Below are 114,040 nucleotides of genomic sequence, written 5' to 3'. Positions count from 1 at the left end.
GATTTATCATTATAACTTACTTATAATTTACTTTACTTTGATAAAATTTAAATTTAAATTTTTTTTGAAAGAGTATAAATTCTTTTTTTTTTTAATACATGAAATTAATTTTTCTAAAATTTGTGATGATTATATTTTAAGACAATTATCAAGAAAATATTCTTTATTAAAGATGTAATCGTTACTTGCTAAAAAAAAAGTAAATTACGTATTCGCTTTTCTTAACAGTAGAATTGACATTTTCTGTGTGTAGATAGGCTCTTTGCACTCGAAGGCCGCATAAAACATTCAAACGTGCTGTGCAAAATCGTACTATTGTCTACAGTCTGCAACTAATTTCGTAACTACATAGTAGAGTCTTGATAAATTTTGCTTGTCCAATTTAGGTATTCAAAAAGTCAATTCTTTTATTTTAAATTCCAAGGAAAATTTTCACCATTTACTTTTATTTCAAGATGAAGAATATGTTTCTGGTCACACATATTTTTTTTGCAAAAATTAAGAAGACTCTGTTGTAGGCCTTTACACGTAATCACATTCATCTTTAAATTAAAGTAAAGAGTGAAATTGTGAGTGTTCTTAAAATTAAAAATAAAATTGTTAATTATTGTAATTTATATATTGACCCCAAAGGCAATAAAAACAATTGACGAGTAAGATAAAATTTATTCTGACAATAGAAAGTGTACAGTAGAATCTCTTTCTTAGAACGTGATAAGAACGCTTTCAAAGTCCTATTATTCAGAGTTTAAAATTTTTGCATTATATGTTTGCCTCACATAAGCGAATCTTTCATCTCCTTCGATTTACGAAAATAATACACACATATGATCTTTTTTTTGCTGTTTTGTAACAGATAAATATATGCAAGTGCACCATCATTATCTGTTCGCATATTAAAATGTCATTGTGAGGAGAATAAACAAAAGAAAAAATTATTTTAAGGAAAAGAAAGTGAAAGAGAGAAAAATGAGAGAAACGCAGTATTACAATATTACAAAGTTCTCGACAGATATATTACGATTTATGTCATTTGAATGTTAACTTTCAGAGTTATAGATGCCTAAAGAAAAACCCACTACCTGGACTGGTCTTTGATCTAATTCGATAGGGGTTTAGATGTTTTAAGCTTATGATCCTTTGACACTCAGGCTGCTGTTCAGCACGTAAATGTCTTGCATTCAAATTGTCTATGGCTTGTTGCCTAAGGTTTTGAAATTTTTACATTATATGCATAGCATTGCATAGCTCACATAAACAAATTTCTTTACTTTTGATGAAAATAAAATATTTGCATAATAAAAATAAGAATAGAATCAAAATTTATTTGTTCCTAAATCAAAGAATCAAAGTAATTTGTTTCCAAATCTAAATAAGATTTAGCACAAATTTGTAAAGCGTAAATATTTGTATAATAACAAAAAGAGAATCATGTAAAATGTAAATCGGACACTAAAAAAGTTCCGATTTTATCATATTTAAATAATTATATTTTTTACGTATGTATTAAATAGCATATATTATAAGATCTTTTTAGCAATAATTTAATTTTATTAATCATCAATTCTCTCTCCTTTACCAGTAAGAATACTGTATATTTATATTTTATTAATATTTTATTAAATTTTTTCATTATTTTCATTTTTATTTTTATAAGATATAGTAATATTTCTAAAATATTGAGAGTATTTTAAAAATTGATTTGCAACAATTCATCCAGCATCTGATTGTGGACTATTTACGTCATTTTATTTAATTAAAAAATATAAATAATAATGAAATATAATAAAATTATCTATAGGTTTTCTGTATGGTAACCATTTTACAATATTTTATTTTATTGCATTTATTTGATATTTGTCTGAATAAAAATATAAGTTTTTTTTAATTTCTTTATTTTTAAAAGTGTCATAATTAATATGCAAGTCCTTACCCTAATAATATAATATAGTAATACGGAAATAACAGAAAGTATTTTTGTCTAAATTCTAAATCAAATTTTGCGAACATCCTTTAGTTAAAGTACAAGTGTTGACTAATGTACAAACGCAAAGTAGAAATATCTCTTGTTATTTTAAGTATAAGAAATTAATATTGACCTAATTACAATAATATTTTCTTTTTAGATAATTTTTATATTACAAAAAAGATAAATAGAAATTTTTAATAAATAGCAGACATATGAAAGCTTCAAACGAAATGATTTTCAACAGATCTGACCCTTGGGTATTCCTTAGTAGGGTTTCTTAGGTATCCACGCGACACATGGAGAGTATCGCGGTCACCATTTATGCCGATTTTTGTGACCTAAACTTCGACAATGCCAAAGTCCCTGGTCTATTCGAGTTTATTCAAACATCCGCTCCATTCTATTGACAAATAAAAGCGCGAAAAATTCACAAATCGTTAAATCGATTTAAATAGACCAGGGAGAATTCTTTTAGAAGACGTGTTGTTGACGAGATTTCTGTCTGAAAATTCATGCTGAAAATGATTCTTTTATGATTAATCTAAACGTCTCCACCTTTTAACAACAGTTATGACTTATGAGAAGCATTTTGCTTTTTTGTAATCGAAGAAATGTAAGAAATATTATTTTTAATTCAAATTCTTTCAATTTCATAATTGATAGAATTTAATAAAAGAATAATCTAACAATCTTTTAGAATGATTAGAACTTTTAGATGATGGTTTTCTTATTATTGTGCCGTTCAGTTATAAATTTTACTAAAATTTGATTAGAGATTATTATTAGAATATTCTTTAACCAAATTGTTCCTTTCCAATATTAAATACTTATTTAATATTGGAATAGAACTCAAATTAAAACTGATAGAATAAAATTTGGAATTAATTAATCAAATAAAAATTCAATTATTCCGTTATACATTAAATATAAAAGGTGAATCATTCTTCTAAAAAATGTTATAATTGCAAAATTTTGCGCTGCATCAAAAAATACACGAGTAAGGTTTTGTCAAAAATTCCCCAAAGTTGATTCTCTAACGGGTTTCTTTCGCAGACTTTACGACGCCACTTGCAATGGTTGCATTCAGCAAAAAAAAAAAATAGTTTTACAATTGTTGTAAAATTCTTTGATATGATTGATTTATGCATTCAGATCCAGCAAGAACTAAGGGCAAAAACTAATTGTATAAAACAATTTTACAACAGTTGCAAAGCTTTTGTTGAACGCAGCCACTGTAACTAATCAATCTAGGTGTTGAGCACAAACACTTTGAGATTACCTATGTTCTGAAAGGACTATTTTGATAATTTCAGCCTAAACTTTAGGTATTGCATAAGAAAAGAAGAAAATTGAGGATTCTCTTTTGTAAAAACTCTTTTGAATACTGCTTGAAAGGCTTAAGTCAAATTAACTTTATATGTATTATAAAAAAAAATAGAGAAAATAGAGAAAAAAATCTATTCAGTAAACATTTCAGGTATATCAGAAAAAAACTATTTAAAAAATCTGTTAACTAACGTGTTTCAAGAAACTTAGATCAATTTTAGATATTATATTGGACTTATATATTTAATACAATTGATTAAACTTTGCTCTATTGCATTGCATTTGAAACAATTGTGGAGGTAATTTTAGGAATGATTGAATAAAATCTAGCTCCTTGTATAGAGTGTGATTATATTTTAAGAATTTAATTATTACAACAATATATTTAAATAATAATATGTAATATTTTTAAATATATCGTATTTAACGTTATATACAACATCAAGTTAAATAAACTTTAACCATGACTTGGAGATAACGTTTTTAAAGATTTCAATAATGTTTTGAAAATTATTTATATAAAATAATTTTTTAAAACATTTATCTTTGTCAAAACAGTCTCTATGAGTATGCATCAAATGGAGATCATGATCTTTATGATCTGACTTGAGAGTCTTATTATTTGCATACCATGAATTTCTTTCAATGGATTAGAACAAGTAAGCTAATCTTTTTCTAAATTTTCTAGTTAATCTTTTCCTCAAATACAATGCTAATTAGTTCTAATCAATTTTATAATATTTTTCTCGTTCTAGAAATGTATACGTAATTTTAGTGGTTGTCGAAAAATAAAATTAAACGGTTAAAAAAAATTTAAGTTATAATTAAGAATAAATTAAATACAATATAATTATAGTTTTATTTTTCAATTTTTGGTAAATTATACCAAAATAAATAAAAATATATTCAAATATATACTCATATATCTTAATACATATTATTTCTTAATTCAACAACGCTACAGTCAACTTGTCCCATCTTGGCGTATTTGACATATAACAAACATTTGAAAAATATTAATTTCTTATATCAATTATTAATTTTCACTGATTATTAAAATATTATTAGATAGCCTAATATATTAAGCAATTGATATGCATTTCCAATAAATTTGTCAGTTTTATCTAAAAAAAATTGAAAAGTAGGTCAATTAGCCCTAGTCTCCTTTATTAGGTAAATTTAGCTAGGTAGAAAAAATAAAATAGTAAATTTTTTTGCTCCTTCTACATCGCGTGACAATTGGGTTCGACAGCAACAGGTAAAGAAATTATAGATTTCACTTTTAGAAGAAAGATTTCCGAATGGATCTTTGCTTAATACGCGACTTATGACAGCTTTCAAAAGAAAAGTTGAAAAAAAGTGTCAAAAGGATATTCCGAATCTTGTCTTATAACCATTTTTCACAAAGTAAACTATGCGTTAACGACCGGATGTGTGTGGTCTTAGAATTTTCAAAGCAATGCGTATTTCAGTAGACGTCGCACGTGTCGTGCACAGTAGCAGAAAAGTTTAAGCCGCAATCCTTTCATAGAATTCGAAAAAAGCGACACTAAAAGATTCACACTAGACCCGTGGCACGAAAGTGTCACTGAGCAGTTCTCTGAAAAAAAAAAACCGAACACGTCATGATGACAAGCTGTAATCAATAATAATGGTTGTACGTTATACTATAAGTAAACGCATTTTACTTGGTACACTCCGTGTAATGCACTTTTAAAATAAAATTTTTATTTTTAATGAATTCGATATTTTTTAGAGAACTGCTGGCGATGCTCTCGTATCTGACCGTAATTAATGAATAGTTTTGTTCGGATCAAAGCTAATAACTGTCTTATGTAAATTTCACACGTTTCAAACAATTTTATGCAAACTGCACGCCAATTGTTTATCTTGAAACACAGTGTTAAACTGAAGCTGGTGTAATATTAATTAAATTAGTCAAATCAAATTAAATTGATAAGTAACTTAATAATATTAATGCTAAATTTGACCAATAAGGCATACGATAATATTTACTGTAGTAACTATTAAATGTTTGTACTAAAAGGTTGTAACGTTATACTATATGTCCACGTGTGCCCGTCAGTAAGTTATGCATTTTAGATTTCGTTCATATTATACTTTATCTTAATTTAACATCTTCAGCATACGTATATTATCCGTCAATGTTAGCGAAAAATTGAGAAACTTGCCGCGCAACTGTAACTTTAATAGAAGAGAATAAAACGAAACGAAGGGAAAAAGAAAATAAGAGAGAGAAAGAGAGCAGAAGAGAGAAAAGTTTATTTTGCTTGGAAATAACGGGCGCGTTGCGAGATACCGCTGAGAATTCGAGATTACCCTGTCGTCCTTCGAAAGCCGTCCAATTTCGCGCAAGCAAGGATTTGAGAAAAGGCGCGGCGGCGGGTGGAGGACCTCCTCGCGTTCAAGGAATCGTCATAGGGGCGGATCGCAGAAACTCGCCCTCTTATACCGACGTTACACCGCGGAAAATACCGCGAGGCAATTGCGAACGTGCGTTCGTTGCACTTTTACGTCGAATAGTCGCGCCGATATTTTTTAGACACGCATCGCGTACAGATATGTATCTCGGTTCCGTTTATTTAAATATGTAAAGCTCCATTTTTCACACGACACAACGCGGTGGAAGTGCGCGCGAATAATAGACGGCTTTCTAACTCCCGTCGTGAATTCAGGACCTGGCTTATCCGCCGTCTCGTCTCGGCGAAGCTAGCCAATTTCGCGAAACGGGACTTCGCGAAAGGATACGATCCTCGGCACGGAGATAAGCGCGCGTCCGTGGGATCTGCGAATTTGACGGTGTGAAAACTTTGATCGTCATTTTGAGAAATCGATTTGGGGAAGACCACGGCATTTCGCTGGAATATCACTTTCCAACAGCGATGTGTAAGCAGCGATCGTTCCTTTATCTTTTGTTGAAAGATACTTTTTATCGATGGAGAGAAGGTTGATAAACGTGAGAATCAATGTAACATTTAACTTGTTAAACTTTGCTTTGAAACTGATATTTGGTACACATTTACAATATTTCGTTTATAAATTTTCACGGGGATTAATTAATATCTTTTGGCGCTGGTGGATGACACAAATGTTCTGCAGAGTTCCCGCCAGTATATTTCCAGAGCAAGCGTTTAAGTTTTCGTCGACAGAGTAGAGATCACTCGCTAATCGTCTATCGGCAACGCGTCGCTTTATACGCAATCACCTATCCTACATCTATCTATTAATAAATTCCACCACATGAGATTCCATATAAAGTTTCGTGGTAAGTATCCTGAGCTAGTCCCGCAAACCTTCGGTTTATGTCTCCTCACGGGGGCGTTTTGAGGGAAAGTCCGCGCGCGAAATTATTTGCAAACTCCCGCGAGCGGCAAGCAGCCAGCAGATAAAGAACCCCCCCTGCGGGAACCGCGTGATACGTCTGCAAATTATTCGAGAAGACGGTAGTAAAACGGGGGTTGGCGTTTACCGAGACGCGCGGCGAGAAGCCGCGCCGAAGAAGCGGCAGAAACGAGGAAGGCGGAGGGAAGGAGGAGAGGAGTGTGTTGCTGGCGTCGTTGCCTCGCGGTGGCGAGAACGCGCGCAAGAAGTGTAGTAATGTCCGCCGGCGGGCAGGCGGCAGACTATTACCACTGCATGAATATGAATGAGACGAGGAGGAGGACGAGAAGGCGGAGGTGGAGGAGGAGGATCGGGAACGGTGGCGGAGGAAGGACGTCGACGGAGAAGGACGTTCGCATGAGAGCGCGATCGGGCCCAACGGAGAACGTTGCTAGTGGCGGAGAGGGCGAGAACCCAGGAGGGAGACCATGCGACAGAGGGAAGGGACAGGGGCGAGAAAGAGAGAGAAAGAGAGAGAGAGAGAGAGAGAAAGAGGCCATCGGTGCGGCGGAGGACGAGAGAGCGGAAGGGAGCGCGAGAAGAGGCAGCGAGCGGAGAGAGCGCGAAAGGAGCGGCATTCAATTAGTCTCCTAGTAATTAGCCGGGAAATCTTCGGCTTTGTCGGCAAGATCCTCTTCTGACCGATACCTAAGACCCGCCCGGCCGACCGGCCGGCAAGAACTGCCGCGCATATACAGACATACACACACACACATACGTATACGTATGTACACGTTTGTGTGTGTATGCGTGCGTGCGTGAGTAATATACGTTCCTCTGTGTACGCGATACATGTACTCGCGCGTGTGCGCGTTTCGCGTGCGTACGCGCATACGTGCCGTAGGGCCCATTCGCACACGAGGATTCGCGAGAGACGCGCGAGCGCGCTTTTTATGTGGAACTCTCGAACGGCCCCGCCATGGAATTAGTCGTGTACCCGTGTATTACGCTCGTAAATTGATTTCCGCGCAGCGAAAGGTGAGGAGGCGTCCCTTTAAGGCCCGCGCGCATCCGGACCTCTTAAGACACCGGCGGCCATCTTGTCACTGCGGTGTGGAGACTCGATCGCGTTCATCGGAGGGATCCGATGCTCCTTCGAACGACCGCCAACATTCCCGGATGCATCACGGAAGCTCGTTTAGAATTGGGAAACGGTCATTCTTCAACGTTTCGTAGCACGTAAGTGAAGACTCGAGTCCTAAAACGTTATAACTCACGCACCGTGGCTCACTTAACAGATGACTATATAAACCGGACATGTGTTTATATGCGAATACGAAACGTACGTTACGAAAGCCATTAATATCCGCGTATACAGCTTCCACATCTTTCTTGGAGTCTTCACGGAGACAAAGCCGGGACGTTTCAGCCCTCCTGACCGATTTTTCAAAGCACCCCGCGGTTATTTCTTGAAACTCAAACCATGGTAACCACAAAAGCCTGGACCAGTTTGGGCACACGGTGTGCGCATCTTCTACGGGGGTCGGTCGCGTACTTTGTCAATGCGGGGAATAAAATAATCATTAAAGCCGGGGCTGCAGATAGCCGCGCGCTAGGTCGGCCAGGGGTGGTCTACCCTCGGCCGTCCACGGGTGGCCTCTTCCGTGCCATGTATCACGACACGACGAGCCTAAATAGGTACACGCGGCCAGCCGTACACGCACCCACATGCATCCGTCTCTCTCTCTCTCTCTCTCTCTCTCTCTCTCTCTCTCTCTCTCTCTCTCTCTCTCTCTCTCTCTCTCTCCCGGTCTCTCTTTCCTACCCTTCCAAGTGTGGGTTTACTACATAGGGCTCTCCCCGGACGAGCCCCGCGCTAACATAACTTCACCCTGCGGCGCGCCAGTAAATCACCGTTAAGGGCTGCTAAATAGCAGCACGCTCTCGAAACCTAGGCGTATATGCGCGCGCGAGCGCGTGTGTGGCCCCGCTTTGCCTCCTGGTCAACTTGACGTCCGGGTCCGGAATTGTGACCGCGCGTCTCGGGCTAGCCATTCGACTAGCGCCAGGTCAAAAGCACGCCCCATGCGCTCTCGGGGGGATGAAGCGTCGTCGAGAGGAACGGCTGTTAGTCTCATCGAAACGTCGGTCGGTTCCGCCGTCCGGCCGACTAGTTTCCTGCTTCGACCGTGAAACGAGAATTAAATCGCGGAGGAACCGCACGGAATGAGACTTTCTGGCTTGACAGCTCCGATCGACGGCACGTTCGAGGAGTCCACCTCCCCTTCCTTGGCTCTTTGCTACACGCGATGGGAAAACGACGGGCGAGAAAAAGCGTTTTCGAAATATATATCATCGTCTGACACTTTAATTCGGCGAGAAATGTTCATCGGGAAATTTTAATTAAGAATTCAGCCAAGAATTGTACTTATATGAATTTTGTATTTATATGCAAACAATACGCTTATGCTAAATTTATATTTAGAACTTTCTTGTAATAAAAGTACATTCCCGAGGAGAATAAGAAAATCATTGTAGTATTTAGACTTGTACAATTAACTACGAAAATAACTAGTAGTAGCACAACCTGTTAAAATATTATATCAGTTTGCTTTTCTTATTAACTCGGGTCTATGTCAGTTTTTCTCAATTATGAATTGAAGAGAAAAGGAAGAAGCTATTTGTAAAGGTAAAACGAGAAGTTGAAGCTGTTTGTAAAGGTAAAACGAGAAGCTGTTCTCACAACCTCTGGCACATAATAAATGAACTTAACAAAATAACTAACGAACTCGTCGTCTCAGTCGTTACTAGTAGACCACTCGCAGCACTTTCTATACATCAGGAGCGCATCTGGAAACGCGTCGCCGATCGACAAACAGGCTTCCCATGGAAGCGGAACGGAACAGTCGAAATAGTTGGTCGAGAGAACGAGAGCCGGCCCGCGTTAACGACCGAAACGCGCTACAGATGCGTGGTAATTTACAATGATTATCGGCGAGGCCCGATCCAAGGGAGAGGGAGGGGGTGGTTTCTCTCCCTGGCGGAGGGAAACGAGGGTGGGACGACGACAAGAGACGCGACGCAACCGGCGCGGCGTTGCGTTCCCATGGCTTTGGATTACGTCGCTCGAGCCGCGTCGAACCGAGTTTCCCGATTTGTGTGGAACCTGATACCCCTGCGAGAAGGGTCGTGAAATCAAGATATATGGCGCGGCAGAAACCGAGCGGGCGGGCGTGCCACCCCCTCGACGCGTCGTAGTCGTCGACGTCGATGTCGATTCTCGTTCGCCGTCGCTATCAATCGAACGTACGTCGCTTTTTCCACCTTTCAGCTATATTGGATCGGCCGCGCCGCGCCGTTAGCGCGATCGATAGCGTGACACGCGCGACGCGATTATCGGGGGTGGGTTCTCGGTACGTTGTAGTTTGGTTCTAACTCGATAAGAATTTCCATACACTTATTTCAATAGCTTACAAATATCATATAATTATGCGAAAGAGAAAGATTTATTTACTTTCGTACAAAGCTAGGTCGTAAAATGATAAAATTTCGGCTCTTAGATTATGACGCGGAATTTTCTTAAATGTATTTATAAGTGAATCATGCGATTTTTAATTTAATATTGAAATATTTTTTGTTAAGTAATTTGTAGAAAAATGCTTTCCATTAAAGCTCGCTCCAAAACAAAACAAAATAAAATGTTAATTAAGCTATCATAACAGACAACCTTAACTGTAATGCGTACTTTCAACATACATTTACCAGTCTTTTAAGGGAGCAGAATAGGATGTTCCCGCGAATCAAGTTTCATCGACAGACGCGGTGAATTGGGGTGCCATGAAATTTGTTAGTGCCCCTCGTTAAATCCGCATTCACCCTCGGCCTGCCACCCCCGCCATCGCGCCACCCTCAAAGTTCGGCTGGAAGGCTAATAAATATCAGGCCGGGATACACTTGCTCCCGGGTTTCTCACTCCGCGGACGACGTCGGCACGTGCATCGCGTTCCATCCCAGATGACACCGTTTTTATTGAGCGATGCTTACCCCGGTGTTTGAGGCAATCATGACCCATGGATAGCGACGCCGTGCTATCGAGCGGCTACCCGTCTTCGATGATATTGGCCGAATGTGGGGTGTCACGGCGAATTCGTCGAATCAAACCCTAACTTGTGTTGCTCCATTTCGGATAGCGACATCCGAGCAAACTCTCTGACAAATTGATACGTGAAAAGTAAGAAAGTAACGTCAATACTAATTCATATCTCACTAATCTGTTTCAAGAAATAAAAATAAAAAGTTTTACTTTCTCATCTAATCTTTAAATGACTAGAATCGATTGATTAAAAATTGTAAAAGTCAATTATTTTCCGGAGAAATTACATTATATATAAATAATAGTAGAAATGTTGTAGAATTTAAAAAGTAGAATAAAAGTGAGAGAAATTGAGAAGTAAATAAACAAATAATGTAGTTTTCAAATATAAATTCTAAGATAAATGAATAAAATGTACGTGTCGACATAAAATGTTAATTTTATTGAAGAAATATACTTTTATAAATTGTTCTCAAATTGTATCAATGTAATATATTTATTTCTCTTGTGTTATAATTTTCTACATTTATGTTAAGTTCTTCGACATATTTATCTTGTGTTAAATTAAGAGAAAAATTGGATGGACACGTTTAAGACACGTAAATGTGTTAAATTTAAGACAAAATATTTATGTACAAAATTTTAAATCTCTTATCATAAAATACTTATCATTTATACGTTTAAGATTAATGCAGTAAAAAATGTGTAATTGCATTATTATTTTTTATAAATGTGTTTACCTTCACCTGTCAAAATTTATTGCAACTAAATGAAGATTTTCTACGACCGAAAAATAATTGAAAAATGGATAGAAAATCGACGCGCCGATTCAGATACCTGTGCACATTTAAAAGCAATCTTTCTCGCCTGATGTTTTGAGCTCAAGTGACAGCGGCCGGTTTATCAAAAATTAAACTTAACGCGCTACACGTGACGGTGCAGTATGTGCAATCCCACAAAGTGAATTACTGACCGGATACATTAGTGTGACGTTCACAATGGAACGTGATGCGTTCTCCTTCGTTTTCCTGGGCGGAGGACAACTGCAGAAATTATTTATCAGCCGTATGCGAGGGCAAATGCCTATAAGTGACTATAAGCCACCCATAAATGATAACTGCAGCGCAAATTATAAATTGCGTTACCGTCTGCTAATCAGCCGCCGTGGCTTATTTTTGATGCTAATTTAACACACGTATGTGTATGTGTGTGTATGTGTGTTTGTATGAAATCATCATCGTCATCGTGAAATAATCACTCAACTAGCAGTGTATGCTTTCAGTCAACGGATGTGCTTATTTCGATGTCTCTACGTTTACATAATAAATTTACTCTGTCGATCGATTTCAACTTTCTTTGAAATACCGGATTAATATTTAATTGTCAACTATGTGCACGGCTTTTCTATAAATAACATACATATAAGTTATACGCAGTAAAAATCTATAATATGGTAGTTTTATTAAAATTATTCTTAAGACATAAAAAAATTACTGTTAACAATGCATCATGGTTAATAATAATAAGAAATCAATACATTTCTGCTCGTTCTAAATTGTTTTAAAAGATAAACGTTGCCTGACTCTGTTATAAATATATTTTTTTTAAATACTCCACATTTTTTAAGTGTTCCTTGTCAAAAGTTATTTCAATTAAAGCTGGACATTTTTTAAATATAATAATCGCCCATGTCTCGCCGATTATCGATATTTATTTCAATGAATTTAATTATCTCGCAAATTTAAGGATATCGATCTACTAAAGGATAATACGGGGTGACACATTTTAATTTCGCGCTGAGCACAAAACAGCTCCGTCCATTCGCCTCGTTTTTGGAACTGGCGGCACGGAAATAACGATAACTTGACGTGCAACGACAGGTACATGTTCCAATCGAATAATCCTTGATATCGAAAATCAGATTGATTGCGTTTCTTTGTACGCGCGCAACTAATTCCAATTTAGCGTGGCACACGTTTTATACGGCGGTCGCCGAGAAAAGAGGTTGCAACAACAGAAAGGAGGCGAAGGTGACAATAATCGGTAAGGAAGTTGATTTCTGCCTTCAAATGATAGTTGTCAGACTATAAGAAAAACTAAAATTGAGCCGCGATCATTTACTTGTCACAACTTTAACGTGCGCGAGACAACTCAAACACTGTTTGCAAACTTTCTTGCGTACTTTGTATGAAAATAGATATATCTTTTATCGTTCCACTTGTAATCGCTGGTTTAGAAACGCCCGAACGATATGCTGTGTCGGACGATATATTATATTTCGTTTAATTTTTTGCATTGCTGCATCAGAAACACGACGTACGAAATTAATGATAATGTTACGTTTCATAATTTTTTTAAATGTTCTATTGCATTTTGACTAATATACATATATTAATTTTTTGTACCAATTTATGTAATATTTAATCCTGGATAAATAAATTGAAAGAGAATACGAGAAGCTAAAAGAAGAATATAGAAAAATAAAGTCCGTTTAAATATTTTAACAAACCATTCTTTTGGTTTTATACATATCAATTTTATTAATAAGTTAATTTCTAATTCATGTGATTTATCTATTTTTATTCATTTCTCTATTTTAAGTACTATTCATTCAACCTTTTGTTCGAACAAAAAATCAAATGTATAAATAACTTATATTAAATATATAATAATTATTATTCATATCAAAGATATCATATCGTAAGATTTAAATAAAAGCTCTACTTCTTTAAAAATACGTATCACAATTTTATTTCTTAAAATTTAATATTATACTTAGACTTTCCTTATTTCTCAAAATAATACTTTAAATAATAAATTTAAAAATATAATTAATTATTAAATGTAATATAGGTTTCAAATATTAATATCGAATACAAATATTAACCAATTATAAATTCCAACGTTATTAATACATCATAGTCTCGTAATATTTTTAATATATTATATACGACTATATAAACGATGACAATATAACGAGATTTTGCAAGCTCTACGTATGCATGCAAGTGCAATTTAGTACACACAATAAATCAACAAATAGTGCTATATCCAGGATTAAATATCTAAGCTAATTTAATCTAGTACATCCGTTTTCAGGCAACGGATCTATGATGAATTTTTCACATTGTCATTAATCATGAGTGCATATGTACATGCATATATATATATAAGATTATTTTTTTTCATAAATCCGTTACCTCAATATAAAATAAACCTTTGCCACTCACCGATCTGATGCACAATGAGCGAAGTTCTCTTCCACTTTATCTGGTGATACTGTAACACACAAACATAAGATTTTAATTAAAGCAGCGTTCAAAAATTGATCTAATTTTAAAAGATCTTATGTTTATCTATCTTTTCATTTATCTGTATATAACTTTATCTGTATAAGCTAAAATTAAATCATCTTTGTCTTATCTAAGAAATAATTACATGGAATTTATTTTATCTTTATCTAGATAATTTTAAGTTATCTAAGAGCAACACTGCTAACTGTATTTAATTTAATTCAAATAGTTTGCACATGTCTACTTTTTGCTAAAGTATTCATTGCATCTACGTATAATAAAGCAAAGGGAAAATCATAAATGCAATATATATACCTAAATCACTTGCACAATAAAATTAATATCATTTGAAAAAATAGATTGATCACCAAGTTTTATTAGTCTTATCCATTAGTCAACTTTAAACGTTTATAACATAAAAAATATATTGCGATCATAGGAAGCGTGCGTTGCGGTCGTAGTATTTCGTAACTTAATTTCAATTCGAATACTTTTCAATTTTAGATTAACCTTTAGAATATACTATTAAAGTGCTGTACAGAAATCACGAAGTACTCTGTATGATTACAGAATATATATAAAATTTTTTTTACCTGTTCTTCGTTAAAAATTGAAAAATTTTCATGAGCCGATTATCGATCGAGGTGATAACGGAAGGCGATTATACTTGACCTTTCTAAATTATTATCGATAGCCACGTGTAATGTACGGTTATTTTTCTGCCTAATGAACGCTTCCATCAGATCGTGCTTCGCTGATCAATGACTGGTTTCAACCTTGTACACTTGTAATCTAGGATCGAGACACGCACGTGGCGGCGGATTAATGTTCGCGAAGCGAACGGCACGAGCCAGGCCAATAGAAGGAGGGTGGCATCAAAGATCCGTTGACACTTGACTCCACTTGGCCAAAATCGTACCCCGGAAAATGTTTCAAACTAAGTGATTAACCGCATTCGAGACGCGTGAACCTATCCTCGAATTACACAGGGTACCTCGTGCAGCCGCGATGAGAGTTAAATTGCCATCTGGCATTTTCTACATTTCATAGAGAAGCTGTTCGACAAAATTTATGTGATAATAGCTACATGAAATAGCAGCTCGGTCTTAGCTTTATACGAAACTGTAGAATTTGCAACGCGCGTAACCGCAAAGTGCTTTAAATCTATAAAGCGGCTAAATATAAGTAAGGAGGTAAATTTTTAGCATCGTAACTCCGACATGTGACAGTAATACCTACGTCCGTGTCGTCGTAAAATATTTAATCCCATTACGGAAACTGGAATTCAATTTAAGAAAAAAAACATTCCATCAGAGTTTTTCCCCGGACAAATTTGTTCGGGACAGTTTTTGCCGGACGAGGGGGGGGAGGAGGGGGAGACAAATGGACGAATGAATTTCTAAAGGAGCCGTCAGTTTTTTCCTTGCGGTGGAGTCAACGAGTATAGAGAGGCACGCCATATTTTTAATACTTCACCGACGATGACGGCAACGACGACGACGGCGGTCGCGTGAAGGCAGGCGTGGAAAAGTGTGCATCGTGCAAAGTGAGCCCGAACGTTACGAAGCGCGCAGCTGCCGATGTGCCCGGTCGATGCCTGTACAACACACTCGCAAGCGATGATTTCCTGTCAGAGGACGTGAATATCCCACGTAAATCCACTTGCGCGCGCGGCCGCGGCCTCGCCGCCTCGGCGCCGAGCTGCGCCGCGGCCCGCTGCAACTGTCGTGACAGGAAGAAAGGGTTGCGCGTCTCGCACACTGACATTTATCGTGACACGAAAATGAGGTCGTGTACGGCCAGAAGTCAAGAGCTCTCGCGAAACTCTCCGCCGCCGCCGCCGCTGCCGGAATATTTGACGCGGGGGCTTCCATCACGGCCGCATCAGCCGGGATGCATGTAACTTGAGCGTCCGATCATGTAATTGCATCGCGCATCGCGTTCCCCCGCTGTTCGTTAACGTAATCGTGAGGATTGCGCGCAGTTGTTGCACATCGACAATACGTCCTACATGCAAATATCTCTTACGTAAAGTCGCCTTGCGTTTTTTTTGCCTCGCACATTACCGCAAGCATGAAATTCGTAATCTGACCTTTTAAATATAAAATTCTTATTTTACAACTTACATATTATTTCTGCATTATTATTATTGAATAAAAACGCATATTTGTCCCTTATTAGTAACATAACAATTTTTTATATTATTTTATGATATTATAAAATTCTATCTTATTTTACGCAATTTTATCTTTGTATAATTATTAAGTGATGTATTTGAAAAAGTATTATATTTTTTTTCTCTAAATAATAATGCGTAAGATAAAAATTAACTTTCTTGTGAAAAATCTCTATTGAAAAAAAATTCCTAGAGCTGAGATCAATCAATCGATCTCATGATTTTCCTAACTGTATTCGATTCTGAAAAATTCTAATACATAGAAAGAGCTATCTTATAATATACTGAAAGACTCGATTATGTTAAATAAGTATATAGAAAAAAAAAAACCAAAAAAAGCTATCATATAAATAACCAACAGATATATCCACATAGCCTTCCTAAGTCGTTCAAAGGACGATCGGTACGTCCTAAGGACTTCCTTTGGATAAAGTGTGCTAGATGTGTGAGTAAAGTGTGGGTAGAATAAATTAATTAGATGTATTACTTTTTCACCTATCAATCATCAATCTATAATAGATGAGTATTAGGTATTCCGGTAGGCAAATGGGAGGAAGGAAGGCCTCGGGTTCCGCCCGTATAAATAATACGGAAAATATGAGAAAAAATACGTGAGCGTACGTGCGTGTTAAAAGGGCGGTGGAGAGCCGCGACGAACGGACAGATGGCTCCTACGCCGAAGCGAGAGAGAGCGGCACCTTGATTTGTGGTCGAGCATTTTTCAAACCATTTGGCCGGGGCCGCCTATAATTTCCGCCGTTGGCCGCTCGCCGGCCGTTCTCGCGTGTTTTCCTGCCTTCTGTTTATTTTCTTAACGGCCGAAATAATAAGCCCTCGCAACCGCCGCCGTCGCGCGCCACGCCGGCTGGACGCGTAGGTATTCGCACTTGCGAGAAGCGCGGCGGTAAACCGCGCGACCGCCCGCGTACACGCGTGCCGCGCGCGACAATGCGGCACGCGATCGCGGCCGCATCGCGCCGCGGATTCGAGCCGCCTCGCATCGTTCTCGTAACGGTCCATTTCCGGCCAGAGATGATCGGAAACCGCAATCTCGCGGCCGCCGCAGACTCCTCGACGAAGGCGAGGAACGCGATACGCACTGAAAAAAAAAGAGTTTGGTAATAATGATCAAGCACTGGTGAAATAGTTTCAATTAAATGTTTGGAGTAATACAACTAAATATTTAGTAATTATGTTAACCATATAAACGTAATAATAGTAACCAATTTGTTATTAAACGGATTCCCAAACGATTAATAAACATTATTAAATATTTAGCTACCGTAATTGAACATTTAATTGAAATTATTTTACCGAGGTAAAATTTGTAATATTTCATTGAAACTATTCAAACAAATACTTATTAAAATTTAGTCATTTTTTTCTCTCAGTACAGTAACTGTTAATAATATTAGCTATCACTGAGAAAAAAGTCAAAATGTTAGCAAATAAAATAACTTGTGACATTTTTTTCTACGTTTTTTCTAATATTTATTGATTATAAAAGATTTGAGTGTAATGACAAAATATACGTTTCTGTGAAATACAACTCAGCTTTCTTATTAATTGATTTATTTGATAGAAATGATATTTTACTTCCTCGTATTTAAATAAAAGTTTACTTCAGTGAACAGAGTTTATACCTTACAAATAAATTTTTAAGTATCTCTTTCAGTTAGGCTTGACTTCTCAATATAAACAATATCCTAATTTAAATGTGTAATTACTTATTTATTATTACCTAATTATTAATTATTATTACCAAACCTTTTTCAGTGCGATTGATGAAAGATTTCTTTTTTTTACTTAGATCCTGAAATTTATGAGCTTCACAATACAATTTGTGTAAAATCTCATTCTGTTAGAAATGTCCTCTCTCAAATGTTCGTATATATAATAAACGTGCACCGTTTTATCAATAATAGAATAAAAAAAATAAAAAAATACATTCCAATGTGAAACACAAATTTCAAAGTTTTATGTTACAAAAAAAAATAAATAAAACAAAAATAATAACGCAAAGAAAATAATGTAAATAAGAGAAGGACATGATAACCCAAGGATTATTGACAATGGAATAACAGCCACACCTCGCAACCTCCCGAAAACCTGCAATTATAGACACGATACGAAGGAATTCATAAAAAGCGAAGAGCCAAGTGTTCAATGACCGAAAAATGGTGAAGGCAACGACCGCGGAACGCCCCCGTCCGCATTTCCAAAACATAGTTGCGCACTCTGGGTGGCGCGTCTGTTCTCCGTGAGCTGTCTGGAAGCGCATTCAAGAGAGCCGGCCCATTGATACCGCGTAGAATCATTCACGACGCATAAACATCTCGTATTACACGCACCGAGCGAAGATCGGAGCCGGATGCACGAAGGGCAGAGTCACGGTCGCGCGGCAGCGGGATCGCCGCAGCACCGTCATCCGCACCCCGCGGCCACTTCGCCAACCCCATCCCCGTATATAATCATGCCGCGCGGCACGTCGAGGAACGCCTCGCGTCACTGTCCACACGCAAAATCGTTACGTGCTAATTAACGTTTGGACATGGTGCCGTGCCGAAGCTTCATTGCCTCCAATCAGGCTAATTGTATTGCAATCGTTTCGCCGCGCCCGCCGTCGTTCCCCGCATCCTCTTTACGTGCATGCATGCCTCGGCTCGCGGTCGCGCGAGCGTCGATTATGCTATATCCGCCGATAATCAAGCGTTGCTGTTTCACGGCGCGCCGGCTCCGCGATGTTTGCCACCTCACGGTTTAGAGCGCGATTATTCATAAACGGCTCTTATTAAGGCGGTAGGAATATATAGGTGCGCGGTACCCTTCTCGGAACTCAACGCGTTACAAGAAGCGAAGAGTTTCCAAGCGCTCCCTCGAGGTCTGCCGACGGTAAATCCGCGAAAAATTCCCGACGCGCGGAAAGTTACTCCTCCATGGATTTACAGCTGAAAGAAAGTAGAGGAGAAAAGAGAAATCTATAGCCGTAACAATTTTGGTTGAATTTAGAACATGTTGACTCGTCGCGCCAAAGCAGATCGCAAGCTTCTAACGAGCAAAGAGGTGCGGGAATTCTGGAGAATCGGACCGAACACGGGCGATTTAAATTCGCGCGACGCGCGACATATTTTTTCGCGAAATGCGTACCCTCACCGCCGCGTACACTTATAAAAGTTTTACATGGAATCGCGGTAAAACGTTATCGGGAACGAAAGATACGGCGAGCATCCGGCGCCGGGGAGGGCGGAGGGATGTAAAACGAAACAAAGGACAGGGACGCTTCCGAGTGTTATTGGACCGAGCCCGATGTCCGATTGCCAATAGTTCGCATCTGTTCGGTCCGCCTGCCCTCCGGCGGCGGGTGCTCGGCGTCCATCTTGACCCGAAAGTTACCAAACTGATATACCCGAATCCTCCTATGCTGATACCAATAACTTGAAATTCCTTTCGTGAGCGGAATTTTAAAACGAGCGGGCAATCCCGTCGGCGATTTGGCGATTTTATTGCGACGGCATCTATCATCGTGTGTGTCTCCGCAAGAACGGGGGGCGCCCGTTATGGTCGCGACCGAACGCGTGGAGGAAAAAAAAATACGCGATTTAATTGATTTCGAAGGAGAAAGGGGCAGGGTATAACGCGGACCGAGGACGATACGCGCATTCTCCAGACTGCGCGATTCTCCTTTGTCCCCTGAGAACGGAGCATGACGATTTAGATCGGGACAACTGCGTTCGGCACGATCCGGCGCGTGGCACCGCGACGCTCCCGTGTAATAGTATTACTCTCAGGACGCAGAAGGACGCTCGGTATCCCCGCCGAGGTCATTCTCCGATTTCTCCCTTGCTCTTTTTCATTTCTTCTTATTGGCCTTAACCCTAGATTTGACAGACGTAAGGAAAGCGAGGAAGGCAAGTTGAGATTCTAAGCCGCGAGCTTGCATCGAGCTGGACGTTTTATACAAATGTGAAGCTCTATTTTCTTGATATCATGCCGTCGCCCCTTAACATTTTAAATTAAATGAGAGAAATTTGCTGTTTCACTGTATTACAGTAAATTTGAAGCCCCTTCGATTATATCGTTCCTGAGGAAATTAACATCGAATAATCTCAAGTAGGATTTTTAATTGCAAGCGCATTAATTCTTGAGGGAGACCGACGAGTCTCCCTCGATCCACGGATCCCTATACGTGTCTCTTTAACCCCCTTACAAATTGCAGATAACGCGCGCGCGCACGTGACCGCCTCTCTTTTTCTCTCACGACGACACGCACGCATCCCGCCCACCGGATTCGCAAACAGCCCCGTAAAAGAGATCGGGCTCGCTACGCGCAGCGACGATCGGGGATGTCGGGAGGGTGCGAGTCTCTGCTTGCACGCGCCGACAAATTGTTTGGGCCGAGTCAGTTAGTCGTGCCACAATGGAGTGGCACTTGGCAGGATCCCCGGCAGTCGCACTGCCCGCGTGCCTCCTCCCTCGTTACAACGCATTACATTTATCTCTCATCCGCGCGGCTCCCTCGTCTTCCCTCCGCGTGCACGTCTGCCCGCCACCCCCGGCGTCAGGAACCTGACGCAACCTCGAGCAACTGCGTCACTATGGCAACACGCGGCCTCGCGGAAGACCTTTCGGAGCTTGGATCGCTTTGATTCGTTTGTTACTCTTTAAGTGAATCATTTTTCAAAAGATAATTTCGTGCGCGGAAGATTTAACTTCCAGCTGACGCCAAAGTGAAGACCAGGTAAGCGTGTCAAGGGCTCGAGACCCAATTAAGTAGACGGTCAAGCGATCCTCATTAACATCGATCAGAATAATAGATATAAATTAAATTAGCTCTCTTAAAGCAGAAGTGAATTAATTAACACATTGTTCTATGAAATTCATTATTCTATGAATGCATTCTATAAATTTATTAGTAAAACCAACTTTTGTCGTTTTCTCAAACGTGGCACACAAATATAAATTCTCTCGCTCTCTCTCTCTCTCTCTCTCTCTCTCTCTCTCTCTCTCTCTTTTTCTCTCATTCAACGTATGTGCATGTCGTTTAAGTAAAATTTTAAAGCTAGCTCATACTTTGACCGTACTGTCCAGTTCCGCTCCACACGGATTTGCCAAAGTTATAGCACACAGAAAAACGCAAGCAATAAAATTTAAGCAGCGAACCAATCACAGCCAAGAATTCAGAGCCGTTTGCAACATAAAGGTACTATTTAAAAATTCCCGGCTTTAATTGACTCCGATTCGCTTATTGTTCTATGTTTTATGGATTAAGTTTTTTAATGACTCGCTTCTTTTTTCGTAAACTTGTTAATTTGAAAAATATCACCTTTCCCTTTCAACACTTTTATTAATATGACCTCTTACAGTTTCGCACTTCAAGTTTAATACAGGTAGAAGGTTCGCTCAGGAAGTCTACAATTCACTGGAGCTACGAGCTTAAAAAAGTTGACGTTACTTTTCGTTGTTTTGGCTCAGCTTACTACCTGGATTTTGATTAAGAAAACGGGATTTTTTACTAGCCTGGAAAGATTGCCGCAGTAATTATAGCGCAAGTCAACATATAAATACGCATTTATGTCGATCTTTGTGCATTCATTTACGACTACACCTATTACGTTCCGCATTTTTCCGTTCAGGCCCATACTCTTCGAAGGTGATTCGAGTAGCGTCGCCGTAGCAACTCGGCATGGCGCATGCGGCATGCACGAGAAATGTAGCTTCGTTTGATAATTCGCGATCAAAGTGTACAAAAATGTTGTAATCTTTACAACACGTTCAAGCTTCTCTTTTAATAGAAAAATCCAGACTTTTCATAACTTATTTCGACGGAGATATCGAAAGCTTTTTTTCCGGATAAAAATTTTAAGAACGGGCTTGTTTATGAACGAGACGTCTTTTAAGAGAAATTGCATACTATTATTTTTTTACAATTATTATATTTGTTGTACAAAAAAGAGTTCTATAAAAGAAAAGTAACGGAGGATAAGATAAAATAGGATAAAAGTTCGTCCCATTATAATAGTTAAATAATGATAAAGCGCGTCGCTCGAGACAAATCGAATGAAGCAAGGAGCATCCGGGCTATCTCTGCAGTACTTCACATTAAAAATCGATCTATTAAGATTGAGTGCGATAACTTCGCTCCGTTTCCGAAAATAACGGCGGCGACGTGGCCCCGTTTTCTCGATTAAAAGGAAAAGGGAACGAAAAGGGGATCGCGAAATTATCTTTCGGACCGCGTCGTTTTATCGTCGCGGACGGCTTTCGAAGCACCTTTCAAAGGTCGCAGGTCGAAAGTTTCGGGGTCACGTACTCCTCCGCGAGGAGCGTACGTGACGCAGATAGCTTTCTTCCATTGGCGCTCTCTATATGACCATCTATGTCGCGATCAGATAGCGAAATCCGCAATTATTTCATAAGAGGTTCTCCTCTGCTCGTCTCCTCTTTCCTCTGCACTTCGCGGTTTCTTTCTCTTTCTCTCTCTTTCTCTCTCGTTCCTTCTTTCTTCTCTGCCGGGGCCGCTTCCTTTCTTCGCGAGTAATGATGGCGGACCCTGTAATTCGCGCGGCTTTTAAATTGCTCGCGGCCGCCGCCGTCGTTGCTGCTACAGTGGACCGTTTAGGCAGGTGCCGTGATTCGATCACTCTCGCCGTTACATTTTTCTCAAACGCATCTTACCGTGACGCGTGTGAGTTCGGGGGACTGTACGCAAGATGTCCCAGAAATCGATCAATCTTTCCCCTTCGGAGGCAAAAAAAAGTCAATGTCTCTTCAGCGCGAAATCTTCATTGAGCATCTTAATATTTCAACACTTTAATACTTGGAATCCAGATCGTAAGTTTATTTCATTTTAGATTAACAAGTAAGACTTCTTTAATTGTTTCATTCGCGAAGATTCTTTCAATTTTTGCTTACAAATCAGAAACTAATGTCGCGTGCAACCATCGTAATTATTATCTCACTTTCTAATGTCTGTTACAATTTTCGTAAAATGTCGAATTTGAAGAAATCATATTATTTTATATTACTTGATACAATAATTTGCATATTTTAAATATTATTTTATACAGGCATATATGGTACAAAATAATAAGCATTTATCAAGCTGTTGCAGGAATTTATAATTACTGTGACGGGTACATTGCTTAAATTGCACCAGAAATCTGTCTTCGACGAGATGATATATCGCCGATACTTAACATCGGCTTAATGTCGCTATAATAACTGAAGATAAAATCGCATGTTTTTTAATTCACTTATAATTCACGAGCGTACTTCAAATTTATCTTACAGGTATTAAAATATCTCGGCTACATATGCAATTAAATTCGTTTAACTATTTTTCTCAAATTAAAATTGAAAAAAATCTTTGGTACTACTAGGTTCATCTATATATGGATGATAAATATAAATTGAAGAAATAAGTCAGGAATTTAAGAAATTGGAGAGACACCGCTTCAAAAATCGCCAATGAAATAATTCGCTTTATTAAACCTAACTTCTCGCGATTCTCAAAATTCAACTAGCAACACGTTGGCGAAATCGCGCGATCGAATCCTAGTCCTGATCCGAACGGAAATTTAAAGCGCACCGTCGCGTCGTCAAGGGAATTTAATTCGAGAATTTATGACGCGAGCGAGATCTCGCACGAGACACCACGGCGAGATCATGAAAGCTCATTGTCGGATTAAGAAGTCGGCCGAATTGACTGCACGAGCAGGTGCAACCTGCCTGTTTGCTCGACTGTCTGCCTGCCTATCCGCCTGCCCGCCTGGCGTCGCACGAATTCCGCCATTATACCGGATGCCTCCTGGTCTTAACGAGCCCAATTATACTTCGCTTAGGGTGATCCGCGGAGTCGATGATCGCGACACGGACGAAGTACGAATTAGGACCACTGGAGTCAGTCGAAAGTTCGAGTCGCTTTCCTCTCTCTCTCTTTTTCTCCGTCCTACGTCTGTCTCTCTCTTTTCGGCACGAAGGGCACACCCGGACTGATCATCGTCGTTAGCATGTTGTTGTAGTCGGGACGCAATTTAACGATCATTTTCACGTCGCAATTTCGTGCACCTTTCCGTCCCCCCTAATGTCTTCATAACGCACGGACCGCGTGAAATCCATCAACGTCGCTCCTACGTTTTATAACGTGACGGTCGCGTGTCCCGGCCGCGAGCGAATTGCCCGCCGTGTCGTGTCCCCGATGTGCCATAGTTTTTTAAGCGTGTTGCAAAGTCTCTTCGGCGAACGCGACTTCGGGGTCTCGCGGCGTCGAGTCGAATCGTTTTGGATGAAGTCGGGTCGCGGGATGATTTCGTCACGCTTTCACGGCTCAATTACGACGCTTATAAAATGCGCCTTGATCTCGAATCTTCGCGATTATTCAGATAGAATCTGCGGCAGCGTTTTATAAATTGAATTCTCGTCGTAGCGTGATGTCAGGAGGTATCGTGTAGCTCGAAAGGCCCGATCGATCCCGTTAAATGAAGAAAAATGTGATTAACATTTATCCGCATCTCCTGAACACGCTCGTAACGCGATCTGATTTCAGTCTAAACATTTCAAATAGATCCGGAATTAAGATCCCTTTCCTTATTTGCTTGTGTGTGGGTTATATTGAAAAAAATGTTTACGTAATAACTTAATTCTTTTTAAATGTAAAATCGATCGAACAAAAAAATCAATGAAATGTGGACTAAATAAAGATCACGAGAAGGAAAACGTGTAAAGCTCAAATTTCCAAAATCAACGTTAATACATTGCATCATATATGCAAGTGAGCAACAAAACGTAGAAGCTGGCACTCGTGTGACATGCAAATGACTCTCTACTCGACACAAACAATTATCCTCAGGACACTAATTTCAACAAGATATCGAGGGCTCGAGTATCTTTGCCCTCTGACCTCAAAATTCCGGAGATACTTGTTACTTCAACCCCCCATTCCTCTCGTTGGACACATTGATTCCTTGGTTCTGTTGTGGGCGGGTCCGCGTGTGTCGGGAGATCAGTCCGGATCTTCTCTTCTCTTCTTTGTCGATCTTGTCTTCGCCGGCTCGGTACGGGCACAGCGCAATGGAAGACCCGCCGTTACCATTATCCGTAATTATCATCAAGTCCACGTCTTTCGCTTTTATCGAGAGACTCGACGGAGCGGCTCGATCAAGGCAAAATTCTTGCCGATGTAGGTTTGCTCGCGCAACTGATGGACAATCCAAAAAGCTAGCCGATGAAAATTTATGTTTCGATAAAAGTTGCGAATACCTAATCACGTGTTAACATTTTTGACCGACGCTAACGATCGCGGGTTTGTAAATTCGCACCGTCCGGCGCCGATAACTTCGGCTGTCCGCGTGCGGGAGATCATTATCCAGGAGGAGAGGTGAAAGGGGAGAGAATTATAAAGCCCGAGGACACGTTTCATTAGCTTCATTAGTCACCGCGCGTGAGGGTCGAATTTTTACGATGGAAAAGAACCGGTACGAACCGTACGGATTCCGAACACTTGTAGATCGGCCCGGGATAGTGTCAGGCCGGACGATAACTCGCCTAATTATCGGAACCATGGAAGTCGCCCGGTACTTCGGTGTCGAGAGACGCGCGCTGGAATTTCGGTAGATACTTTTACACGAGGGCGCCCAATTTATTAGCCGCGAGAATGGGCCCCGTTTGCCAGCCTCCTCTTTCCGTTCCATCCCCGGACCCCGAGAGATTAACTACAGACCTCTCGAAACGTGTTTGTAAATCCATTCGCGATAGGGATCGACGCGCTCGCTGATCTAGGCCCTTTAAATTCCCTTCAACGCCGGCGCCTATCGCATCCCCTTTTTTTCTTGTCTTTTGATCGTGTATCGATTGCATCGAACATCTCTTTTCTCCAAATAACTTGTAACGTTTTAAAGCCTGTGTAACTTGCTTAATAATCTGTCTCCAAAAATCCAAATAACAAATATCTTTTCAATTTTTCGAAAAAAAAAAAAAAAATTAAAGTTATTTCTTTTTAAAAAAATTGAAGAAATTTGCTTTATTGTAAAATTAATTTTCTCGTTCAGATAACTTCTCGGGAAGAAAATGATGCGCGTGTATTTTGCCGAAAGGGTAGTCCTGATTTCGAAATTGAGTCTACCGGAAGTCGAGAAAACAGCTGACAGGGCCCGGCCGATCCACCGATTCCCTTAAGCACCGAAACGACTAACTGAGACGTCGGATCCCTCGAACTTTTATCGAGACAGGATCTACGGCCAGGTTCTGACCAGTTGCCAGTTTAGTTTCCTTAGGCGAACGAAGACGATCCACTTTGAATATCCGATATATACGTTACGTGAATCGGGCAACGACTCAACGTTTCCTGATTGAAGATTTGGATGCATTATTCCCTTTATAATTATGCGTATCCGATAATCTATCATGGCGTGTTTCGTATATAATAGCCGATATTCAGAACGCGCTTACAAATATAAGCTGGGCTGGTATTAATAGCTGTAAATAATTTTCTATCTTTGATTAAAAGTAATTAATGGCAGATTCATTCATACATACATTCATTATTTTTCTTTCAAAAATTAAAAATTATTTGCGACTATGAATACTATGGCCTTGTGATAATTTTTTGTCATTCTGTTCTTGTTTTACATCTAACGAATGATCAAGAATAAAACGCGCTAACATCTTTACAAGCGCGCTCTGAATACAGGCAAATCTCCGTAACTTCTCTTACTTTAACCGTTTCTCTCACAATTTTAATACGTATTTATCTCATATTTATTTCTATACTTTGCCCCATTCTCTCCTGCTCTCTTTCTATCCTAAAATTTCGATAATGATAACCATTAATACGAGGCGAAGTAAGAAGAGGGGCGAGATTATCCATTAAATTGGCTCATAAGTAAATCTAATAGTTCGAGCTTACCGCGAAAATGAACCTCGTATACCGGGTGAGGTATATGAACGTCGGCGGCTCGTCCGTGTTGGTACAAAGTCACGGGCCGCGGGTGGATGTCGAGGGAGGAGGGGGGGGGAGGGGGAAGAGCAGGGTTAGTCAAAGGGGGTGAGGATGAGGCGGAGGGAGAGAACGAGCGGGCGGATGTGTCTGAGGTAATTGAGGCTACGGGTCATCCGGGTCGCAAGAGTCACGAGTCACGAGCGAGCGGCCGCGAACAATGCCGAGCGGCCCTTCTTGTTCGTCTTCTTCTTCCTCCTCCTCCTCTTCCTCGCCGACTCTCTGTGCTGTTCCTTCTTCCTTCATCTCCTTCTGCTCCTCCTCTTCTTCTTCTTCCTTTGAGGACCTCTCGTCCCTTCCGCCGTTCTCCAACGTTCGCCTCTGCGTTCCGTATACGAGCGGGCGATTCCGCCGAGCCAATCGCCATCGGCATTGCTCCGCGTCGCCTCTGTACTTATTAGATTTGATCCGAGCCGCAGATTAACATTGAAACAAAGTTATTTATGACGCGCGGTATCATTGCGAAACGGGCCCCGGTGTGATGACCCGCGATATTCCGCGCCGACATCGTGCTCGCATCGGGGCCTCGCCGGCCTCGCGCTTTCTCTTTACGGGCGGCGGCAGAGACGAGAAGGGATGAGAGGGCCCCGAAGGGGCAACGGGAGAATATCGAGGGAAAAGGAAACGCCGCGCCGGTCCTCTTACGGAAGAACGCGGGAGCGAGTGAGAGAAAGAGAGAGAGAGAGAGACTCTTGGATGGATCCGGTATCCCTAATGCAAACCGCGTCAGGATTTAGCGGTGAGATATTGAGTTGGTAATCTCTCGTACGCCACGATCTTGTTGATGCCGTAAGATCGAAAGGAAGTAACGAAACTACTTGCAAAAAATTCTTTTGACTTTCTCTCAGTCTTTCTCCAACTGCAATTTGTTCGCCCGCACGATTATCCAATGACGCACGTGGTGGAAGAAACTTCAACTGAAAAACCGGTTACGAGATAATCCGTAAAAATGTTCGCTCTTTCCGGAGATGACAACGGAGGTGACGTGGGGTGGGAGCGAGGGACAAACAGAATCTCCCACGCCACGAGGTCCGGCGTTGGCCGGGCAATCGAAGACAAATTAGTGTTGCGTGATGCGCGTTGATTCTCTTCGATAGCGGAACAACGGTTACGTATACACTCAATCGACGATACACAGCCGCGGGACTCGTTCGTGAATGCGTGTGCGCGCGCAATGAGAATGCATCCTCGACGTATTCGCGATGTACCTGAGCGTGCACGTATTTTATTTCTTAACTTTAACGTAACTTTTATTCTAATCGCAAAGTACTTAATGCTGAAAATCGACGAAGATTAAAAAAGACGATCGATCAATTCTAAAGAAAATTCAATTCTAAGTTGAGAGAGTTTTTAGCTCGAAAAAATAGCCACAATTTTATAACACTACACTCGGACACTAAAATAATTTTTATGTTCAAGTATATATATTTATATTTTAACATTATTTCTTTGAATAAAAAAAAATTTTTTCTTAAATTCAAAAATAAAATATTTTATACTCTCTAGCTAACATTTATTTTAATCAAGGAAATTATATTAAAATAAATATATTTACTTGAACGTAATAATTTTTTTCTCAGTGTATATATATATATATTAAACATTTCCATTATTGTCTATTATTGAGAGAAAATTTTTTTTCAACTTAAGGATTCTCCTAACTTCAAAAGGAATTCTTTTAAAGAATAAATTAGTAGCAGATATTCTTGATTTTTATAAAGATTTATATATAAACAAGATGAGACTTTATAGAATTTACTTTAGGACTGATTTTCCAAATATAAAGAAAATGTAATTTTAAAATGATTAACCCTATTAGAACATTGTTTTTTACCGATCACAAAGTTTAAATTTAAAAACAAAATTATAAAAATTCTAAATATTGATCTTTGAAATAAGCACTATTATAATATTAAGTTAGTTCTTCGAATCATTTTTTTATTACTCATTCGGTAGTTAAGACTTTAAGCACCAAACACTACTGCACTGACTCTGTTAAATTATGATATATTGTTGCAAACACCAATTGAAACATGGTCTGAATAGAATATCATTATCTAAAAGTTTGTTAGAAAGAATATATTCTAAGTTTCAAAAGTTGATTTAGAGAAAAAGAATAAAAAAATTCTCATCTATTGAGAATATGTGCAAGAGGTTTTGCAAAGTATGCAGTTCTCTTATATCGAGAATACAATTTTTTGTGTAGTTTACCTTTACACACCAAAAATAAAAGTCTTGTTGAATTATTTAGAATTCTAATAGATTCAATCAGTACGTCTGTTCAAAAACGGACAAATAAAAAATCTTGTAGAAATCATCAGATTATAATAAAGTTAATCAAATCTTGATTATAAAATCTGGATTCCTGTTGTAGTAATCAGAAATCCTTGGTTTTATCAAAACTCAATCATATAAGTCTTGTTGATATAATAAAATCATTTTTCACAGTGTAGAATATCCCTTTCGATATTTCTTGAAAACAACATGCGCTGTTAATGTATACTTGATACCGAGAAATAAAAGTACCTGTACCCTTACTAATTGGAATCCTCGCAAAAGGATGGACGCGAAATTAGGGTTTGACACAACCCGAAAGGAACTGGATACATCTGTGTTTAAGTTGGTTTCGCGTGTCGACCGAATGATGTTGGGACTCCGGAATGGGCTCCGGTTCCGCGGAACCGCACTTGCACGCTTCATTTTTTGGGCTTTCGCGCACCTGTTCGACGGTAATTTCTCCTTCGGCGATACCGGATTGTCACTCTGCTGCCAACGCGCTCAACAGAAGCGCGTATATGTGTCGCAGAGAGACAGCTGACAGTCAGTTGGCATAATTCTTTAATAAAAGCAGTTTTGCTCTCGTACAGGAAAGGTCCTATCTGAAGCGTGCTCCATATACTTTACATAATTACTCGTATTCTTTATTATTTAAATGCTGCCCCATTTCTTAAATGCTGGTTCAGTGTCTGATATATCGTAATAAAAATTACAAGCGTGTCATTTATAATTATTTTAATTTCAAATATTTTACAGTTCTCTTTTTGAACTTATCAATCTGTCCGAAGATTTCCAATTCCTTTCGAAGATTTCAAAGTTCTAAAAATTTGCGAGATAAAAGAACGTAATGGTAACGCAAAGGTGCGATCGATATGGTGAAACATGGGCGGGTGGTGTCAGTTAAACAATTCTGTAGTAAAAGGACGAGCAAATGGACGCGTTTGGCGGAAGGAACTGTAGCGTCCCTCCGAGTTAATTACTGGCAGCGAGCGTGAACTAGAATCTTCTCTCTCTCTCTCTCTCTCTCTCTCTCTCTCTCTCTCTCTCTCTCTCTCTCTCTCTCTCTCTCTCTCTCTCTCTCTCTCTCTCTCTCTCTCTCTCTCGAACGTCTTGTGCCTTTACCTGTAATTTACGTGCTGGGCTTTAGATAACCGCCGTTGTTGTTTCTCCGTGCATTTCACTTCAGGTACAACGCTTAATTAAACTCCGTGTGTAGCTGCTGAGACGCGAGAGCAGGGCGAGGATGCTCCTCTCGCCCCGGTTGAAAATCAGCCGGCCGGATAACAGGATTCCGTATCGCGTGTGTCGCCCGCGACAAACAATCAGTGAGCATCCACGCTCCAGTTGTTAGGAATTAAGGCGGTTTCTTCATAAGTATTTTCAAGCACGGCAGATGGAAGTTATTCAACTTCGCGGAAAGGTTGGATGTGTCCGAGAATACTTCGGATGTAAAAAGAAGGAAAAATCTTCTCGGATCCCTCTCTACTCAAAAAGGCAGAGGACTATGAACCGTTTGTTCCCAAATAAAGAACACAGCTTATTCATTTGAGAATTACGAAATAAACACTTCAATAAATTGCCGAATGTAAATAATCGCTCGATGATATTCAAAATTGACGCTCGTATGAAAAATTTTCCAAGATTCTTCGAAACGTTGTTGTATATATTTTATGTCTTTTTTATATGTATAATGCGATGGGATTGACGGTTAACAACGGTTTCGTTTGACGGACTGACTTCGCAAGAGAGAGGCTCGCGCGAAAGTGATTCCAGGTGATTTCACGAGCCGATCGTGGCGGATCGCACGAATTATCGGGTTCCTGTTAGTTGCGTGTCGAGTGTTGCGCGCCTTGGCCGAACAGCTCTTCTCCTCACGACAGGACAATTGCCGCGTTTCCTGATATAGTTTGCGCCCTTCCAAGTGTAACGAACGGAAAGTCCGCCGCGGCTGGACATCGCTCTTCCGCGAAGGGTCCCGTCGCGGAAGATTTTCTTTTCGATTCTTGCACAATCCCGATAGTTTCGCAATTCTATAATCCGGCTAAATAACGAATACCATATAAAAAAATACTTTATACAATTATTGATAGCTCGCGTTCAATCACTTTTCATTTATTTAAAGTGATTAAAAAATCTCTAAAAATGAACATAATTTTTAAATTTCTCAAACAACGTTATTTTGGAAAAAAATGAAATGTAAGTAATATAATTTAATTATCGATCACAAATTAGGTAAAGAGTTATTTACGACCTTGATCGCTTCATAGAAGCTTTTTAAAAAGGGGTAAGATAAGATTTTTGAGAGAAGTGAGAGAGTCTTCAAAATTTCAAAAAACTTTTACAATAGAAATCGATCGGACACGGAATACTCATAATAATAATTTGGGGGTTAATAGAATATCAATGTTGTATCAGCCACGATAAAGACCCTATATCTTTCTTAATTTTTTAAATTTAATTTTTAATTTAATTTATTTTTATTTATTACTTAATTTAATTTAATTATTATTATTATTATTACGATGTATTAAGTAGAATAATACGCGAAATTTCTAAGTACGAACGAAACTGTGTATAGTCTAACGGAATCGATATATACATATATATACTTTTTGATTCTAACTTATTTAAGCTTAGGGGTATCGCTATATGATCAAGAGAGGGAGAGAATGCCATATTGTATACAAGTATTCAAACAGTGTACAAACAAATATCGCTGTTATAGTCAAATGTGACTACATAAGATAGGAAAGCGGTGACTAAAAAAAGTCAATAGTCCCAAAAATTGAGGTGAAGGATAACGTATGAGCACACACAGGACGAGACAATGAAAAATGAGCGACGCTTTAAATATACATATACGTGTGCTGCCGCTTTCCCCTAAGTGCACACGACGGCCGCGGATAATACGGAGGATATCATGGGGAAGTAATGTTTCGATATGGGGAATAACTAAAGCCTAATACACTATTCCCCTTTATTTCTATCCTATCCGCTCCCCCTCTCGCGTTTAGTGACGATATGTGACAGCTTATTTTCCAAAAGGCGCACCGGCAACCCCTAGCAGGACACTGTACGCTCCACAAATATAATCAAACGCTCATGGTTTATCTCTACTACTCTCGCGTTACTCTTCGAAATCAATCTGCATATCGGAATGACCTTACGTAAATGTTGTTTGCGGATATAAATTCGTCTGTTTTGCGTCCGGCCAAATAAAACTCGGAAACTATATTTCGCGTTTGCGAAAGTCGAAATATATGTTAGATATCTATGCAAACCAAACGCGATATACGTTAAATAAGCAAAAAGAAATTAATTTAACAAGTTTCGTTACTAAATAAAAATCAAACCTAAAAAATGGAAAATTAAGATCAGTAATATAATAATTATTGCCGATCTACATTCAAGTTTATAATATTGAGATGTATTTTCTAATGAACTTTTTTCTCTTCGCAGTTTATCCGTGTAGCGTGCAGAAATTCAGAGAATCGGTCGCCTTCGGATTCGCATCGACGAGTGCAGTTGCGATTCTTACCTGCGAGAGGAGCCTGCGCGCTCAGGCCAATCATCGTTGCTCGAAGGAGCGTGAAGTAGGAGGAGCCGAAGGACATCCCCGTTATCCGTGTCCTGACGTGGCGTGCGCGGTGCAAATTGGCAGCTTCCTTCCTGCCGACGCTTGATTCGCCACCATCGAAATCGCTCGAGCGTCGAGATCGAAATCGCGGAGCGGTTACCTCGATCACGGATCTCCTCGGCTTCGATTTACGAGCGAATCAAGCTCACGCGATCGCGCCGCTCTCGGGGATTTCTCGGATAGCTCCTATTGTATTGTTAAACAACGAGCGCGCGGCATTGCAAATAGCAATCGTGCAATCTGCTACGCGGATTGCTACGTAAATAAATTAGTCAATATCCTTGAAGATTGTCGATTGTTACAAAATAATCGCATTAACGGATGTCCCTTTCGAGATTCTTAGTCCGAGTCCGTTGCAAAAAAATTACTGATGGCTAACGACAGAGGCAACGGCGGATCCAAATGTTCGAATGAAATCTAACATTACTCGCTTTCATGCGAATGAAAGATGTGACCGTGATGCGATTAGATGCGTAGTAATAAAGTATCGTGTTTTTCTACAATAAAGTATTGCGCATCCTGCGTAACGGCTACGTGGATTTAGCGCTCGTTACATAACTTCCCCCGCGGACTCGCGTTGTTGCATTCGTTGCATTACTTTCAGAATTTTTTTATATAAATGTATACTTCGTATGCTTGAATTGCGCGCGCTTGTCATTACTGCGAGCGAACTAAAATGCAAAGATAAACGGATCAAGATAAATGGCAATGTATGTGACGTGATCTAAAATAAATCGTATTATCTATAATGGCTATAAATACGAACGACCAATCTATAAAAAAATAAGTGTAAGGACACTATTCTCCATAAATTACGAGATCCGACATGGAGATGAGAGTGAACACGCTTCTCCCGTCTTCGGGTTCATCTCGGAGGAAGCCGAGAGCAACGAGAGACTCGACGAGAGTCGCTCGCTTCATAGCCGCGGTACAATGGGATCAATATCCCGCTGGGGAATAAACCCCATAATCCCCCCCCCCCCCAGCATCTGTGGGCCACCTGCAGTCGTACATTTCGTCACGGGTTAGTCGTGCGTTTTTCCTCCGGTGTCACCCGGCCGCGAGGTGATTCCAAATATTTGGACAAGGTGTCGGCGATCCCCTAGACCCGGTCGAACCGAAGATTTTTTCCTTAATCCGCCCGATCGACGCTTAGAAACTGATACTATAATTCTCACCTTTGCGACTTTGTAATCGCGTGAACTGTCGAGTCTTTCCTTTTCTCGTTGCTCCAATTAATTTTAATAATTAATATGAAATAATATAATAACGATGTAACTAAAATTAACACAACTGCAATAAAAATCCACTCATTAGATGTTAAAAAAAATAGAAGTCTAGATTACTCTCTTGTTTTTACATTGCATTAAAATTGTGTTACAAACAAGACGTATTTTCTATATTTTTAGGTAATTTTCAAACTTTACTATTTATTTTTATTCATTTCGAGAGATATTTTCCCGTACGTTTGTTCGATCATTGTGTGAATACGCGGAGTTTGGTTAATTCTGACACTCAAGTTCAACTCGAACGATCGTTCATGATCGACGAGGTGATATTCCCAGAAAATCAAGAAAAATCCCTGAGCTCGATCGATCATGATTCCCACCGGTGACAACCTCGAACACAGGATTACGCGGTGAATCAAGGACCATAAGGGCTTATTTTATTCTCCGTCGTTTCTCTTTTCCCGTCGTCTCGTAATCTTTTTGAAAAGGGCGGGGAACGTCGCACCGGTCGAATCACAATTCAGGAATCTGTCGCAGGACTCCAAATATTTTCACAGGCACGCCAATCCATTGTCAAGCTCGGGGATTATCCAGAAGAGCGCTACATGCCATCTTTGATTCCGCTACAAAGACTCGGTCGGAATCGCTCGACTTACTTTTGCACTCAAATTTTTGCAGATTGTAAGTTTTGTACAAAAAAAAAAAAAAGTTATGAAAGATGTGTGCCACGTAATTCGAATTCACAGTTACAAAAATTAGTATTATAGCTGTAATTACGATAGAATTTTATACTTTGTAATTTACATACTCTCCAAGATTTTCATTTCTATATAATTATAAGAAATATTTTATGACAGAAATTATTATTTTGTGCCATACTATTATCTTCTTCGAATTCTACTAATGTTAATTAAAAAAAAAAAAGAATACACATCTTAATTTTAACACACGATTTTGAAACCATCCCCCTCTCCTTTTCTTGATCCAAGTTCCTACGCTCGCAATATTGTAACTTCTGTGCTATATTGTAACTTTGATTTCGTCAAATTTGATTGCGTAACGCATTACTTGAAGATATTAAAATTTCTTGAAAAATAAAATAATCGCGCGATAGCCACGGAAAATTGTGGAGCCACTTGGGTGGCAGCATCGAAACGGACAATGATAGACTCTAGCAGCTAACTTCCTTTTCAAGTCAAGAGTATGATCGATCATTCACGACATTCGGATTACGTTCTATTCAAAAGGGCGTACTACAAGATACTCTCAGCAGGTAGCGGGGGCCTGTGGCACGACACGAATCGAATCGCCCGTGAAAAGGTAGATTTAACGCGGGTAACCGCTCGCGTTTTCCGCACCGTAGTCGCCCCGGCTAAAAGCGGGTCCGCTTAATCGCGCGCGCCCGAGATTTATTATTTATCCGCAGATCCATTGTCCTTAATTTATCGTATGTTCCGCTTATCGACGTTTACGACCCTAATGGCGCTCGAAATCCACCGGCGGGGCCGTTTGAATTTTTCAGGAGCCGAAGCGTCGAATCCGTCGCGCGATTTCCGAGCGCTTATTTGGTCTCCACCGCCGTCGCAAACTTTCCGCGTGTCAAACAGTAGTAAATCATTCACCGTGCCGACCGAATTTTAACGACTGCGCCGCTCGCACGTTAAACGGCGCACCGAAAAAAAAAAGGAAAAAAAATGCCGCGTACGCTTTTAGATCGGGGAATAAGCCCGTACAATTTCCCCGGGGAAAGAAGCGTAAAAAACTGATCTCTTCTCACATAATTTTGAAATGTTGAAAGTGATTTTTTGCGACGTACTAAACGAGATTTCATTACATTCGAATTTACGTGAAATTTAATTTAAAATTAAAAATTAAAAAATTATTACGATTATAAAATTATTTGGAAAGACAGTACTTTTAATTTAAGAACTTGCTTGTTCATGTACGTTTTTATTGAAATTATCGAAGATTAAAGCAAAAACATGAAATAATAGTTAAAAATATATATCAGAATATATAATAACACGAACTAATATTTCTCACGCATCTGATCCTCCCCCGTTTCCCGATTGGTTAACGCAATTATTTAGGAGGAGGATCGTTTCCGAATCGAGTTTTGTCGAAAAAACGAGGGAAAAGGCCACTCTGTGAGAAAAGAAAAAAAGAAAAGAAAAAAAAACCCGCGAGACTGACCGGGTTCGCGGCAGCCAGTATCGGAATCCGATTCCGATATACCCGATTGGATGTCGAGTACGATCGATTTTCCTTCCAGCTGTAAATCGAGATTAGCGGCGACGCGCGGTAGGTCCGTGCACGCGAGCGCACGCTCGAGAACGAGCGGACGAACTAACGAACGAACGAACGAACGAACGAACGAACGAACGAATGAATGAACGAACGAATAGAGGTGCCTCTATCCGGCGGAGATGGAAAAGGGAGAGAGAAAGGAGTGCGAGAGCTCCCCCGGGGTCGGCTCGGATTTCGCCTCTCTTTCGAGGACTTCTTTCTCTCCATTCCTCTCTACGTCCACTCTTCTCTCTTTCCGGCCGTTCGGTAGTCGAGTGGCACTCATACTATCCACAGGCTCTCTCGCTTATTCTTAACTTACCTAGCTCGGGTGTCGCGTAAGTCCGCTCTAACGAGGACTAGGCCCTCTCTTTCTCTCTTTCTTTCTCGGTTGCTGACGAGAGCGTCGTTAAAAAGAACCGATCGCGATTCGTCTGTATCCACAGAGAGGAAGTCTTACTAATAATGAGCCCCCTTATAGCGCGAAATTGCCGATGCGTATCTCAAAGACGGCTTTTTCGAATCATTTGACGTCGCAAGCGGCTTAGGATTTAATTAACTATCGACGATTTATGAGTTTCTTAGTAGTATTGTTTAAGGCCGTGTAACGCGCGCGGCCATTACCTGCCGCATGTGTACAAAAATGTAGAAAGTAATGAGATACTAAAAGTCAAAATCAATTGCGGCAATAACGCGACAAATGAATTACAGCGCGACGGACGGCCAGCTGCTGTCGCTTTTTAACAACTTGCTCCATTTACGATTAGTAACTTGTTAAATTTGCGCATTCTTACATTTAGTCCAAATTACGTTTGTAAATTAAAATGCACAGGCAATTAGTCAATCGTCTATGCGCCCGTATCTCTATTCGCCAGTTTAGAATAATCTATCGTGGAGCAGTAAAATCGTGTAGTTTTCGCATAAGTGGCTTTCGGGTCGAAGCGATAACGTTATCACTTTCATTTTACCCTCGCTATCGCGTGCCGCAGCTGACGTGCACGAAAGGATTTTGCTGAAATGCATAAAAATTTAGCTGAATACAGGTGTGAAAATAATAATGGACTATCGAAATAACTACGAAGAAAAATTTTGGCATTTCTCTCAATCGGTTCAAGTGTCCTAACAAAATTATTTTCAAATTCGTATCTAATTGAACTTTTCGATACTTTGGCAAAATTATTTTCTTTTTCCGTGCAGAAAATTGCAGATTAAAACGCGCGATTTTTAGAAACGCTATTAATCGTCCGTCGATTTTTTTGATACGTTCGATCTTCCGCGTGGTCGTCAGCAAATGCGCCAACGTAACGCGACGGGGTTGTCGACGACAGGTGTCTCGCTCCCGAATCCCGGGGACTCCCCGCGGAGCTTCACGGCGCCCAGCGCGCGTCGGCAAATTAATTCGATCAATTAATACGTGCTTAAGCGAATGCGCGCGGACGACGCGCAATGGTTAATAACCAGCCGACTGGGTGCCATTTCGTCGAGTGCCATCATCCCCCGTACGCAGGACGTTTCCAGGAAACGGCGGCGCCCTGCCCGCACCTACGCGGATCGCGACCAAGCGGCAGTGGCGGCGGCTGTGCACACGCGTGCACGTACGTATGTACGTATGTACGGCATCCAATCGATACCAGTGGCATCGCCGGACCGCCATTTTATTTTAGGGCGATCTCTTTCGCCATTACATTCCGCGGAGCACATCCCCGATCGCAAATACGATCCTCAACTCTCCGTGACCCAATCGGGGATTTCAAGATCCAGGTGAATTTTCAATTTTGAAGTATTCCGCTTCAAATTCGGACACGTACAAAAAAGTGAAAAACGTTTCGGGTTTGGAACAACTGTAAAATCGTATCCTGTAATGTTGAATGAGTGCACCAGAATTTATTCAGATTTCTAAAGAGTTGAAAAACCCTTTGAAAAGCCCTTTTGAAAATACTATCAGTCAATGGTTTAGTTGAACTACTGAGAAAGTAGGGAAAGAAACGGACTACGACGGATTAAAGGAAAATTTCTTTTCTTTTCGTGTCCGAAAGCCGGATAAAAACTGCCCTTTCTTTCTGTTTCTTGTTTGTAAAGGCGCTTTCTACCAATAAATCTTTTCCCCTTATTTTCAAAGGTTCTAATAAATTTAAAACTGAAATTGCCGAAAACATAAATTGATGCCGAAAAGCAATTTTGTAGTAGTATATTTACATAGAACGCCACATAGTTCAGAGATGCAATAACTACTAATCTTCGATGGATTCTGAAGTTAGTTTTCCTTAATCAGAAAATTTTCGATACAAAAATATATAATAATAATTTTAGCAATACCAATTTTCAATAAAACGGATACTTCTTCCGTTCCTTGATAATTTCACGTAATAAGATTAATATACTTTCCATTGACACGTGATTCAGGGAGAAGTCGATGAAAGTTACGAACCTCGGCGAGCTCGAGATACCGACGGAAGGGGGCTGGTACCCCGCCCGCGTTTGAGACACCGACGTAATCGAACAGACGATCGGGATTCGATCGAGATCTGATAATCAGGTTGTTGGCACCTGTGGCAACCGACGTAATTAATGTCGGTGCTAGACGCTAGCACCCCTGCTTCTCCTTTCACCCCCACATTCCCCATTCTGTTGTTTCTCTTGCAGCTCGTTAATTTTCGGCAAAACATTACTGAGTAAATTGGGCAAATCGACTCTTACTTCTCTCGCCCCCTTCGTTTATTCTTCTTTGCACTTTCTCTCGGCAGCCCTTTTTGTACTCCTCTGACTCTCAAACGCACAATAAAGTGGTCCTGAATCGGTCAGGAAATTCCAAAGATTACAAAAGAATATAGAGCGAAACGGAGAACAGAGCGTGAGTGCGACAAGAGTTCATCCCTTTTCTAACCGTTGCTTTTGACGACGCTCCCTGCGTTTGTTCTCTCTAAATTTCTTTTTCATTCAATCTCTTTTCTCTTGCCAGCCATTCTTTCTCCGGCTTTACCTTCTCGCGGGGGTAATTAACGATTTAACAGACACGCTGGATGAGCAGTACCACGAGTCGGTTAAGCAAGTTGTTATTAAGACTGACGCAGTATCGCTCTGAAGAGAAGGGTGGGAGGAGACGAGAGAGAGATAGAGAGAGAAATGAGAAGGAAGGGAGACAAATGGAGTCTGCCTAGAAGAGCGACAAAAAGGAAGAGCAAAGTTTATTATATATATTCTGGAATATACGAATCTCCCCTCCGGCTATTCTACACACAGGGAATTAGATTGTAGAGTAGAAATTAACATAATAAGGTACGAAGTAAGGATGAGTGCGTCTTGAGGCGAGGAGGAATGCAACAAATACGAAAAATTACAAGCAGAAACGAAGCTCTGCACGTTGTACATCGTAGCTGAAGGGGTGTATTACTTTAACGAGTAACCGTAAGATGTAGAAGTTCGGAAAATAAACGTAAAGAGCCTGATCATCAAACTGGTAGAACTGGGAAAAAGGGAAAGGGTGTTTTAGGGAATAAAATCATTTTAAAAAATTATAGGACTCTAATGAATCAAAAACCGCAAAAAACCACAATCGTTGCGGTTTCGGTAGTGGTTGCGGTTATAGTACGAAATTAAACATATTGGGAATTTTCCTTTTTCTTCGTGTTACTTAAAAAAAATTAAATATTAGAAAAAACCGCTATGATGCATTGCTAAATGTCATTAAAAGTATTGTTTTAAAGTTTCGACTCTTAACTTTTTAAAGGAATGTATTCTCAAAATAGAAACATATTATATATCTACCTTTTTATATAAAAATTTATTTAAAATATATTGAAAAACAGTCCAGCTTTTGACTGACTAGGAATCTATAATCCCTTATAGTAATACTGCAAAAAATACTTCTTGTCTGAAGTAAATACATTTTCTTGAATAATAATTTATTAATTTAAAAAAAAATACGTATTTGTAACAATAACTTTTTGTTTCAACAAAATATTATCTCGATCAAGAAAAAAAATTATAGTTACACGTAATTATTTTTTTGAATTAATAAATTATTATATAATTCAAGATGTATTTACTTGAGATAAGAAATTCTCGACCGTGTATCCAATACGTCTGTCATTAATATTTTCATCGAGTGTAAAGTCACGCAAATTTCAAGTGAAATTAAGAAATTTACTGAGAAAAATAAACTGAACAGACGGTTTGAGAAAAAATGAGTCACGAAAAGATGCCAACGGGGGATCGGCGCCAAGGATTGTACCGGCGCAGAGCGAATGAAGGGCGGCGAGACGAGCAAGGCCGTTAATGTTTTGTGTATTCAAATAAAGAGCGGCGGCGATGGGCGCACATTCGCACGCAAGTTGGACCCTGGACTCGCCCACCGGCTCTCTAATGGGTTTATAATGCCTTCATTCCGCATTAAAACGCTACCGCCGCGCCGGCTCTCCGGACACTACGGCGACGGTTCTCCCGTGTATCCTGCAAAAGATCGTCCAAACTCGGTCGAACAATTCACCTGCGATAATGCGTCGTTCTTGCGCGAAATTACATGGCTGTAATCAAAATCACGGAACCGGCGCTAGAAGAAAATGAAACGTCTGAACATTTCTCTCGAGCGCGAAATCAGAGAGATAATCTTCCAAGTGAACTAATAATACGTCGCGAAATTATTGAAACTTCTCCGTAATACTTTATACGACAAATTTATACGTGATAATCTAAAATTTAAGTCACAGTCTACTCCATAGTTTAATATAACCGACGCCAAGTGACGATCACAAGTCCTCAAGTCAAAGAGAATCCAAAATACGCGTGAAGAATATTCGAACGATTAAGACGTCTTGTACTTCCCCGTGATAAATTTTTTTGTAAACGATGTTCCCATCAAAAATCGTTCTCTCTCGCGCGGCAAAATGTGCTCCACTTTAATGAGCAGAGGCGACTCACGCGCCTGGTCGTTCCTGGTCTCTTTTTACCGAGGGCGCGATCGCAATCGCGTGCTTTACGGCGACACGATGGGAGGGGACGCCCCTAATCAAGAGGCCGGACATACTCGATGTTTACGACGACGAGACGTTGCGCCGCTTTTTCCCTTTTTCGTCGTAACGCTCTCACCGTGTCACTCCTCTCGACGCCGCCGCTAATACCGGATCCCGTCGCCCTTTCGTGCCGAACGCGACGCGTGATTTACGACCGAAGGATGGATCGACCGGCCGGCCGGCCGCACGTCTATTCATGCCTAATGCCCGCCCGATACGGCCATAACGACGGAAATGTATTCATCCTGCCCACTTTACAACACGATGATCGCCCGATGTATTAATAAAGCGAATATCTCGCCGAACGATAAATTTAATCCTACTTTAGTATACTAATTAATTATTTCAATTGCCGACGCAGTGAAAGTTATAGCTTTCATGTGTGTTCGCGAATTAACGGATGAGAGATAAATTAAATATATATAAATTGTAATGGTGATAAAAAGCAGCTTGTTAGAAATTTGCTAAAGAAATTGCTCAACAAGCCGTGTAATTTATGAGAATTTTAAATGCAATATATAGAATGAAATATATATGATATGTGATATTGATATTATAATGGTGGATTGGAACGAAAGTTTGTAGCATTGTTTAAGTTGAAATTCGAAAACAGTGTGTTTAGATATTTGTGCATAGATTTATTTTATCAGAATCACGTGTGTACCACTACAAGAACTTTTGTTCCAACTCAACAATAATATTATTATATTGTATATTTAATATTTATATTATATATACAATACTATAAAAATAGAAATTCTAATGTGTTTGCTTTCAAAATTGTAAAATATTTCAATAAAAGCAAAAAATACATTGTTAAAAAAAATTTATATATATACATGTAATTAAAATAGAATTAATTCTTTATTGCGATAAACGCGTGTCACTCGCGCTAACAAAAATGCCCGGCGAGAACGATGACGCGAAAGCGATCTCGTGACCACGTCGACGATCAGTCGGTCTCGCCGGCTTGCATTTCCAGCAAATGGTGACTCCTTCATCCCCTAATCGCATGGTTGGCTCGAGGATCGCGTGATGATGCCTTTAAACGGGGCATCCTGTAGCCGGTTAACCATACAGAACCGACATTTGCCTAAGCGTGTACACGCCAGCTCAAGCAGAATCACTGCGAATAATAGTTCCTTACCTCGATCACATCAGATTTACCCACGCCAAGGATGAGAGAGTAGATACTCGAGCGATTTGTCCGTAGGATAATATCTGCGGCGCGACGATAAATAATCTACAAGAGAGAGAAGGAAATGTGTTTGTTATTTATGAGTTAATTATATGATAACGATGATGTATGCTTCAGTACCACCCACCAATCATCCTGGATTAAATTCTTACGAATAGGTGGTAAAAAATGCGATTAACTCTCTGTAATTTTTTTTTCCAAGTACTTTTGTAATTTGAACGGGACAATTTTTTGGGAACGAGTGGAACGTGAAAGAGATGCACGATGAGCAACGGGGGAATATTCGGAACGGCGGAACGCGGAGATATTCGGTACAAGAAGTTTATTAGGGTTTATTTACAAGGGAGCAGCTTGCACAGCAATAGGTGTATGCGTTCTTCACAACACAAGCATTAACAATATAACGCTCTACACTAACACTAATCGCCGCGGCGATAATAATCCTTTAGGTGCTCGCGGAGAACGCGCGAAGTGTCGCTCGGAGATCCTCAATGCTTTTAATTCTTCGACCTCTCGCTATACACGCTCGACTTGAAACGTCAGCCGAACGTCGAGGTCCTCTGCTCCTAAAAATGATTTGTCGAAAAGGCTCGTAGATCCTTTCTCAGTCGAAAACGTGTCGCGTCCAGCGCGCTCACTTCGCGCTCACTCCGCGTCGAAGTATGGAATTGAAACATAAATAACGATAACAATAGCTCGTGTGATACGAAATATACAGCTTATATTACAAGAGATAGAGGCGTAGTTACCTTATATCGCAAATAGATATATGTATACCTATATACAAATAGACTTTAGTCGCCCTTAAAGATGCATATACGTGTATTATGTACGGCAATTACGCCGCCTTGAGAATCAGGATGGTTACATATTTACAATCCGCTCGTGTGTGTCGCGCGTGCAACCCGCTGAAGATCACCGTGATCTTCGCGGTCGCGCGTTCGACTTTGAAACGACGCATGTGACCGCGTTTCTTGCGTACAAAAATACGCAGCTGCAAAGTGACAGTTTCGACAAAACGTAGAAATACTATGGGGGCAGACAACAAAAATCTTTCCGCTCAAGTTATTGAATTTGGCGCGTATCGTTGCAGTTTTTTTCCTCTGAGAGTCTCGACGATCAATCTGCGGTGCTGTAAGATGCACGTCGAAATTAAAGGCAAACGAAACATAAACTTGAAAGTATCTTATTTTCGGCATCCTCTGCAAACGCAGAGAGATTTTTATGGGACGATATTTTCTTTATCGGTTTCAAAGTGCGTCCTTAGAGATGCATCCTGACTACCAGGATCGCCGGGCGACCCTATCGCTTCCGATCGCTGATCATGGCAAGGATATGTACACGTCGGGCTCCTCTCGGTCCCAGGGTCCCAGTCGGGAGACAACGGAATCGCCGAGTCACGTGAGACGGCGCGAGTCCCCTGTGCTTGCCACTATGCTCGCCAAAGGTCGAGAGTTCAGCCGAGAGAGGCAGCATTCAGACTCTCTCGGAGAGCGTGAGCTTTACGTTTCTCTCCTCCGCTCCGTCTCTTCGCGGCGGCGCGAGAGAAAGACGGAGAGCGTCGACCACTCGCCGCGGCCAACTCGGCAACCTTTGGCATCACAATTATCGTAGCTATTCACGCCGGATTCTGTACGTTTCGTCAGTACCCCGGGCTCGCAGCGACCTCCTCCTCCTCCTCCTTCTGACGCCTCCGACGCCGTGCGACACGTGACACGCGCGACGAAAATCGATCCCCGTTTTTTGCGCAAACATTTTATAACTACTTGTCACGTTACGCATACATATAAATGTGCGAATGCTCGTTCATCCTGCTCGTCCATCTAACGAAATGGAGACCGGCTCCTTAATAATAACACAATAAGGACAAAGAAACATAATAATTAATCATATAGATAGATATTGCACTGCTAATGAGAAAATTCTGTAACTGCTAAGAATTCTGGAACTCTAAAAAAAAATGAGAATTATTTTAAAAATAATACGGTGGAAATCGACTTTCACCGCACACAAAAAGTTTCATCAGTTCTCCATGAAAGAAGACGAATATTGCAAGGCGAATTAATCGCTACGCGCTCCGGTCTCAGTCGAGAAAAGTTGACTTTCATCACATGGGGAAGGAATTAGATTCCTCTATAAAAAAGTCACAATGCAATTTCGCGGTTCCGATTACGTTGGAATCCCCCATTTCTGAATGAGAGAAACCAGCTTTCGTCGCGCAGTCTTAGTAAAATATCTCAAACTCCACCTAGAGTCCATCTACAAGAAAATCGCGACCATTGTTTCCTAATAAAACCACGAAGGACTACGAGGGTGAAAGATCTTGGGCCTCCCTGCTGAGACTATCCGTAGGCGACGGAGTAGCCCTTCTGGACGGCGACGGCGACGGCGCAGCCGGCGTCGAGGACTTGGCGACGGTCGTCGTGTGGTAAGGCGAGAATCGGTGGTGGGCCAGGGCAAGGGGCGACGGGTAGAGCGGTCGGGGTCTGTCGGGTAGGGCAGCGGGGCCAGTCGGATTCTGCTGGGAGCCGGACGCGACCAGCTGCTGTTGGTGATGCGCCGCTGCAAGGAAAGTAGATCCGATCGACTGGGACATCCACCACAGATGGCCCAGTTGCTGCTGCTGCTGTTGCTGATGCTGCTGCTGCTGCTGCTGCTGATGGCTGGTGCCTGCGGCCGAGGCGCCCGGATAAACCATAGCGGGATTGACCAAGTAAGGACTGGCAGCCACGGCCGCCGCCGCCCTCAGCAGCATCTGAGAACGCGCAGCCCACAAAGCCTTCTCCTCAAGACTGAGATTGCTCACAGCGCTGGTCTGGAGCTGCTCCATCTCAAAGGGAAGCCGATGTGGAAACCTCAACGTCTGCTGTTCCGCCAGCATTGACTCCATTGTCTCCCTGAAAGGGAAGCTGCTCCATTATGCATACCGTCTTCTAGCAGCGGGATTCTTCGGAAGAACAGTCATTCAAAATTTTGTTAGCCATCGCAAGCAAAGTACTTTAATGAAAATCCAATCCGTTTCCAGGCTTTCCTTTATCCTCTTTTGACATAAGCTTTCACGTAAAGAGATTAATGAAATCTTTAAACTTGCTACTTATTTTCGATTTCACGCTACATATATCTTTTAAAGTATTAAATAAACATATTAATTTCTGTCACAATATACAACATTGTAACACATCACGTAATACAGAATGGTTCGAGTCAGATCAATTTTAATTGATGAAATAAATTCCCAATTATTTTATCATCGCAGATTTCGTCAAATTCAGCAGCGTTTAATGTCACTTAGCAAGGAGCTTACCTTTCAAAGTCCGTGAGACGAGAGGAGTCCCGAAAGCCCTTGGCGAACGGATTACTGTCGATCTTGAGCTTCGTGATCTGTAACAGGCGGAAAAACGACCGTCGGTTAGTACATGGCGGAGAGAAGATTGGCGATCGGAGATCCGATCTCGCCCCCCGGACTCGCATTAACATCGGCGATCTCTCGCAAATTCCCCGATCTTATTATCCGGCGCGCGACAGCTCGGCTTCGCTTCGGGAAAATTACGTCACCGAACGGCCAACGGCGCGTGGCGGAAAACGGCCGGCTGTTTCGAAACGGTTCGTTCCATCGATCGGGAGTCAACGGCTCGTAAAATTAGAAGAAGGCGGCGAAGCGACGTACCTATACGTAAGGGGGAAGGGATAGGGGAATCAGTGGGATCGGAGAAGAGATAGGGGAACGTCGCTGATGCACGGGAATCCTCGCGAGCGTTACGGGAGTGAAGCGAGGATGCACCGATTCCGAGATTTTTCTGACAAATGTAGCGTCGTTGGGTGATTCATCGCTCGAGTCGAGAAATCGGATATTACTTTTGACCTGGGCAAGATAAGCGACCGCGAGATATTGCTCAATACCGAATGTCGTGCGACAGTTAACCCTTCGATAAAACGTCTGTATGGAGCGTAGATTGGACAATCTCGCGATTTATCAGTGATCAAAAGAGCCGATTGTTTCGAGAGTAGCAAGGGAAAAATTATGAAGCGGCATGGATTTACTAAAGATTAGAATGTAATTGTATATATAGTGTATGTACCGCGTGAATTTTAACTCTCTTCTAACTTTGTAATACATAAAAGACATTGTTAAAAAAAAGTATTCATTAATTTTTCTTTAAAGTCCCAGTTTTGTAATTCCGATACTCCTTTAGAGATTTTACAAAATAAATAATCTCTTTTTTCTTCGTTTCTAATTGGTCAATTTTTCGATTTACCATCAGTCGAAGGAGCCAATTATTTTGAGAATAAGAAAAATTATGGAACGGAATAGATCTAATAAAGCGAGAAACGGTGTAATTGTGTCTGTATTGTGTGCATTAGATACGGTCGTTAAAAGGTGCTACGGGCACACTCCCCTCATTTCGACAAAATAAACGTCATGAAAAAAGATTTATGATTTTTTCTGTCAAGTTTTGTAGCGATACTTTTCAGAGGTGGGTTCACAAATTAAATGCTCTTCATTTCGTACAAGTAAATAATTTGTAGTAAATGATCTTTATGTTTCTTTCCGTTTTTTCTTTTTTTCTTAAAGGATCTACTTCATTCTAAAAATTTCTAAAAAAATGACTATTTCTCACTTGCGAGAGTAAAGAACGCTTTGTTCGCGCCACACGCTCAAAGACCGTGGACTAACACGGTGGTCGACAGGAAGAAATCCGAGAAAGTTTGCCTACGTGTTGGTCTACATATCGTCACGTTTGTAGTAGCCTCTTAAGTGGTTGGGCTGCATTTCCTTTCGTCCTCTCGCTCGTGTACGCCACCCCTACGGAAATCTACCCTAAGTCAGATCTGCACCCTAAGTTCGGTGTTTCGCATTACCGACAGGCCCACCCACGACGAATAGGACGGATATACACACAGGTGGCCCCGTTTCCGAGATCTCTGGAATTCTAACCGACGAATGCTTTCGCCTCATGCGCCCTCCCTCTTCGGCAAAACCTTTAGAACAGATTTGGTTGCCTGATTCCCGAGGAATACCTGCGTTCGGACTGTTGCGAAGTTTCCAAACATAAAAAGATGTTTGGACCGACAAAATTTTCCGCGCGTTTAAGCGCATCAGCTTTCTTACATCATTAGGCGCGTGACTAGACACTTTAGAGAATAACAATAAGACGTGTTTGTAGAATCCTGCTGAAAGATCGAAAATTTTCTCGTATTTTATCTACGACGTGTTTTACGTGTTTTACCTCCCATTATACGTACCTTCATTAATAAAATTATAACTAACAGCTATTATATACAAGTTTAGAGGAAAAAACCTTCATACCTATTCTGCGATACATCTCAATTGTAGGATATATAATAAATAATCGGGAAATATAGATTGATATAGATCCAATCAAGATATATCAAAGATACGTACATCAATTTTAACAATATTTTTATGGATTTATACCGCCCAAAATAAATCTGTATTTTTAAGATAATTAAGACTATTTCAAAGTTAATTACTATATAAAGAATTAAAGTATTATAAATTTACATATTATATATTTTTAATGGTTTAACGAAATGTTTTAAGTGAATGTGTTATGAGAATACAAATATTTAATATAATATATTTGTTATATATTCCATAAACTTTTTAGACTCATTTTTTAAAGTTAGTTGAGCTTGAAACCGAGCTTAGTAATTGGACGATTAGACGATGCCGTTAATTAACGTCTTCCCATGCATTCTGGCGCTCAGACGAAAGAAAGCATCGGCGGTACCGCATAAAAATGTCAAACAAGCGCAGTGATATCCCTCGACACGAACCCATCTAATTTCCGTCCGGCGAGCCAGCAGGCATAAATCAGTCTTGTCTTCCGGGTCGAGTGTCACGGACGAGATGCGGTGCGGTTCGTTCGTACGACACGTTCCTGCTGCTTCGACTGATTGGGGTACCGGCGTCTTTCGGAAGGCCCTTCCCTCCCGCTACCCGAGATGAGGCACAACACGCGTGTATTTATTTGGAAAAGGGAGCCGCTTGTCGCAACTCCAGTTGTCCGTAGGTGGTCCAATTAATCCGCATTGTACCAGAACTGGGAAGCGCAAACGAGGCCTCTCATTTTTCACGATAATAATTCAATTTGAAGAAAACTATTGCGATGCATCATCGCTTCGATATTAATTTAACAAAATATTAAAAACATTTAACATTTAGTAATTCGCAATAAAGTGCCAATCGATATTCCATGGAATAATAAATTTTGTAAAAATATTATGCTGCTATTTTTCAAAGGAATAAAGAAATGTAATAATTAACTACTTACGAGGTGAAAAAAAGTTACGTTTCCAATATCGTGGGCCCTTATTTTTCAAAGACTAATAAAACAGAACTCATTAAAAGCACTCTTAAAAGCATTTTTACCATATATTTTTGATGTTGGGGCACTCATTTATTTTTAATTAAAACTAATAATAATCAATCTTGCATTATTCTTATTAAAGTTATTACTATTCTTATTATTATTTTAAGTATGTTAATAAACTTTCTGTTGACCAACACAAACGTTGAGTTTCAATGTAGGCCCAATGGGGCCATCTCGTAAGTTAAGGGTTAACAAACTTATAAATTTTTACAAATATAATAACATAGTAAAATTTATAAAACATAATTATATCGCATGATTTAATAAGATTGAACAGAATTGAACGGATAATTTAAAAAAACTTATCTAATATCCAAGATGATACTTTTTCATAATCCGGGATCTAATATATTATTTAAGTACATATTATTTTTATTTTCAACAAGAGCTGCTCCTACAAGCGACGTGTCTCGTAATAATTTGCATTTGTAATCTTTAATCGACATATATGAGACAGCCGTCATTACCATTCGCCCCATCATACATTTATCCGATAATCGCGATAACTTTACGAGCAACGCTCTCGATGCCCGTGGGACACGCGTTCGCGTCTTCTTCCGCGTGCAACGTTGCAGGCGAGAGCGAATGTCGGGACTGGAAGTCGCGCGACTTCCAGTTTATCTGCTCGTCGAAAGCTCGCCGCCGTTTTCGCGTCCTCGGCGACGGAGGACAAAAAAAAGAAGGAAGAGCAGAGGCAGCGAGGGAGCGAAGAGTGGCACTCTTGGTGTGTCGAGTGGGTGGTCCAATTACCCTACGGTTTCGCGCTCACGAGCAGCACGTGCAGGCCCCGGTAATAAGACTCTTTCCTTCAAAGCTGAGGCTAAGCCGGTGCTAAGTCCGGGGCCGCCTCGGTTTTAGTTACGATTCCGCTGACATCATTAGCCAAACATCTGGTCCGCCACGACCACCACCATCATCGTCGTCGTCGTCGTCGTCGTCGTCGTCGTCGTCAGTATCGTCGCTCCCTCGACAACATCTCGCCACCTCCGTCTACGTTCTCATCTACATCTCCTCCTCTCTGTCTGTATTCGCTTTTCGTCATCGGTCTGCCTGACGATTCGCATCGTCGTCGTCGTCGTCGTCGTCGTCGTCGTCGTTGTTGTCGTCGTCACTTTACGAGCGAATCGCCGGCGATATTCCGTCGCGCAAGTCTTTGAGATTCGCAAGACGAACTATACCGGACGCGAGTTCAGAACGACTTCTGGTCTTTGATATCGGCGCTTTACCACGTTTTACCGAGACCGACATTCTTGTCGAGCTCTTTGCTTCATGGTAGGTCTGCTGGTACGCAATGGCGTGGCGTTACACTTGCAAATTTCATTAAACTCCCACTCTTAAAATTCTTAATTCTCAACTTTGAATTTCTCTTTGAAATTCTGTTGAAGCGTGAAATATATCTTTCGTGTTAGATAAAGTAGAATTTTATTAGTCTCTGCAGCTTTGATTCGCGAAGAGCGTCAGATCTTCTAATGCCTCATTATTATAAAATTATCTTATGAAAGCCTCGTTTACAATCTCCTGCTTGAATCTTCGCAGACTATCCTATTTTTCGCCGCTTAGTCAGACTATCTGGATAACCGGTTGTTTTTCAAAAGATTTTCAACTATAAAGAATCTGAAAAAATTCTGGCACACCCTCTTTACATTTAAGAATACAATTATATGACTCGTACGATTTTTACTTTACTTTCTACATGACCGAGTTTGAGGCAAAATTAGCAAAATGGGAAAAGTCGTCTAGGTCTATGTGAAACGAATTAAGAAAAGCGGAGGGTTAACAAAACTAAATTAAACGGTCACGTTCGACGTGAGACACGCGGGGGTTCTATCGCGTTGATGGATGAAATTTCCAGCAATGTGGCGTTGAAGCCTCGACGCCACTGGGGCGGGCTCTCCAACAAACAGGGTCGACCCGTCGAAGTTATACGATTTCGCTGACACGGCTCGGCCAAACGCTTGGACCACTTCCCAGACCGATTTACGATGTCGGCCGTGTAGCGCGCAGCGAGTGGTACACCGCGTGATAAATTCGCATACTCGACGTTCTGCACGGCCCGGTAGCCCCCGAGCGCAATGCACGAGCGCATCGCCCGCCGCGTGCGAATAAATCCTCGGGGAGATGCATCCCGAGAGATGACGCTCCGCCACGCATGAGAACGTATGTCGTGTCGGGCGCGATACGCGAACGAGAGACATCCGGCGATCTCTCGCGTTCGCGAGTCATTAGGAAGAGCGAGACGATTAAGACTATCGAGCGTGGCTGATACGCGTAATAAAGAAGTTCCACGCGTGGATACGTGGTGCGAGAAGAAATAAAATTGTAGTCAGAAAATAAAATGTGCGAATTTATGAGATGTATTAATAATTTTAAGAGACAACGTGTGTCGTATTTAAAAATTCTTAAATTCACCTTTTTCTTCACCTTTTTTGCAGAAATATATTTATCCAAATCCCCCTTTTTTAGATATCAACATCCAGGAGAAAAATTGTATGAATCAAAGAAATTTGTGCACTGCTATACGGTTGAAAAAACGTTACTTTGATTTGAAGAAATTGTTTAGTTGTTCCTTCTATTAAAATTAAAGAAATAGTTTGGTTGTACAAATATTTTTTTTAATGAAAAAAAAAGTATATTTTGAAAATCAGAACAACTAAATTATTTCTTACATTTCTGTCAAAAATTATTTATTTAAATTAAACAAATAATTTATTTACTTCAAAAAAAGTCCAATAACGTCATTTCGTGAAACGAAATAAATTTTTATTTTCCTCAAAAGTATTTTCACTTTAATTTATAATAAAATAACCAAGTTAAGGAAACGATTTCATCAATTTAAACATAACTTTTCTCTGGGCGAAGGCTTGAATATATTTACCCAGAATCAAGATACGTCTCGGGTAAAAGTTACGAATTCGCTTCGTTACCCACAATGTGGTACCGTCATCACGCACGTCCCTTTGTACGATCCTTTTTACGATGCAATCGCGTTCCGCGGAAGGAAATCTCGATCTCACCTTTAAACACCGATCGTCGATCGTACGAAGTATATTACGCTCGCATAGTAATTTTCAAGAATCCTCTCAGCGCCAAGCGTATGGAAAGGTGCCGTCGTCATTAGTGACGGCTAATGGACGTACAGAAAGGTCTACAGGATGTTACGCTGTTATCGAGTCTTCACAAGCGAAAAAGAGAAAGAATTTTTAGTTTTAATTAAATTTAAAACATTTAAGTTCAAAAATTTCGTTTTTAAATTTTTATTAAAATAGTTTCTATTTTCATTGATTAATAATTTCGGCTAAATTTTCCAAATAATACAAGATGATATCCTTTATAATTCTAATTCTGCTATTATATTATTTAGTCTCGAGTTCGAATTTAATCAACTGCACCGAGAGAAAATATTTGTTGAAAAACTAAAATGTTTCCAATAAGTGCAACTAAATATCGAGTTGAATTAATTAATTCTTGATTAAAAAATTTAAATAAACTTTTTTTATGCAACTAAATAATTGAATCAACCCAATGTTTAGTTAACTGTATCGGACTAAATTTTAGTATTTTAATAAACTTTTTCTCAACGTGTGTATTTATTCAATACGGAGAAGAGTGGAGAAAAAATGCAATTCCGCATTGTAAAAAATAATGGTGGGACACACTCAACACACTTGTAAGCGTCGCGGCTTCGACTTTCAAAGCGTGTCACGCGACGAAAATTTCAATGCGAAATTCGCGCGTTTCCAAGGTCCGCGGCGTGGCGGAAAGTAATTTTCTGTCGAGAACGCACGCAGGGCCTCGGCGCGCCGCGCAGGCCGGGGCCCGTTGTCGACGGTCCGAGGACAGATCGGCACGGCCGATCGAAGGACAGGTAGCCAATTACGTCCAGCTGCAGAGCGCCGCGCCGGGCCGATGAAAATTGAGAGAGAATTTGCGAACACGGTGGGCGGAGCGGACCCGGGCGGGTCCGGATATTCCGACGCCGACGTACTCGCGGTTAGCGTGCAGGATCCGATTGGACCCGGGACCAGGAAGTTCCTTCGCAAAGGAACAAGAGAAGACGAAGGCAGCCGATCGGTCGAAAACATCAAAAGCCGAACCCTAAATTTACTGCTTCTCCCTTTCACGCAAACAGTTAGAGCTCTAAAGGTGATACATATCTGAATTACGCTTGGTGCAGCGAGAAATGAACGTTCTAAAGTATCCCCGTCAAGTCCATAAATAACATGTACACTCGAAACCTGTTTTACAGAATCAAATACTTAATAGATCTCGTCATTTTTCCTGATATTCTTTTGTCTAATACATGATTAACGCGTACACGTGTGAGCTCTTACAAAGTGATAAGAGTTACATAACGTAAACCTGAGTTATTAACGTGGACTTTGCGTTAATAAAAGATACGTAAAGAAAAGCGCTTCCGAGGCGAGAACTGCACTTTAAACGACGTGCAATATATTTTTCAACGCCACTTCGGTTTATTCCGTCTGAGTTACGGCATCTGATCTTCGTGCTCAACGATTAATATCGTCGTAATTGAATAATAAGCGGCTGATTTCACCTGGATCCCGGGATAACTCGGCGCGGCGGCGTCGTAGATTTTTGATAGGTGAGGTCGTTAATTGCACGCGCGCGAGATAGTGATTATGAAAATTCCGGGGAGGGATGTGCGTGTTCGGGACCGATTTAAAATTAAAATGCTGGCGCGGAGCGTACGCGCGAAATGATTAAAAGGCTCGTCTAATAACCGCTCGATAAACCGTCTCGTGTATTGTTCCAGCGCGCGCTCGTAATCGAATTTGCAAGACTAATTGCACCGGGAGGCGACCGGCGACGCGGTGGATAAGCATCGTAAACTTCAGCTTAGCGCGGAATAAAGTCGGCATTATTTCACGCAACGATAATATTCCATTTATCGGGGAACGCGCCTGCCGATCGCGTCAAAATGCGTGTGCGAGCGCGGCATTGTGCACGCATTTTAATAGCGGCAGCGGCCTTACGCGATAATAAATCACGCCCCGCGATGGACAGCCTGGCAGATTTTTAATCGGGAACGGTATAGAAATCGAAAACCTACTTTCGTACTATAGTCAAGTATAAACATTATTATTCTATGTAATACAATTTACTAATGTTTTGTAAAATGACGTTTTCTGATAGTAACGATATCATTCAACCTTTTCTAGTACCAGTTCTCGAAAGATACAAAATGGATAAGTTATAGTCTATTCCAATATATTTCAAAGTTTTTACCCTATAAACGCGTAATATTATTTAATGTTAAATAACAACTTGAAATATTAATAAAAATAGTTACAAGTCAATTCCTGATAATATTCTATGAATATTACTAATATAAACAAATAATACTATCTACTTCAATATTTCAAATTATTGGGAATATTATAACTTTTAAATGTAACAATTATAAAGTTTATGAATATTTTATGCATGATAATTCACATTAATTTTTGATCACAATAATATTCGTTGAATATTTTCATGTTCAATGAATATTGAAGTAATATTATGAGTATTATGTAAAGATGAAATATTACGTAACATTAATACAATATTTCCATGATATTAAAAAAATAGTGAATAATAATCTCGGAATATTGATAGTAATATTATTTTAATATTTAATAATACCACTATTGTATGCTACTGAAGTAAAAATTGCTTTTGACTGATTATTGGATTACGCTGTCTAACGCAGCTTTGTGAATCTTCTAATTCTGAGAGATTGTCGTGCTTCTAGATTATCAAATGTTGGGTATAGACCCCGATTAAATTTTCGAATTGCAGAACTTATCATACACAGATCTCCGCATCCGCGGATTTCGTAATGCCTGAATCTCCCGCCTCGAGTTTTCGAAGCCTCTCTAATATATTTACATCCTTAGATTTTGGACCCTTAACTTCCCGATTTCCTCTGATACTCTAATCCTCGGATCCTCCGATCTGGATCGCATTAGATCCCCAGATAATATCCTCGGTTCTCGCGATCCTCGAAACTCCTTCGGGGAGCTTACTCGAAGCGCTATCGTCCCCCTACTCTACTACGCGGATCCCCGAGACGCACACGCTCGGTAGAGACCGCGCGCGAAATGAAGCCGTAGGTAATTGAAAGGGATGCTTTCGCACCCATGGCCCGGGTATCTAATAATAGATTTAATAGAGACACGCTCATTTGAGGAAGAGGGGGCCCCGCGCGCTCTCTCGCCTCGGCGCGCTATTTAGTGCCGCTTGTGTGCTCGCGCCGCTACGCTCGCTCACCCATCTCGCCGCCTTTTTTCGTCCTTTGCCGCCGAAACGCCGCTCTGCCGTTATGGTGACGACTAGCGATAAAATTAAATTATCATACGCCGGCTGATTTATAAATACGTCGCGGCTGACGCAACGCCGCGGGCGACGTTTTAATCCAAACGCGACGCCTTCGTCAACGGGGTGGTCCCGAGGTCCGTCCGCGTGCGATCTGTTCCGAGTTTGAAGAAGGTTTGAAAAATTGATAAAGTATTACGATTAGTTCTTTCGTTTGCAACGTATGTATATGTAAATTATAGTCTCCATAATAATATATTTCAAAATTTTTAAGACTTCCCAGTTAGAAATAATTAATATCGATATCGATTTGACATTAATGCGCTAAAAAATGGCCATTGATAGATATTTCATTTTTATCATCTTGGATTTCATCGTAATTGTTTTTACATTAATTCTCTGCAGACCAACTCGTTTTTCACTGCTTAGTCAGATCACTGGTTACTAAGTGTCGATGTATTCTTTTTTGAAAAAGTTCTTGGATTTTGAAAGATCTGAAAAATTCTGGTATACTCGTTTAATATTTAAAAATACGATCGTACAATTATTACTTTCTTTTTTGCACATATCCAAATTTGAGGCAGAATCGGCAAAATAAGAAAATTTTATCTCAAACAACATTGATTAGTCTGCAGAGTGTCAGTTGAATGATTAACGAATATTTCTATAAATTTTTTTTTATAAGAGACTGTTTCAGTTAATTCTACGTCGAATCGACAAAAAGTCGGACAATCCTATATCGAAAGTAACAGAAATTATGTAAAAATATTTACAGTTGTTCAAATTAACATAAAACAATTACGCGATAAGACCGAAGATAATAAAAATATCAGACAGTACTAGGCATCGACTATTCATCGATGCGCCGATGTCGAAGCGACGTCAATTCGACCGATCATTTCTGACTAGATTGATTTTTATTGAATGCTATCCGACGAACATCACGATTGATAATTACATTAGATACTTTCAATGTAAAAAAGCGTCCGAGAACAAGTTACTTTATCTGCTTAATAAAATTCTATGGAGCCATTATGCAAAAAGTTTTCGATAGTCTTTTACAAGTCTCAGATCTGTCGATTAATACTTGATATTCCAGAGGAAAGAACATTGACACTGGTCACCGTATCTCTCATTAGAATTACAATCGGAAGGTCTACAATCTTGAGTATGCAATATACTAAAGGAAGAAACATGCTATCTCTGACAGGACTGATGTTTTTGGTATATGCTAGATATCGCGTATAATACCGGACTCATGAAAATTCACGCGACCACTTGAGCGTTAATTCCCTGCGGCAGCCAGCAACACGCAGCCGCCGCCGCCTGCTGCCACCGTCGTCGTGTCGAAGGGCCCCGAGAAAAGTGTGATATCAACACGATCATTAACGTCGCGTTGACGTCGACGAGCGAAAGTGCGCCGTTTTAATCTCCTCGCTCACGCAACGCGCGTGTTGTCTTGTCCGGAACGCGAATTAATTAATCCTCACACGCGATTTATCTCGCGCTCTAATATAGTCCGTCCGTAGCTTTGAGGGACATCGAATCGCGCGAGGTGTCTCGGCCCGAGATGTCGAGACAAGCGATATTTAGTAGCGAGGTCGTCCGAGACGTCGCGTCGGGACGAGACACGCTGGATCGCAAGTGTGAGATAAGTCGTCTACGAGCGTGAAGGCGTTTGTGGCCTGGTGCGGCGCGGTGGCGCGGCGGCGAGAGCGAGAGCGCCTCGTCGTGCCCCCGTGTCAGCTTCCTCTTCAGCTTCGCCGAGAGCGCGACGAGAGAGGGCGGAGTAGTATTGCGTACAGGCGGGCATCAGGTTCGACGAGGTCGAGACACACAACCGGCGCGCCGCCGTGTGTGGCTCCGAGAGGGGGCCCAGCCCTTCCTCCTTCATCTCTTCTTCTTCTGCTTCTTCTTCTTCTTCTTCTTCCTTCTCCTCCCTGTCTCATTTGAACGCGATTATTTATGTTTTCTTTCGTACGCGCCCGCGCCGACGCCGACGCCGACGCCTGCAGCCACTAAACCATAGCCTCCTGCCTCTTCAGCCTCTCTTCTACCTCTTCTGCTTCCTCCTTCCTTTCTTAAACGTCGATGTTCGCTTCCTCGACCTCGAGAGGAAACAGAGAGGAGGACGCAAACAGAGCCGAGAATTGAAGAAACTAACAAGTGCGACTATCGAAGAACTCGATTATTCGACGGTAAAGCAATCCAAGGATCAGAGAGATATTTTTAGGTGTTCTAAAAATTCAAAGCACACAAATCCAAGCATAAATAAAATATAAATTTTTAACAAAATGCAAACACCTAATTATGCTCCAAATTTTAAAAAAAAGGAACACATATCTAAATATCTATAAAATTCAAACTTAGTCAAAGACGTAACTATGCTAATATTTTAAAAAATTAAAAATTGGAAAAGAACTAATTTTAATCTTGGAAAGATTTTTAAAAATATCGTAAGGTCTACATCTAAAAATCGAAAGAGTCGAAGGTTACTGTTCGAAAAATCCCAAAGTCACGAGAAACTAAATTTCCTTGTTGTTCTCTGTCACGTCTCGTCTTCCTTTCTTTTTTTCCCTTCTGCTTCCTTTCTACCTCTTTCTTGTTCCTGTTTTTACTCCTCTCTCTTGCTTTTCGTTTTCTCTTTTTGGCTGGCCCGCTCGGCTCATTTGGTAATGCTCGAACGCGGTGGCAAGTGTCTGAATTATTGCCCGACACATATGGCGATTGTTAAGGGGTACAGTCGCCCATATTTTTGGACATTGCCCTACATAGACTAGCGACGGGTTTATGGCGCTGTCGAGCGATTATTTCTGGCATGTCGTTACATTGAGATTTTATGAATAGTCGAAATGTTTACGATACCATTTTATTCCGGCGAGTTCAGCGCGTGGCAAAGATAATATAATTATTCTTCAATTTAAAATCATTTGCAATCACGTTTTTACATGTACTATATTAGATATACTGATTTATTGAAATAAGTTTTTAATAAAGGTTCTTGCTATTTTTGGAAATTTGCATTAACGACGAATTCCTGTAATTATGAATGTGGGAGGAAAAAATAATGTGAGAGACGCGGAACCATTTTTGATGACGCCCGATGATGTTTCGCAACCTTGAATGTGACTTCCGCGTCACACCGATTGCAAAGCAAACTGCGCTCATTTACTACTAATGCGCACTTACGCACCTAATTTACTGCAATTTTGCAGGTGGGAGCATCGCGCATCCTGTGACGGGGACACCACGAGCGTGCGCAAACACGTCGTTAAACGTGTCGCAATTACGTCACCGGGTATATCGAGTAAAGCGCGCATTGTGCCTGGAAGCACAATTTTGCACATCCGCAGGACACGGCGCGTCCTGCGACGTGCGGAATAATTATTCGTAATCGCGTAATTATCAGAAATTCTCCTTTATGTCCCGCGTCTACGATTGCGCTTTGCGCAATTAGGTGCTCGGAACTGAAACGCGTGCGGTCGTCATATGCGTGCGTTTTCCTTTTAATTTTGCCAAGAAACGAAGAGGTTGAAGAAAGAAAAAAAGAAACATCATTTATTAAGTACTCTCTAGTCTCTCCTATAATTTCATATGATTATTTCAATTAGCTTGATATAATCGCAAAGTGATCGACCTGACATTTTTTTTTTTTTTACTCACTTTGCTTGCTTTTAACATAACTTTGCAGAGTTGCAATTTCTGCTGAAAGAATCACGATTCATTGGGAACGTATAAATATTCTAATTATATAACTTTGATAAACTTCAAAATTGCTAAAAAAAAAAAAATCATCCAAGTAGTAAAAATAATACAAAACCTTGTGTGTTATTTTAAACGAAATCACAGAGAAAAGTAAAAACGAAGCAAAGATAAAAATACAAAAATAAAAATTAAAGATTCAACGGGTCACGTTCGTTTGCTTTAAATACTATCTTCCCGTTAATTATTTATATTACGAAAATATTCTTGGCAAGCTTAACATAACCCTCAATGCGGCCACGCTTCATTGATATTAGATTTTCGATTTTCATTAAGGGAGCTTTTATATATTGATCGCTATATATCGAATATATAATTTGGGACGACTGATCCAAAGACACCAGCTTCAAATAGACGTTTCTCTCCACTCGAGAAATACGATACGTAACTTGCGAGCGGAGAGATTTGGGTTTAATAAAGATAACAATGAACAGCAGAATAGATGAAAATGGATCGTAATATCGCATGCAGTCGAGTAATGTCAAGCTCGCCGCGCGACGAGTCGGACTTCCAACACGACGACCAGAAATACTACAAAGTGGAGTGCCACTTTGTTGACAAATAAATTTCTAAAAGTGGGAAGCGCTGGGCACTTCTTCAGGCCGGCATGAGCAACGAAAGTGAGTACAAAGTGCGCGGACCGCGAATAATAGACGACCACGAAAGCGTCGACTGCGTCGTCGATAAATAAATGCAAAGCAACGAAAAGGACCGAGAGGTCTGTACCGTGGAGGTAGTGCCGTTGCAAATAATGAACGACAGAAAGATGGCTGCGACGACGGATTTCGTACTAACAAATAAGTCCGAAAAGTCGAAAAGTTCTCTCCAGTTGAGAGCGACGATTAATGACGACGATGGAAATAATTTTGATAAGCAAATTTCAAAAATGAGCAATTCTCTCCGAATATAAGTATTGAGAAAACATAAACGCAATTGTAGACAGATCCTTCGAAGCGAATTAAATTGGAGAATTCGACTCTCTAATGAAAGAATGATGAAGCAGCATTCTCCTTCGCAGCGTTTTGATTTCTAATTAAACTGAATAGCGCAGTGTTTGCAATTAAACATGTATTAAAATTGAGTTTGCTCTTGAAATTATCGTTAACGAGGTTTCATAACTCATTTGCGTTCCAGAAAAAAAATCGTAGAAGCGAGGAACGGCAAAGTCCCCGACGGAGTCCAGCCGTGGAAGCGTTAGCTCGCATAATGGATGTCCACAACGACGGGAAGGAGAATGAGGGGGAGGGGGAGGGGAAAACGACGAAGAGCAACAACTACCATGAGAGAGGAGGCGACATCAGGGGGCGATAAGGAGCCGGCAGAACGGATGGAGGAACTCCCCGGCGAGCGCGCGGCCGGAGGGAAGGAAGAGAGGCGGCAGTTAGGATATGAATTATGACGTGGTGCGAGCGAGAAAGACGAATCGAGTCGGTCGCGTAGGTCGTTACGAGGCTCGAGAAGGGAAGCGCGAGAAGCCTGCCGGGGAAGTAGAGGGCAAAAAAAGCCTCGTCCGCAACGATACGCGGCGGTTGCGCGGAGGGGAAAAAAAGGCAGGTCCCCGCGCTAAACGAGCGCACCCCCGACGATGACTGTGACGATGACGACCGACGACGAGTGACGAGGAGCGCGCTAACCGCGACAAATGGCTTTCGAGTCGGTTGTAAGGCCGAACGGGGATTCCGGTACCGAAAATCGGTAGACTCTACATGTGGATGGAGAAGCGCCGATGGGGGAGAGTGCCAAGATCGTTAACCGAGCGCGCTGTCAGCGCTGATCGCGGCAACCCCTCGACCTTTTCGTAAACTACGAAATAAGAACCTTTTTCCAAGAATCTCGTCGCAGCGTTGCATAGGAAGATCGAATATTCGAAACGTACGCTGGGAACTATGTGAATAAAATGCAAATAAAAGGCACAAAATAGAAATTGGCCGTTTATACATTGTTGGCGCTGGAATTACTGGGGCACCGTTCATTTCTTTTTTTCCACCTGCATTCCACATTAATGTTATTAATATTCTCGCCTTATCTCTTTATTGCCCGGCAACTATTTCAGGCTCGTACAACCCTGTAAGCTCATCAACTATCTCTCGTGCGGTCTTTTTAATATATCGCCGATTCCGATCTTGTCAACAACTGTAGCCTCCTTTTTCACCGAATCTCGGGGGGCTTGTCTCACATTCTAAACAAGTCGTATCTACCTATCCATCTACCATGCAACATCCGCCGTCCGTCGCGCGCGCGCTCGACTGCATTTCTACGTCACTAACGCGCATTCCACGATGCACCTCTGTCCTTTTCCGTTGCCTCGCTCTTGTGCGGCGACCGCGGCGCCCACCGTCGACGTTCGCGATGATCGCCCGCTGCTTCTTCCTCCCCAGTCCTACTGCCTTTGCATTCTACCCCGTCTATTTTCGAACTCGCTGAAAAGCCGCACAGCGACTTTCACACGCACCGCCATGTTCGCGAACGCTCGTCCTGATGCGTCAGGAAAATTCAAGGACTTGTCGCACTAATTTGCCGCATTTTCCTATCTCTCTGTACAATAGTAGGTCATTAATGAATAATCAGGGAAAAATAAGAGAAAACACTAAAGTATATTAGAAAAATCCTTCGGTAAATCTGACATTTCGCATTTCTTCTCCCTGGTCGTGACTTCCGCTCGGCACGAAACGTTCAAAGCTGAACTACCGTCCCGAAGAGTCCTCAATGATCGAAATGACGATCGGTCGACGACATTCGACGAGTCTCTTCGGGATAGAGAAAGAGAAAAGAAAAACAGCGGCACACAGACGGACGGAAGAAGCTCGGAGGCGACGAGGAAACCGCAAAGAACGATAATGACGAAACGAGAGGACGCAGAAAGCGAGAGGCACAAAAGAGAGGACGCCGTGGAAGAGAAACTGGCCCGAGGTAATTGCCGGGGCGTCTCTTCGCACCTCATCATCATCATCAACAGCCGCGTCGCCCTCGTCGTCGTCGCAGCCGTCGAGGGCCCCTGGGACCACCCGTTAGAGTCACCGACGCCGATTCCGTCGGTTTTCGTCTGCATCGGCAGACGGAGCGCTCCGTCTTCGTCAAAAGCTTTGTCGAAACGACGACAAGCCTAAGCGAAGCATTTTGCAACGGTTGGATAACACGGATAATGATCGAACAACACTCGATAATCGATCTCTCTCCTCTTTTTTTATACGAGATTTAAATTAAATCAAGTGTCACGCTGGATCAGGCGAATCGTGTTACTTGCTATTTCCTATTAATTATTGTTACACATATTTTTGTACGTTAAAATTATCAATTCTAAAAGCATCGAAGTAAATATTTTTATTATTTCCTTAATAGGAAAGTAAGAGCGTAATAAAAAGAATATGTAATATTTTAAACTCCCGTTTAATAAAGAAATTATTTTCGTGAAATGCCACCATCTTTCTACAGCGATAACAGTTTTGTTCCTGACAACAGAAACAAGTATCATATCGTGTCGCGCGCGTCACAGCTCATCAAAGATTAAAGCGAAGAATTTCGCCCGAATCGAAGTTGCAGAGCGTGTTCCTCCTCTGAAAAAAAGCCCGTCATCCCTCGAGGGAATCCAAGACCGCCGTGCTGCTTCTCGCCGCAACAAGAAGAGAGATCGATTAAACGGGACCGGGATAAGCATCAGCAACGATGCCAGATAGTTGTCCGTTGTCGCCTCCGAGGATCATAGATCTTACCTACGTCGAGGTCCGAAATTCCAACCGCCGCGCCGCGGAGCAGAGGGAACGACGAAGCTGAGCCCGCTCGACGGCGCGGCGGCGATGGCGGCAGCGACGGCGGCGGTACGGAACGGGACGCGCCGCGACGCCCGTGGAATGCGAACGACGCTGACCTGGACCACACATGACGCCGCGGTCGGCTCTAAACGACTATCGTGAAATACGATAATGCCCGCCGTTCTCGTGCGCTGAACACGGAATCTGAACTTGGACACGGAAGACGGCTCGTCGAGAGGTCGGGACTACGACTGGCAGATGCGGCGCGTCCGCCTTACGATCGTCTTGACTGTTGCAAGTGCACTTTTGATAGTCGCATGTTGCGCTTTAACAATGACGAGCCTATTTGAGGAGTATCGCGTTCCTAGCGTACATCTGCTCGGTCGCTGCGTCGCCTACTACTTAATGAATCTCTAAGAATATATCCCAAGTTGCAGTGCACACACAACTCCTACGTTACACGTTACTCATATGTTACTTAATATTTTTTTTTCATATTAAATTATTCTCAATATAAACAAAATATCTTACAGGTCATAGCTAGATCTTAGTATCGATATTTATTGTGTGATTTTATATATGTCTTTCAAGTTCGCGAAACTGTGCGCCGAATAAATTATTGACTTTAAAAGACAGTTCTAAATTGAACAAGAAATAGTAATATCACGTTATTAAATTAAAGGTCAATTTAATAATAAACGATGCTATCCCGTAAAAAAAAAAAACTGATAAAGTGTTAAAGAAAACTGATTACTGTATCAGTAAATGATATCTCATCAGTTAATTGATGACATATCATTGATTACTGATATAGCAAACACTTTTTCTCAAGGGTATCAAGCATCTAATTGTAAAAGCCTCAAGTTATTCTGTTGTTTCAAATTCAATATGTCTGTAAAAGATACACGTTTCTCATTCTATATAAATTTTAAAGTGAAAAGTATTCAAGGGGTTAAATTGCAACAGCAACTCTGTTTAACCCTTACAATATGAAAGAATCTTGTTGGTCCAATCACAGGGTATCTCGAATACGATAAACTTTTTATCTGTTTCAAAACATCTCTCAAAATTCATGAACATATTTTCAAGTTGCTAAGACAAATGTTACTTTATTTTGAAGAAAATAAAACAGCATACTTTAATTACCTTTAAAGTTTCAAGAAACCATGGATACAAATCGAAACATCCATGATTGGATCTGAAGGATGAATAATATGCGATATATAGATTTCAAAAAAAAGCTAAGAAAGATTGTAAAATATTCCGCGTATTCGATACGCAAAAGAAGAGCGAACGGCTCTCTCTCTCTCTCTCTCTCTCTCTACGCGTGAGTAGCGTATCCACGGCACTCGTTAACGTCGACGTATCCGCGAGGTGTTACGCCAGTGTCTTCGCGCGGTCGCTCGCTCTCGACAGAAACGATTATCGAGGATGAAAGAGAGCCGCGGCGGGCGAAATGGAGGAACCAGTCCCGTGCGGTGGCCGAGACGTGGTGAGACGCGGAGGACCGGAGGCGACCGGACGGACGTTACGGGCCCTCGCCGAGCGAGGGAAGGACAGAGCGTGCGAGATGGAGAGCGAGAGCGAGAGCGGGCAAAAAGAAAGGCGAGGAGTGCACAACGGTAGCGAGAAACAAAGTGAAACTTACGAGCTGATTCTGATAGGCGGTGACAGCGGTGAATATGGCCTCCGGGAATACGAAGGTCTTGTGCGGCTCCTTCTCGAGGTCCACGATCGGCTTCGCCGTGCCCGAGTCCGGCCGCTTCACCAGGTGGATCCTCGGCTGGTACTTGTGCATGGAGTTCAGGACCAGCTGCAAATTATCGCAACTGTATCGTCCGGCCGCAGGCTCGGCGTATACAACGCGAAACGGCGGGACGCGTTGGCAAATAAACGCGCGGGCCCGGTGTGTGAACGCTCGATTTTCCAAATAGACGCTTCCTCCTCCCTCCTTCCCCATCCGTCAACGAAGTATCGGACGGGAGCTTTACAGGGTAGTTACTCGTGTGATTTAAAACGCTGCTGATGCGTACCTAATTTTTCGTATGCCAAGTGCACGCGATGCATCAGCTTTATAATCGTTGCTTTTCCATTTTCGACACGCTACGTTTTTCATCATTATTTATTAATGATCATTTTCGCACGCGAAATGCAAACAACTGTTGCTTCTCAAGTCGTGTTATAATTCAGAGAGAAAGAGAGAGAGAGAAACAGGAAAATAACGTTGCAATCGGGAGATTTCTCGACGCAAAAATCGCGGGTATCCGATTTCGTCCAATTAAAGCCGTAACGAAGTAACCGAACTAAACGATTCGACGGGACGACGTGGATATCGTCAGACAGTTTCTCGCGTCTCTCTTTGTGCATAGCATTTCTATCCAGCCCTTATTTCGAAGGGCACCATTAGGGTTCTCGAATCGCTGACGGCTCATCTCTTCCCGGTGACGAAGACGCGAGAGATTACATCGAGTTTCACATTGCGTTGACTTTGGTCGTTCGGGGATTTGAATCGGCGACGAAGCCGAGGGCATGCGATAGCATTAACAACAACGGCGGGGATCGCGGGCCGTGCGGGAAGAAAAAGCGTATGAATTAGGAGCGTCTCGGGGCCGGGCGCGCTCCCCGTTACCGTTCAAAAGAATCACTTTGCCCGCGTCTGGCAGCGTGTAATACCCTGAATACAAAATGAGTACCGTGAAGAAGCGCTGCCCCGATCGGAGTTCCTATTTACGTCAGTCATCCGATGAATTAAGGGGGCCCCGATGCGCCGCGCGGCGAGAAAGAGGAGCTCGGGCTGACAATGAGACGGGGGAGGGCCGAAAGAAGAGCGAGGTGGGCGAAGACGCGGCTGAGATTCCCGTGTCTTATGACAAACGAGACAACGGACTGTCAAATTATCCCGTGGAGCGACTAAATCGCGCTACGATGAGATTCGTTTTATCGGCGTCATTTCTCTCTTTCTTTTTTCTTTTTCGTAAACGCGAGACGTGCGGTGGGTCGCGAGGCTGGTTGAATTTGCAGCGATGACATACTTGATGACTTTTTGATTTTAAAGCAACGTGAGGAATTGACTCAATTAATTCTCTCTCTCTCTCTCTCTCTCTCCCTCTCAGATTCTCCTTTTCTCTCTCTTTTTCACAGGCACAATGATATTCTTTCTAAATGCGAATATAATTTCCACGCATTGAAAAATCACTCATACGTCATCACTTCATTTCCTTGTAACTTTATGCCTTTCGAAATTCTCGCAAGCGGTTCGCAATGTCATCACCGTTGAACTCTACCAGCTGCAAACTCGCCTGTGTAAATCCGACCGTGTCACGCTACGTGTGTGGTTATATGTGGGAAAAGAAAATTATCCGGGGAAAAATGTATTTCGGAAGTATGTAAAAGGTAAAGGGATAAGATAAACGCTTTACGCGACGGGGCGAAATGTCGCCGTGTTGCGCTCCACTTTACTGAACTTTGTTGAACCTAACAATCGATGCCGGTCGATTTATTAATGCAACAACCGGAGGACGCGGTAGGCGTGCACTTGCTGTCTTCGGCGCCGACGATGTCGTACTTTTAGTCGCAGCTGTGTCGAGTAACGTGTAAAAGTTTAATGCGCGAGTTGTCTTGGGACGGCCACGTCGGCCCTCCCTTCTGCCGCCCCTGTCGTGAAAAGAAAACGTGGAAAATTTCCCGTCCGTCAGAAAATGTCGACAGTTCGATGGAGTTATCACACTGTACGGTTAAGTTAAAATTAGCTAAACAAAATGTGCCGCAAGAACACTATTTGTTTGAAAACCCAATTCTTTCTTGTACAACGTGTTTCTTTAGTTGCACGGATTTAAAGAATTTTAATTACATATCGAATTAAAAATATACTTTTATTTTTTTACGCTAATGACAAAATTTAATAATCAATGTTTTATAAACAATCTTAGTGATTTGCCAAAATATTTTTTATAACTGTAAATATCAGAATAAATATCAGAATTAAAATCACCACATGAAAATTCCCACTTTTGCAGAGTATTTTTTTTTTCTTTTTAATGATGGAAAAAAATACTAGAAAAATTATTAAGGTTACTAGATAAAATATTATAATTTTTATCTTTCTATTTTCATAAGAAATATAATCAAAAATATTTTTATCCTTTCTACGATTATACACTCGGGGATGAGAAGTAAGGAGCGAGCGTCCGCGGATTTTATTCCATCTCACTTGTCACCGGTTCGCGGATCATTCAAAACGACGGCAAGGCACTTTACATTCGCGTCGGAAGATCGATGTCGCGTTACTACGTAAACGCGCGATTAAGTTATTCATCTCGCAGTTGTGAGAACTTAATAATAGAGGTCGATCTTCGCGGCGCGGTCTGACAAGTGTCACGAGGAATTAACCGGATGCCTTCGTACGAGAAATAGACAGGCGAGCGAGGCTTATTAATTAATTAATCCAATAAGAAACTTAACACATCCGTCGCAGCGCGAATTGGAGTCTGCACTTCGTCGGATCTTGCTTTTTATAGCAAGCTAATATAGAAACGCCGGAAGTACGAAGATAATTCACACAAAATGATCAGCGCTAAACTGCTAAGCTTTTATTCATAGCTTCATTAAGTTTGAAAATCTAATTCAATCAGTGACAAACAAAACTATTACACTTTCTTTCTCTCTCTCTCTCTCTCTCTCTTTCTCTTAACTTTACGTATTCATTGTCTTTCAAAAATTGACAGGAATTATCATAGTAATTCGATAATTGCGCCAATCTGCGCAAGCTCGCAGTTCAGTGATTGATCTTAATGAGACAGTACGGAGAGGGATGGAAAAGGAGATTTTTCTAAAGATACTCACGTGTCCATGCCTGTCCATGTCGTTGTTGGTGAGCTTGACTTTCTCGAAGGAGACGACCTGCTTTCGGAGTTGCTCGCCCGTGAAAGGCGAATCCGGATGGACGTAGAGCCGGGCTGGCGCCGGCGGATCCGCCTTTCCGGCCACCAACCAGCAGCTCCTGTGATATGCGTACCGATACCTCTTATTGTCGACCGGCACGATGTCCATCAGGACCGCGTATCGGCTGTCCGCCTTCAGCCCATTGAATGAGACACGACACGTCGGAAACATCCGCCTGCGCAAACATAAACGTATCCTTGGTTAAAAAAGAGATCTCTCAAGTTCTTAAGTATAATTAAATATTATACTTCTGAACAGTTTCAAACCACTAGCGTCGCAATGGTCGTCCAAATTCAGGAAAAATTCCATTTTATCAATTGTTTCACAAGCACAAAAATCAAAGCTACAATTATTTAAGGTTGTATACAGTTCCTGTAAATTGTGTAAGATTATATTTTTATTTAATAAGATATTTTTATAATTTATTTGCTCTATTTGGTATTAAAAATTAAATTTATTTTTTACAATATTAAGAAAAATTTCAATTCTTTTGTGCAAGTACTTTAAATATTCAAAACGATTTGTACGAAGTTTTATTGTGATCGTCTGTTTAGTTATTTTGTAAATAAATCAATTTTGTTTATTTTACAGAATTGACTCAGAATCATAACGAAACTTTACACAAATCATCTTGAATATTTAAAGTATTTAAATAAAAAAAATTCAGTTTTTTTTCATCATTTTATCATTATATTTCCATTAGAGCACATATCTACTTCTATTAAAATAATTTTTTATTCAAATAGAAAATCGCCACAAAATTTTTTCTGTTACTTTTAAATGCAATATAAAACTATCTGTAATTTTTTCACAACTTTCTTAATATTTTGAGAAATCATGAATGATTAAATTGAGATTTATTTGGTACAGAAACTACTATTCATGAACTATCTAACGATTTTCCGTTATGAAGCAGTTCCTAAAATAACGTTTACAGCCGTAAGCTTAAATTAATTGAAATTTAATTGATTCTTCATCTCCCAACGACAGATCTAGAACTCTCCTTGGGAATTCCCAATAAAATAAAAGAATTGCATTTTAACAATCAATGATCCGGGATGGTTCACGATAACTTTAGGGTTAATCCGCTCGCGGTCATCGAAGGGGCACAAGAGAAGAGAATAAGCGAGGAAAGGGGGCCGGCAGGGGCGACGGGCCCGGATTGGGGATTAGTGGCACGGGGGCTGTGGAGGCAGGGGACCTGGCGTGAATGTTTTGCCTCGGAGGCCAAACATTAATACCGTGTCCGGCCTCCCGCTGCTCGACCACTAAAACGCGGGGACACCCGCCGATCTTATCTACGTCTTCTCCTCGGTCCTTGTCGACTCGGTATGCATTCATCCCGCCAGCGCCACGAGTGTGAGTAATGCTTTTATTTATCAAGCCGTCTTTTGTTAATGAATTGAACGAGGGAGAAGGTGGATCCTCACCCTCTTCTCGCGCCACACCGCCCCTGGTACCCTTCGCCCTCGTTTGTGCCTGATTTTCAACCCTCCCTCCTCCCTCCCTGCTTTCGCGCGACCATTTCTCTCGTGACGCGAGCACAAACTCCGAGGATACCTGCAACTTTTTTTCCACCGGATTATCTGCCAAATTCCCACCTCCCCGCGAGAACGGTGGCTTTATGCGGGCTGTGTCTGAAAACTCAGTCTGAAGCATCCTGGGAGCATAGAAATCCGTAAAAATAAAGGATGTAGACAAAGCCTTTACAAATATCCTTTAGACAAAACATATTCCATCCCACTGATAGAGTATCTTAAGCCAGTAAGCTAATGTTAAAATATGTACGTAAAATAAAAAATTAAATTGTATATTTATTAAATGAAATAACAGGTGGTAAAATTCTTAATGTTCAAGGTTAAATACACATTCGTTAATTTACAGAAGCTATGCATGCAGTTTGGCATTTTGCAACAGAAAAGCAGAAAATGATGTAGCAATAAAGTTGCCAAATTAAAAACAAAATATGTAAACAAAACGTGAACGGAAAAATTAAGCTTTGCCCTAAAAGTCTCCATATACAGCGAGAAGCGTCGTAATGGAAGGAAGACGGGAGAAGGGATCGCCAAGAGTAGTGCCAGGACTGCCTAGCGGAAACGCTAAGGGACGACAAGGGGCGGTAAGTTGACGGCTGAAGGGAGCGTCGACCAATGTCGCTAAGACCTAAGACGCAGATCTAATTACCGACGCACGAGTAGGCGCGCACTCGGCTGGAGGAACGAACCCCCTCGGTCGAAGGAGGCGACCTACGACGAATAAAGCGCAGGGATGTTGCCCGTCGCGGCGGGCAATTAGGCGCGCGTCGGCCGCGTCGTCCCTCCCATCTTTTCCGCCTCCTTTCTCTTCCGGAAAGTTTCCTTGAGGATCCCGCCAGTGTTATTCTGCGCGACCATCCTCGCACCCCATCTTGTTAGATCATAGCCCAGGACCGTGGTGACTTTAACCCTCCCTGTTTTGTTCTATTTACGGACCAGATACGTGGCAAAGACGCATGAAAGAAAATTTTGACGATAAATGAAAAACGTGTGAATTATATGTGACAATATTAAAATTGATTGTACAATTTAAATGAGTGCAATTTTTTCGTAATATCAGATCCTTCAATAAACAAGATTTTACAGCCTGATTTTGACACGTTACCGTTGCCTCTCTTTTTCAATAACGCGTAATATGATTGTGCGTTTCTTATTCTACGATCAATTCGTCCCGTGGGACATCATATCCGTACAAAGGAGCATTCTCCGTCGATAGTTAACTTCGCGTCCAATGTTAGTATTTCCGTCGTTAAGTCGAAGATATATGTTTGAGAAGGTGGTATATCGCGAGCCTCGAGACAAACCGCGAACATAAAACTTCTCGACTGCCTTCCGCGAATAGGCAGCCCTGAGAAATCCCTCCCTGGACTTCTCCCCTCACAGTGTGATCCCACTCGAATCCTCACGCCTCCGGTCGCCACCGCTCGTCCCAAGGACCCTTATAAACTGGCATAAGCTCGCCCGGTTTCTACACCGGCCCGACTAATTGACTGACGGTCAATATAGCAATTTAACCCGCCAGCTTGCCACCAGCTCGTTCCCCGCTTTTTATTCTCCTACCTCCCTTCTTCCCGATCCCTCTTCACCTTCGGTCTATGCCCCCCTGCGCTCAGGTAGTCTCAACTCTTTCGCAGTTTTATATTACTGAAGTATATTGTGTGTGTGTATGTGTGTGTATTCTTATCCTTTTATTTGTACGATGTGTTGCATTATGTTACTTTCTTGTTATCCGCAATTGAATCTGTTTACCCACAAAGAGGCTCGCGAGCGGAAATGTTGTACGTGTACACGTGTGATAAGCTTACATTTCACCTAGCCGATTACTCCCTGCGTTTTTATATTCCCGAACCAATTGAGAAGTTTAATGTGTTTAAAGTTTTTACTCTTTTCCTTCCCGCCATTTCCGAGATCGTGATCCGTACCGCGTCTATAGCATTTTTGATTCGCGATTCCAGTTACTTGTTAAGTAACGTTGGCTCACCGCAGAATAGATAGTTGCATCGATCTCACTAATATTCTCGCCAATTTTCTTTTTCTTTCTCTTTCCTCTCTCTCTCTCTCTCTCTCTCTCTCTCTCTCTCTCTCTCCAATCAAACTTTTTCTTATAACTAAATAAGAATTATAAATATAATAAACTCCTTGACAATTACGTGACAAAAAAACTAGCAGTTTTAAAAACTTTACTTTTCGTAAAACACCAATGTAATTTTTGACAACATTTTTGCTATAGTATAATATCTAAAAATTATAACAAACACAGATCAAAAATTTCTCTATCAAAATAACTATGTAAGATGCTCAAGCATGATAATATTGCTACAGAAAGTTTGACATTTTAGCAGTCAATTTAAACGTCCAATTTTCTTAGTACTTCGACATAATTATTTTCAGATCAATTTCAACAAAATACCACGTTTTTTCCGTGTATTATTACTCTATATTTTATTTGTAAAAATTATGGTTTTGGCATATTTTAAAAAATTGATCTTAACAAACTTTTAGATTGCTGATTGTTCCTCGAATAACATCATTCTTTTTCCCCGTTCGATTCCCGCGATTAAAGGATCGTAATTTCAATGCGATTAGGACGTTTGCTTATGTTTCGGTGTAACGTGTCAGGCGAGTGACAGCTTGCTCAGGGTAACGACACCTTTCGCCCTAACCCTAGCCCATTTCTATCGCCGGGTCCCCCCTCGGGAATTTTCGTGGGTGTCGCGTCGTGACCCGTGGCAGGACGTGATTGAGTTTGCAGCGACATCACCCCCGGGGGCGACGGCGGTTTCGGGACAAGGGCCGAAGGGGTGAGCGGCCGCGAGTAATGAGAAAGAGTCAATCGCCCCGACGTTGTCCAGGAGAGAAATCTAGCCTGCGATGCATTAGCGGTACATCGTCCCGAGGGAATTCCCCGGAGCATCTGGTTGCCCCGGGGATCGGGTTTATCCCGTCCCTCCCCTCGAGAAACGAGTCTGGAATTGTTTCCGACTGCGAGCCTTCGATTAATCGTCATGAAACACGCGCGACACTATCCTTTTTTCTATCTCAGCATCAACGTACAATAATATTATAAGCATATCTCGGGCTTTCATCGAGTATTGTTGCACGCAATTTTAAATTTATCGTTTGTTATGTCAACTTAACACTGGTGAAGATAACTGCAGATTGCGTGCGATTACTGAATCACGTTGTACAATACAGAATTATGTTATATATATCAGATTCTAAAAATAAAAAAATTAACTTTAAAATTTAAATTATAATATAATACATTGAGAGAAAAAGTATCTTAAAAAAATTTTTTTTCCTTAATGCATAATAAAAAAATTATTTACAATGAGATCCTAATAGCTCATTTACTTGTAGTCAAGTTAAAAAATCCTCAATTGAAATATTCATGTAAATAAAATGGAGAAATAATTTTTAATCAGGTATTCTTTTTTCTTGCAGTTCTAGAAAATATTTCCTATTAAATTATTTTTATGTTTTAGATAATCGGATTTTTTAATCTAAGAAAACAATTCCATTAAATTAAATAATTATTAGCTTATGTGTAAAATCATTATTTAGATGTAAAAAAGTAATATAAAATTATATACATACGATAATACGTCTACATACTTAAAAGTAAATATTTTTACTTAAACAGAACAAACAAATGCATCAAAGTATATGGTTTTAAGAAAATGTATTTTTTTCTCTCATATTATATTTTAAAAAAAGTTTAAACTGTGATAATTAATAAATACGTAACGTTTCATTGACTTGAAAATGCGACAATCATCGACCGCGTGATTAAAATCTTATCAATGACCACTTCAAGCGCCTACGCCGGTTATCTTCGATACCGACCGATACAGCGTTAAAATTCAGATATCGATCACGCTCTCAGGTAGCGGAAACTGATAATTTCGAGTACTTTGGACTTACCTGCCAGTCTTTGTGATGATCATTTCCGTGCCGAGCTCGTTGAATTTGTCCCAGAGATCCTTGGTCTCGAGGTGACACACCACGTGTTTGAGCTCCTCGCAGTTCGAGCGCTCCTGGAGCAGAGGATTCACCACTGGCGAAGCGCCCTTTCCACTCGTGCTTCCGGTATCGTCCGTTTCCGGCTCGTCTTCCGGGCTGATCGTCTCCGAAACCGGCGGAGCGCCGCGAGCGACGCCAGAACCGCTGGCTTCCCTTTCTGAAATCCATGTTTTCGCAATGTTCGGTACAGGCTTCATATCGTGCACGACATTAAAAAGAGTTTAATATATGTCTATAAGCTCCGTAATGCTATATAATACCGAATTATCCTCTCGAGAGTGTAGTCGTCGCCGCGTCATTACTATGAATTATTATCCACCTCGCGCAGCCGCGGTTTTTATTCGTCATCAGTAGCGCGCCGCTTGTACACGGGTGCACAACCGGAAACGACCGCGAGAGGGAAACCGCTTCCGGCACGAACCGATATAAAAATCGAGGCTCGCTGAAGCGTAGTAAAACCTTACTGCGAGCGGAGGTAGCCGGAGCTTAAGGACCGGCGTTTATCACTGCCGTGTCATTGACGCTCGTTTTTATCCGTTCAGCCCGCGTAGTCACTAAAATAGCGACGGCGGACGAGAGTTAACGTGAATGGAACCGCGCTCGATGAATATTTAAGAGCCGTTCAATTACAGTTATATCTCGTCGTTCGTTCCCCGTTTCGCGGTGTACCGACGGCGACGACGTGTTTTCCTTCGCTCGCCGCGCGCGCGGCACTTTCGCCGCCTCGCGCGGCGAGCGAAATTAAAAACGAGGCCCGTTCGTCGATTCGTAATTTACGGCAGGCCGCCCATTACCGCAAATCGTTATTAATTTTGTCCGAGGGAGCCGACGGACGCGCGCGCGCGTACACATTGCGATAACTCGAGTCTAAATTACGTACGTACAGAGCCTCGGCACCGATTAATATCTATCTCCGTATAGGTACGCTTTTACGTCGCGCCGCATCCTACTTGCGACCGAACCTGCGAAGTTTCGATCCTTCCCGCAAGGAAATTCTCGCGTTTACGTATGCATGGACGTTAATGAAAAGTCGCTTTCGTGACGCGCCATTATTTATCGCTTATTCGACAACTCTATTAGCGGAATAATGAAGAAAGGGAGTGTCTCTGATTAAGATTTTAATCGAAAATTAAATGAATGTTAAGGAGTTGAAAACGCTCGACAGGAGTGGACGACGCGATTTAAGCGGTTGACGGGGACACCGAAGCGAAAATCTCGATGCACGATGTAAAATTATATTACAATTTAAATAAAAAAAAAACATGCAATATGAAGTGAATTAGGGTAATTCGGGTATACATACGCCGAACCGATCGACAACTTAATTTATTATTTATTATGTATAAGGAAAATGAATTGTACCAATAAAAACTTCATAGTGTCTACCGCTATTAAAAAATTAGAAATATGAAGTATTTACTTTCTTATATTTGGGAAAAAATTTTGAAAAGTGTATTTTTGTAATATATATCAAAAGCGATGGGATTTACGGTAAGTTACGGGACAGTTCAATCGGATAAAGAATACAAGAGCTAAGCACTTGTATTTTCGTGTACTCCATCCTTTACTATCTCTCTACACTTATGAAATAATCAATAAGCCTTTTACACTTCCTTACAGAGAAAGTAACCGTTTTACGTAAATTGTAATACATCGCTGCGCCACTCGCAACATTGACAAATCGATTCAACTCAATGGTTTCATTAATATTAAGAATAAAAAATTACAATTACGACACAAAACTAATATAACGTAAAGGTATATAACAAAGTGGTTGCAAACAGATTATATCCACTCCTTATATTTTCTCTGACTTCTGCGCCGTAAATACGCCAGAGTTATCCTGTGTACGTCGAACATTTTATCTACTTTAATTAATCCAATTTAAATTGTTGTTTTCACTCTTAAATATCTACCGAGATATCATCGGATAATCTTTATTGTGCAGGACGGAAATGAGATTGTATCGCAGTTATACGTTGAAGCATTTGGAAGATACGACGAGATACACGAGAGGTGTAAGGTTCAGAGAAGATGACGTTGATTAAACTGGCTCACTTAATTAATATCTCCAATTAACTCAGAGACGTCGCGTCTCATTCAGACATTTTATTTCGCGCGGATAGCGCTAATCTCTTGCGTTTACACGCGCAAATGTCCCCGTTTACGCGCACGTCGATTCAGCGTGGCGTCGCGCATGCAGCTCCGCGCCGTTCAATCACACCGACGTAAATCTAAGCGTAATCCATTTGGCGGTGGTTATAGGTATCCAGTTATCGATGATAATATATCGACGGCCGCGGCGATAAGCGGGTTCCTTCGACGGTTCGGCATCGCGCGATCGATTGTAAATAACGTTCCGCGCGAGAAAAGCCAGCTTTACAATTATATTACGCAGATTGTTTCCGATTTTAATGACGCAAGGGAAAAGTAATCGGCTGATAAAGCGACGTATTGCCGTCGACGGTGATTAATCGTTGCGCCACGACGCACGGGCGACAGGAAGTCGAGCTCTCTTTTCAAGATACACGCGAATTTCTACAGGATGTGATTGTACGACGCGAAGATTGAGCGCGGCTCGACTCGCCGGCGTAGCAGCGCGGCGGTGCGAAGGGTTAATTCTGTTTTAACGACTTTCGACCGTTGTTAAGATAAACATAATCGTAATTAAAGATAAAGCTTGAGTTAAAGGAAAAACTGTAATACATTAAATTAATCTCGTTCGCGCGCGGCGAAGTCGAAAGAATTTTCTTTACGACGTCGTCCGCGCGACCAAGTCGACGCGTTGATCAACGTGAGCAACGTGTGAGCTGCGTCGATGAAAATATCCCGACTCTGCGGCTCTTTAATAAATTTGCAGGCAATTTTTACGTGGCTTTCCGATAAGGGCCTTCGCCGCGCGCGCGCGAGTTGAGATCAGAGTTATTTATACCTAACGGGAATGCGAGACCAGCATCTGCCATTTTAACAGGTCCCTTCTCCGCGTAATTCGCGGACACGTATTCACCACGTGCGCCTTCGCGCGAGCGCGTTTCCATGGTAAAAGCCGTCGTTGTTACTCCGGGGAAACCGTAATAAACTTCGTAATGGGCAGTTACGAAGTACCGACCTGGCTGGTATGTCAGGTGCCGGCTATCAATTTTGCACGTTGATGCCGCGCGCGCGAGGAATTAATTGTCCATTCGGCATAAGGCGAAATCCGGCGTCTCGGGGGTATTATGGCCTTCGCCGCTTTTCCGGTTTTCACTCCGCGAAAATTCGCGATTCACCGCCGTGCGATCATCGTTCCTGCGCACATCGTGAAGAGTCTCATATTTTTTTCACACGGAGAAAGACGGACGAATTTCAATGTCGCCGCGCCGCTAAAATAATACGTGACGATTTACAAGCTGAAAGCAAGGCGGAAACGCGCGAGATAAATTATATATAAATTATTGTAGCCGGTTGTCAAGTATCGGAATCGTATTATTCGCTGAAAGACAGTGAACAGTTTGTGATTTCAGTGCTATACTTATAACCATATCAATCAGCGATATATGTATGCAATGTCTTTCAATGATAATATACTGATTCCGATCAGTGAAAGTACCTCCCTCCCTCCTTCCTCTTAATCTGACTCGTTGAAAGACGGTGAATAGTCATTGATAAGTACAGCACTGCAAATCAGTAAAATTTCATTGATTCCGGTTTAAATCAAAGCAACTGCTTTTGTTAAACGTATGATAAAAAAGATAAATCTTTCCAGATCTCATAATTAATTAATACCATAATAAGTTTTTTCGATCTTGCACACGTAAAAAGATGATATATTAGCAGCATTATTCTAATTGCAAATAATCTTGCTAATTCATTACGTCATGCTCTTGTTTTAATAAATTTGTTTCATTAATATCGTTATTAAATTAACAAGATCATTTTCAATTAGATCTAATGCTGCTGATATATATATTTTTTCCGTGTACACCGCGATGTGCGGTGAGAATAAATCTAATCGAAATATCCATATCGCAATTTTCCAATCTCTCGTCCGGGGTAAAAGCTCACAAACGATACACAAATGAAGGAAGAAAGAGAGAGAGAAAAGTAACGCGATGATAAATAAAGTCTCTTGGTTTACCTTAAGCTACTGCAGGTTATAATTTCACGTACCGCCGCTCCTGGCCGGCATCACGCTAATAACGCTAAACTAAAGCAAGCCCCGTCGTAAGTGGATAATTATCCTTTTTCCAGGCGCTACCGCGCGCTCATTATATCGCTCGCCGGCCGTGTATGACCGTCATGCCGTAATCGAGGGCATTAGTCATATTGCATTTAATAACGCCTGAACCGCGAGAGAACCAGAGGAACGATCCGCGAAAGTTCGGCGATGTTATTGATCAGCCGCAAAAATGATCGACGGCAATACGTGCCGCGAATTATCCCCCTCCCCATGCAGTTCGATATGTAAATTAGCCTCACGTTCTCCGTTATTTCGCCCCGTATTTACACCACACGTATTTTGCGGTAAACTCGATCGTTCGATCGTCGGCTTGCGACTACTTTGTACGCGCAAGAGAAGAAAAAAAATTTAGCTTCTTATGAAGAAGTAAATTCTAAAATAGAAACAAATGCGTCTTGCGCTCTTGCACGCATAGATCTTCCTAGTATAAGTGACATCATAAATTATTGTAGTGCTTTCTATGTAAATTATAATGAGTGTAACGATCGTAATCTCCACTTTTGTTTTATGTACTTCGACTCGCGTCGACCAATCCTTCTGCCCTCTGCTTTATCTTAAATGAAATAAATTTATTTTATTTGTTTTATAAAGTATCGAAAGTTCGCGTTGTGATGAATATCGCGCACGACGCATAAGTTATGTAAATTATCCCGCGATTACATCTCCAATTCGTTTCACGTGGTTGTACCGCGCGTTTATATTTCTTGCCTCTCTATGTGCATCTTTATAACACGCGTGATAAATTATAAATTGTAGAATGTAAATTAAAGAAAATACACGTACATCGAACTTATATCTTCTCAAACATGAATGTATTTATTAAACCATGAATTATGGAAAATGTTCAGCGCTGATCCCTGGTTGTTAACTATACTAATTTGATATTAATTTGCGCCTGAGCAAATGTATAATTCTAAATTTTTAAGCATTCGTGAAAGGTGAACTTTAATTCTTCTTAATATATATGATTCAGAATCTTTAATTACAGTTTCTTTAAAAAATTTTGAATATATTTAAGCAATTCTAAAAAAGAGCAACATTTATCAATACTTTCTAAAATAAGTTTGGAAATAAATATCTCAATAAAAGAACGTCAAAGTAAAATTCTAAAAAAAGTTCAATAAAATCTCTTGCCAAAAAATTATTTGCATTTTTATTAATCATGTACCATTCAAGTAATATACTTCTAGTATATATTTATCCTATTTTGTATCGTTATTATTCTATCACAGGAAAGAATTGCTGAATATACTATTCGCTTAAATCATATCTCATCAATATTTTATAATTTTACTCAATATAAGTAACATTTAATAAAAAAAATATAAAATAAATGAAAAATGAGTAGTATAGACAAAAATTTAACTAATTAATTTTTGTGCTAATAACACTTAAAAAATTTGATATAATTGATGTTAAGTTTTCGTCAATTTATGTTGTCAATGATAATGTAATTTTATGCTTTATTTTCATAAAGAAAGATTTTATTGTAAAATATTTTACATTTATTATATATACATATTTGCAATTATTATATAAATTAAATCAATATTTTTATAAAATCTATAAAACTTTCTAAATTATACAATCACCAATTTTATATTATAATAAAGAATATTAATGTAAAATTGACAAGTGATAGCAGCATTGATATAAATAAAAGTCCATTACAAAGATAAATTCAAACTAGTTTTATTTCGACGTTTTCTTACCTCTTTATTATTATTATTTATTTATTATTAAATATTTAATCTTTTTTCAATAAATTACTAATAGAATAAATATTAGTTACTGATTCCTTATATTTTTAATTATTTTAATTCACAAATTCCATTCTTTCAAAGGCAATAAAAATTTAGGAGACTCACAAGTATAATTCAGAGAATCGGTTGCACAAAAAGGGTTACAATAAATAAATTTTTTATTGATAAAAAATTAAATATTGTAGTAACAGGTATCTAAAATATCAATCTATAACGTTTATTTGCGTACAAATCAATACCAAATAAGAAATGTAGTAAGAAAAACAACTTAAGTGTTATGCATTCAACAATTCTCTCCTAAATAAACGTTTTCTTAAAGACTTTTTGGACTCTCCGTTATTTTTCGTTCTTAAATGTCTATTTCGACCAATATTGATTAACTTTGATCTCGGCTTAACTTACTCTTTATCTTTTTCCAATTCTCAGAGCTAGAGAAAAAGTGAAGAGTTAAACCGAGATCAAAGTTAACCTAAATTGGTGGAAATAGGCGTAAAGAGAGCGTTCGTCTGTTTAGACAAATGGACCGCTTTGGTGAAGGTTAAAGGTAATTTGATCCGATAAACCGAGCAACTTGTTTGCGCAATAGTAAACTCCTCGGCGGCCGCTGCACATCGCGGAATATTAGGTACGAATTACCACTTTGCAATAACAGTAATCTTCATTCGTCGGCCGGCTTTTAGCCGTAAAACGCCGCGGAGAGTCCCTTGCGGTCGCCGGGCTCTGTATTTACGTTTGCGCTCCGAGCTCTCGCGCGGCTGCGAACCTTTCAATATAGAAGGATCTTCGTCGGCAAGGATTATCCGCACGCAACTCGTCGTTTCCACCGCAAGAGAGCCGATAACCACAAAGCAATAATTAATTACCGTCGGCACCGATACGCCGATTTATCGACGATTATTAGCCGGCGAGAGGGGGGACCAGCGTACACCTGCACGAGTCGAGCTGCTCGCGCGCGTTTAACACTCCGCGAAGAAGTTATTTAACAGCCGCGAGATCGAGTACATAAATTCTGAAACGGCCGATCGATATCGCTTCATTAATACAGCTCGATGGGCGTAGCCGGAATTATGGTTACACCTGTGGCGAAGAACGTGAAGATGTTCGCACGATTCTTCGTTATAGAGATTATTCTTCAAAATCGCATAAAGTATATTGTATCGTTTAACCCTTTCCAACCCTTTAAACGATGTGCGAGCTATAATAGAGTCCGTTCTCTCTCGTTCCGAAGGTTTAATTTCTATCTATTCTCTGTTCCTATCTTCCGGAACCTTTGCCAAATGTCTTCATTTACAATACGGAGATTAATCAATCTTTGTTAATGCGATAATAAATTATTATTAATCTTAATAAGTTATCGATCTCGCCTCGTGACTCCAGCCGCCCTCATTTTCCTTTCAACGCCGACGCGCTCCGATTGAAGAAGAACTGATTTGAAATATTAAGAATTAAGGGACTCTTTGATTTTGTTGCGTGCGTGCGCGAGCCCGACACTCGGCCGACATTAGAAACGATAATCATCGACGACGACATGCATCGCGAGACGCATTATTTCCCAGAAACATCGCGTGGCCTGAAATCGAGCGTGATTCCTCGCTTAATTGCGGAGTGGCGGAGGAGAGCGACAAGGGAAAGAGTGAATCGGCGTCCTCGGATATCCGTGATTAAGTTGCCAGCGAGGGTCGCGCGTCTTGACGCGATAAGAGCCCGGCATCAGGCGATACTCGCTGCGTCACGTCGATCGCGGACGTACCGCCGGTTTTTCGAGACGTCGCCAGCGCACGCCGGCAGAAACCAGTCATTTTCACCGGTCGCGCACCGACCGGTTACGTAAGGCGACGCAATTGCCGATAAGTCGCGTATTACCGCCCCTCTTCGCATCAAACTGCGGACAGCGCGGACACTTTCCATTGTGTTCTCTCGTGTTACACGAGACGAAGAAAAATTTAATTTTTTTTTATATCGACACTTCTTTCTATCACGCTTGATATTTTCATCAGTCAATTTTTAATTAACAATGTTTACTTATACGTCGCCTGAAAAAGACAATTACTGGTTGTCATGATAAAATCGCCACGTATCTCGGTATGTTCGTATCACGAAATATAAGAAGGTCTAGCTTCAAACTCTGGCTGGTGATATTCTACGCAATAAATTCTTTACAGCGTTCTCTCTTTGAAATTTAAATTGCTTGTTAATTTAATCTGCTTTATCGCGTATTTGGGCTTCAATTTAGAACTGTTTTAAAATCGACAAATAATTGACGAGCAATTCACTTGAGCTGAGAATTGTACATACAATTCACGCAAAACTATACTCAGAGACAAGTTTCTTTCTCTCAAAAAATATTTGTTATACATTGCTATAGTTAAAAAAAAGTTTCTTTGATTCGAAGGGGAGATCAAAAGGTTATTTCTTTTATTAGAATTTAAAAAATAGCTCGATTGTGCAACGCAAATCTTTCTCAAATAAAAGAAATAAATTTTTAAAACCAGAACAACAAAAATATTTCTTACATTCCGTCGGTACTTTCTTTGTGTGAATTAAAATATTATTTGCTTCGATTTGTATTGTATAGGCAAAGCATCCCTAATATTGTTTAAAATTCTTTTTATTTAAACAGAAACAAACAAGTGAACTGAGATATTCAATGTTTCACAATTATTCGCATGATAGTTTGAATTCTGGTCCCATTCGAATCGCCAGGAGAGTGCTCGTGTTTACCGGAGCATGGCGACCGGCAGCACGTAATTGGGGAGACGTAGGTACGCGAGTGAGGCTCTCGATGTGTGGTCCGTCATCCGGGTATTTTTATTCGACACGATCTACGGCCGTGTTAAACGACTGACGAAACGGATGACGAGCCGGAGTATCCGCCTCCCGGCGGCCGCGCGTCTCGAGTCTCTTGGCGAATCTCGCGGCTTTACGGCACGCCGAGTGAGTTACGGTTGCGAGTGCGCGCGCGGACGAAGCGGATCAAAGCGCTCGCGGGACAGATTGAAACGAGTCGACGAGCGCGGACGACGATCTACGAGGGGAACGAGCGCACCACTCTCGTCCTCATCGTTTGATCCGATTGCGCGCGAACCAACTCGTTAGAATCGCTAAGCATTGCCAAATTGATGTCTTCACTTTGCGTTTGATACCGCAACGTGAATAGTCCAGCTGTATCAACTTTGTATCAGCCGAATGTACGTGAAATATCGCGGAGGAGACTAAGATTTACGTAGAAATTTGATCTTGAGCTTTTGGAAGGTAAGAAAATTGCACAAGACGCTTCTCGAGCTTCTTACACTTCTCCAGATAAAAAAGAGAAAAAAAAATTATTTTCCAGGATATAAAGCTTCTCCATTCTGTTTGAGAAAATATATATAACCCGAGAGTTAACAATGTAATTTAACAGGAGAAGCAAAGATGATATCATAAATACTTTGCAGCGGAAGTCGACGTCTGTTCGAGGAGACAAGTTTACGAGCGAGCGCAGCGTGCGCGAATGAATTACGATCGTCACCGAAAATCGAAGATATATATTCGCGGCTGACGGGAACGCTACGTTACGATGCGAGACGGTTGCGAGTATCGCGGCCGTTCCTTCTCGGATCGCGTTTTAATTTAGCGCCACCGATAACGGGCTCCTCCGCGCTATTAACACGAGCGAGCCGTCCCCTCCGCCCTTCTCCCTTCGAGGTCTAAATATCTAATTAAGATAGCGGAAAGCGTATTAAAAACGCTCTGTCAAGCGTCACCGGAATTACGCCGACTCATCGATCCGTCATTAATGAAAAGTAAATTAGCGATATAAGCCGACGGGGTGTACGGTGCGTTGCGCGCGACCGCGCGAAGGGAAAGAAGGCTCTGTCGCGGAAGTCTGCGTTTGCCGTGCAACGAGGTAAATTGAGTATTGACGCGCCGTATCTGATCGCGCGATGGGAGGAACGTCTCCGGATCGATCAATCAATCTGTCGACAGGTAATTAAAACCGGCACCTTGTTTGTTCGCGAAACGTAAATTAATCTGAGCGTGACGCGGTGCGTTCCTTTTCGCCGAAGACGACGTACTTTCGCGTCCGTCGCGTTCGACGTGCGCAAAAAATTGATTACATCATTCGAGACCGTTCGACATCTCACTTCGCGTCAACGTTTGCGAAACGGAATCTTGCAAAAACGGAATAGATCCGCAACAAATAATTACAACGGAAAATAAAAAGAGTATGCAAGTTTGAAATTAAAGCGATATCAATAATGAATATATCTGTCGGAGAGACGAGGAAAATGCCTAAAGTTTACACGTTCTATAATTTGCGACAGAATTAAAAAAAAAAAAAGAAACAATCGAATATTCTATACTTACATAATTTTAAATCAAATTGTGATTCATATAACACAATTTTTTTCTCATTTATAATTACATTAATAATTCAATATATAAAATTATAAATAGAATTTTATCGCAAATCATAGATCGTGGGCTTAATAGATAAATTTATACAAATAGCTAAATAAAAAATAAATAAATAATATTTTAATAATGCACTAAATCAATTATGTCGGTTTCTCTCTCCTTCTTAATAACCTTTTTGCAACTTTCTTTAACTATAGAATCTATGTAATTAATATACTGTGCGCGCATATGTTATTTATATATTTTTAATAAGTGTTTATAAAGAAAATAAATATAAAAATAGACATGTTTTCTCCTTCTCTTTGTAATATTAAGTCAATTCTTGATCAATATAAAAAGAGATAGCAATTTACATTTTACTGCGAATGTACGCGGCTTAGCATGCAATGTGCTAAAAAACTGCGATTTGAGGAAAAAAGCGAACTTAATAGCATTTTAATATCGCACACTATTGAGATCAAGGCCAGTTCATTAGCCGTCGCAATCATTACGTAGATCATCAAGAATAGTTTGTGCCAACATTAACGCCATGTTAAAAGTAATCTCTTTTTCTCGCACATAAAATTCTCTTTCTCTCTCTTTTTCTGTGGGAATTTAAAATCAGAAAATCTGGAGTAAAATATAATTTACCGAAATACATTTGCTTCAACAAAAATTCGCTATTCAAACTTTTGAAAGGCTTCTACATTCTTCTCCACGTCTATCGATTTAAAAATATTCAATTATTATACAGTGAAATTCTTTCACATAAATATGACACTTGACAATGGCTGAGAGATAACGCTGCCGTCCGAGTTGGTACAAACCACCGCCAACACGCGGAAACGCAAAAGGAAACGCGATTGGCAAACCCAAGCGAGCTCTAGCCGCACCATGCCTCTCTGGTATAATATGCGTATCTCCTCGATATCGCCGCGGAACGGGCGTCAGCGTGGCAGGAAGGCGCTAACAAATGTCGTTCGCGCCTCGTATTTCAAGCACTGTCATTTGTACGTTGCGCCGCGGCTCTCGACAGAGGTAACGAAGTGACGATGACTTCGACGATTCCTTCGTTTTCTCTTCCTGCCCGCCTCTCGCTATTATGAAATTGAACCGGTCCTCTCCGTGGATTGTCCACCGTAATCGCCGAGTCACTTGAGCGAAATGCGCGCGGTTCGCGCCTGCCAAAATATATCACGCGTCAGACACGAATAATTAAGTGCTTCCTGACGCATTGTGCGATCCGCCACCTAGATTGACGAAGTCGCAACCGAAAAATTTTTTAAATTCACAAGTCAAACATTCCATTATCGTTCCATTATTACAATCGATATTTTGAGAATTTTTTTATACAACATCATTCACATCTGCAACTCCAATCTCCGTTACTCTTTTTCTAATTGTCATCTGCATTTTACCGGTTACGAGAACCGGTGATCGATCGCCTAATCGCCGGTAAGATCCCGTGGGCAGGCGGAGAGAGGCAAACTCTATGATTTCAGAGCGCACAAACCAATCGGTTTTACTCGAGTAAGAACGCAGCGTGTAATCGCGGCTGAACGAAGCATATCGTCATCGTTCGATGCTCGCCGCCGCCGCCGCCGCTTTCCACGAACGGTTTCCATACCCTGGAAAATCGACCAATCGCCTGTCATTACCGGCAATTTGCAAAACTATCGGAACGGAGGAATGCGAATGTAATCTCGAGCTCCATCCACGCCTCTCTAATAACCGCGCTGTTACGTTGCGTTTTGCCTTTCGAAAACAACGTCGTCGCTCGTCCATCTCCACGCGAACGTTGTTGTAATGAGTGTAATATCAGCCGCGAACTCTTATCTAACGAACTAAATAATATCTATGTGTGCGCCGACGCGAATGAGGTAATAATACGATATATATGTATATTTATCGCGTATTCCCAGAGTGTGACGACTTGTTTCCGTAACGTAACACAACATATAATACGGTATTCCGTAAATTAGAATATACGACGATACGGCGCAGTTGTCTGCAAAATCTTACAAAACGATTTGCAACTCTTGGCGGGATCACTGTGATCAGGCAAAATGTCACGATAGAATCTCGCGTGGCAGTCGATCGAAGATCGTTTCGCGATATTTCAGTCGCGCTTTTGCTGCCCCGCGAAAAGATTTTATTGCGAGATTGCCGTTTGCATTTCAGAGAGTCGCGCGATTTTCAAATTAAGATCAGAACGCTGATTCGCAACAAGAGTCACGTTTAGCGGAAAGCGTAAACCTAATTGTCATATCGTTATAGTTGGCGTTTATTAACAAAACGCGTTGATTCAAGCGACAATGTACGTATGCACCTATCTCGATTGCAACGAAGAAAAGCGGGTCGCCGGGACCACCTCGGAGTGGAATCGTCGCGCTCGTTCCGAACGAGAGAATCTTCGAAGCGCTCGATGCCCGCTCGTGTCAACGATCGTTTAAGTATCCGGCGTGAACCAGGTGGGTGAACCACAAAGTGGGACATGAATAAGGAACACGAAATAGATGAATGTTGACTGCACCTTCCGTTGCAGTCGGCACATCGACACACTCAGCTCGCATGTACCAATTATTAATAAACAGACTAAAAGATCGTTAGTTTACAACTCAAATCCAGATTATGTAGTTTTATTTTTATTGTGATGTGTCAAATCACATACGCGGTATTTAATTGTAATCGCTGATGCTCATCTACGTTTGCATTTTTTATTTTTGTTTCTCATAAATATCTTTTGTTGTATCTAATTTGCTGGAATTTTGATTATATGACGAATTAAATTAAATTAAATTAAAATTGTAACTATGTTAAATGATTGGTATTTTTCTGTGGCTCTAAAAAAAATCAAGAAACAATAAGATAAATGATCTCTCTAATCAAATTAATCGCTCAATTCTTTTGTTGCATTAAGTAATATTATTTGTCGAAATTGTGTACAGTTAACTCTTATCTATTCTTATATTTATTAATTCTATTTAACATATATGTTAACATGACGAAATTTACACATTATTCAAATCGGGTGCATATCTTTGTTTCCATTCTTTTTTCGCAAACCTCTGATTTCACAAAGAATCTACACACATCGCCCCGCCACCACCACCTGTTTCCTACTCAAACTAACCGATCCGACCGGTCGGAATCGGCCGGTCGTAACTTTGCGCTCGGCCCGAGTAGCTTCCCGCTTAACTAAGTCATTGGCTATTTATTATGGTTGACACTCCGACGAAACCCTATATGTCCCCGTGACGCTCTTTTATTTCGACCGAGCTCCGCGCGACCGGCTCGTGAAAACGAGCTACCGTTTATTCCCGCGTATCCCGGGGATACCTGGGGGCCGTTTGGGAATTAACGCGCTCCCCGGACCCGCTTTGTTCGCGTCGTCCGCGAACCCGCTGAGTTTCAATCGGGAATTCGCGAGGCCCCGCGCACCTGCGCGCGCGTGAAGAAATAAAAGGACCGGGGACTTTAAGGGCCTGCAATTACTCAAAACGCAAAGGGCCCTTCGGGTCCCTTTCGCGAGGGCCTCGTTCGCAGTCCGTTCGAAATCGATTCGAAGAAACTCGGCGTCGATGAAACGCGCGGCTTTAATTCTATTAAAATTCTTCGCGGCGCGCTCGCCAAATTTATGCCGACCAAACAAGGAGTTTTGTAATATAGAATCGCGCGTTGATGGCCTAGATGAAATACAGCGTGTCGCGTTTGCGACGGACAATTCTGAACGCAAAATGATGGCTCCTCCGAAAAAGATTTGCGTATTATTACCTCCACATTTCTAGCATCGAGCACTCAGCATAGAACATTTTTATTTCTTCGCTATCGGAAAGAGAATGAAATGTAGAAGGAGAGCGATAAATTACATTCACCGTTAAATGCACACCAAAGTGCTTGTTCCAATCATTTCTGTTCGGCGATCGCGCGAGATAAAATATTTCAAGGAAAACTCTCTGCCTTTCTGCTTCTTACGACTTACATCGGTTATCGTGGCCTCCCCCAGAAACGCGTACAACTATAAATTCACTTATGAGCCGGTATACCACGCAGTATTCTCTCAACAACGGGAAAAGTTTAGGTGCCGGGCCCGGGCCCGAATTCGCTTTATCGCTCACTGATCGGCCTCCGGCCGGTACAGGCGAACTCACAATCAGACAAACTACGGCGTTGAGATAACAATGTTGAGCGTTAAACGCGGCGAGCTTAATCTCGCAGTTATGCCCGGTTGGATACCGGTTTTCCCGCGGCACCTAACACCATCGGATTTAACGCAAATGTTCGACGGCCGATAGTAAAAATAAATCTCGCCTAACGGCCGTCGATTCCGTCGGTCGACGACACACGGTACTTTCCTCGTTTTAACATCTCATTTAAATTTCTCGCCCGCGAGAGTGAACGAGCGAGCGAGCCGAAGGTGCAAGAAAACAAACGTCGGCAAACAACGGCATCAAGCAGCACGAGGACCATCGTGGACAGATTTACATAAGGACACAGCTGTGCTGCATAAGCGTATCTACCGAAGAAACGACCGATCTAACTCGCTATATTGTTTCTCAGAACTTATATTGGAAATTTCGATTGTTTAGGAATCGAATCGTGCTTACGAGCGATGCAATAACTTATCCCAATAGCGCGATTGCTTGCCTTCTCGATGTAGCACAAAGATTCGAGCATGGACCGTTACCTTAGATTTGGAATAGAAAAGTAGAAAGTTCGTCTGATTCAATTTATTGAGCTCAAAGAGACGCGAAGAAAAAGCCACGTCCATTTCCACGAGGGAGAATTCGATAGTCGATATTTTAAGATATTTTATATATTTTATATGTTCGGCGAGCAAATTTTAATTCACGCTTTTACTTTCACACGATGAAAGTCATTTTTTTTAAGATACGTACATGTAAAGATCGTCTCTTATTTTCTTCATGACGAGAGAGAACAAACATGGGCTCCCTTTTATCCCTGCTCGTTGAAAGGAAATCTTCCGTTTGATTTGCGCGACGAATATCGATCTCAATGGAAGAAGTTCGCCGCGACCAAGTTTTACGGCACGGCGAAGTTCGCGGGATCGCAGATTTACTTCGCACACCCTCTCGGCGCGCCCGTGCACACACGCCCGTACGCATTTGCGTGTGTGTCCGCCGGAGAAGAGCCCGATTCATGCCGCCGTTTGCCGGAGTTTATTTGGGAATGGCGGCCCGTTTCCGTGGGTGAATTGCAGCGAGTCCGACCGTAAATTTCGCGCCACGTAGGATCTTCGTGGGCGATTATTCGCTGCGGGCGTCCAAGATACGCGATGATGAAACCGAACACCATCGGGTCTCGTTCGGACGTCTGGCTGGACCCGGCCGAGAGCGGCCACGGCCGTTTCCAGAATTCCGATGGGACACCTCACCTGGGCCGGGCCGATGCGATGCGCGGTGTACAACGGGTTTTTTTTCCGAGTCTCACCTCGGTCGGACCCGCTGCTCGCGACACTACGTATTTCACTACACACCATCGAAATGTCAATTACGCCCTTCCGGTAGCCGGTGCCATAGAGCGAGATAAGTACAACGCGAGAAAAAAAAAAGTTGTTAACTTGACTGAATTTTTCAACTCGATTAAATTTTTTCAGTTCGAGCATTCATATATTTAACTTAAAATTAACTTAAAATTAACATGAATACTTGAACTGAAGAAATTCAATCGAAGGATTTAGTCAAGGTAACAATATTTTATTCTCAATGTAATATATTCTCAGGCTAATTTGTTAAATCTATTTTTAAAATCAGCTCGATTGTCCTAAAACAAATTGTCCTAAAAAAGCCTCTATAGTTTCCATATAAGATATCTTTGCATAATCGTATTAAAAAAAAACAAACAAACAAACTGTGACAAAATATTAAAAGCGAGTGTAACTCTCGCATCTACGGAGATTATGAATTATTACATGCTATAAATTTAGGAATTCAGACATGCCTACTCGACGATAAAATATTAATATCTCTATAATAATTTTTCAATTAAGAATGAACGACAATGTAATATATTGTCTCAATGTTTACTTCGATCAGTCACGTGGATTTCACGAATGTATTTATACACAATCTATAATATAAATATGTATGTATCTTCCTCCTCCCCATAGCCGTGCTATCAACTCGTCACGCAAAGTGAATAGAATTGATTTTCGAAGATTGAGTATCGATAAAGCTAGATTTGAGCGTTCCTAGTCACGACTCGGATTTCATTGACGTGTAACGTTAAATAATTCATTAGCGCCGCGACAATTTATGCGCGGGGAACCGAGTGGTTTTCGGCTCTTGTTGTACCGTCCGCCATTTTATTTAATGGGCCATCTCGAGGCTGAGGCGATTAATCGAGAATTTGTGATTCTAAGCGAAGTTCGCGCTTGACATGCGAATAACGTTCTCAATTAAGCGTGACATGTGTTTTTGAATAATGCAGTGTTTCTTATCGAAGTCCGAAAGTAAATTTCTGCCTAAGTTTCCATAGGCAATACGTTGGAGTCTATTTCGATAGTGAATCACGGCGAATTGGCGGACTTACCCTTCACCCATCACTATGTAAAACTAACAGACACGCGCGAATATAAATTGTTGAAATAGAAACGTACACCTCGCCCACATATCTGAATCGATTATTTCGACAAGATAACACGTGCTGAAAAGCAAATTTACAAAAAGAGAGAGAGAGAGAGACTTCCTTATCAGAAGAAACACAAACATACTTATACGTTTCTAAATGCGAAATGGATATCTTAAGGATAATATTTTAAATCCCGCGTTATTCTAAATAAACAAAATTTACATTTGTTAAATACACGATACGTCTCCAAAATTTATCAATTCGTTTTAATTATTATTAACCGCTAAGCATAATAATCAATTCGATCGTTCTCGCTTACCCATATGTGCCTAGCATATGTGATTTTCGCTGGAGCAACTCACAATAGGTATATTTCGGATACCATTGTCGCGCAAACGAGTTTCTAAAGCGACGAAATGCGGCGGCCGCGCGGCTCATCTCTCGCATAAAATATTCGCGGCTGATTATTCCGCGAGAACGAATTTCGACGATTTAGGCGATCGCATTGTTTACCATTCCACCATTCACGCCGGGGCGTGTTAAATAATTCATTAATGCCGATATAATTTACGGTCGTTATCCGAGCCACGAAAACATTGGCGTTGAATTTGCTACAATACAATCTCCATTATCAGAGATGCATAATCAGATATTCTGCGAACGATTTCGAAGAATCAACTATAAATCGAAAATATTGTGCCTAACTTCGAATCAATCACAGGAAAATCTCAAGTATCGATTTTTAAGATAATTTATTGTGAACATATCTTTTCACACTGGACAATTGAACGTTAAATTCGGGTGCACTACATTATCTCTTGCATAAAATATTATCGTTAATATCGATACTCGGAAATTATCAAATTCAATGTTATCCATTTTAATAATATAAATAATTAATAAATAATTAATTGAGCAAATTATAACGTAGCATAATTCTGAAAATATTGAGACGATAAATAATCACAAATCTCATGAATTAGTCAAAATTAAATTGATAAGACTCCCACACGGATAACAATAATTCACGTAATTTAATCAAAGAATCATTTTACATCTGGAAGACAACAGCAAATTTTCTTGCGTTATAAATGAATAATTTAGATCCGTTTATAAAAAAAAAGAGAGAGTGTAATCGAGACGTTGATTATTTAAAAAAAATGTTCACACATATAAAATACAACAAAATTATTAGCAATAATGATGCACTTACATCGTAATAATAATTTCTATCACACTTTTACTGTAACGATAATAATTCCCTTATCGTATATAATAATTTCCATGGATATCGCGCGACTCTCTAGTAGCTATTTAAGTCGATTTACCTTCCATTTATGAAATATAGCTATCCAAATGCACGACGGATTACGGAGTGACTTCACCGCGCGAATTCCCGCTCCGGACGCCTTTTTCGGTCGTTAAAAGAAACGAAAGTGACGGGCCATTATCCCGTTTCCCCACAAAAACGATCCGCTTTCGTCCCCAGCTACGAGCTGCGGCCCTCGCCGGTCATTTATCTCGATAATGACAGTTCGGAACAATTTCTATATTAGAGGGCCTCATTAGAGTGCCGCGCCAGCTTGTAATTTACCTCGTCGACATTTTTACGTCCGCAAATGCGCGAATTAAAACGCGACGGCGAGCATGTTCCTGCACTCGTCGCGCCTTAGCACTCAACCCTTGCCATAATCGCGGATATATGTTTAAAAAGAAAAGATCTTAGACGCTAGCAAGTGTCTCTTGAGTATGGATAAAGTGTAGTAAAATAATTCTGGAAGTAGTTTCTCCGCTATAGACTTGACATCATGGAAATATTTCATCAATATTGCAAACCTTTATAAATTTTCTACTCGTAATATTATACCTTAGCGATATGTAGTGTCGTAATTCGTAATTTATAGTGATGTGACAAAGCTAATTTTTTATGTATCAGTAGTACCACGATAAATAAAAGCTTATCAAATTATACCTCAAACGTATCACAATTACTTAATAATTATTGTACACAATTATTATATTTTATCGCCTACTCGCACTGATTATTAGGTATTATTCAATAAGATATTATCAGAGCGTGTTACTCGTGTTAAAAATTTTGAGATAACATCGAATAGGAGGAATAGGAGCTTTATACAGTTCACGTTGACAATCGCCGGCTCGCAGATAATCATAGTCCAAGTTTCGACGTGCGTCATCGGCGCTTCCGGAATTAATACTTAAACGCGAGAAGACGTCAAGCGGGAAAACTTTCCGCGCAATTCACGCTCCGTCGAGGAGGTTGTCGCCATATTTTATTTCCCGGCATCGAGACACGTCTCGTTCGTTTCTCAAGAGCTCCGCTCTCGCGAGTCTAAGAATCAACTATAAGTCATCTAAAAAATTCATTCTCGCGTTGACATTGTACGCGACATTTGCAAATATTATCTTTTTTTCATATAAATGGAAAAAGTTTAGAAGCTGAAGGGAAAAACACTATTTTTATTTCAAGATAAATTACTTGCGTAATTATAAAATGATTGATCATTCGTGAATAATCTGATGTATCTTATTCGTGAATTTCACGAGTACGTTAAAGTACGTAAACTGGGCACATAGCGTATAGTTTTCACCGTTTCCTACGTTTCACATATCTTGCAATCGCTCGCCGTCCGCGCGCGATGGCGTCGAAGCACTTTAAAAGGATCGGAATGAGGAGTGTGCACGATAAATGTTAATGGTCGAAAATTAATTGGCAAGTTTTTAACGGGGCAATAAAAATAATGAGCCTTGACGGCGGACAGGTAGGCCGGGGATACAAGGCAAAAATCGCGCGATAGACTGGCCGCTCCATTTTCGTCGGGAATGGCCGCATTAAACGTTATGGATGGCCGTACCGAAAGGGGTGAGCGATTTTTCTTCGAGTTAATGCGCCACGGTAAGAAAGGTGTGCGCACCGCGCGAAGAAGAGAGTTATGACTCGCGCAATATCATACCGGAGCGGCGACGATGCATCCGCAAGAGGCGCGATAACAATAAACGTGATAGCGTAATGAAGCTGTTGACCGTTAATGAACGACTTCGTTCTCGAGAACCTCGAATATCGCACGAGGCTGACGGCGTCAGCGACAAGTGTATCGACTGAAGTGACTTTAATAAGTGTCGCTTTAATAAATAATGTTCCAGAGTTCGATTTAATTCTAAGCATTAAAATGTAGACGAATTGTATTATCAAATGTTATGTTATTACGTTAAATAAAAAGATAAACTATACGGAAAATTAATTATAAAAGTGGACTAACGAATAATTGTAAAAGTATTGAAAATTAATTTAGAATATTTAAAATTAAGATACCGATTTTAGCAAAATTGCTTTTTGAAAAAATATAATTTTTATTTTTGACGGCCGCGCGCGTATTTTTTATTGAAGTATTTTCTAACAATAAAAAATTAAAGCTGCGACATTAATTGTAGCGACGCAGAAGAATAATCGCGCGTTGATACACCGACGTGAAATGTCAATTACGCGACTGTTGACTAACGAGTTCTCGCGAGCCAAGAGAACGGCGTGAATTTATATCACGAAATTTTCGGAGAAATGAATGTGATCAAATTTAGAGTTAATATTACTGAAATGTAAGCTGCACGATCATATTTAACACTTTGAATACTGATGAAGCGAATTGCTGTCTTGCATGAAAAGATTTTGACACATGTATTAATGGACGTCATTCATCAAAATAAAATATTAAAATTGCTTAATTAAAACATGGTGTCTCAGATAAGCAAAATCGTAAGGTGAAAATCGTAAAATATGCAAACTGTTGTAAAAAGTTGTTTGTATCTTAAAATTAAAAAAACTATTATATATGCTAAGTATACCTCCCTTTAGATATTGTGTTATGTAATTAAGAAAAGAAATGTTACTTGTTCGAATAATGCAAAAGTCACTAATAAAAACGTGAAATATTCGGTGCGTTACATCTAACACATGGTTTATAATTTATTTAAGCAAAAGGAAGACATTTAATGATTCATGTAACAGTAACGACGCAACGTGCGTTGCATCGAGAGGCTTTCGAAGCTAATTAATTTTTATCGACAAAGCGCGCATAATTAAGACGCTCGTAAAGTTTACACGGATGTTACAAGCTGTACGATCGATTGCGAAAAGATTTCATGAAAATTTCAGAAAGCAAATCTGTAGTAATATACAACAATGGCTCGCGTTCGTACGAAGAAACTGTGTATTCACACGATAAGCTTAATAATAATTTTAATAATCGAAATAAAAATATAAATTTACGTACCGCTCACATGTACATATAAAATTTCAAATAATTTTTACAAAAGTTAAATTTATGATAAATTAATAGCGACTATTTAAAATTAATTCAACGTATATCTATTGATTAAAAATATTTTGATTAATTGGGAAAACAGAATATGTGGAGCATTGAATAAATTCGTAGAAAACCATTCAAGAATAAATGACATAACTGACAATGAATTTTCACTCTCTTGAAAAAGGAAATTTAAGAAAGCTACTAGACATGTTTTCTTTTGACGTTTACCATCTCTTACATTCACTTCGCTTTTATATATATAGTATACACATATATAATCTTTAAAAGACAAAAGTCTATTTTTAAGCCGTAAGAGCTGTAAGTTTTTCTTTGTGCAAGATTTGTTATTTCATTGTATTCTTTGCCTCACAAAATATGATATATTTTAGTAATATTAGTGGTTTGTTGTCTCGTAAAGATTAATGGAAACATCTTCAAATCTTCCGAATAATCTCTTGTCACTAGAGTTATTTTCCTTAATACTTTTTGTTATCTCGACGTTCTCTACAAATCACTCCAAATTCGTCACGCTCAAAAAGATCTACCCCAGAATCCCGGTTCGACCATTAACTCACCGTGCTGATGCAGTTTGCCGCCTCCGACGGCCTGCTGTTGTGAATGTTTATGATGATGCGACTGTTGTGGTTGTTGCTGCTGCTGTTGCTGCTGCTGCTGCTGCTGTTGCTGTTGACGGGAGTCCCGTGCCATGATCGCAGCGATACTAAAGTCGGTTGCGCATTGACGATTTGAGTTACAATTATTGTTGAGATTGTTCAGGAGGCTGCTGTTCGGCGACGGGCTCGAGCTCTCGTCGCCGTCGTCGCCGGCGCACCCGGACAGCCCGGTGGATACCGCGGGGGCGGCGGTGCCCTCGCCCTGCATCTTCCTACCTAGGTAGAGGTGATGTCGGGATTCCTCGTCGTCCTCCTCGCTGCCGGCTCCTCCGGCACCACCGCCACCGCCGCCGCCTCCGCCGCCGCCGCCGCCACCACCACCGCCGCCAACGTCGCCGAACGAGGTCAGTGTCAGTCCGTTTCTCTTCCTACCGGCGAGGCCTCGCGACTCCAGCAACATCACCTCGCGCGCTGCTTCCTGGGCCACGTGGGGTCTATCGATAAACTAGTCGAGGCGCGTCTCGAGGCCGATCCGTTTGACGTCGCGACGTCGCTACGGGCGTCGTGCGTCACGACGATGCCGATGATCGCTGTCTGGAAGACGGTGTGCGTTTCTATCCTCGATACGCGGGCACCGCTGAAGCGGCATCAGCATTCTCTCCTGCGGTCGCGCGAATCAGCTTCGACTCCCCGCTGTCGACATGCGAGCGTATACGCGTGCGAGGAGGTGACAGCGCGCGTGATGTACGCACGTGCGCGCGGAGGAACGAGAACCTGCGAGCGGAATCGGGCACGGATTGGTCGGTCACGATCGCCGCGCTTGTTGCGCGGCCAATGGAGTACGAGCGAAACGTTGGAACTGATCAGGGTCTTTATCGGAGCAACGATAAGAATCGGAGCACAACACTAAAAAAAAAAACTACGTAAAATGGCTAGCAGTGATGTTTATAGCGATCGGCAAGCGATAGTGGATGTGATCCGGAGCAATCGACGTTGGCGAGTGATAGCCGGAGAAACACTTCGTCAAGTAGAGAAAAAGTTACGTCGTCGCTGGAACACCAATCGCTTCTCTTTCGCACGCGCGAAAATGCGGAGCTGCTTGATGTATCGTTTACACTCCAGGCCGCGCGAGCGAAACGTGGCGCGGACAGAGCAGGGAACGACAGACCGACCGGTTACCCGACAGACTGACCCGCGCCACTGCCGGTCGCCTCTTCGTTTCGACCCCCATCCCCCCCCCAAAGCGATCGAGCTCGGTCGGACGAGCCGAAGGGACGGTAAAACATGAGCGGGAACGAGAGGAGAGAGCACCCGGCGGGTGTCGATGGGCGGTTCCTTGGCACGCTCCACCTCTACGATCAGCACCCAGCTCCGCCTGCAGGCTCTCTCCCGCACGCAACCCACCTCGAGGTTCGCCTAAACGTTATTACCGCGTCGTTCTTGCTCTCGTCTCCGCTCGTCCTTCTCTTTCTCTCGCACCCATGTCAGACTGAAACTGCCAACCGGGAGCCGACGATACATACAAACATGCACGAGCGTCCACAGGAGGAGTCTCTCTCTCGGTCAGCCGGTGGTGGTCGTCGCCGCCGTCGTCCTCGTCGTCGTCTTCGTCATCATCGTAGTCGTCATCGTAGTCGTCGCTGCTCACCCAGGTCGTCTCTCCTCGTCCCACATCGCTTTTTTCCACACTGTCTGTCTCTTCCCGTTTTTCCCTCTCCCCCTCTCTCTCCCTCCCACTCACCCTCCCTCCCTCGCTCTTTCTCTCTCTTTTTCGCGTCCTTGTCCCTTCTTCCTCACGCTTCTTCCTTTCGCCCTGTCCTTTTCCCGCCCCTCCTAACCCGTGGCAACCCGCCCCGCCCGTCGCGCTCGCACGCTCGACGTCCACACGTACAGAACGAGGCAGGGTGGCGGTATTATGGTCTCGTACGCGCCATCCAGCCACGGCAGCTGCCATTTTTTCTTACGAGAGGGGGGCAATTGCTGACAGGGACCGCTTTCCTCCGCACTAGTATGCCGCGACTCTCGCCTCTCTCTCTCTCTTTCTCTCTTTTTCTCTCTCTCTTTCTCTCTCTCTCTCTCTCGCTCGCCTTTTCTGCTTCTCTCGCACTCTGCCGCTCTCTCGAGCGCAATTTATTGTTTTACTGGCGGAGCTTTAAACACGACCGAACGACGGTGGCGGCGGCTTCAGCGTCAGCGTCAGCGGCGGTCGCGGCTAACGCAGGTGGGTGGTTAGCTGCTCGCTGCTGGCTGGCTGGCTGGCTGGGCGGTGGATAGGCGGCGGATGGGTGGCGGTTGCTCTGGTGGCTCGTCTCGGCTGGGCTCGTCGAATGGGGGCGTGGGAGTATATCGTCGTACACTTCTCTGGGAAATCCCGTCAACGTCTACTACCGCGACTATGCCACACTTCGCCGATCGCGCTCTTATTATTTCCCATCCCGTTCTCCCACTGCATATTCTCTATCTTTCGAATCTCGTTCAGTCTGATCTATCTTTCAACGTTTGCGGATATGGACGCGAAATACGCGTTGCGCCTTGCCAATCTCACAGCAATTAGAACAGTCAATTTTTCCATCGATTGATCTGTGCGCCGCCGTCTTTCTCTTCTTGGAATATATAACATAGGTCAGCGTTTTCTCAACATAGATCAACATTATATAATGTGTAAAATGTTTTTATTTATTTTGTATTTATATCTTCATTTATATATAATGTAATCTTTTTATAAAAATTTTTATAAATTTTTATAATCTTTACAAAAGTTTATGTTTATAATACATTTCTGTCTATAAGAAAAGATAAAAGTACAATTGGAGAAGCCAATCATATTATAATTATAATAAAATAAATTTCGCTCTTCTCATTACTTGAAAAAAATATCTAAATGCATCAATTCTAACAGAATACTATTTATTATACGTAGTGCTCGATTTAAGTTAAAGATCTGGAAATTCGCTGAAGAGAGCGTTCATTTTTAATTCATGAAATCTCATCATTACTTGTCGCGAATGTCGCTCTGCCTTTTATGTCTCAACATCATTATTTGCCGTCACTCCTTAGGAAGTGAAAAGTGGGAAGTAAGAAGTAAGAAGATTTGAATTAAGATCGCTAAGCCGCATTGATCGCAATCCAGTAGGATCACGGAGAGCTTCGAGTCTTCGTTTACGTCCGTATCCACGGAGGACCCTCGAAATCTCCTTTTATCCCTCCCCTTCACGATTCGGCGCGCTATTAACGTCGTTATTGCCATTTGTCGAGGAACCGGCACAAGTACGCGTGCGCCAGCAGCTGCAATACCAAACTGCTTTTTCCGCTGGGCGATTCTCCGACAGAAGTATTACGGTAGAAATAACGTTATCCTCGGCCCGGAACGAGCGTCGAAGATGAATGGGGGTTGGAGCCCGCTTACCCTGCATCGCCGGCGCTTTTCCTCTGTTCCCCCTTTCCTCCCTTTCGCCTGTACCCCCGGGATATTATTTCGTCGAATATCTCGCGAGTCGTTTCGAACGCAGCATTTCGCTGGAGATAAGTCTTGGCTTTAACCGGTTCGGATCCCCGTAAAAAAAACCTTGAAATCGTTAAATCTCGCGCACGAAGCGACACAGTTGTATTTTTCTATTACGATTAAATCGTCAATTATAATTGAATTGAATTTCAAGGAAGGAGACGAGGGTAGAGTGCGTACGATGTATCAAATTTTTTGTGGTAGCGTGTACGTTACATGATAATGCGATATTTTGTAATTACGTAACGTTCCGAATAAATACTTTTTTAATAAAACCATCTACAAAAATTAAGTTTTAATTTAAAAAGTTTTCTTCACATTCTCAGTTTTAACTCTAATATGAAGTTTTTCACGAAACACGAAAGTCATGTTTTCCCGAAACATTGCAAATCTTCAAATTATCAGTTGCGATAAAAAAAATTGATATAGCCGGTAATCTCTCTCGCGGTCAAGCGCGGCGGTGCGAAAACGCAAAATTACCACTGCAACTGCGTAAAATAATTAACGTCGCGCTAAGGCGGTACGAGGCGGTTAACGAAGAGAAGCGGCGTGCTCGAAAATAAGAAGGTATTCGGCGCGCAGGCGGAGGCATATTACCCCGGATATTATTATAATAAAGCAGGAAATTACCTCGTGTGATAAATGCGCGGGTAGCGATGCGGCCTCGTAAATTATATCATCAGCGGATTATCGTAATTACACAGCGCGGCATATCGCGAGTGAAACAACGCGCAATGCCGTTGTGTTGTTGCTGCCGCTGCGGGGGAGAGAGAGGGGGAGGAACGGAGAACCAAAGGGAAAGAGAGAGAAAAAGAGAGAGAGGTTCGAAAATCTCGCGATTTGCGCGGTGCGTTCTGCTATTATCCCGCGGGTGGTAAACGTAATCGTTCGCGCACAAATTGCGAACCGTGCGAAACAGTTAATCGAGGCGTGACGCGATTCGGCGGCCCGATACATTTATGCGCGATCGGATATCGATCCTTTTACCCCGCCGCGCCGACCGGAAGCGGCAGACGCGCTCTCAGTTATCGTGTTATCGGTCCCGACTTTCGGCGAGGTTGCGCTCAATTCGCGCGCGGTCGCGTCTGCGGCTCGATCGAGTTAATTCAATTAATCGATCCGGCGCGGCGCCCCGTCGAAACGTCGGGAAATCGCTAATTTCGGCGCGCAAAAGCGCGAGAATAAAACACCTAAAAATTCCCACTGGTACGACCTGTCGCGGCAGTAATTTTCTATGTTAAGTATCGTGACAATTAAGCTATGAATAAAATCTTTATTAACCCGACAAAATAAATATTAATTGAAATTCCAGATTTTGTTGTGTTATCTACATTCAAGAAATTAATTTGCCCGAGTCCTTTAATATCAAATATAATTATAATAATATATGACAGTCGTTGCTCTTATATTGATGAGTAAAAAAAAGAATTTGTACATGAGAGACGACTTTAATTAGCGCAATAAAAATCTTGTTGAATTTTATAAGCACCGAGGCCGCGTATCTTGTTTCCTTAACGAAATCGCCCGATTTAATTATTGCCGAGCTGCGGCGAAGAATAGTGATTCTCTATTCGCAATTAGCATACTATGCAACACGTGCGGAGGCAAACCAAAAGCCGCCATACCGATTCCGCGATCCGATCTTCGCGAACACCAGTAATTAGACATGCCTGCGAAAGACGACGCGCAACGCGCGACCGGTGTCAATTAGCGGTGGAAACGACGTGAGCGGTTAACTAATTATATGCGCGGTATACACTTTTATGTCCGCCGAACGATCAAGCTATACGATCAAGATCGAACGGGAGACTTTAATTAATCATACGCTTTTTCAGCCTTTCGTGATGTGACTACTGTATTCTCGCATCAACAATTAACGCCCTATAATTGAAATTGCCCTCCCAGAAGTTTAAAAATTTCAAAATTTATACAACAAAAATATGAAATATTTTATATGATCGCCAATGATAATAATTTTTCCATCACCAAGCTTCAGATATAGATGCAAAAGTTTAAGTACACTTGTAAAAATGTAAAATTTATGTGTAGAAAAGATTCTAGAATAACTTGAAGGATTAAGAGGGGCATCTGGTTTAGCTGAGAAAAGATGATTTTTGCGAATTTTTATAACAAAGAAAAATAAAGTTGATTTTTCTACAACTTTATGAATACTTTGTTACGCATTCATACTATGTAAAAAAATTTTTTAATTAAAATAATTCAAGATAATGATATCATAATAAATCAGTAATTAAAACGCCTCGCTACTGGAGTCACGAAATGGCGAAAAAAATGGAGCTTATAATTTCTATCTGAAATAAAAAAGTAAAATTTTTTAAATTTTTATATAATTGTACAGTCTCAATAAACCAAGGATAATAAAAAAATTAAAAATAGTGTAAAATTGTAAAATTTTCAAGACTTTAAAGAAAAAAATGATAATTTTGATGATGCAAAAGTTTCACTTCCTTTAAATAATAAAAATTGTTTAAATTTTTTTACAAATATTTTTATTTTTATTCAGGATATTGACAATAATTTAAATAAAGAATTTTGAATAAAGTCAATTGATAAAGTTTATTTTTTCCATCTTTCCCGCCAATTTGAAGAAAGCGTTTGCATACTTGTTCGAAACTTAACTGTTCTCTGGGCTACAACTTCCGAAATACTTCAAATTTCATTCTGAAATTTTTAGGAGTATATTCTCTAAAAGTTTTATTATTGATTAAAATAAAAGAAAATCAAAATTTTTGACCCAAATAAACCCGGTGTCTCCTTAATGCGAAAGATATTGTTCGAAATTATTCTCCACGAGTGCCGTGCGAAATTTTTCGCCCACCATTCTCACGCGAGAGACCGTCCGACTTTTCGAGGAGTTAATTTCATTTACGCCCGTTCGTCAACACAACGTTTACGCCGGCAGGCCGGGCGGGCGCGTAAACGCAGCATCTTGCGAGCTTCTAAAAAGCTACGCCTCACCGTGTATCAAAGAGAATACCGCCGCGCCGCTTCCGGTCGTTCGGCTCTTCCGCCCACCGCCGCGGCTTTTTCGTCCCGAATAATCTGCCGACGCCGCACGGCAGCGGTTATTGCCTACATTACGATCAGGTGAACCCGTTTAATACTCGTAGACCAGCGAAAACCACTTCAAAGGACCGCGTCGAAACAGACGCGTTCCGCCGCGACCTTTGTAACTTTATGTATCTTCAACGCCGCGTGGTAAAAAAGATCTCGCTCGACCCCGGCACGGTGCCATGAGGCGGATAAATTTGGTCGACGAATGGATAATGAAAATTGAACTCGATACTTCTTCGAGAGACTGCAGAGAATATCTTGGGAATATCAAAAATAAGATCTCAAAATTTCGAAAAGAGATCACAGCTTTTTCTTCGTACATCTTTAAAATATTTAGAATATGAATTCTTTAATATTATTAGGCTCCATGTAAAAATGGATATCGTTAAAAATTAATTAAGCATCCTTCTAAAAAAAAATGTGTTTTGTTAATCTGTTCTAATAAATGTTCGTCTGTTCTAATAAATACGTTTCAGTTGACCTATTTATATTTGTATAAGTATTTGTATAATTGAATTTGCATCTAAATCTGGAACTTACAGTGAAAAAAATCATTGTCATTGTATTGCCAAAGTATTTCTCATGTTCCTGTCATTTAGAATTTTGGAATTTTTGAACTTAAAAAGAAAAGCAATTTTAATTGCAAAACGTTAAACGTTGACACAACATGATAAGTTGAAAAAACGTACAATTTACTATAAGATTTCCCGTTTTTTATTTATAATTATTTGTAATTAATAAGATATCATTACACCGAGAAGAATTTGTTGACTTGACTAAATTCAACTCAAATAAATTTCTTCAATTCAAATATTTACGTATATTTAATTTAAATTTCTGCAAGTATTTATATATTTAACTTAAATACATAAATACTTTAATTGAAGAAATTTGACCAAATTGAACTATTTAATCAAATTTCTTCTAAAGCATTTGTGTATTTAAGTTAAATATATAAATCAAGTCAACAACTAATTTTGTCAACTTAATAATTTTTTTCTCGATGCATACATGTTCTTATTTTTCTATCTTTAAAGAATTGTAACATAACGCTTCACACATACACACAGAAATAAGTATGGATTTAGTAATCGCTCTCCGAAGACTGCCGCTACCTTAGTCGATTTAATCGGAAATGAAATGTTAATTCATCATGTGGGAAAGCGCGTAATAATAATCATAAGGGCAAAATGCACGGCTCATTACATCTACGTAATATCTGCGTATATACGGTCGGCCCAGATCTACCCCGTGCAATCTTCCAACTGAATAAATTCGAGCCAAGAAAATAAGCTGTGATTTAATCATGTTTAAACGTAGACAATAACGTAGAAAAAATTACATATACGCATAACTTTATAGTCTACGACACAGCCTACGCTTCATACGCGCGAATATATAATACCGGCGTGCAGATTAATGCTTCGCGATTCTACACGTCATATCGTTCTAGACGTAGCGCGATTTATATTCGCACGAACATGCCGTGAAACGAGCAATTATTGTTATAGCCATTTTGTGCTGCACCGATTAATACCACGTTTCACGAGCGTATCGATCCCGCAAAATTGATTCGCGCTCAGCAATCGTCGTTAGGAAATAACTTTTCGCTATTACGATCTGCTGAGTCCTCGCGTGATTTATGCGCTACTCATTTTGTTTTACGTACGCGCGATTTTAAACAATATATTTACAGTGCATTATTCAAGATCATTATCATTCTTATCAATCCAGAACTCACGGGATTATTAATAGTCTGTTTTTGCGTATATTAATCTCTTTTGCGACAAGAAATCATCGTGAAACAGTTTTCGATCGGTTTTACTGCCACACCTGTATGTATAGAATGTTTTCTATAACTCCATTATTTAGAGATTAACATTTCTTAAATGAGATGGTATATTTTCATTAACGTAATATAATTCTTAGAAGAAACTAATTCAATCATAGGATGTAGTGTAAATTTTATGTTTGGAAAAATAGACTACTATTAATTATTGTAACACAAAATTTTTATATATTTTACACTTTTATTGACAAAAAATGTTTATAATCTAATCACTTTATAAATATAAGTAACATATTTATTAATTTTTAGTGTGATTTTTTTATATTTAAAGTCATCTGATTTTAAGGTCAACACACATCTTATATCATTTAATTTTTCTTTTAGTAATTATATTACTACATTAATAAAAATATCCCATAAAGAAAAATTTTGATCTCGAAATTTTATAAGATAATAAACATGAAAAAAAAGCTGCCTATCATAATATTTATTCCTTCGAAACGAACTTTTCTTTTTGATATTTTTTCGTATTATTAAAAACACCAGAAATATTCTTAACGATCAAGTTATAAACATCCTGTATATTTCGTTTACGTTATATGTATAAAATATTAAACAGATTACGCAGTGTCACAGAGACAAATCAATGTACTTCGTTCCTGTGATTTTTAACGAAAGATTCAGCATTCGAGGGGGGGGGGGGGACATTAATCGCCTAACAGGAGATCTCTGGTTGTAAAGGATGTCCCGAATCGGTCAATCACAGAGGATAGGCGTTTCTTTCTCTCGGCTATAGGCCGATGGACCTCCCAATGAACTTTCGGGATTGCCACGAGCAGTCGACGGGGTTGCTGCTTCGTTTAGGGGAGCCTGTGTAATCTGCTTAGCCCTGACGCTGATCCGGACAAATCGCCGCGCGGTTACGCGGCACTTATTCCCATCTTTCGATGCTCCTTCGTTCTCTCTCTTTCTCTCTCTCTCTCTCACTCTCTCTTTCGTTTTGATACAATCCCGCTTCTCTTGTGCATCACAGACCGGTATCGAATCCGATCGATGCGTACGCAACATCCAGTTTCTGTCTCTACCATCGAATTAAAAAAAAAGCACTTTAACTTTGCAGCGAACGCACGGATGACGACAGTCATCTACTGTGTTTTAAGCGAGTGTGTGTTTTTGCTTCAGCAAATTCTTCACGAAATGATATTATACTTTATTTAGATGTGCATCGATATGTAAACTTGTTTACTTTTCCTTCGTGGTTATATAATATCATATTGTCAACAATTAAAAGTTTATAATTAGAGAAACAAAACGCTTACATGATACTTTATGCTGTGTAATAATATGGTTTGCAATACAAATAGATACTGTAATGGATATGGCATTAAAAACCTGTTTTTAACATCGCATTTTTATCTTGTTAATTTTTGTATCTATATCTATATAGCTTTTCTCTTTTTTCTTTCCCTTTTTCGAAAAAAATATATATAAAATAGTCTGACATTAACAATTTATAATAATTGTCAATCGATAAAAAATTAAGAATGTTTTAAAAATACTGATTAATCAATTCAGACTAATAAATTTATTTATTTTATAAAATAAATAAAACTAAATCAAATTTAAAGCTATGCCAAAGGATGCAATAAAGTTGACCCTATCAATGTTTTGAAGCATTTCGTGATTGATCAATTAGTACAAATTCTTTGTTCTGATTGATCAATCAAAAGCTTCGAAGCATTAGTGTCAAATTGACCGCACCCAAAATGTCAGCTAAGCTGCCAAGGAATGGCGACCACGAGGGTTTGGCGCTTATCAGATATCGTCCTGGAAATATCAGAAGAAGAACGGCGCAAAACAATGTCCGCTCGGTAATAATGGCGGTGCTATTAAGTACCGCCCGTGTCATTAAGGTAAGTGCTCTTTACCTTTTCTTACCGTTTTTATTCCCATCGAGCGTGACGCGCGAGTTAACCACGGTATATTCGAGTATCTTCGCAATATTATCTCCCGAGATAACGCCATCGGTCCTTATAAGAAACACCGGCTGCTTTTCAACGAAATAATTTATTAATCGGAGGAGGGCCTCGCCGACGAAATGTATAAGTGACTTTTTGTTTCGCCCGTACAGGTAGATACATACAAACGCACACGCTTATGCCGCACTGTAGAAAAAAAAAAATTGTTTTAATTTGAAAGTTTTTACGTTCTCAACGAAACGCTTGCTTTAAGCAATTATTGAGAGATGTGTAAGTTCAAATAAAAAATCTAATATATATAGTTACGAATTTTGATGTAATAATAGTGAAATGCTGGATCTTGTATTTCTCATACAATTCTCAATAAGATATTACATATTGTACAACACAGCTCACTGATGCGAGTCGCAAATCAATTGAGTTGAAAATGACAGCAATCGATAAAATAGCGCGTTTAGGGGTTGTAAAGCAATTTCGTAAAGACGTGAGGGAAGGCAGCGTGTCGTGACAAAGGACCATTGTCCATATCCTTCGAGCATGATTGACATCTGTTATACAACGAAACTCGGACGACTCCGAAAGTGGTTCGGTTAGGCTTGCGGTTTTGGCGGGCGCAGCCGTGCCCGTTTACGTCAGCTTATAATGCCGACCACGTGGCAGTCGTAGCGCGATATTTAATATCGCAAAACGAGAGAACAACGATCGGCGTCGGAACGGAGGGCCAAACAAGATCACATGACGGCTCGCAACGGGCCAAACAACGTCGCCTTTGACGGCTGTGCCGGCCGTGCTCGAACAGACAAATATATAATTGGTAATGGGGACGGAGACTTTAAAAAGAATTTTCTCTTTTCTTAGATCTCCCAGCAGCAATTTCGCGCGCGTGAAATTGTACATACGGTAGATTTGCTCTTACTCTTGAGCCATAATTATTTTAAAATAGAACGATTTCGATGAAATATTCGAATCCAAATCTTCACATTATTTATTAAATAGACATTCATAATTGAGTTCATAAAGTAATATATGACGATGTAAGAATAAATATATTAGAAGATTAAAATGTCAGGAGTGTACATTTAGTATTGAAATTGGAAGATTCACGTTCAATAAATGCAAGTGGAAACTGAAAGATTCAAAAATGCAAACAGTCAAAATTATAAAAAAAAAAAAAAATCGAGATGCTAAAACACGGAGGAACCAAATATAAAAACTTCATGGATCAACGACTGAAGAATTCGTAACTCTAGGGATCTAAAGATAGTTTTGTTATCGTCGCGGTGGCGCGTGATAGTGAGGAGGTCTGTTTCTCTCTTGTTTGCTCACTATTTCGAGGCTTCGCTGTACCGAGATTCGGAGTGTAATTCGATTTTCTTTATGCCGGCAGCAGACAAGCGTACGGTTCACCGCATCCCCTCGGTCGCCATAGCGACCATCTCGAAAAGACAGCGGCTTAATTAAAAGCTGATTCGTTCTCCACCTTGCCAATTTTCTTAGCGGATACCGCTTGAAACCACTTAATCGCCCGACCGCAGAAGTGCCACCAATTTGCCGGGTATACAGCGCGTCTGTTCGAAGATCCTCGAGGGATGGAAGACTAGAGAAAGATGGGCAGCAAAAAGGGGAGAGGGAGGAGGAAGGAGTCGAAAGGAACGATCGCAGTTGGCACCCAGAACCTTCCAACTAATCCTGGAATCAATCGAGAGGCACGAACGTCTATTAAGTCGCGATTATCCGAAGTCACCTCAGCTGCCGGACTTACCGAACTTTTCGCGGGGCTTCTTCATTAGCGAGATTTGCCAGCGTCTTGATTAGCCGGGGCTATTCGGGAATTGAAGGAAAACTCGCGTGCAAATCGGTTTTTCATCGTATCCAATTGTTTCTCTTTCATAATTTTACTTTTGCACTCGCGCAATCAATTTTATGTGTTATCTCTCTCTCTCTCTCTCTCTCTCTCTCTCTCTCTCTCTCTCTCTAATAATAATAATAATTACAAAATATTTCAAATTATATTTAAAGTTTTTTTTCTAATATTTCTATCAAAGTAATGTACAGCAAGATTAATAGAAACAAGCTTTCACAAAAGATAAACGTATTTCTTACATTATAGTTAATACTTAACATTTTCGTGATACATATGTATATAAAATATTTGAATTTTTCCCGATTATTTTGTTATTTGAGCTATATTAAAGGGTGTGTTATTTGAATTATTATCGCGCGCGCTACATACATATTCTTCCTTTTTCTGCTGTAACTTTATAACATTATAACTAAAATAATCCGCATAATGTCTCAATCAAAATTCCATCACGAAAGACGGAGGAAAAGCCCTCGTGTTCTTTCACGACACTAAACAGCAATGAGCGAGTTTTTCGCGTCTCGTCGCCTCGGCGATCCCGCGCAGCGTTTCGCGCATTATTTCGCCACGAAATTGGCCGCTTTTTGCCCCGGTCTCGGCACGACCGAACAGAGAGAACGTTGGAGAACGAAGCAGGACGAAAGAAAAGAGGGCAAAGGAAAGAATGAGTGAGAGACAGAGGGAGAGAGACAGAGAGAAGACGAAGGTCCGGAGGAGCGGCGTTATCCCCCGGGATGAATATGATGTAAATAAATGACGAGAGAGAGAGAGAGAGAAAGAGAGAGCTGCCCTTAAGGGAGTGGATATTAGAGAGGGGGTAAGAAGTGTTATGAAACATAATTAGCGGCCGCCGCCACTGACTCGCGATGATTACAGGGCGGTGAAGCGAAAGTCGTATGGTGCGCGATGGCGGCGGGGAGGCAGCCGGTGTCGGTGCCGGTGTCGGGATAGATTTCCTGGGCTACGAGCTACTACCTTCTTGCCTTCTCTCTTACCACATTCGCGAGGCAAGAGAACGGCCGCCGACACACGCGCGCGACTTCACACCCACGTGAGGGATCGCAGGCGCATGCACCCGCGCGAGCAAGAGCGCGCGTGAGCGCGAATGCACACGTACACAAGTGGATTTGCACGTGGTACACACCAGCCGCCTACGTGTCGGCTTAGCCACTGGCGTCGAAATAATTCCCCGACTACCTCGAGGATGAACTTTTTCTTTTTACGAGTTTAACATGTGCGGACTTCGACGGAAGAAAATCTTTTGACTTTTTGTGATACCTGGAGGAATAGTTAAAGATGTATAGAACATTTTTCAAAAATTAAAAAAAATTTTTTAAATTTACGAACAAATTACACATTGTTTTATATTGTATTTGAAAGTAGTAGACAAAATTTGGTGCCAATTTTTTATCTGAATGTAAAATTATTTCGATAAGTAGACATGTGCTCTAATAAAATAATAATAAAAAAAAAATCTGAATTTTTTTATTTAAATATTCAAGTTGATTTATGTAAAATTTCATTGCGATGCATAGATCAGTTCTATAAAATAAATAAATAAATTTATTTATTCACAAAATAACTAAACACACAATCACAATAAAACTTCGTATAATCTTCTTGAATACTTCAAGTGTTAAAAAAAATTTTTAATTTTTCTTAATATTGTAAAAAATAATTTAATTTTTAATAACAAATAGAACAAATAAAAATGTGTTATTAAATAAAAATATAACTTTATTCACACAAATTTCATAATAGTTTATTTGAAGTCTTAATATTAAATTTTATTGCGAGGTTGTATGTCCGATACATCCTTAAGAATATTTGTCAGCCCGATGATGAGAGAAATTGTAAGAATTAGATTACGCTCTAATTGTTCTGATTTAAAAATGATTTTCTAAACATGTCAAAAACCGAAAGATCAACTTCTTGATGGAAACAAATGCAACTTTTGCAAATTAAACATTCAGTATAATTTAGATTTGGATTCTTCAAACTTGATTAAGACTGGAAGCAATCCTTTTTAAGAACAATTTTTTAACTTTAATTATTTTCACCTTTGTGATTCGAAATAGCTTGACAGTAGAATAATAGACGCCTGAAATAGGTGCGAGATTTATTATACATATTTGAAAGTCTAATAATTAATATTCCCCGTCTGGACACTGGATTGGATCTTCGAGTTCTATTGGCATATCCTTGTTACAGCGTCACCGCCCCACCTGTATGAATATATCATATCAATCTAATCTTGATAAAGTTACATTATACAGACTTTCGACTATTAGAATTTAACAATAACTCCAATCATTATCGGTCCCGCCGCAATCAATCAAACGCGTCTAGACGTTTAATTATACTTCGGGCGTCTTAAAATTATTCACGCTATTATAGAAACCCAACGCGAAACATGGACCGCGCCCGAATATCCAGCGAGAAAGACGGCAAACTACGCCAATGCGTAACCGCGTGGTGTGTACGCGAGCTTAATGGTCGCCGGGTATAGTAATTGGTACCGATGCTCCATGAGCCGGTAGATGGGCAGATCCTTGATCTTTTTACGGATTTAATGATCGGCCGTTGAAAACGAACGAGTACGCGGCGAGTCCGTTTCGTCTTCTTCCTGCCGAAGCAGATCAAAGCTTGTCATCTAGATGAACGAACTTATCTCGCAACTAAAGTCGTCATAACTCGCTTTAAATTACCACGACGTGAAATACATTTTGTGTCGACTGGTTTGAAAAGAATATTAATCTTATAATTTTCTATTATTTGTTTTTGTAAAAAAAAAAAAAGAAAAAATTTAATCACATTATGAAGATATTAAAAGAAAAACCAATTTACATTGTGAGAATTTTTTCCAATAATATTATTGGAAAAATTGAAACGTGATACTATAAAATAAAACAGTTTTACAGAAAATAGAAACGCAATTGTGTTATATCAATGCTGACATTTTGAAAATTTATAATTCAAAATAAAATTTTAACAAATAAAAGGTCGTTTTAATGACGTAGATAAAAGACTCAAGGAAATGTTTTGCATCACGCAGGAGTAAAGAAAACTAAAATTAAAGCTGGGGAACATCCGCGCCCTCGTCAAGGTTTTTATCAGAATCGCTAGCGCCCATTATCGTGAGAAAGAAAAGAAAGCCCCGTGGTCGCGAGAGGATCGATTAAGCTAAGGAGACTCAGAGGGCGACTTCGCGATGTACCTAATTTATTAGCAGCCATTCTCCATAACGTTTATGGCGGACCGGGGAGCGTCCTGCAGGATCGTCCTGTCCTGACGTACCGCCTTTCCGGAAAAGTATCCCCACAAATTTTTACGGTGCCTCGCGAAATAACTTCGTAGCCACGGCTTTCCACCGGGAAAAAGAGGGAGGAGAGTTGTTTAAGGGCGTTATTGGGGAGGGGGGTAAAAGCGCGTTACAGTTGCCCGGACGGGACCGCCGACTTTGATCCAAAATTGCGAGGCTAAGTGACTGCACCTGCAGAATGGTGTATGAAATTTTTATGCAAATTTAGACGCGATGTAGGCCACCGGTATAAATAACGCGGCGCGCTTTTGTGGTCGAATTATATTCCCGTGGGGAGAATTTCCAGGGGAGGCCCCGAAGCGATGCGCCGCGTTTACGATCGCCGAAGGGGCGAGGGGGCGTATGGTAAGAGCTTGGATGATGATAATGGCCGGGCGAACCTACTGATATACCGAGGCGTTTCGATGAGCGGGAAGCGATGCCCGCAAATGGATTGAAAATTCAAGATGACTCAAATTGTGATTAGAACGTTTTTTAAAAAGCTTCAAGAGTTCGAGAACTTTGCATTTTTGCAATATCAAAAATAGCAAAATATCACAACTTTAAAAAAGAGAAAAATAATTAGCGTTTAACATTTAGAAATTTTAGGATCTCGAGTTTGTAAAGCTTTAAAGTGGCAAAATTTTCGAAATATTTATCTCTAATTAATTCATCTTTTCACGGAAGCCGCACAGTTAAATCTCAAAATCTGACGATTCGTGGATCCGAAAATCCAAACGTCGTAGAAACAGTAAATTCCAAGAAGCAAGGACGCATACTCCACGATGGCACGTGAATCTAGCTGGCGGAACCGGAATAATAAATTGAAAGGACTGTGCGAGGGAGCTACTCAGCCTGCCCCTTCTTAACCCTCGTATCCCTTTTCGCCCGCGTCGCGGAATATCCGGTATATCGTGGGATATTCGGCGACATATGCGGATGTGCACGAAGAGGCAATATGCAGAGAGAAACGAGAACACGAAGCATACCGAAAGGTACATGGAAGAGAGTAAAACCCGATTCACACTTGCGATTTAATTGTGATAAAAATTTTAACAAGTCGCCGTTTCATACTATTTTGTTAATAATTATATTCAGTTCGATTTAAATAAAATTTTTTTCCCAAAAGTGAACATTGATCGACATTAACAATCATTCATTAAATTAAATAAAAAAGCTTGCTGTATTGTAAATTATTCCTTAAAACGCAAATAATGTTGCATTAAAAAAAAGCTATTAAATCAACAGCATCAATCTAATTGGAAATATCTTATTAATAAAACAAAATTTTAAAAACAAAGACAATAACAAAATAGTTGAATAAATAACATTTAGAATCAACTACTTATATGCCCGTGACTTCATGTTTAACTGAATCAAACTACGTTTTAATTCATATTGCATCGATTTTTTCAATATGTCTGAACAAGTTATTTGATTTTATATATTACAAAATATATGAAAAAATTAAATATATTGTGTAATGTTTCAATTATAGACAGATTAAATTTAATGTTTTTATAAAAATACATTGAATTTTATGACATTTTTAACAATGTAATACAATTCTAGCGGTGGGGTTTTATAAATGTCTATAACGATGTGTATCTTAAAGGATTAATGTTAAAAAGATATTAAGTAAACTCGCAGATCAAAAGCGCGTATCGGCCTTAAGACGATAGCATGGCGGTGGAGTCCGGCCACAGCTTGCGAGGATACGAGCCCGAGGCGCACCCCACGAATGTTAACGCGCCGCATTAGCCTGGTATTGGTTAGAAACGCGGAGAAGGGGGCGAGCAATAATTCTGATAACGCAGCATGTTGTCATGTTGCACGGCATACGAAATGATCCGCGTGCGTCTTTATGGTAAAGACGAAGCCACCCTTACCCTGTACTTGAAACTACCCTTAGCTGCCGAAAAACGACGTGGTTTACGACACCTCGCGAACAAACGTTTCTTTAAGTCGTTTTAACGTCAGAATAATGACAATTAAGACGATGATATCGTACATATCACGCAAGCGCTGTACGATATTTTATTAATGTTTTCTGGGAATTAATTTAAAAAAATTTTCATACAAAAAAAATGTCCGGATTGCGAAATTTTTTCAAATTGCAAACAATCAAAGTTTGCGAATAAAAGTAAAATTTGCGCGTATAAATCCGTAACTACGCCCATATTGTCGTCGATTTATCATTCTTGATTTCCGCGACTGAATTAATATTGATTTCTACTGTTCAATTGATCATATATCTTTCTTATAAACTGTATATACTGTAACAATCAACTGGCATTACAGAATTGATTAATGGTAAAAAGTTTCAAAGTTACACGTAAGAAGTTAATAAAATAGAATTATTAATACATGTAAATAAATAGGCTACAACAAATCAGAATAAAACTATTATTAATTTTACTGTAACTATAAATTACAAATAATTGCAATATTTTTTAACTTTCTATTACTTTTATTTTAAAAAAATATCTAAATCTCTATTTTTCTTTAGCATGTTTTATACATATACATCAATTTTCTTTCTTCTCTTTCTCTTTTAAAAGTGAAAAGTAGACAACTTGTTCTAATCTTTTCCGTCTATGAAATATATGCATATAACAAAATAAAATTAAAAGTATTAAAAGTTTTCCTATATTATAAAATTTAATCACTATTTATTAGCCTTGTGTTATTATATTTCTTTTTTTTTTCTTTCATTATTATTTAAACTAAAATTTCATAAATGACAATATTCTTCATGATGTTCTCGTTTCTTAAAATTCTTGTCTATATATACATATTACAGGAATCTTTCAAGATTAATTGACTTTAATCTGTTTTAGCTCATTTATTTTAAAGTAACGGATCTATGATATGTCATATTTATTTATAATAATTTCATGTCGCTTTTAATTGCTTGGTATATACATATAATATTTATATCTGATGCAATTTTCGCATAGATCCGTTACCGCAATACATAAAATAAAAGTAATTTATCACTCACCGATACGATGCGCAACAACGGAATTGTGACTACGTTGAAACTACGTCGATCTGTAAAATACAAATGTAAGATCCAAATTATAATAATGC

The 114,040-nt window shown here is 40.5% G+C and overlaps 1 protein-coding gene across 4 annotated transcripts; it reads right to left on the bottom strand.

Moving 5' to 3' along the window:
• Positions 1-43,133: 43,133 nt before the first annotated feature.
• On the bottom strand, positions 43,134-96,637 carry LOC105202625 (T-box protein H15). Of its 4 annotated transcripts, none has more exons than XM_011171213.3 (6): positions 95,402-96,635; positions 73,453-73,708; positions 67,895-68,168; positions 64,701-64,865; positions 46,133-46,209; positions 43,134-45,737 (listed from the first exon to the last, which is right to left on the bottom strand). In XM_011171213.3, the coding sequence occupies exons 1-6, from the start codon at positions 95,898-95,900 to the stop codon at positions 45,134-45,136; spliced, it is 1,875 nt and encodes a 624-aa protein (XP_011169515.2). In that variant the 5' UTR covers positions 95,901-96,635; the 3' UTR covers positions 43,134-45,133. The 4 variants fall into 4 exon arrangements, with proteins under 4 accessions (XP_011169515.2, XP_025987811.2, XP_039314747.1 ...); XM_026132026.2 differs by having other exon boundaries at positions 43,134-45,725; XM_039458813.1 differs by lacking the exon at positions 64,701-64,865 and having other exon boundaries at positions 95,402-96,637.
• Between the last annotated feature and the right edge of the window lie 17,403 nt (positions 96,638-114,040).

This window comes from Solenopsis invicta, chromosome 16, assembly GCF_016802725.1.
Source record: "Solenopsis invicta isolate M01_SB chromosome 16, UNIL_Sinv_3.0, whole genome shotgun sequence".
NCBI classification, from domain to species: domain Eukaryota; kingdom Metazoa; phylum Arthropoda; class Insecta; order Hymenoptera; family Formicidae; genus Solenopsis; species Solenopsis invicta.
The sequence above is the reverse complement of the archived record's forward strand: the minus strand, read 5'-3'. Positions and strand labels throughout refer to the sequence as shown.

Coding starts and splice junctions, on each gene's coding strand:
- LOC105202625 (XM_011171213.3), bottom strand. CDS start 95,900: ATGTTGCTGGAGTCGCGAGGCCTCGCCGGTAGGAAGAGAAACGGACTG. Junction 73,709..95,401: donor CGGCAAACTGCATCAGCACG/GTGAGTTAATGG, acceptor CATGGATTTCAG/AAAGGGAAGCCAGCGGTTCT. Junction 45,738..46,132: donor CGTCTCACGGACTTTGAAAG/GTAAGCTCCTTG, acceptor ATAATGGAGCAG/CTTCCCTTTCAGGGAGACAA.